The sequence below is a fragment of the Rhinolophus ferrumequinum genome, chromosome 27, assembly GCF_004115265.2.
Source record: "Rhinolophus ferrumequinum isolate MPI-CBG mRhiFer1 chromosome 27, mRhiFer1_v1.p, whole genome shotgun sequence".
NCBI classification, from domain to species: Eukaryota; Metazoa; Chordata; class Mammalia; order Chiroptera; family Rhinolophidae; genus Rhinolophus; species Rhinolophus ferrumequinum.
This window is the reverse complement of record NC_046310.1, coordinates 11,046,567-11,168,023: the sequence shown is the minus strand read 5'-3', so window position 1 is coordinate 11,168,023 and position 121,457 is coordinate 11,046,567. Positions and strand designations below refer to the sequence as shown.

Here is a 121,457-nt window from a genome sequence, read left to right as displayed (position 1 = left end):
CACACTTTCTATACACTCGGGACGAGGGGCCGCTGAGCAGCAGGTTCGTTCTGAGAGACTTTGCTCAGTGCTGTCAACAGTTACACAGGGAGACCTTGCTAACCAGCCTACGTCCTCCTTCCATCACGGGGCTTCCAATGGACATGCCTGGGGCCCACACACTCTTCTCAGATTGTTGTTTCATGTTGGCCATAAAATTGATAAACAGGGACCAATTTTGCCCTAGAGGTGCCACCAAGCTTCCTATAGAAAATTGTGCTATTTTCTTTCTTTTCTTCCTTCCTTCTTTCTCTCCCTTCATCCCCCAACCCTTACCCCAACCACTTATCCAGCACCTACTCTATGCCCACATCAGGCCCGGGACAGTATGTGGTACCACATGTGGTAACAACTCGTTCGAAGATAGAGCAGAATAAAATGGGGCTAGGACGCAGGACACACATAATGCTGCCGTTCCCAGAAGAACTGACTCATTCCAGCAGCTGAGATCAGGGAAGTTTTCAGGGAGGAAGCGGCCTTGAGCCAAGAGAGAGAAGCATAGTTTCAAGCACCAGCCTGGGAGGTGGCTGACAGAAAGGCCGGGACAAAGCCCAGGGGGTGGCTTCCCCTGGCCAATCCCGGCAGTCCTTCTGCCATGGGGAACTTGATCAGGAGAGAGAGCAGGGCAGAGGGTGTGGTGGGACCGGGGAAATAGTTGTGCCAGAAAAACATCTTGGTACCTCTCCTGGCGGGGGGCCAGAGGCTGCTGGGGAAGTGATCCCCATTGTTTCTGTTTCCTCCTGGTGGGGCTGCTGGAGAGCAGGCTGCAGGCCTGTGAAGGTCAGAGTGGCCTGGAGAGCTCCTTCAGAGGTCAAGAGGGAGGCAGAGTACGAATGAACCCCTTGAAATAAAAGAGAAGTAATGATCAAAGAGCAAAGACGTGAGACAATTCCTCAAACTCAGACTACCAGGGCAAAGGTGGACTAAGGCACTACAAACTCACTGTTTTACACAAGATGCCTGGGTCCAGAGACGAGAAGCGACCGGTTAGTGCTCAGCTTACTTCCTGGGGCTGAGAGCAAGACCTGGATCCCTCCTCCGCCCATCCCGTGTTAACAGAGGACGGTTCTCAATTCCCCGTCAGGCAGGACAGCCCCTGCCCACGAAGACCCCATGGCCCAAGGCCTCAGCGGGGCTCCAGGACAGGGGCTCAAAACAGATTTGTTGAATAAATGAATGAGCGCAAACAAATGAGAGACTCCTGGGTGATTAACGAAAGTGCAGATTCACCTTCCCGGTTCTCCCAGTGGTTACTACTGAGTAGTAGGTCCTCTGCATGTGTGCGGTGAGCGATGATGGAGACCCCTGCACCCCTCCCGAGAGCCTCCAGGACCTTCCCAGTGGTCCCCAGGCAGCCTGCTTGTCCTCTGAACACTGGTGCTGGAGAAGCTGTCAGGACTTGTGCATCTCGTGTTCCAGATAAGACAGTTTGCCTTTTGGGAAACCAGCCACCGGCAAAACAAACTGAGTTCAGAGTGAAAGATCAGAGTCCTTCCTTTGGAAGAGACAAAAAGCTACAAACAAACCCTTTCCTGCCCATCGAGTCTCCCCTCTGGGATAAATTGTTCATCTCTGTCCTCTGCAGCCTTTGATCCTCCCGCCCCTGCAGCTCCAGGCAGTTTGTTTTCAAGCACAGGGAAAGGTAGGGCTCCAATCCCCATCATGAACCTGGAAGCCACGCTCAGCGGATGAAGAATAAGTTTAGGGAAAAGAGCGGAAAGCACCAATGGTGGGTGGAGAGGCAGGTTGTGTGTCTTCTCTCCTTTTCCTCCCTCCCGTTCTGTCACCACCGTGCTCTCTAAGGCCTTCTGTCTGTGCTTCCCATAGGTCAGAGGCAAAGGAAGACCTGACTTTCAGGTAGGGGCAGCTGGGGGAGATCACTTGATATCCTGCATACTTGGTTCTTAGTGCAATCCCCGCTGAATCTTCCAAATAACCCTCTAAAGTAGATACTATTTACAAACGACACCCAATCAAACCCTGAAATTCGAAAGAGTTGGGGAACTTGTCCCAGGTCACACGGCTAGAGGCTTTGAAGTTAGGCAGTGCCAGCACTCTTCCTGTTAGGAGGGTGGCTTCCTGCTGGCCTTGGTGCCTCAGCCTATGGCTCCTGCATCCTGGGATGAATGACGGAGACCTGGCTCCACGGGAACACTGTTACCAGTCAATGGGAATAGTAACGCTGGCCGCAGAAATCACGCAAAGGAAGTGTGACAAAATAAATTCAACCGCACTGACTCAGGGGCACAGAGCCCTTCCCAGACCCCTCCCCATGTTCTCCCTTCTGTACCTGACCTTGGCAAGTCAGCAGCTTAGCAACCTCGGCACCTCAAAAATCCCGAGTAGCATGGGCTGGTGAGCACCTTCACTCTCCTTTTAGAGTGTTTCTAAGTCCTTGGACCACAATATTGGAGCCAAGAATGCAAGTTGGACGTGCTTACATTTAAAGCTTCCCTCTTCCTGGTAACAGGAGCCTGAGAGGAAACAGAAACGAGTGGCAGCTGAAACTGGCAGAACGAGAACAGCTGGGCCTTCTCGCCATACCCTGGGAGCACATTCCCTCCCTCCCCCGAGCTTTAGATTTTGCGTAAAACCCAGATAATTATAATATTATCTGTTATTATCATTATATGAAAGGGTGAAGAAATGAAAGGAAGTCACTATGGTCAAGCGGCTGAATTACTAAAATCAGGTAGATTGAGGCACGAGGAGATAATTCTATTCTTGCTGTAACTAGCCTGGTAACTGACACTTTTGAACTCCAGTTATGTGTGTGTATGTATACATATACATACGCATGTATGTGTGTATATACACACGTATGTGTGTGTGTGCATATACATATGTATGTGTATATGTATAGATAACCTTTGGATTACTCTCTGAAGGACTTAGGAAAGAACGTTGCCTGTCTAGGCTGCCTGATATCCATTCTCCAGACCACTGGACATGTGGAAAATGACCATCTCGGAGCAATCCAGAGGCTACTGAGAATGCAGGACTGAGTGTCCTCAAGCGTGTACTTTTTACTACAGGAACTCTTAGTTTTTCTTTCTTCTTTGGAAAAGTCTGGGTATGGCCCAGTCACGTTTCTGGTTTTTAAACCCTGAGACCCTTGAATAAATCTTTGCCATTTCTTTCTAGTGAAGGCCTCCTGATTCATTTACGCTCAGGACACATGTGTCATTGACTCTGTTAATGAGAAGGAAATAAAACTGGGAATCAAGTAAACTGATGTCACTAAGGCAGCAGCACACCCCATCCTCGGGGGTGCTGAATGCATCTTTGTTTCTCTTCTCTGATGCTACGGGCAGCAGAACCGAGAAGCAGGTGAACTGGGGGCTCGTGGGGTCACACGAATGGCTCTCTGATTTACGGCAATGAAAACACAGACAGACAAGTTCACGTCTGCATCTGTATGGAAAAATGCTGGTGATAAAGAAATTTCACTTATATGCCCTTTTGTCCTCAAACACTAGAGATCTCAAAATACACAAAGCATCGTCCACAACAGAAAGTGTCTCTGCTTCCTAGTTTTGTGACTGTAAGCATGATGATGATACCTAACTCAGGTTTCTTTCAATGATTAAAGATAAACATGTAAAGTGTTTTTTCCTACCCCTAAGTCCCCTGCCAAAAAAAAAAGTGTTATCTTACCATCTTACCACTTTCTACTTCTGAGGCAATTCTAAACATCTCTCAGAGGAAGCCAAACAAAACCAAAATAAATTATCTCCCTCCATTTAAGTTATTTCCCTCCATTTTAAATGAAAAAAGCGAGTCTGGAAGTGGTCCACTTTGGAGTGAAAGAGCCAGTGACAGGAAGGGTGATCTCTGAGGTCTACACCTGCTGGCACTTTCGCCCTGATATTTATGTCAGCCTTGAACCAGACGCATGTGTTTAGAGCTTTGTCAACGGGTTATGTGAGAAGGCTCACCTGGGAAACACCTTTAAAGAAAGCAAAGGCAGTCCTGGAGGTGTTCAATTCTGAGCATGATTTGTGTCTCTAGATGCAGCTGCAGGGTGGAGGGCACCGAGCACCCCAGAGGCAGAGACCTTTCCCACCACTGCTGTGAGGACTGAGTGGGCACGGGACCCATGCCCAGCACAGGGCTGGCAGTGGGCAGGCCAGACCTCAGGCTAGAGCCCACCTTGGAGCCCACTGGCAGGTGCACCTGGCAGGTTCAGCAGCCCCTAAAGGGGTTCTCAGCTCAGGGAGAGAAACAGCTGCTTCAGAATCTTCTAACCTACTTGTGGAAAATCTCTAAACCCAAATCGGAGGTTCTGGAAATTTTCATTTTTAACAACTGCGTGAGCTGAAGCTCCTGCACAGGGAAGCCTGCTTTGCTGGACTTGTGGAGAACGGCCCCACCTTTACCAGCCAAGCAGAGTTCCAGGTGAGTCGGGGCCTCTCTCCCCACTCCTGGGCCTCAGAGAATCACTGGGCTTCTCCACTTCTCCCCCGACGGGCCGTCACCTGCTGTAGGAAGTCCACAGCTTTGGCTGGCATCTCTCGGGCAAGGCTAGAAAGTGAGGGAACCAAAAAAAATATCTTCCTACGCAGAAAATTAAACCAATTGGAGTTTTATTTACACAAGAGGGCAAGAAAAGGATACAAAAGAAGCCTCAACGTCAAGCGTGTAAAGAAAAACCTCCAAAATTTAATTCTCAATAGGGTGTGGACCCTGATATTAAAAAAAAAAAAAAAAAAATGAAGAGAAACAAGAGGCAAGAACATTATCTGCAATACAGGTGCCCCGTTGTGGAGTCAGTGACTACTCAGGCTGAGCGACATTCTGTCCCATGAATCTGGCTTCCAGGACAATCCCTGTGAGGTTTCGACTTTTCAAATTCCTGGGTTAATTCTTCACTAGACTTCAGATGTACTTCAAGTACATGCAGGGCCAAATGTCCTTGACCTGAGGGTATCTCCAATTTGGGGGGCAGGGAGGGAAGGTTTTCCTCTCACAGGCCTCAGTCACTCTTGTCCCTTCCTGGGCTCACATTTCCATTTCCCCAGAGACTCAGTGGGCATCTCTGGGGCTGGTCAGCATTCCCTGGCCCCCGGGGGAGGGGTGTCCTCCAAGCCCACCGCGGGCTCCCTCCTTTCGGCTTCCTTTCTATGACCGGTAGGCAGAGCAGACCTGACTTTCCCACGAAACTGTGCTTGGCTTTTTCTCCAACTCACATCTCTTCTCTTTCCGAATCCCAGGGTGGACAGGCGAGCTATAATTATCTTACATGTGTGAAAATGTGCCATTATCCGCATTCATCATTTGAGCGAAAACGAGGACATGTGTTTTCTCTTTTCCTCACAAATATTAATGATGCAGGAATTGGATCCGAGTTCGTCTCCACGTGAGCCTGCAGAATGGGAAGCCGAGTCTCGCTTCGTGGCTGCAGCTTCTTCCTCAGCCCATTCCTTTTTCTGTCTGTTCATCTGTCTTCTCACTTCTGCACATCCCAGGGCCATCTGGTTGGGCTTGATCGGTGAAGCATGACCACAAGGCCTCCTCTCCATGGCCTGAGAAAACTTCTAAGGGCAACAGGTCGGTGTTGCCACTGACGCTGATCAGCGGTAACTGTTTTGGACTTCTGGATATTCTGGAAACAGAGTCAGAATAGTGGCCAATCATGGGGGCATGGCAAGGGAGACCCCTCGTTCTTTCACCTCCCTGTCCAATGATCCAGTGGAAAGTCCATGGGTCATCCTGGGGGAGAGTCAGGACCACGCCCACCCTAACCTTTGGATTCAAGTGAGATGAGGTCAAAACGGGCAGCACAAAAGTGGAGAGGATGCCACAAAGTCAGCCCGTGTGAGGTCATGGGCCTCGGGTTTTCAAGCACCAGCCATGGCACCTCTGGCCACCCAGCTTCCCCAAGTCCCTCCTAGAGCTGGCGGCCTGGCCACCTCAGATTTCCCAATGCTGAGAACCCAGAACTAGATCCTGCGCTTCCACCTGTCTCGTCCAATGTCCTTTTGTCTTGTTTCCAATTCCTTTGCACCTGTTTCCTACGTACTGGTTCCTTCTCTAAATCATACACCATCATTTCCAGATACAGTGTCTCCCTCTCTCCCAAGCCTTCGTCGGCATGGCGTAGAGATGTTGAGCAGGTGTTGCTGGCACCTGAGTCAGGAGGCCCAGGACACCAGTCAGTCACGTATGTGGGTGAGTCTGGCCAGCCGCTAACATGTGGCTGGGTCGGACTGAGCCCACGAACCGTCAGGAGCACTCCCTTACTCGACCTTCCCCACCCACCCAGGCTGCGCCTGAATTTGCCATTCCTTTTCACATTCATGTCACAGAAGGGTGACGGTGACAAGCTTTCATCTACTTTAAACAGTCACGACACACTGTGAACACAGTTTCAAAGTGTCACAGCCTTCAAAGAGACTTTTCTTCCTTCCTTCTTCTCAAGCCTGTAATTAAACTGCTGGTGACAAAGGGGTGGAGGAAAGAAGGAGACGGGGGACATGATTTCAGAAAGCAGGCCACTCCTTTGGTGCCTTTAGAACCTAAGTCGCCAAGGGCTGTGAGTGCCTGAAGGTCATAGGTCGTGGAAAGGTCGTGGCCTATGACCTTTCCAGAAGAATGTAGCAAATTATCTCACTCCAGTATTTTTCCACCTTACCACCGCCGCCCCCTTAATCCCCACTCTACTTGCAACCCAGAGTGCTTACATCTGTCAAGGGTTTGCTTCCACGCCAGTCCCCTGTCACCTAGCAAAGGAACTCAAACCCCAAACCTAATACCAGCTAATTCTCTGTGGGATTGTCCATAGGAGCCAGCGCATCCAAGAGATGGGAGGAGCTCAGCAGGTGGGCAGGGGTGTCCCATTCACGACGCTCATCCAGTTCAACAAAGAAAGGCCTTTTTTTTTTTTTTCTTCCAAGTATTTTGTGGGTTCAAGTCTAAGATGCTTCTGGATTTGCATGGCTCCAGCAGTGGAGGCTTCCATTCTTCTGGAGGGATCCGCCTCAGCAGCTCCCACTAGCGGACAAATGACACCACGCTGGTGGCCACTCCGAAAGGGGCGGAGTAAGCCGCGGCGAAACCCTGCAGGCCCAGGACCATGTAGCGGCATCCTTTGGTGATGACTTTCCCAACGTTCTATTTTTAGGAAGAGAAGAGAAGAGCAGAGGGTCAGGTTAAGCAGCTTTGTAATTCCTCATGCACAAGGGTGACCTACATAAAGAATCACTGTGCCTCATTTTCCCAGGGCAAATGAGCAAGTACCAGGTTTGTCTCAAGCCCACCCCTGGCCCAAGAACACGTGGGGGCTCAGAACAGATGTCACCACCTTGCAAAGGCCTTTCCAGCACTGCATATTTCCAGACAATTCTGAGGTCTTGGAGACAGCAGTGAGGCTGCTAGCAAAGCCTGCCTGGACCTCCCTCTACGTCCAGGGTATATTCCCATCTGACCCACACCTGATTCGGGGGCCACTGCCCTGTGGACTTCTCAAGGCGACATTAGGGTGCATGCCTGTGTGTGTGTGTGTGTGTGTGTGAGTGTGTGTGTCTGTGTGTGTGTGTGTGTGTGTGTGAGTGTGTGTGTCTGTGTGTGTGTGAGTGTGTGTGTGTGTGTGTGTGTGTGTGTCTGTGTGTGTGTGTGTGTAGGGGGGGAGTGATGTTGCTAGGAGCTACATCTCTATGAAAGGGTAATAAGAGTCAGTAGGAGGGGGCTGGCCCAGTGGCTCAGGCGGTTGGAGCTCCATGCTCCTAACTCCAAAGGCTGCCGGTTCGATTCCCACATGGGCCAGTGGGCTCTCAACCACAAGGTTGCGGGTTCAACTCCTGCAAGGGATGGTGGGCTGCGCCCCCTGCAACTAGCAACGGCAACGGCAACGGCAACTGGACCTGGAGCTGAGCTGCGCCCTCCACAACTAAGACTGAAAGGACAACAACTTGAAGCTGAATGGCACCCTCCACAACTAAGATTGAAAGGACAACTTGACTTGGAAATAAGTCCTGAAAGTACAGACTGTTCCCCAATAAAGTCCTGTTCCCCTTCCCGACAAAAAAATCTTTAAAAACAAAAAAAAGAGTCAGTGGGAGAATTTGAGGAACCTGTTTGAAACAACAAACAACAAAAGCATCCCACAACAAAAGTGTCCCTCTGGCAGCACATCTAACACTCAAAAGCATCCCTCATAAACGATGCCACCAGAATCATTGATGGCCTGCGTTAGACTTGACGTTTTGAGTACCTGCACTTCCATTATCCTCAGCCTGGTATTCAAAAAAAGGAATAAAAAGAAAAAAAAAAAAACTGCTGGTATTAAAAAAAAAAAAAACAAAACCTGCTTGTCACTTCATCTTTGCAATTTAGGGAAAAAAAACTACTGAAATAGCTCATTAGTGGGAACACTGTCAAAGCACAGATTTGAGAATACGTGAGGCAAAGAAATGTGAAATATCTATCAACGGCCATTTCAGCATCATTCGAGGGAGGAGATTTGCATCAGCCCATGCTACAGATGAGGAAACTGAAGCAGAGGGAGGTGAGCATAGCCCGAGGATGCACGCAGTAGGTGTCCAGGCAGTCTGGCTCCAACGCCCACGCCTCATGGCAAATCTTTTCTCCCTCTTGAGCTAAAGGTTATTCCACACCCTACGTTTCCCATCCCCAACCCTCTTCTAGCTGCCTGATTAACAAAATTTAATGACTTTCCACACCTCCCCCGGTGGCTCTCAGAGGTGCCTGGGAAAGGCACTTATTATTTTACGTTAAGTTTTGGGGTTAGTTTCCTCACCCCAACTCCTCCCTCTTCCCAACTGCTTCTGCACAGGCAGGGACCAGGTGACACTGTGGCCTCCAGCTCTGCTGCTCTCTAGCTGCGTAGCCTTGAACAAATAGCTTCACTTCTTTAAACTCCCATTTCCTTTGCTGCAAAATGGGGTCCCCAGTTGAGCGGATTCAGAGACAATGCACGTGACCTGTGCACAGAGCACTAGGCACCCTGCGGGAGCATAGCAAACTCATGTCGCTTCCCCTTCCCCGAGCCCAGAACTGCAACAACAATGAAGGTACTATATGAAGACTAGTATCATTCCTTTAAAATCAACTGGGGACACTGGACCAGCTCAGCACCGGGGTCGGGCCCAGGTTGGAGCCAGGGGGCTGCAGGGGAGTGTGATCAATCCTTTCCCATCTCACAAGGGCCACACATTTTTCTTTCCCGAGGAGTAGGATGGGACGTGGGTGAAGAATTTGGGCAGTTCACAGATGAATGGGAACTTTAATCACCTTCTCTTGAAGGAAAAGCCAGCCGTTCCTTCATATAGTCACGTGTCGCTTGATGGACAGGGACACGTCTGAGACACGCATCATGAGGGAATTTCATCACTGTGTGAGCATCACAGGGCTCGTTCACACCTATGTGGTCCAGCACACCTCGGCTGCACGGTCCAGCCTGCTGCTCCTGGGCTACAAGCCTGCACAGCGCGTGACTGTCCTGACTGCTGCAGGCAGCTGTCACCCAGTGGCAGGCATAGTACTTTCATACGTATGACAGGCAGCCCACTCCGGGTCCCTTCAGTGCTACAATGTTACGATGGCTGGGACCTCACTAGGGGACAGGAATTTTTCAGCTCCATTATAATCCCACAGGACCACTGTCGTATATGTGGTCCCCCGTTGACTGGATCATCATTACGGGGCAGAAGACTGTGATGTGGCACTGTTTCCAGGTCACTCGTTATTCACTGAGCCCAAGCAAGGTAAAGTTTCACCTGGTGACAAAAGCAGGGAACAAACCTCCCCACGTTTCTAGCTCAGCTGTGGCTGTTCTCCTGGATTTTCAGCAAAGGAGGGTCAGCTGACTCACCAACACGGTTGTTTCAGAAAAACTGGAAGCTGAAGCTGGCTTTTGTTTTGAAAGGCAGAAAGGGCACGGCCAACCGTCACACGACCGTGTTCTCTCCCCTGGCCTGCTGGGTCTACCGAACTAGTGTGTAACACGCTCGAGCTTTCACGTGTCCTCATCTCTGCTCGTGCTGTTCCCTCCGCCTTGGATGTCACCCCCTGTCTATCTGGTGAATTGTTTTTCTTTTTTCTTTAACTGAAGTACAATTCACCTGACATAAAACCTAATCATTTGAAAGTAAACAATTCCGTGGCACTGAGTACATTCACAGTATTGTGTGACCACCACGTCTATGAACTTCCAAAACATTTTCATCACCCCAAGGGACCCTCCGGACCCATTAGGCAGCTCTGCTCTCCATCCCTTTCCCTCCCCAGGCCTTGGCAACCACCAGTCTGTGCTCTGTCTCTCTGGGTTTACCCATTCTGGATATTTTATATAAATGAAATCATACATGCAGCATGTGACCTTCTTTTACTTAGCATCATGCTTTAGAGGTGTGTGTCAGAACTTCATTCCTTTGTATGGTTGAATAATATTCCACTGTATGTATAAATTTTGTTTACCAGTTGATCACTTGATACACATTTGAGTTGTTTCTACCTTTTGGCTACTATGAATAATGTTGCTATGAAAATGTATATATATACATGTACATATTACATGCACACATATATACATGTGTAAGTATACGTGTGTGTGTGTGTGTGTTTGAGTACCTCTTTTCAAGTCTTTTGGGTATATTGCCAGGAGAGGAATTGCTGAGCTATAGGGTAGTTCTATATTTAATTTTTTTGAGGACCTGCCCAATTGTTTGCAGCATCTGCTCCATTTTATATTTCCACCAAGAATGCACAAGAATTCCAATTTCTCCACATCCTTGCCAACACTTGTTATTTGGGAGTTTCTCTGTTTTCTTTTCTTTTTCTCGATAATAGCCATCCTCGTGGGTATGAAGAGCAGTACCTCAAACTTACCCTGTGAAACCTTAAGTTCTTCTGAGACCAGTTTTCATCTCACCATTGATTTGAAAACTTCCCTGTTTTCATGGTCTGGTCCCTGAGAATTCACTGCCAAGGTCTGAACCGTGCAGCCCCAGGGCGGTGCCCCAGCTATTCCAGGTCTCCCTGGGAGGCTGTGGACTTCTCTAGGGCAGGGCTGCATTGTATATCCACTTTGTATCTCTGGTGCTGAGGGCAATGCCTGGCACGTAGTGAGCACCCAGAAAGCCTCTGCAAGTGCCAGCCTCTGAGCTGAGAGCTCCACGTTATCAGCTCACCAGCTGAGGCAAATGATGGCTTCTTCATGCTCAGCGGGGACCAGGAAGAAGGATGATTAATCCTAGGATGACACAGCCTGAAAGTCCCAACTTTATAGTTTGTATTAATATATTTTATCTCTGCTTGCTTGTATACTGCTCCGAAAGCTGCTGATATACCTTTAATGAGGATGATAAACCTACGCTTCCCGGTATGGAGACCGGCTGGTTTCGGGTCTGATGAGGGCCACTGCAGGACACAGATAACTGGACAGTAAATCAGATGGGGCCCTCGGCCTTTGGCCAGGACACAAGGAGTTTTGGATTTCCCCCTGGGTGGCTGTGTTCAGCCCCAGGGAACAGGAGCAATGGCAGCTTTCAGTGTTTCCAGGTAGGGGCACCTGGGCTTTGCTCTCCAAGGAGGACACTGACGTTTTATCCCACATTCATGCCCCTATTCCCTCTCTATTTCTCCTCCCCTCACCCAGACCGGAGGCAAATGGTAGTGAGTTTACAGGTCCCAGAACACACAGATAGCTGTATATTTGTATAGTTGTTGAGTTTTCAGGCCCTGGAAATAATCTTGGGAATATTTGGGGGACTAACCCAAACAGTTCTCAGCTAGTGGGATATCCGGGAGAGACTGTTGCGGGAAAACAGATAAACTGGGCTGCAACTTTCTTCTTTCCAACTGGGTCACCTTCTACGAGTCACCTGACCACGCTCACGCTCAGTATTCCCATCTCTAAAGCCGGGACATTGACTTCTGTCCTGCCGATGACACAAGGGAGTGTAAGGCACACCTGGGATAAGGAACCACCTTGCTAAGTGACCCTTGGGACTGTTACAGGTGGAGCGGTGCCCGGCGACACCTCTGCTTTAGTTTCCATCGTTACTTGCAACTTACTTTTTCCTCACTTCCCAGGTCACAGAGGGAACAGTTTTGGGGGTTTTAATAATGAATGCTGGCGAGAAGCTGGGGGTGGGGGCCGAGGGGGGACGCAGGGGCAGCCCAGAGAAGCTGAGAACAGTCAGATGGTGGGAACCGGGCAGTGGGCGACCGGGGCCCCTACCTTGCCGTACTTCTTCAGTTTCTGCCGGTACCTCCTCTTGGGCTTTTCGTCCTGCGCCGGCTGCTCCAGCGGCTCGTAGCGCTCGGGCAGGACAGCCAGGTGCACCCGCCGCGCGCTCCGGGGCCCCGGGCGCTCCGCGCTCGCTGCGCTGTCGGTCACCGCGTCCCCCAGCTCCAGGTGCTCCAGGATGGCGGTCGTCTCCTCGTCCCCCTCCGCCCTCCCTCGCCCCCGGAGACCGCGGCGCGGGAGGCTGCTCGCCGCCTTGCTTCGGAGCCTGGCTCCCACCGTCATGATGCCGCGGCCCCTCCGGCGATGGTCGGAGTGAGAGTGTGAAGACACCAACCTTTGCTCCCCGCGCCGCGGCCGGGAGGGGCGGGGGCCTTGAGGTGTCAGCGCCCTCTGGCGGTGGGGCCCGGGATTGCGGCGGCTCCGCCGGGGCCTGGCCTCGGGGAGAGCGCTCAGCCCGCCCGCCCGCATCGCCCCCACCTGTGGGCCAGGGATACCCCGACAGGTCAGTGCATCCTGAACTTACAAACCACGTTCAACCGCACTTGCCACGAAAAAAATGAACCCCAAATAATGAGACTTCCTTTGTCCACGTGCAAACTGGCGGATGATGATGACGACGACGATGGTAATAAAGGTTATACTCCGTGCTGGTGGAGGTATGGCAAGATGATCGTGGTAATACAGGATTCATGGGATGCCAATTTATGACAAGCTTTTGGGAAGGCAATCAGAAAATATGTATGAAACTTCCTGAAAAATGGCCATACCTTTCTAGGTACCTCTCTTAAGGAAATACTCAGGCGAAGCATTGTGTCATTGGTGTTAGTCCTAGTCTGACGCCAGTGAAAAATGAAGCAAACCCAGGGGGATGGACCAGCCAAATTCTGGTGCAATCATAAGACGTCATACGATGTAATCATTAAAGTCACAATTTTCAAGAATATCATTCTGATAGATATGCATTCTGTGTATTGTGAATCTCAACCTGTTCAAGATGCCTTATTTTCTTAGGTGGGCAAATGTCTTTTATTTCTTGGAAACTTAGAGTTAAATATAAAATAATATGGGTTATTATTCCATTACTATTTTAATATTATTAAAATATGTAATACATTTAAGAATGATTTGGATATATTGCTGTAAATCGATATTTATAATTTAGCAGATTAAAATATTTTTTAAAAACTAGTTTTGTAATTCCAACTTAAAATGCATACATAATCAAGTGATTTAGACTTATAGGTTTAAATGGAAAGGAATATAAAACTAAGTTTAATTTACTATATTTACAAGAATTATACAGTCTTGCACATGGTTGAAGAATTTGAAAAGAAAATCAAATACATTACATTTGTAAAAGTCACTTAAAATGGGTAAGATAATTAAATTAAGTGAATGGTAAAAGTCCCTTACAGTGATTGTTAAATTCTGTTAGGTTTGTAAATAAAATAAAATAAAATAGACAAGTTGAATTTAAAAGGTTATGGGAAGGTAGATTTGTGGATTTATAACTTTACTAAAGTAACTATTAAGTTATACACTAAAGCAGATCTAAACAGTTCCTTTTCTTTGTACAAAACTGACTTCAGAGATACTCCCCTCCCAAGACTGCATATCAAACGGAGACAAAGGTAGAGTGTCCGTGGGATCTAAAATGCGTTTTGCCCAAAAGACTTTCCAAATGTCACAACAACATGTAGCTTGCTTGTTAAAGGCAAAACACTATAGCAACTGAAAATTGATCTCCAGATTAAGTCTGTATCACCAGCATGCAAAGACTCAAGATGTAATCAGAAACCATCTTCAGGTTTCTTACCATTGTCTTTAAAAGTTACCCAGTGTGGGAGTGCTTCCTACGCTCCTGGGTGAAAACTTGGGCAGTCCTCTAATTTTTCTGATTGCGCAGTGGTAATCAAAAGTTCCCAAGCTGCAAACACGGTCTCAATTTATGTAATTGTAAATTTTACAATGTCAAACTCCATATAATACTCAAAGCCTTGAAGTTGGTTTAAAGTTTAATCCTTGCTCCTTCTTCGGGCAGCACCTGATGTCGGTTGTGTGTCTGTAAGAGGGGGATTAAGGAAGCAATAAGTTTCTCTTCTGTTCTCCCCACCTGATGTGTCTCAGCTCCCAAGCTTGCAAACTGGTTTCTGGCCCTTCCAAACAGAGAAGAGGGCAGAAAAGTTCTCCCTTCACTGGGACCACCCAAGATGTTGGCTCCACCTCTGGACCTGGCAGGTGTTTGGATGGCACTTTCCTTGTTTCTTTAGAAGCCCCCACCGGAACATTCTATTCCACTGGCCACAGCCCAGCAGATGCCACTTCCCCCTGCCCCATTCCCTACTCCCTCCTCAATCCTTAGCAGTCCTGCTGGTCATTTTGGCTTTCCTATCCTGAGCCTGTGTGCCCTTCTAGATGGCCACATGGGACAGGATTCAGTATGGGGCATTCAGTGCTTCCAAATGACCGAAAGGGCTGCGAGAGCAGGCTGCACACCTGCTGGGCCACCTCCAGTGTAACTCCTAGAACAACCACAGAGCTGTTGCCTGTATTGCAGTCAGGAAGCTGGGGCACCAGGAAGACAGCACCAGGGTTGTTGGCTCCAAGGACACACCACCTTAGCTGCCATCTTCACAGTGAGTTCCACTTCCAGCCATGCCTGCTAGGTCTACGCTGGCAAAACACAGACATCTCCTGCCAGGCTCTTGATACTCACGAGATTGGAGACCAGATCCTGACATCTGGCACAGAAAACATCCAACACCCGCAGGGCCACGTTTCCTAGCAGAAGCAGCAAAAATAGCAAAAGCAGGGCTTTCACCCCACTCTGCCTTCCAAAACTCTAGGGAGTATGCTTGATTATAAGTTAACTTGCTGAATTCCCTCCAGTACCCAAGGGACTGTTTTCACCTCCTAGCCTCTGCACACAGGAAAAAGAGTGGGAAGGATGCTGAGCACTTAGCAAACAGGTTCCTTATTGCTAAGAATTAGGAACTTGTCCTCCAAAGGAGCCAAAGCATTGGAGAGCTAAGACTCATGAAAATATACCATCAGTTACGCAGTAAAACAATGCTTAGAGATCTCAGCCTTAAAAACAGTCGCTTATTTGGAATAACTTGCACAGAAAGTGTTACATATATTTAACTGAAAACAAAGTTTCCATTTGTAGGCATATGAAGATTTTACCTTTTAATCTTATTGTAATTATTACCCTGTAATAAATGTGTGAATTTGGAAAAACAGAAAGAAACGGGGGGGGGGGGGGGACCTGCACGGTCCTGAAGTTTTATGAATTAAAGTTGTTTAAAACTCTTAGTTTATTTTTATAGGAAAGGCTTGGGCTCAAGAAGAAATACCTTTGGAGCTGATAAGAACTGGTTATAAACAACAGGCTTAATTTTTTTTTTCAAGGGCTGCAATTTAAAGTGACGGGGGAGCAGTTTTGAAGCCCATCTGAGTCCTAGCTTTTGAATAGCCCCAAAAGGGAGGATGGTCAACCCCTAGCTCCTCTCAGGTTAAAACATTTATTTTTAAAAGAGTATTTTTAATTTGGGGCCTTCTATATTAACTATCTTTCAATTCAAAAGGGGATAAAAAAATAGATGACTTAATAGAATGGAGAAATTTAACATTTGCATTGAAGTTGCTGAGTATTTTCTTTAAAACTCTATCATGGTAATCCCATTCCTGCAGATCCCATTGAATGCACGCTTGGGCATTTCAGACACAGCACATTTTTATTTCAGTGAAGAGGTTGGCTTTCAGTACCAGAGATGGAGGGAAGACTTGAGGTAACTACAGAGTGAACATGAGATGACAGTTAGAAGATGTTACAACTAACATTTACTACAAGTGTGAAACAAGGGTCTTCCATAAATTGTTTCACCTGAAATCTGAAGAACTTTTTGAAATTCTGTGTTCTCTTTCACAGAGACAGCAAGCTGCTTCCTGTCTTCAGGCTGCTGTGAGGACCTGAGTACTGTGAGGCCACCCGAGGGAGCAGGACAGGGGCGGCTGGGCCACCCCTCTGATTAGATTGGGCTCCCCTCTGGCCAGCCAAGCCTCAAACTTCTGGGAGGCCACGTCAGGGGGCCAAAGTCTTCGATCTTGTCAGTGTTTGGTCTGGGAAGGGATTGGAGCAGTGTCAGCATTTCGGTTCACCTTTGGCACCAACCGCTGGGCGAACGAATGCTCCAGAAAGCTTCCCAGTACCCCTCCTCGGCCCTTTCTCAGCACAATTCTGGGCGTGAGGCAGCAATCGCCGGGCTACGTGATTTGTTAATTTTTAAATTCGGGGCTCTTCCAGATTCCAGGACAGCCGGCCAGCCCACACTAGAAACTAAAAGCTTGGCTGTTGGTCCTAGCCCCTCCCCCAAGTGGCCTTACTGTGCCACGCAAGGCCCCTCCTCTGCCCGCCCACCCAGCTCAGTGACTTGTCCAGAAATGCAAGTTGCTCTGCCTGGCTGCCCATCCCTGACAGAGGCACGTCCCTCTCTGGAATTCCCTCTATCACCAGGGCTTCCCTGCGGTCACCACTCCTGGATAGCACCACGGGATGGTTTTGGTTTGTGCACGCCCCGTCACGTACGACAGGATTTAGTATGTATGGGGACTTCAGAGCGACCCAACGTGCTATGGCCAGATCCAGAATCCTCTGAATCATTCTGTATCAGAAGCAGAGCCAGAGTCTCCTGTGGTGGAAGCGTTAAAGCTCCAGGATACCTAACATTTAAAAGAATTAACAGTATAACGAATTATGTCATATTTGGTTACATTTATTCAAAAGCCACTGAAGACTTGCAAAATGACTGAGCTATTTGCATTTAATACCAAGAACATAAAAAAGAATATGTGTACAGAAATAAGGTGAGAATTATGGCCTTATAAGTTAAAAGAATTTTTCTGACAAAACCTAAAAAATCTGCATTGGTATAAATCCTTCCTTGCCAACAGTATTTCATTTTAATACATATATGTGTATATATGCATATTCTAATACATAGACTATGTATACATATGTAGAATACATATAGAATACATATAGAATATCTATACATATATACGTATATGTGTGTGTGTGTAAATCTCACACATGTAACAATGCTATGAATCATTGTAGGTGAGCCAGACAGTGACCAAATGAAAGGTTCAGTACTTTGAAGATTGAACCGTTGCAGTATCTCTATTTACCTTCATGAAGAGAACTAGCAAAGCTGACTTAACCTTTGGCCAGGGACTGAATACAGCTGCAAAGCAGAAAGTAGAAGTTAAAATCCTAAACACTCAAAATGGTCAAATGCTGACCCCTTTCAAACTGAAAATGAACAGAAACATTTGGACAAAATCTCCAAAACCCACAGAGTGAGAAATTATTTCAGAGTTTTCTAGAGCCAAGTAATTTTCTGCTCTGTCCTAGGTGCACTCTAAGGACAAAAGCATGTACAAATAAAAATTTGAATTTCATTTGCTTCATAATTAGTGTTAGTATACTGGTGTCGCTATTTTGAATCTACTTCTTTTACTGGCAAGTAAAATAAATAAGCTATTATGGTAGCTTTGTTATAAATTAAGAGCTTCAGAGTGACAGTTATATGAATTATTTATTACAAAAAGAGGTATAATTATAGTTTGAATACAGGATTAAGAATTTAAATATTGGGGTTGTGAAGTCATCTTAGGACTACACTGAAAATGGCTATGAAGTTATTATATAAGTGTGTGTGTATATATGTATGTATTGTTCCATCTCTGTCCACTGAAATGGCCAACAAGTCACATTACCCCAGTAGCACCAAGTCAGATAAGCACCCTTAGTGTTCACAGTTTAGTCTCTAATATCAATTTCCCCTGAAAGGAATTGGGGCTTAGAATATAAGCTGGGCCTGGGATGTCGTTACCAGAAAGCAAAGACACTTTTAAACATTTATGTATTTTTGGCAAAAGGCTATATGGGCCCGTTAAAGGATTCCTTTGGCTAAATTGTGACATTTTGATCACCAAAAAATAACTAAGGACCACAAATAATGGAAACAAATTAAGTCAATGAAAAGCCATTGATTCATCACAGTATTCTAAGAGGAAAAAAAACATATGCTATGAAAAGAATATGCCTATGAAAGGCTCTATTATTTTTAATATCATTTTAATATCTATTTCTCGGCCCTGTTAGATTTACACAATATGAAAAGAATGCAGGATTCCACCAAGTTCCAGAAACTTTAGGAAAGTATTACATTTGGCTATGAGGGATCCAATGGAATGGAATTAGGTGCCTTTGTAGCCAGATGGAAAGACATTTATACAACCCAAGAGAATCAAAAAATCGCAAAATCCAACTTAAGTAGTGAAGGACATGAGCCTCAAATTCGCGACTGGGGAGAAGAAATAAGACATGCTACTTGTTACATCTAGGGGATGTGTGGGCCAGAGACCAAGCACTTTGTGTGGGGGAGGGAAGGGCACTTGGGTGTGTGTTGTGTAGACAGGTTTGTAGGTTCCAATCTTTGTGGGTGGTAGCCTGGGAGCATTGCATCCTGCACAGGGTTTTTCTCTGACCTCTAGTGGTTCTGTATGGTAATAACTGGAACTAACAACAATTTCAATGTGTCAAAAGTTTAAAAGAAATGGTGTGGCCTTTCTGTGCTTTTGGCTGGAATTCTAACCATTTAATCTGGTAGCAGGATTGTCTCACATGGACCAGAATCTATCATTGATGAAGGCATTATGATTTAAAGGCAGCTCGACAGACCTAAGTTCTAAAATTGAGGCCACAAAGAGAAAGGTAAAAGGGATTGTTTTTGATGACTACATATCATGGAAAATACTAGCTGCTGGGGTTCCAGAACCTTCCTGGGCCAGACTTTGGATCAAATCACTTACATCTTTGAATCCAGTTTCCTCAGTAAAGAAATGAGGGTGTGAATGAAATATGGTTTCTCAGGCCACATCTGTTCTGATTTTCTGAAAAGACAAAGTGTAGAATAAAGATGTGAACCGATTTCTGTCTGGATTCATTTCTTCCCATACTTAGGTAACAAACAGGGTTACACTTTTAAAAGAAAGAAAACATTACTGTTCATGTTTGAGAACCCGTTTTGTACTTAACCTCTGAAACAAAGGGCTTGCATCATCGCACCCTTTCTAGCCCTTTTACAAACAGCTGAGGGGAAAAAACCAAATGTCTGCTGTATGCCTATTTTGCGGCCATTTAATGTTCAAATAATAATAATAATAATAATAATAATAATAATAATGCATTTTTCATTTGATGGGAAGAAGGGCTGCAAGAAAGCAGTAGCGAAAATGAAAAGGGGAACTGTCTTTTTAAAGCAAGAACTGAGGTGACATTGATGCTGGAGACACCAAAATGCCATCAGGAAAGAAATCTCCAGCTTCACGCTTCCTAGTAGTACTTGTCATGTATTCTTTCCCCAAATGAGTTCACTCTAAATGGAGAGAAACAGGAGACAGTGAGATTCAAAGTCACCCAAAAGCACACAAATTTGGAATCACCCATCTCGAAAGGAGAACAGCGGACTAAATGAAGCCATAGGTACTGAATTTGATATGCTGATTCTAGAAAACAATAGTGATTCTGAAGAATGTATGTCTACCTGGGGGAGGGCATGACTCCTGAGAGCTGGGGTTCCTTCTGCCTTTGCTGTTTTGTTTTTTTTCTTTTAAACTGCGGTAAAGTATAACATAAAATTAACCATCTTAACCATTTATAAGTGTACAGTTCAGTGCTGTTGAGTATATTCACACTATTGTCCAACCCATCTCCAGAATTTATTTCATCTTATAAAACTGAAACTCTGTACCCATGAAACAACTCTCCATTTCCTTTGCCTTCAGCCCCTGGCAGCCACCATTCTACTTTCTGTCTCTATGAAACTGGCTGCTACGTAGCTACTCATACAGCCCTTTTCTTTTCGTGACTGGCTGGCTGCATTTGGCATAATATCCTTCAAGGTTCATCCACATTGTAGTATGTTAGAATTTCTTTCCTCTTGAAGGCTGAATATTGTTCCATTATTTATCCATTCCATTTTATTTATCCATTCATCTGCCAATGGACACTTGGGTTGCTTCCAACTTTGGGCTCTTGTAAATAATGCTGCAGTGAACATGTGTGTGCGAATATCCATTTGAGTCCATTTTCAGTTATTTTGCGTATATACCTAGGAGTGGGATTGCTGGATCATATGGTAATTCTACTTTTTTCTTTTTTTTTTAAAGCTTTTTGAGGTATAATTGACAAAATTGTAACATTTTAAGTGTACATGAATTGATATATGTATAAGGATTCGCTCCATCAAGTTAACACATCCTTACCTCACATACATTTTTTTTGATGAGAATACTTAAGATCTACTCACTTAGCAAATTTCAATTATATAACACAGTATCGTCAATTATAGTCACCATGCTATACATTAGATCCTCAGATGTTATTCATCTTATAAATCAAAGTTTGTACCGTTTTATCAACGGCTCCCCATTTTCCCACCTCCCAGGTCCTGGCCACCACCATTCCACTCTGTTTCTATGAGTTTGGTTTTTTTTGTTTGTTTGTTTGTTTTTTCAGATTTCACATATAAGTGGTAATATGCAGCATTTGTCTTTCTCTGTCTGGCTGATTTCACTTAGCATCATGCTCTCCAGATTCATTTATATTGTCACAAATAGCAGGATGTCTTTTAATGCTGAGTAATATTCCATTGTATATGTAAATACCACATTGTCTTCATTCATTGATTCCTAGTTGTACACTTGTTTCCATATCTTGGCTGTTGTGAATAATGCTGCAGTGAACGTAGGAACGCAGCAGGTCTCTGTTCAAAATAGCGATTTCATTTCCTTTGGAAATAGAACCAGAAGTGGGATTGCTGGGTCATAAGGTAGTTTGATTTTTAATTTGGTCCTGAGGAATCTCCACACTGTTTTCCATAGGGGCTGCACCAATTTACATTCCCAACAATAGGGCGCAAGGCTTTCCTTTCTCCAAATCCTCACCAGCATTTGTTCTCTCTCATCTTCTTGGTGATAGGTCATTGTGACAGATGTGAGGTGGTATCTCATTGGGGTTTTGATGTGCATTTCCCTGATTAGTGATGTTGAGTGCCTGTTCATGTACCTGTTGTCCACCTGTATGTCGTCTTTGGAAAAAATGTCTATTCAAGTCCTTAGCTCATTTTTAAATTGCGTTATTTTATTTGCTATTGATTTGCATGAGTTTCTTGGATATTTTGGATATTAACCTCTTACATATGGCTTGCAATATTTGCTCCCATCTGTAGGTTGCCATTTCATATTGTTGATGGTTTCCTTTGCTGTGCAGAAAGTTTTCACTTTGATGTATTTATTTTGGCTTTTGTTTCCTTTGCTTTTGGTGTCAAATCCAAGGTCATTGCCAAGACCAACGTTCAGGAACTTACCTCTAACGTTTTCTTCAGATGTTTTACAGTTGCAGGTCTTATGTTCAAGTCTTTAACCCATTCTGAGTTGATTTTCTGTATGGTGTAAGATACAGGTCTAGTCCCATGCTTTTGCATGTGGATATAGTTTTCACACCACCGTTTACTGAAGAGAGTATCCTTTCTCCATTGGGTTCTTGTCAAAAATTAATTGACCATATATGCATGGGATTATTACTGGGCTCCATATTCTGTTTCATTGATCTACATATCTGTTTTTATTCCAGTATCATACTGTTTTGATTACTACAGCTTTGTAATATAGCTTGAAGTCAGAAAGCATGTTGCCTCTAGCCCTGTTCTTTTTTCTGAAGATTGCTTCAGTTATTCAGGTCTTTTGTGGTTCCATACTAAGTTCAAGATTGTTCTATTAATGTGCAAATTGCCAATGGAATTTTAAGAGGGATTGCATTCAATCTGTAGTATGGATAGTTTAGTTGGGTAGTATGGATAGTTTAACGATATGAATTCTTCCAATCCACGAGCATAGAATCCCTTTCCATTTATTTGTGCGTCCTAATTGCTCCCCTCTAACCACAGATGAAGTCTGAGCTCGGGCTGCCAATCAGTGCTTTACATAATCTGCTCTTCATTAACCTGTGTGAACCCTGGCATCCCCTAAAACAAGTGGTTCATTTCCAACACGTATCTTACAACCATGACGACTTCAAGCCTTTCTCACGTATTCCCTCCCTCTACAGGGTCTTTTCCATTCTGTCTCTTAAACTTTAGCCACCCTTCAAATCCCTCAGAACGCCTTCCTTTCTCATGCTCATACAGAACTAACCCTTCTCTGAAACCCTATACCACTTACCTGTCGTCTGTGCTTGCTTGAACACATTCATCCCTTCCTATTTGGATGTGTTTTTTGTTATTGTGTTTATGCTTTGTCTTCCCAAATCTTGGAGAAGGAACCACCTTTGACAACCCTGTATATGTCTTAAGCTGCAGTAGGCATCTCAACAGGTATTTTAAAAATGAAGTTCATCTGGATTTAAAAAAGACCATCTAGATTAATTTACATATGCTGATGGAATCACTTATTTACAGTAAGTTGGTGTCTCACTCATCACAAATTTTTTGTTGCCCACATTGTAAAATGGCACTGTTGGTGAAAATCACTTCAGAATAAAGCCTTTTGGACTTTAAATCAAATTCTACCTTAGAGAATATTACAGGGCCAAGGTTCTGGAATATATTTCATATTATTTATCAAATTGTAATTTCTCATTATTAGTACTGTGCCCCAGTCTCGACATGGTAATTAATTTAACATTACGCATGTCTTATCAAATAATATTTAAACAGAAACCAAGGAAATCTGATCTCATATAGCCAATGAACATAAACTGGTATTTATTTATGCAAATATTGTAAAATTCCTTTAAATCTTCAAGTATTATGTTTTTATGAATATATAAAATGGGAAATCTAAAGTGACTATCAAGATTTCATTTGTAGTTCATAAAAACTATTGAAGTAAAATTCCTTGCCACAAACACAGAAGAGTAGATCAGAGTGAGACAATGTAAAAAAAAAATTCAGTTTCTACCTTGGAAAAGACGTGATGTCTGTTTTCTTTAAAAAGTATTTCAATAGTAGGAATTTCTATAAAAAGATTAAGTCTTTCTTGTCATAATGACATCTTGAAAGCCTACATGGCTTCATCCCCTGCCATCTATATTTAGGACACATGAAATAAACTCCCCGTACAGAATACTTTTGTTCTAGAAAACAGGTAATGCACATTCGGATAAAGAGCAAAAGACAAGTGCTTTATTATGAGAACTGTTCAAGTAAAATTTCCGTGTGCACCAGTGAAAGTGAAACGATTTGCATCAATTTTCTTTGAATGAACACTAGGTTAAAAAGGGGCTACACAGCTGTTGTTTTCACCCCCAACACCACCCTTTGCTAAGGCAAACATACACTTCATTTTAGAACAGAATTGGTACAGAAGGAAGCTACATGACAGTACAGCACAGAATGGAAAAGTCCTCCTAGCCTGGAAGCCATTATGGAATGGCATCCCCTACACTTCGAGCGTTCTAATGTAGGTGGGAATTACAGTGTTTATCACAGCTTTATTTTTCTTTAAACTGAGAAAATTTGAATATACTTTCTGTTTCTCAGGAGTGTGCAGATGGGGCCCATATGTAAATAGTACAGTAATTACAACATTAAATAACATTGCACAGTCAACCTCCAAGGCTAATTCAGTATAAAATAACAAGTATTAAAGTGTACCTTTACTAGTGGTTTTACATCGCCTATGTCACTAGTCATGAAAGGAAAGTAGGCAAATGCCCAGTTTTACAAAGCCGCACATTGTAGGCATAACAATGTGGAATAAATACAAGAAATCTGGCAAAATAGTAGAAACAAACAGGTTACATGGGAACAAACCGAACAACCACGTAAGCATAAATCAATAATATACTGATATAAACAGGATGTTTTGCTCAAAAGTCTCCTAAGTACTTACAGATATTACTGGGTTGGGTTTGGGGAAGTGGAGGGGAAGAGAGCAAGGCAGACGTCCCCAGTGCCAGTTAATTCCTGAGGTGGCATTACTTCTTAACTGACGCATTGATCAACACTGGAAAGATGACTTTGTGCTAGGTGACACTCCGGATATTCTTATATTCCCGCAATGACACTGGGATTCGGAAGCCAGCAAACCTAAGTGACAGTTTACATTATAACAGCCGGACAAAGTATTGATTCTTTTTAATTGTGCTGCTACAAGTAGCAGAAAGAAATTTGGTGTAGGTTTTACTTTCCCCCAGGATTTCTTAGGAAGCTCAAGGCAAAGCTATTATTTATTTTCCTGGACTTTATTTTAAAAACTCTAAGTGCCAACACTGTAAACATTGTGTATCTTCTCAACTAAACCTTCTCTGGTAACCAGGGTAAGAGCAAAGATAAGCAGGTAAAATTCTGTGTATAATAAAGCTGATCTATGGATCAGCTTCTGCTTTAAATTTAAATATGACTTTCAAATAACTTGTAAAAGTCCATGCTACGATCATAAAGACTATTTCTGTGCACTTTTAATTCTGGACACAGTTTTCAAAATTGCAGGATGGAGGTAAGAACTTAAAAAACCCACCAGAACGTAAATAACAGGGAAGAATATTTTCAACTCAAAGACTCAAACGTACATTTATGTGCAGAAATCTAGACAACTATACAAGTTTTTGAGCAATCATCTGTTTTATTATACAACTCGGAAATGAACAGAAATACACAATATACTTACCTGTACATGTGAACCTACTTTTTTAGCTACAGATATTTATTATAGTTCACACTGACTTTAATTTTACAGTTCATAACTATGTATAACCTTATTGCATTAAGGGCAAATTCTACATGGGGAGATTCACAGGCCAATCACATTAGGCATTACCAGTACATTCAAAAACTGTACCCCATACTATGGTTATATCTTCCCTGATCCTGTAAATTTGAGTTTCTTTACAGTTTAAGCTCATTTGCTATTTTAGATGCAATGTTCTTAAAGGCAATAGACGTTCCAGATATTCGCTTGAAGCGGACCCCATTGAGTGACAGCCGCGGCAACTTGCAGACTTCCATCTCCCACTGCACCAGGCTGTCCTGTCTGGCATCTCCGTGGACACAGAAAAGCAAAAACCTCTCTTTCTGTTCATAATCACAGTTATTCGCATCTAATACTTTCCGGATTTCTCTCATCATGTCATTGGGGTCCATGGAACTAGTGGTCTTCATACTCCAGGTGAACCGCAGAGAACGGGGTTTGGAGTCTCTACTCTCTTCCTTATCTCTTTCTTTTGGTTCCCCGGATGTACTTCTGAAAGAAGAGGGCAAAGGGAAAGAATGGAAACAAAAATTCCACTCAGCTAGGAAATCAAGACACACATAAAATCTAAGTGCTTCATAAAACTACATAATCTGCAGACTACCTGCAGGTTAGATACAAAGATTTATGCCATTTGCTGTTACAAAAACAGACCCCAGGTGGCCATCTGTTTTGACTATTAATATCTTGAATCTAAAACAGTCTATTTTCTTAAATATATTTGTTTGTGGGAAACAAGTTTGCAGCTGGAAGTGAAGAACTTAGTACTTTTTCAGTTCCTTCCGGATTTTTCTGTTTAAGCTTGCAAAAGCAGATTCTCGACTTTCTGTGCATTTGGACAAAAAAAGAAACCACTAGCATTCTGCTTGTAAATACACATTTTTGAAATACAAAGAAAATGCTACCTTCCTTGGGGTAGGAGACTGGGGACACGGATAGTAGTAATGGCTCCGCAGAGGGTTATTTACCCCTGATAGTCCTGAGTGAGTGTGTGGTACGGCAATGAGGGGAAAGTATCAGGCGACGCCACACACCCCCGTGCAGACACCGGGTCCTCTGACGGTGTCAGCGTCTTGCTGAAACGTCCTTAAATAGTCTACACTCCAACGCCTGCCCCCAACCCCGCAGCACCTATTACTGTCCCCTCACTCACTCCTCGAGACACACTGGCCTCCACACTATTCCTCGGACACACAGGGTATGGTCTGGCCTTAAGGCTTTTGCACAGGCTGTTCCCTCTGCCAGGAATGCTTTTCCCTCTGACGGCGGCATGACCAACTCCCTTATATCTTTCAAATCTTTGCTCACTTTCTCCACGTGATGTACACTGACCACCCTATTGTACCCTTTACTCCTACCCTGGCACGACCAGCCTCCCTCACCCTGCTCCAGTTTTACCTCCATAGCATTTATCCCATTCTAATAAACTATTTAATTCTTTTATTTATTACGTTTATTACTCGCCGGAATCTACCATGGGACTGTACATTCTGGGAGGCCCAGGAGCTTTGTCTGTCATGTTCCCTGACATCCACAGGCCTCTAGAACTGTGCTGGGCACACAGCAGATGATTACCACGTATCTGTTAAGTGCGTCATCAGCCTTACGGAATTTTCCTGACTGCAGGTCTCCCATAAATAATAGAGAACCAGAAAACTTAGTTCACACAATCATAGGAAGGTAAAATTGGTAGATTATTTGTGATTCAGAAGACGCTGTAATTAAAGTTATTGAGCAATTATCCAGATACAGGTTAACTTGTTAACCTATCTCACATACTCTGAAAGTTCATAATCTATTATATATTTTACATCAATATTATTGTATAATGTACATTCCTGTATACATTTACATACATGAATTTTTATGTATACATGTGTATTTGTTTCCCCCTCATTTCCAAGTTTCTGAGCCTCCAAAGCTGTATAAACTATGCAAACTTGAGAAAATAAGGAAAGAAATAAGTAGAGAAAATAAATTTCCAAACACTATTAAATAAGGATGGGGAGTATTTTTTCCAATGTTTTCTCTTTCTTTTTCTTTTTCCCCGTCACTCTAAGCCACAGGCCTCTCTGGGTGTGTAGATGGGACCAGGGTCATTTATCAGGCCCACGTGTGCAACTGAGGTTATGGAATCAGCGTGCCGGGGCCTGGGGCTGCGAGGGACCCAAGAGCCACTTGCTCAAGCACTCATTTTAAAACCAGAACTGATGGCTAGGAAACTTAGATCACTCTTTTAAAGGGCACAGAGCTAATGAGTTGAAAAGTGAAGACTAGAAATCAGGTGTCTTTATTCCAAGTCTACTTTTCCGTGCATCCCAAGGAAACCTGGTGACTTAAGACAACAGGCACATACGAGACGTTTTGCTACAAGCATCTCAGAGGCATCAGCAATGGGAACGTGAGCTGTAGAAAGGCCCCGGGAATGCCAATGCTAATAACAGCAGCTAACATCTGCTAAGCACTTAGTAGGCGCCAGAAGCTTTTCAAAGTGCCTAGCATGTGTCACTTCCTCCTCACTGACCCTTCACAACAATCCCAGGAGAGAGTCAGAGTGAGGAACTGGGGACCCGAAGAGTGAAAGTAACTGTCCCACAGTCACCCAGTTAGGTAAGCGGTAGGACACAGCTGAAACCTGGGGGGTCTGGCTCCAGAGCGCATGCTTTCCACCATCATGTCCCATCATCTCTCTAGAAAGACAGAACCTCATCAGAACTGGTTTGGCCCTACCTACGCTCCTTATTGTTTCTTCTTCTCTAAAATGGATGCTTTTCACCTGGTTGTGAGGATGAAACGGCCAGCAAGTACCTTATGTGTAGTAGGTTGTTCAAAAGCAAAAAAAAAAAAAAAAAAAAGCCCGACAAGGACCAAACAAAAGGGACAGGTAGTCAGTCACCTTAAAAGGATGAAATGCATGCAGATTAACTGTGATGTTAGCAGCCACTAGTGACACTGCACACTGGTAAGTGTCCCAGAGGGAAATTTAGTAGGAAGGATGAGATGCAAGAAGGGGGCTCTAGAACGATGACCCAGTGAGGGAGGGGCTTAAAACAAAAGTCCCTCATGTTCATTTCACAGGAGAAGCACGTTCAAAACATTTGTCCTGCCTGCTTTGGCTTCCTACCGTGGTGACTCAGGAACCGACCTCTATAAGCAAACATTTCAGCTATTATGATTAAACATAAACACAGCACAGTCTGTAAAAAGGACTACACGGGAATGCTTAATGAACTTTTCCCAAAGCTCTTCATGTTTTATATTTCAAATGATTTTAAAAACTAGCAATTAGACTGAGGCTCGTGTTGAGCTGAAGGGAGCGGGGGTATTTGTCCTGAGGAGCTAGCTGCTTGTCAAGGTTCTGAGGTTTATATGGGCTCTAATGCCTGTTTCGTTGACTTCCCATTTATAAGTATGAACACAAGTACTAGCATGTCATTAATGTGATTGCTAGACGTCCCAGCGCCCCCAATCACAGGCCCTGAGGGCGGGGCCCAGCCATCTCTTGCCCCCCCCCCCCCCCCCCCGGCTTATTCTGACTGTGCTCAAGTTTGAGCCTCATCGCTAGAACAAATCCACAACCAGTGCTTTTGTCAAATGTCAAAACCATAAAGTACGGCAGGGCGAGAGTTACTGAATTTCCCTACACATTCGGTTATCTCGGTGTTTTGTATCATCTGACTAAGACTAATTTTAGTTACATCATTTTAGTGAGAAAAGGATCAGTCCATTTAATCTATTAATTCTTCTGCTAAGACATATTGGATAGGACAGAAAGGCGATTTCTCTACAAAGGATACAATTCAAAATAATGTTTAGAAAACACAACCTTACAGTTAAGTAAATGTAATTAAATGCTAGGCAACATTAGGAAAACCCATCCCACTATAAAAATGCAAAACACACATACTATCTACCGATTAGTTCTACTCGTGTCTATTAAGAGCTGTCAGGATTTCAAAAGCATGTTTGCACCACAGGGTCCTGGCAGCGAAGTATTAATAGTGGCTCCTCACCTTGAGGTGTCGGTTCTGCCACTGGCTTCGCCTTCACTTGGATCCCTCAAAACAAAGTGAAGGTTGAGATTTAATGATAAGAGTGAAAAATATATCAAGAAAACCTACATCTGAAATGCTTTTAAAATTAACTCAAGCAAACTTTTAGCATGACAGTTTTCTACTAGTAGGCAGGCTAGTGCTATTTCTCATGTTTTTCAACATAACCACACTTCACTGTCATTTATTTATTGAGCGTCTACTGGGTATTGTCAGAGAGGAGAGGCCAGGTGACAGTTTAGGATTCTTTTGTTTTCACGTGATCTTCCAATTTTCAGACATGTTTTTAAAGTTATTGTTTTGGTTGAGTTTAGTTCAATCTAAAGTTAAAACTGTTTAGTAATTATCAACAGCGAGATTCAACTTTATACTTGTTATTAAACAGAATTCTAGTAGTCGCTCAATTTAGAAAATATACAAATTAATCTTGCAATTAGAAATAAAGCTCAACACATACAAATATTTCTAAAAATAAATATCGATTTTTAAATAAGCAATTAACTTATTTCATAAATTATGCTAATGAGTCATGAACATGATAAAATGTTAACAGCAAACCAACAGCCTATCCAAGCAGGTGAGTCTAAAAACATGAATTCACTCTTAAACAGAAATAGTGATCTTACCTGAATATCCACCTGTGAAATAAAACCAGGAACACTACTAACTGTCCTTTTGTTGAATGTAATTAATATTTTTTAAGTCTACCAAGATTTTAACTCTGCCATTTTCAAAGGTAATTTTAAATATCTATATAGGAGTATCAAGTTATAAACCGGTTTAAATATATGAAGAGATGGCTTGTGATAGCCAAATACTGTTAAATAGTTGGGAAACATTAACAACTTGAACCTTTATGTCAATGTTTTCTTACTGTTTTAGCCACACCAGAAACACTTATATTATTTATGTAAAATGACTGCAACAGAAATAAAACCGGTGCCACTTTCCTCATCCCACAAATTAATAAGACACATCCACCCACTAAGCTCTAAAACATAAGCGAAGGCATTTTAACCTGGTGGTTAAAAATAGGAATGCCTGATGCTTCTCAGGGTCTCTAACGACAGGCCTTTCTTGACTAACACATTGTGTAACAGTCATTTTCCTATCTGAGTTAAAAAGGATAATAAGACGCATTCTCACATTCAATGTGGTTTCTTACATTTCTATGGTTAATCACTGCCATTTTCACTGGGTAGCGTCATGAAAATTCAATTTCATCCACACAAACCTGTTTTTATTATAGCACGCTGAAGTAAATAAAACATGTCTTGAGGAAGCGCAAAGTGAAACGCACAAGTTCAGGTGCACATGGATGAACGGATTCGTGCTGAAGGGCACGTCTGTCAGCTGAGCAGCAGAGGTCGTCCGGCTGTTGGTTACTGCTGCGTGGACACAGCTCCTTTAGGAGGAAGGCGCATGCGTCCTGTTTTTCGGTCCTGTTTATGCTTTGCCTCATAAATTGCTGTGAGCAGGCAGACACCTGCCCCCCACCGCCGAGCTTTCAGCGTTAGGAATGAAACACCCCTTCGATGGTACTTCCCCTGCTACAACTGTGGAAATAGCAACTGACTTGTCGCATCATGTCCCATACCCTGCTCCTGCCTTCCTGGGTACCACTAGGAACAGGACTGGAAGAATTTCCGTACTTGGCAATGATTTTAAATCGTCCAGTAAGCCAGCCGTAGGCACCCACATGGGAGGCAGGTGGGGGTACAGAGAGCGCAGCGGGCAGTAACAGTATATGCTGTGTAGTATGGCTCTCCAACACTTAAATGTTTAAAAACAAGCCAAATATCTTATATATGGCAACATAATCAATTAACTAATTAAGTTATTCCCTATATAAGAGTCAGCTAGGGTTAAAAAAATCGAGTTTGATATAATCCCCAGCGGAGAGACTAGTGATATGGAACTTACCCAGAGCAAATGGGTTTAAAAGCTATTTAATAAAGACTTTTGAAAGAGTACGTCTACAGCCTCCCTCGATAGATGGTTCTAGTGTAAATCGCTTTCCTAATTGGCAAACAACCCTCTCACGTGGTCACTTTAGTGTACAGTCTTCTTACTGGCCAAGAACTACTAACTGGCTTCCTCTCCGTAATAATGGTTTTCCAGTACATGAATGATTAAATTATTCTCTATCCTTTCCTTCTTAAAGCTTAACAACCCAAATTCCTTTACTTTTTTCCCCCTATAAAATCATCTTCTGAAGCCATTTAGTGCCGTATCCACTGGGTTGGTCTCAAAGCTTGTGAGGTGTCTTGGCTCCCAAGTTGTAAAGTCAGCCCTGCCTCTGAGCACACTTAAGTCCGGGGCTGGGCACACGGGGTGGCAGCGTGTGGGTTCCACTTCTCCAGGCTTTAGGTACATGAAGTGAAGAAGGCAAAGGGGACAGAGAGGAAAGGCCGGGCCTGAGCCCCGGATCGACTTAAGAAGAAACAAGTGAGAAGAACGGATAACCTGAGAAATGAGTGGAGAATATTAAATAATAAGGCTCTAGTTTGTCTCCAAGCCTCCAACCATCCCCAAAGTTCAATACACTGTAAATGCAGAAAGAACAACTGTGATTTCCAGTCTGGCACTTACTGAAGAACTTAGCAGGTTCATTCCTGGGACTGAAACCAATGCTTTGCTTGTCTTCCTGCATTAAATCATTTGTGGTGGATTATACAGACCAACTCCAGCTACAAAATGCTACGTAAGGGCAGACCTCATGCACTGCAGTGAACACAGACACAGTTGTAAAGCCAAAGCTGTTCACATGGTGACAAGTGACCTTGGAGGAGAATTGAGACTTTTTTTTCACTTCTCCAACCAAATCCAGAATTAATTAAAATATGTTAAAAATCAAGACATTGAAAAACCGTACCAAACTGCTGATGACAAAGGATCGCACACGACCTCCCTACTCCCTCCTACTCCCCCTGCCCAAAAATCCCTCTACTAAATGACATTGTTCAAAATTTAATCAGAGCATTGGTGAAACTTAGAAAGTTTCCTGCCAGCTCCCCACAGAGGCCAGTTCTGAACACCCCGATCCCCTCAGCTCATTCTCTATTTCAGGCCCTGCTTTCTTAACAGCACTTACCAGAATTAATTATAACCTTATTTCTTTGTTTGCTTTTTACATTGTCTTCCACACTATTCATACATTCATTCAATAATGTTTACTGAATGCCTCTTTGTGTATCATAGTCGGCACTCAATATTCACCAGAAGATTCAGCACAGCACAGAGCAAACAAACAAACAAGTGCCTCTTCTCATGGAGATACCTCCTAGGTGGGAGAGACAGGCAACTGAAGAACATGTAAACGTATACACTATGTCAGGGAGCGTTAGTGCCGTGGAGAAAAATAAAGCAGGGAAGTGGGTGTCGGGAGGAAGAGGCTATGATTCTAAATGGGGGTCCGGGGAAGGCCTCGCTGAGGAGGACACTGGAGCAGAGACCTGAGGGAGGTGTAGAAGGAGCCATGCAGGCGCTGGGTAGAGGACTGCAGGCAGAAGGAATGGCAAGTGCAAAATGCTGACCAGGTGGTGAGGACACACGTCAGGTGCCCTTGGGGCTGGTGTGGAACTAGCAAGGGAAGAGTGGGAGCAGATGAGGTCAGAGCAGAAACAGGTGCCCCGCCAGATGACAGAGGGCCTCAGGGGCTACTGTCAGGGCTCTGAGTGGTATTCTGAGCAAGTCGGAAGCAAGCTGAGGGCTTTAAATCGAGGACTTACATCGTTGGAAACAGAGCAGGAGGATAAGAGCAGAAGCTAGGAGACCTGTGAGGGGTTAGGAAGCGGCAGATTAATAGTGGTTTAGATTATGCAGGCAGTGGCGGGATTGATGGAAGCAGCTAAATTCTGGAAGAACTGTGAAGGCAGAGCCAACACAACGTGCTAATGGAACTGACGTGTGGAATGAGAAAAGGAGGCGTCAAGGAAAGTCAAGGGCCATGGTCTGAGCAACGAGAAGAATGGCGTTGCCATTACCCACAATGGTGGAGAATGAGGGTCGAGTTTGCGGAAGAGGAGACGGAGGAGAATTTTGACACTCTCTGTTGAGAGTCTATTACAGATCCAAGTGGAGAGGCTAAGTAGCCATTGAACATATGGGTCTGTAGTTCAGAGGAAAGATCTGGGCTAAAGACATACATTCGGGATTTGCTAATGGAAGATGGAATTCAATGTCATGGGCCGGAATGGGATCACCCAGAGAGCGAGGACCAGCAGAGAAGACATGTCCAGATGGAGCCCTGGGCCAGTCTGATACGTAGAGGTCAGGGGGAAAGGCAAAGGGATCTAAAAAGAACCAGCAACGGAGCCTGGGAAGGGACAGCTAGTTTGAGCGGCAGGAGGAAAACCAGAAGCCAAGTGAGGAAAGTCCCAACTGTGTAGAATGTTGTAAGAGAGTAAGGTGCTGACAGGAAGAGAGTGGCCCGGTCAGTCTCATTGCTGATCAACAGCACCTAGAAAAGTGCCAAGCACGTAGTAGGTCTTCACATATTTGTGAAATGACTATATGGCACTCCTTTATCCTAACCTACAAGCAGACTATCTTTACAGCACTTTCTCACTCTAATATTCTGTGCTGACTTCTTTCTTGTCTCTTGCTCCTAATTTCCCTCTAGAATCTACATTTTCATTGCAAAGAGAAATATTGTGCACAATGTGTAATGCACAATTAGTAACCACGCATTAAACTCAAAACCTATTTTATCTTCAATTTAAAATTAATCATCACATAACCATGGGCAAGTACTGGCTTTTAAAAATGGCTTTACATTAGGAATCGAGACAGTGGAAATGTAACGGCTGTGTGTGATGCCAGAGGGGTAGTGGATGGGGGAAGGGGGGGTTGTCACTGTGTGAGGGATACAAATGATAAATGTCTAACTATTGCATTGTTTTGTTCACCTGAAATTAATAAAAAAATGTTTAAAAAAATCACATACTAAAAAAAAAACAACCAACATAAAACCCCGTTGGGCTTGGAGACATCACCGTAGATTCAAACTATTTTCCTGCACTAGGACTTTGGGGGTGGGGGTAATGGGCAGGGGATATTGTCAATGTTTCTGTCTTTTGGGGGCTTTATTATAAACCCAGTTACCACACACATACACACACACACACACACACACACACAAATGGCTTTAAATAGTCAGCCCAATTCCAACAGCAGGAATTCCTGGTACTCTCACTAGTGCCCAGCAGATCGTCAGCCAGCAGCACCGTCTCACTGCCATGCTGACTCTGTTGGGAGCTTCTAGGTCTTTCTCTAGCAAGATGTCATGCTGCCTGGTAATTGCCCAAAGGGTACGAAATCGTTGAGTGATCTGGTTAGAAAGTGATGTTGCATTTGAGTATTTCGAGTTTTAAATCCAGCGGTGTGATCCTGGACAAACTGGTCCATGAGCTGAGTCCATAAAGAGTTCCGCGAAAAGAACGAGAGACAGGAGCTGCCTATTCTCTTTTCCACATCCCTTCTTTGAAATGCTAGGGACACTAATAACACTGGAAATCAAGTATTTAATTAATATTTTTTGAAAGCAAGTATAATGATTTCTTACCCATATTTTCTTATCTGCTCAAGTAACTACATGGTCTGGAGTCTTAACTTTCTCCCCAGATGGGAACAGTGTGCCTACTTCTGGACGCCCAGCACGCTGCCCACGCGTCTTGTTCAGCACATACTCGGTTTTACACCTTGGCTGGTTGTTTACAGGCCTGCGTGAATCTGGAGGACAGAGATGCTGCCTCCTCCATCTTTGCATCCAGCCTAGCACCTAGCACAGCGCTTTGTACATGCAGGACTTCAGGAGGCTTTTGGTGGGACCTGGTAACAAGACCAAGTTCATATCCACCTGCATTGTGTTCAGCAACTTGTACAATCATTGTATATCGATATATGCTTATGTTTTAGAAAAGAGTGCAATTTTACTATTTTATTAGATTAGTTTACTATACTTGTATTCTTTTTGTGTTTACTATGTTTTGCTGTTAAGATTTTATGATGTTAAATTATAGAAGTAATCTCTATGACTGCAGTATATAGCCTTTTTACAAGAAAGAAAAAAGGAAAACTATATATTATTACTGAGCAATTTAAAGGTATTCTTAAGAAATATTATTTGAAGGATACATGTAAACTATTTTATTCCTTTTCCTAAATCAAGGCTTTTAAGTCAGGATGAAACTTTTTATTAAAACACATTTCTGATGTCAAGTTTTGCTCTTTCCACTCTATGTTACAGAATTTTTAAATTCTCATGCTGTCCATTTTTTCCCCCCTTTCTCTTAAGGAAAAAGACTTTATGTCTTCCTTGATTTTTTCTTCAAACTTCTATAAAAAGTACAGCTCTCATAAAAGGTCATGAAACCATTTTGTAAAAATCACTGTCAAGATTAAAGAAAAAAACCCGGTTTCCTTTATAATTCCCAGAGGACACCAAACACCACAGTACATGGGAACTGACCTGCGGACGAATCTGGATGTAATTTTGCTTATGATACCAGTTGACGTTCCCCGTCTGGCATGTGCAAATGCACCTGTTTCATGGGACGGTGACGCGGGTGGCCCGTTGTAAGCCGCGCTGCGTCGCTCCCGGAGCTGTTCACCATGGAAAGTGCTTCGGCTTGAACTCCCCCGGGGGAAACGGGTCCGGTCTGGAGTGGTGGCACTAATACTGTGAGCAGATGGGGAAGCAGCAGGCACTCTCTGGGTTGTACTGTGGGGACAAATTAAGATGCATGATTCAGAATAATGATGGAGAGAGCTGTCACTCACTCACGCTAAACACGAGAATCACATCACACCAGTCAGCAACGTGGAACATGAACTGTACTGCTTGTCCAAAAGCATTTCCATGGAACCATTTCCCATGTATAATTTCCGCCTCAGTGATAGCACAATGCTCCACCAATGTGAGTAACAAACCTAACAATCAAAGATGTTCCTGAAGTCGAGAAATCCTAACATAGGCAAACACTAGAAAAATAGTCATATAATTTTATACCTGAAAGGGCTCTTTGGAAGCATCTGCTTCATCGACAGGGAAACGAAAAGGCCAGTTTTATTAAGAACAAGTACCTGGCAGGAGCCAGGACGACTGCACAGAGGGCTCAACTCCCAGTGTCATTTTCTTTTTCCTTTTTAAACCATAAGAAACTCAATTTACCTAAATGACAAATTAGGCAGTAATACTTCACTTTTAAGAATGGGTTTAAAATAAAATCCTTCAAGAAAGTTACTCTAGAAAATGATTTAAGTCATAAACAACACTTTTGACAACAGCTAGGAGATATAGTAAGTTTATGTGACAATCCAACTTCTCCTCTGCATTTTCTCACAAAGCTCTTAATGGCATGTGGTCTAGCGTTGTCTTTTCACACGGTGCCATATTTTTAACAACTCCTAACAACAAACAAAACGCAATGCAACCAGCATGTTACCCGGGTCGGTAAGCTTCAGAGCTGTCTTTAATGGTTGGCAGTGTAACTTTTATAGGGTGGCCAGAAGCAGACAGGGACTTCTGGTGGCGGGGTCGCGCTGAAGGGACAGCAGGAGCCACAGCAGATCCAGCAGAAGATAAGCTACTGGCGGACATCTCCGTAAGGCTTTCGACACAACACGGTTGGGAAGACCATGGAAATGTAAGACAGAAGCAAAGATGCAGTTCACTAAAATTTAAGGACTAGATTTTTAAAAATCTAAATTGACTGACACCTCTCATGATGGAAACACAAGAAATTAACTTCAGTGGCACTGTTAGTGATTAACAAAACAATGTTCTTGTTAAAAACGTACACGGTAAATTTACCACCACCTTCCGTGGAAAGGACGTCACACACACTTGTCCTCTCTGTGTGAGCCTGAGAGGGTTTTTGTGGATCAATGATTATGAGTGGGGGCATTGTTCACTTTCCAAAAAATAACAGTTTGTTGTGATGTGTTGCTGTGGTTCATTGTTCATGGATACAATAATTCACAATTATAGCAACAATACTATGGCTGGAAACATTATTACAACACTTTTAGCTCATATCATTAATCGATAGGTTAACGGTTGCAGATTAAAGGAATTGCAGATTAGGAATTGCAGTATAGGAAAAATAGCGAATTGGAAATCAATTCCCAATTATTTTTCTAGCCTAAAGGATCCTATGTGCAAGGAAGATACTGTTCTAGCCTCATAATAACATTTATTTTACGTGTCTATTAATGGAGAGGAAACAAATATAAGAATGGTCTGTCCAGCCTACTGACAGGACTTGGGATGGACCTAAGAATAGAATTTTATTAGAATTCTATTTTATTAGAATTCTAGGCCCCCTGTTCTTTTGAACTATATTGATGAATAGTCCTCTGTTACAAGTCATGATGAAAAGAAGCTCAAATTTTAAAATCATAAAAATAATATGGTTTAACATTGTTTAAAATGAAACACTTTTGAGAACTTTATCGTTCTCAAGGATCACCTGAGCTGGCCGCATTTCTTTAGAGGAAGAAAAATCAAACCCTTGCTATTTGGATACAGTAATGCGTTGGTGGGAGAGGGAAGAGGAAGCAGGTAAGAAGGAAGTAGCAGGTAGGTAAGAGAATAAGATTCAAATTACGAAGATCCTACAAGGATGGTATGATCTGCTTTGTTATAGGGAAAGAGGAAAGAACTGCAAAAAAAAAGATTTTATTTGGAACTTCTCAGGTTAAGACATTTGCCTCCTGCTTTCCCTAGATATTTTCCCACCCATCCCCTCTGGTACAGAAGGAGATGCCCCAGTAAGAAGGTTGGCTGCATCTTACTCCTTTGTGTTTCCTTTCCTCCTGACCCATCAGCACAGGCGTTTCAGCAAGAGCACTCAGCAGGATGAGAACAGAGGCAGGACTCGCTGGCGGTCCCACATTTACCTGCTGTCCTTTCCATTCTGCAGCGCCGTGTACCGATCTGTGGTCCGTTCACAGACATACGTATTCCTTCTTGCCATGCTACCTCCAGCGTACACATTGTTCTTTAAGAAGGAAAAACAAAAGCCATTTTAAAACTCTAACTGTAGTTATGAAAGTCAAAGAAATGAATTTAAGCTGCAAGTGACTGAAAAAAAACCCTGGTAGCATTCTATTTTATCAACCAGAATCTTATTGCTAACTAGCTCTCTTAGCACTGTTCTCAGAGTGTAGGAGCAACAGGGAGAGCACAACAAGCTCACGACATTTTAGCTCCCTGTCTCCCAGAAGCTCAATGTCCTACATCAGCAGCAAACAGTGGTTTGAAAGCAGCCTGAACGCTGGGTTTTTTATTCTCTCCTTTGTAAGCTGGGGCTGGGGAGAAGAGCAGGTGAGTTGTACGGGTGGCTTTTATGGGACTAGGAGTGAGAGACCACGCCACAGAAATATTATCACAAACAGAAAACCCGTGGCGGTGAGGATGGTGGGCGCTTCAGGAAGACCCTGCTTCGCCTGCTTGGGAAGCGCCACAGCCAAGGGTAATGCTAAGGAGAACAAAGCTTCAGGGTCAAAGGCATGAGGCCACCAACAGAGGTGCGAGCACTGCACTCTGGGAGTGTTTCCTCATTTCGGGTTTTAGCCAGGAGGCAAGCCAAGTCAGAGAAGCTCTGGAGAAAAGAGAAAGAATAAGCCAAAAGGGGTCGATTCTTCTTACCATGGGTCAGGCTCTCCTTACCAAACGTGCGACCCCTGCTGTGCCGCCACAATCTTGACTAGTTGTTAGTAAGTACTAAACTATGCAGGAATGATTTTCAGAAGGGATAAGGTACTCTTCTGCTCAATCCTTACTCCAACAGACAACAATTTCCCCTTTTCGCTAACCCAGCTTTCTCAATGCTTTAAGATACGTAATTAAAGTCTGTTTAATCACAAGGGTTAGAAAGTTAATACTATGTTTCCCCAAAAATAAGACCTAGCCAGACAATCAGCACTAATGCGTCTTTTGGAGCAAAAATTAATATAAGACCCGGTCTTATTTTACAACAATATAAGACTGGGTCTTATCTAACATAATATAAGAACAGATCTTGTATTAATTTTTGCTCCAAAAGATGCATTAGAGCTGAATGTCCGCCCAGGTCTTATCTTCAGGGAAACACGGTAGATAATATGCCTGAATTAAGTTTGGAGAAGGCAAAAAGCCTCATCTATACAAAATGTGTAAGGTAGGTTCCAAATCTTTCATTAGTTCAGGATCCTAGGTGGAAAGAATTTTGTCACCAGCTACATAAAAAAAACATAAATTAAAAACTATAGAAGTATGGTAGCAAAACAGGCTAAGATTATTAAAAACATTTTTTAGGTAAGACTTGGCCCAGGCTGAGTTGAACAACAGGTTAATTTGAGGGTGTGGCAGAAAATAAGGGACTAAATTATTTCTTCCTGTTATATACTGGTAGGTGATGATGTTCTGGAAAACTGTCCTCTAGCTGATGTTTAGATGAGGGAAACTGACTGCTGGCCTAGGAAAATTACTTTTAAAAACAAGTTACTAAGCCCTATTATAGTTAAATCACTTCTAAACACATCAGTTGAAAAGGTAAGCGCTTCTATCCACCAATTCTCGAAGAGGTTATGCCCATGTATTTCATAGTCTGGGAGGTGATAATCGAATTGCATTTTAAAAAGCTGTGATTTCCATTAACTATATAAAACAATGGGTACAGGGGATATAACCTACCTGCAATTAAGGTTACGTGGGGCTTTTTGGTATCTTATTTCATGCTTCTATTTAAAATACTTAAAATTCTTTTTCTCTCTTTTCCTACATTCCACAGGCTACATCAATTTCTTTTGCCTTTGTTAGTTTAAAAGTTATAAATTCTATTTCTGTTCTTATATTGTTTGCCCTGAAGTGTCTGAACTCATGTTTGCTTGCTACTACTGCTTCCTTAAACTCATCCCTATTTCCTGTCTTCTGCAGACAAATGCATGTTTCCATTTTCCTTTAATCTCCACCCCACCCTCACTTCCTTGGTATCGTCCCGAACTTTGGTTCTGGATTTTCATTTGTTTGTTTTCGGATGTTACCACATGTCCGAGCACACTTTAATAAGCCAGTTGATCACTTTCAACTCCCATACATTACGCAGCAAATTTCTAGATACGGCTCTTACAGTTCCTCTAATGGTACAGTGTTTTCAAATGGGGTCACTCACTGGGTAGCAAGAGAGTTGAGACATTTTATGCCTAAGAACTTGCCTATCATACCTTCACATTTAAATGACAATTCAGCTAGATATAAATTTCTGGGTCAATGTGCTTTTCTTTCAATATTTTTTAAAAAAAATATGTATTTTAAAAAAGATCTATTTATCTTCCTGCATCCACATAACTATTGAGAAATCTGATGTCAGTCTCTTATTCCTTTTGAGGTGATCTGCTGCCTCATTTTGGGACCTTGTAAACATTCTGCATTTTGTTTTGGTTCTATACATTCCAGTTTCATGAGTCCAAGAGTAGGTTTTTCCTTCTGGCCTCTCTTTGCTTTTCTGAGTCCTTTTAATGGAGTTTTCTTTCTTCCTTTATGCTTTATTATTTCTTCCAATATTTCTTACGCTCATTTTTCTCCCTTTCCTTTCTAAACTCCTCTTATCTACATGTCACCAATTCTGTTTTCTTTTATATTTTCTATCCCTTTCTTCTTTCCTGCTACCTTACAGGAGAACGTCTCAATCTCTCTTCTAGCTCCCATTATATAATTTTTTTTTTTTGGTTGCTGTTTTAAGTGAATAATGTGAGTTAATTTTATAAAGTAAGTAGTAACAGTCTGCCTTCATCAGACAGCTTATTTGTAAATGTAAAATTAAATGCACCAATATAAGTAATTATTACAAACAGGAAAAATGAGGCAGTCAAGTTTAATGTATGATTCTGTGGTGAGATTAAGTGTGATGTAAAGAATTCTTAGTTTATTTTTTTGTTCTTAAATTGCATTGATGAGAAGCTTGGCCCCTTTTGCATGTTCTTTAAATGTATGAGTCACTTTAAAATTTTGAAACTTTTCTTTAAAAAGATAAAGATTTTTAAAAAAAAATTTCTCACAACAAATACCCACCCCAAATTGCAGTAGACCAGAATATTTACTCACACTTGGGATAGTTGAAGACTTTTTCCTTTCTGGCCCTACAAGAGGGCTGGCAGTCATCTCGCTTTTTGAGCCAACTGTTGTGCTGCCAAGTTTCCGAGCTGTGACATCTTTGTCCCACTCCTCTTTCTGTTCACTTTCCACGCTGTTAGCCTGAGGCCTTTTCGTATACGATACGGCAGGGGGAATGGATGGGCCAGCTATGATAATAATGAAAAAAGCACAATTAACTACAAAAAAAGTGACATAGTTTCTCCTTACAAGCAAAAACTTTACTAAAAAAATCTCTTTACTTGCATATGGTACACGCTGAAGGAAGATTAAACTGTTTAATCACACAAATTAGGTCAGTCCCTGTAAAAGGGATTATAGTTATCATTCAGCAATAGGAATCTGTGGTAACTGGCATGACACAAGCACATAAAGATGTGAATGGATAACGCTTAAAAAAAAACACAAGTGTGGGCAGACTCGGTCCGTCTTTTCACTTATTTGACTTTTCCCCCACCATGATCACTAAAACGCCGCTGCTTCTGATTTGCTGAGATGCTTCGCTGGACCTTCAGGTGAGCAGGGGACTGGAGAGTGCTGTTGTTTAAGTCACTACTGGGCCGTGACCTCTGACTCAAGTTTCCGCTGGATAATGACTCACCGCCTTCAAACTGTAAGAAGAAGAAAGACAACCGGGATTTGAAACTCGAAAATGTTTATGCAAACAATATGCACTCTTGATTTTCTAACCTATTCTAAGCCGTACAAGGAATAATCAGAACTTAAAAAAAGTTTAGATACAGAACTGCAAGCTGGCAAACAGGATGGGAAGGAACAGGACAACGTACATCGGTGAGCACGTGTGACCTTCTGTTACCTTGTCCACATGCTCTGCAGCCTTGGTTTCGTCAAAACACCAAAGAACTGGTACAATTATTGAATGATTTGTCCCCGGCACTGTGCTAAGCTCTTTCTACAAATTACTTATTTAGTCATTATAGAAGCCTATGCTTTATTAACCTGCATTTACTAGATGGAAAAACTAAGGAGTCATGGGACATCTCTGGATTCAAACTCAAGATAAAACCTAAAATTTTAACTTTAGACACACACGTATGTGCACATATTTTTTGTATTGTTTTGTGTCCTCCACCATATTTACAGAAAGATATTTGGTTTATTGGCTCTGATCGAGAAACTGCACCGACTTAGAACTAAGCAGGGTACATTGGGGATGGGTACACCATCATTCCGTCTGTGACATAAAAGATGTTTGCTGCCCGCAAACTTTTGACTGAATCACTGGCATCCCAATGGGAAACCCAAATTCGTATGTAAAGATGTTAATGACAAATCGCAGAATAATACGGATGTTGAAAATTATAATAGACAATAGCTAACACAGAGCACATAGGAACTATTCCAAGGACTTTAGAAGTATTAATTCATTCAACCCTCAGTGACCCTAAGAGGTAGATACTATTATTCTCCTCATTTTATAGACCAGGAGGCACAGAGAAATGAAGGAAATTGCCTAAGTCACATAGTTAGTGGCTGGCTGGGGTTGCGGAGGGCGGGAGAGGGGATCGAAATCTACTGAACGTGGCTCCAAAGTTCAGGCTCTTACTACTTACAGTAGCCTCCTTAGTTTATATTCAGGATGGTTCAAACTTCATTTTAATTCATGCAGGGGCTGGATAATATACTTGTAAAATCAGTGCTTCCTTTATATTTAAATTAATAGGAAAACTAAAGATCTCAGGAGTGAAACCCAGAATCTAAGTAGAAACACTTCAAAGACTTGAGCGAGAACTGTTTGTACAATTTCCCACTTCTTATAATTCTCTTGACTTGGCTTCTCTGATGCCACTTCTCCAGTGGGTCGCCTCTCCTCCGCTATAATAAGAGCACCTGCTAGTAGGGTGGTTGAGGGAACTAAATGAGTTAATACTCGTGAAGTCCTTAGAACAGTTCCTGGCACGTTACTGTGTGCTCCTTTGATGGTAACTCCCAAATCTACCAATGTTATTCAAATCACTCCCTCAAGTCCTAGCCCTTTATATCCAAATGTCTACCAGACCACTCCATCCAATAGCAATCTCAAATTCAATCACCCCAACCTGAACAAACTTCCTATTTTACCCCTGAAATCCACTCTTTTCCTGTCTTAGCAGTGGACCTTACAAAACCAGCCACCTAAGCTAGAAATCTGAGGGTCTCTTACCCTCATTTCCGACAGGGGTCCAAGCACTGTTAATTCTGCCTCTAACAAGCCTTAACCTGTTGTGGATGGCCATCCTTCTCTGAGCTCCCAGACCGCCCTGTCCCCTCCCCCAGTCACACACATACCACACTGCTCCACACTGCTCACTGCTTATCTTCCCACTAGACCCAGGGCTCCTAAGAAAGCAGATGCTTTCTCATCTTTCTATTCATAGCACCAAGCATAGCTTCTGGTCCCGAGTGGGTTCAACAAATGTCAGCTGAATGTACTGCTTCACTAAGAGTTACTATCTAATTATAAATAATTTCAGCGTATTCTATAAAATGCTTCCCACAGATGTCAAATTTTCAACAAGTTGTCAGTGCTCTGGGCTCTGTTCTTGACTCTCAATTTATACCTTTGTATTTGCTGTCCCAAAGGATCATTAGCTTTTATGGTTCAATCACCATTTGCATCTAGTTATTTCCTGAATCGATCTCCTTATTACAGATTTGTCCTGGCCTTGAGAATTCCCCACTGACCGTATCAAAGCCACTAGACACTGTATAAGGTAAAATATCACCAATCTCTTCCTGGCTTCCCACCTCTATAAATCACTTAAGACATACACTTTCTTGTAAATGCTGTCACTTCGTATTGTTTTGGACACTGTCTTTCCTGCCTACCCAGAATAACCGAATTTCCTTGGGCAGCACTGCTACATTAGGATACACAACCCCGGGGGATGCCATCCTCAAAGACTAGACTGGATGGCACCCTCTTAGAGCTAAGGCACTACTGTAGCACAGCTCTTTCATGACAGACCCTCTTCTAGTGCTCGGAAATGAAGTCCGTTCACAACTTAGCATCCAGAGCTTTGAATTCTAGTACGTGAGAATGTTTGGGTCTTTATATTGTTTTTGCTTCCATGTAGAATACGTTTGCTAACATTGCCTCTTGCACTTAGCAGTCACTAGCATAAGAAATGATTTACATTCATCTGAAAAGGTGAACACTTACTTCAGGTGGTTTTCTACCTAGAAGAATATAAGTAGCCATAACTTCATCGTATTTCTGATTTATTAAGGCGTCATTTATCTCATCTCGTGCAAAACCCATGGTGACCATGACGTCTAGAAATAAAAAATAATAAATAAAATGCAAATTTTCTGAAAATGGGTTTATTTTAGTAAACAAACCAACAAAAATGGGCAAGTTTGCCAACGTTAGATATGAAAACTAAGTTCTTAAGTTTTAAAGTGTATCTAATTATATAACTTCTGGATTATCAACATACCATAATATACCTTATATTCAGATACTGTACATTCACAATTTTTCATACAGAAAGTTCATACGTTATATATTCATGGACTCACTCCATTTCTCATTGCCTAGCACACTCCTGAGCTGAGTTCCTATGTGCAGCCAGAGACACAACATCTGTCTCTGTGTGACACACACAAAATCCCTTCTCTTTCCCTCTCTCTCTCTGTCTGTCTGTCTCTCCACACACCCTCAGCCACTCGTAGAGTGGGTTCTCTCATCTCAACCATCTCTGCTTTCTGATCTGAAGGCAGCTTGGTTCTTCCCTGGAAGGCTTGAAGGCCACAGTTGTTCCGATCAGATTCCTAACACCCTAGAATGCTGCTCCCTCTGCCCTTCAGCCTGGTAGGAGCAGAGTTGAGATGGCTCAGTTGTGAGTTTCTGATGGCTTTGGGAATGAAGAGGGACATGTGAAGAGAACAGGTGGGAAGCAGAGCACTGGATGGGCCTGGGAGGATGGGCCCTGCTGAGAAACAGAAAGTGGAAAACAGAAAGAGAGAGCTAATGCGTTCCTCTCTATCAACTCAGGGCCTCTCCATTTCTGGTTAAAATACATGCTATTTCACTGGAGATCATCCGTCTAATCAGTGTGGATACCTAAATCAGTCATTGCCCTGTTACAAATTGCTGAAAGGAAAGAATGAGTTCTATCTACATAATTTAAATTTTTAGGCCACTGTTGTCAACAGTTGAATTAGATAAGAATATATAATACATGAGAACAAACAAAGGAATTTGAAATTTGTAATGTTCAGTGTATATTCGGGGAAAGAAAAGATGAGAATGCAAGTGTTTTTCAATTGTTTCCTATGTATGCTTTGAAACTCTACTTTGGCAGAATAAAGGACTTCTATACCTAGGGGCAGTACCTCTCACAATGTTTAAATACTTACCTATTCTTTTCGTGTCATTGAAATCTGGCTCAGGCTCAGTATATGGCTTTAGTTCTTCTTCTTCATGACCAACATTCATCCACCGATCTTTCATTATTTGCTAGGAAATAAATTCTACATTACGTTCGGCCTACCAGAACATTCAACCACTTAAGTGAGCTCTATTTTAGTAAATGTGACATTTATTGGTTCACTCATCAAGAATCACGTGACGTTTTCAAACTAAAGTTACTGTTTCCAGTTTGATTAGCAAGCCAATAAGAGGTGCAGGACTTTGGGACACACTTACATATCCTATGACAATAATGACTATTGTCTCACACACTCACCAAACCTATTGATTCAAAATAGCCAGGTGTCCATGTTCCTCTAAAGGGACTATTTTCACACTTGAAAGTTTTAATGTGAGAACCTACTGATTTTAACCTCCGCTTCGTGTTTTTACATTTAAGGTTAATGAAGAAATTATCATTTTTTCCCGGGTCTTCCACCAAAAATACACCTGCATTTTAAAACCATGACTTACTAAAACGTTAGAAGAGATCATGGAGAATGAAAATCAGGATTAGTCAGGAAAGGTAGTTCAGAGAATATGGGATGAGAGAGTGACCAACATTTAAGTCTGGAGTCAGGAATTGGTAAGAATCGGAGTGAAACGGGTCGGTATGAATTACCAGAGTCCAATGTCAGCTGAGGCTGTGAAACAGCTGCCAGTGCTGGGCTGTTAAAAGGCAACCGAGTGGGGGCACCTATGGCACGAGGGAAAGAGTTGCCAACCGTACATCAGATAGAAGATTAATATCCAGAATGCATAAAGCACTCCTACAACCCAATAACAACAAAAGCTGCCTGATTTAAAAATGGGCAAGGGACTTGAATAGCTATTTCTTCAAAGAATATACACAAATAGCCAACAAGCCCATGGAAAGATGCTCAATGTCACTGATCACCAAGGAAATCAAAACCACAGTGAGATACCACTTCACATCTGTTACGATGGCCACATTGAAAAACATGAAAATAACAAGTGTTGGCGAGGATGTAGAGAAACTGGAACCCTTGTGCACTATTGGTGGGAATGTAAAATGGTGTCGCTGCTGTGGAGAACAGTATGCAGGTTACTCCAAAAATTAAAAATACAACTACCATGTGACCCAGCAATCTCTCTTCTGGGTATTTATCCCAAAGAATTGAAAACAGGATTTTGAAGAGATATCTGTGCCCCATGGTCACTGCAGAATTATTGACAAGCTCCAAGACATGGAAGCACCCGGATGTCCATCGGCAGATGAATGGATGAGAAAGACGTGCTGTATGTATACGTACAATGGAATATTATACAGCCGTAACTTATGTCTTATAATCGCTTTGAGCAATGGTAATTTAAGTACATTAGCCAACTAATTTAAGTAAAAGTAGACCCACTACAAATTTAAACAATAAGAACGCTGCTGCTAAGTCTTGAGTGATTATTCATCAATAAAGAGAAAGTGCTGAGGAAGGTCCACAGCAGAAGAAAAAAAACAAAGGACAAAGCAGAGCTGCAAATTCCCACCACATGAGTTTCCAGAATTGGAAGGTTCTTCCTGCCCTTCATCTCCCTCTTCTCACACAGGACGCCTGGCAGAAGCCTAGACAACAGTCAGGCGCCAACATCTGCAGAAGCAAAATTTTGTTGTTGGCAGAATTTCCTGGTTGGAAGGTAAATAAAAATCTTCAAAGCATAGAAATGTACTCCATAAGGACAGCTACACAGCACCTATAATCCCTGCTGTACTTGTCAAGCTTTAATCTAGCCCATCTGCTCCTTGAACCTTAATTTACCTCCTTCCACACCTGGACTGCACAAATGCTGCAACCAAGGGAGGCGTATGGAGAGGGCAGCTCAGGTGCTTAAAAACGAAAGCCTTTACATATGTTTAAAATAAATGTGTAACAAATCCCAGCTCTCCACACACATACATCAGTGCCAACAAAGGAATCTGGTTTTTTACCAACACGTTACTTTTTCATGGGAGCTCGTTGGATGTTTGTTGTTATTATGATGAATGAGATGGCGCAAACAAGAAAACTAACAAACATAAGCTAGACATAAATACGTCTGGTTTTTCAAATTAAGTCCTTAGTGATGTTCTCAAATTTAAGATTACAAATCTAAGAGCTTGAAGATAATAACTAAGAGAATGAGATTTCCAAATAGTAGAATCCTAAGTGAAAGTTGATTCTGGAAGAGTCATTAAGAGTTCATCACGCAACAAAGATTTGGGAGGGAGGCAAAAACATCGCTGAGGACCCAGGTAGAGGCAACGGCAGGTGTGGAGGCCACGGGCAAACCACAGCAGCCCACGTGTGGGGGGTTCAGTCTGACTAGACAGCAGAGTATGACACACGCTGTGGAGCAAGACTCGGGTGGAAAAGCAATAGGGACCAAATCCTGAAGGTTTCTTTCAATCATGCAAGGGCTATCTTGGAAGAGTGTGATTTTGAAAAGCCTCCCTGGCCAGTGGGTGGAGAGTGGATTGAGGGGCTCGAGGCACAGAACCAGCTAAGAGGCATTATTAGCTGGAAGCCAGAAGAGAGATGATGCCAGTCTGAATTAAAGGTAGGCAGTGGCAACAGAAACAAAAGAAATTGTCACTATATGGCTGGTAAACACCAACAAAACTTCATGATTGGATACGGGGGGGGGGGGGGGGGGGGGGGGGAGGTGAAAGAGCTCAGAGAAATGGATGATCCAGGTTTCTGGATTCGACAACTGAGTAGAGGCTGCTAGCATTTCCTGAGAAACGAAATTCAGGAAGAGAAGTAGCCTGGATGGGGGAAGATGGAGCTCAGTTTCAGACAAGGGGCGTTTGAGGCGCTATGGGAGGGTCAGACAGCCATTTCTGTAAACACTTCTGAAGCTCAAGAGAAATCTGGGCTAGGGATGGAGACTTAGGAATCAGCCGGCAAATGATGACAGAAGCTGAGGGAGTTGTGGGATTCTCCAAGAGGAATGAATAAAGAATGAAGAGAAAAGGGCTCAGGGGAGAGCCTCAAGGAACACCAGCATTGAAGGATTAGAAATAAAAGTAACCCAAAAAGTAAAGGGAGGCGAAAAATCTGCACAGAGTGACACTGACGGTGGCAAGGCAAGAGTTTTTCAAAGAGGAGACAGTGGTGACCTGTCCGTCAAATAAGGTGATAACTAAAAAAGTAACCTATTGTGTTTAGCAGCCAAGGACAGGTGACTCCACTGAGGGCAGTTTCAGTGGAGTTGGGAGCCAGAAGGCAATGCTTGGAGGCAAGTGGATAGGCAAAGAACTGGTGACTACGTGGAGATGCCTTTTAAAATGTCTGGCCAGAAAGGGAGGCACGAGAAGGCAATACTGGACGAGGACAGTGAGGTTGAAGACGCCTGGTTTTCAACGGGAGATATTTCAGCATGTGTGAAGGTGGAGGGAAAGAAGTCAGTAGAGGGGAGGTTGGGATGGCACAGGAGAGAAAGCTTTACTGAAGGAGTGAGGTACCCAGCACAGGAAGGAATGGGTGGGTCCTGGACGAGAGAAAAGTCCCCTCTCCACTGTGACAAGGGACCCAAGGAGATGAGGGGAGGGGATGTCCAGACAACCATGTTCAGAGTATGGTAGCAGGAGATGAAGAGTTCATGACTCCTGGTTTGGATTTCTTAGTGGCGAAAAGGACAAGGGTCTCTGTCTGGAATGTTTCCCCATATTTTTTCCATCTAAGTTCCTTTTTACCTTACAAGGGCCACACCAACTCTGGCCCCTTCTGCTACTATTCTCTCTCATGGCACTCTGATCTTTATCTACAATGAATGCAACACGTCATGAGGTAAATATTTTGGGTTTACCTGTTAATTATCTATCTTCGCTATTAGACCATAAACCCAAACAAAGAATGACCTAGGTCTGATTTGTTCCATCGTGCATATCCACTACTTAAGTGCTCGATATATATTTATAGACTCAGTGAATAAAACCTCGTGTCTGCATTACTCATCTGTCCTTCCTCTGTGTCCCCTGGAACTGTTTGTGTCCTACTGTCACTATTATTACATTCTCCCTTTTATTCCAGTTAGTCGTGCACGGCTCTATCTCCCTCACTGTATTTAAGGACCTTGAGGATAAAAAGTGTGCTTTGTACCATCTTCCTCAGCACAATTGCTTGTTGTTGCTTTTGAACCAGGTAGTATTTTAAAATAAGGCTTGAGTAAAATAAAATACAGAGAAGAGACTGACAAGAAGACAGCTTAGGAGGCTGGTAAAATGTCCAGGAGACAGACAACAAAGGACTGAACTGGACATGGGGAAACAGAAGGAAGAAAACCTGCAGAGGTGACAAAATTCATTCTGGGGAGGGAGGAAAGGATGAAATCTGGGAGGGTTCTGAGGATTTCACCTCAGGGACCTGGCAGACTAGAGTAACCATGAATTAAGTAAGAAATACAGGAGCAATAATTGCCGATTAGCTGGAAGTTAAGCAATTAAAAGCACACTTAAGATAATCCAAAACTCCTAATGTTTCTAAGTAAGACTGTTTATTTGGTGCTCATCTCAAAATCACTATGTATTTGTCCACTTCACGGGAAAAATATATATGTGGACCAAACCCTCACGTGGTTTGTCTTTTATATGGGATATAAGATTCACTCATGAAACCTGAAAATATTTGAATACACGGTAGAATTAACTACTGAAAATGGAGCTATTAGCAGTGAGTTTTACTAAAGACCAAAAAGAACAACTTGCGGTGTGGAATGGAGCCTTCAGGAAGGAACCCCACGGAGGTAGGACTTGAACAGACTCGTGAACTGTAAGCAGTTTGTGGGTTGGTGCAAAAGTCAAGGCAGAGGGATGTGACGGGGAACAGGGAGGATGTGCTCCACGCTGACTTGGAACCAACGCAATGGAAGAGTGGGAGATACCGTTGTCGTCAGATAATGGGCGCACGCGTGATCTGACAGGCCGTGGAGAAGTGCTGTATTTCATCAACAAGGACAAGCAGCGACATTTTAGAAACAGCCCTGGGAAAGGAACAATCTGAGGACACACAGAAGGAGCCCTGACTCTGCTAGTCCTCACACAAAATGAGGTCTGAGGCAAGGCTGATTCAGGGAAAGTGGAAAATCACAGTGATACTGAAAGGCTACCGGGTACAAGTAGAGAAAAACACAGCTTTGCTTTCCTTTCTTACTATTTTCGTCATTGGGGATCTCCAAGAGTCCACTTAGCAAAGTTGGTCTCTCAAAAACAGCTGTATGTCAAAGTAAAATAAAGTTAATCTGAGAAAAATTTTCCTTCGATGAAAAGAATGGAAGGTAAAGGTGGGAAGAAAGAGCTGCTTAAGGGAACACGTAGGGGAGTTAATTCTATTAACTCTGAATTCAAAGGTCTTTTCCTTTGAATTTAGAATAAGGCACAGAAAGCAACACAAATATGGATAAATGAAAGAGAAGAGGCAGGTGAAAGTACCCGTCCCTTAGCTGTGTGAACCTCATGCTGATACCCAATTCTTTGATGAGAACCCCAGAGTTCATTAAACGCCCAGGAGAAATGTCCGCAGCAAACAGAGGTGCTGTGTGACCGCACAGTGTTCAGGGAACCCTAGCTGGGTGCTTTCAAGCAGGGTATAAATCACCGGGCCAAAAACTGCACTAGGCCAGTAAAATGAATCCATTTCTGATTTCTTTTAGGTATCTCAAAACAAGAAGCAAGAGGTCAAACAAGATTCCAAACTTAACAAAAGAAAGTTTACTCTAGCATCACTCCAGCCAATGAACACAAATGACTACTTGCTGAGAAATTCTAACAAAATAATTGATTCAAATGGACTATAAGGAATTAAACAAATTAACAATGGAAATACACACCCTACATTTAGGTGCACTTAAAAACATTATGGACTATAGGATGGCCAGATGGAAATAGTTTTTCTTAAACGGTTTCAACCTTTGTAAAGTACACCATACGCTTCTGAGTTTGTACTTAGAAATCTTTCATTTTTAAATAAAAGGTTATTATTAAGTATTTTTTTTTGCTTTACTGTCACTCGTAGTGGCTGGACTTCAACAAGATATTTAACAGTATCTTAGCAGCAGCTGAAAAGTAAAAATAAATACTTTTTGAAGAGGACCAAAGATGACAGAGAAAGGTCAATAAGAAGGAGCTTTGCTTTAGCTCAAATTTTGCATTATTTTAAAAGGTAACACTGTCCATCCTGGTTAAGGACTGGAAAAATGAAAGAAGATATACGTAGAGGGGATAGGAGAAAAGTTTTTGAGTTTCCTTCTAATAAAAAAAAATCTACACATACCAATAGTCCAATAAATAAATAGGAAAAAAATATTAGTTTCATTATTAGTGCAATTAGGAAGAGCATTTACAGTATATAGGTATTTATATAGGTATACAGACTGAAAAAATTATAAAACTGCTTAGATACAGAAATAACTCTACATCAAGCAAGCTGAATGTGAAATTAATCTCATTAGTTTTTATGGGAAGATAAATAAGGTAGTTTATTGATAAGGCTTTAAGAAATACTTTAATAAAGTATGCAGTCATATCTGAGAAACAACAGGAAGATGTTAAATAAGTGAAATAAGTTTAGTAAAACAATAAATAGCCATACAAGTTTCTCTAAATCGATTTCAATATTAACAAATTACATAGTGAAGAAAGACTAGTATTTTATTCTATTCAATAACTCATGATACTCAAGTAACACCTGAAAAAAATAAAGTTCCATTTTTTTAAATATGAGAATTACCAGCAAATACTTCATATGAACATGCACAGAGGTGATACAAATGTACAAGGCTGATTAACCAGCCCCCTTTGGACAAGCAGTTAAGGGGCACAGAGAGCGTGTACGTTAAGAAGTACGGTTAACCTATTCATTAAAAATATCGAGCATTATCTCTAGTGCAATAAATACAAATTAGAGAAATTACGGCAAACTATATACTTTTATATTTGACTACTATTTTTATCATATTTGACTATCATAAAGGTATCCAATACTAGAAATTATTAGATCCAATACTGAATCAAGCTGTGGAGAATGCTTTACTTTCAAAGGCCTTGGGTCACACACGACCTTCTGGCAATGATGCACAAGGACCTATCAGACTGTTTGTACCCTCTGACCCAGTCATGACGTTCTGGAGAATTTGTCTAACCACATATCCCAAAGGGAAAAAAGTATATCACATTATTTATTGCAAAAACAATGAAAACAACTTAAATGTACAATAAGTAGACATGACCCAAGGACGACAATCTTGCTATTGGTAAGGAAGGCACTCACTCATACAACAAAGCAAAAAGTACACACTAAAACTTTTATGTTAAAAAAATAAACGACTTACTGGAGGAAAAAATGACACGGAAACACTACTGTATGAAATTTTATGTTTATACATTAACGATCGGTGTTTAGAAAACAGCTATTTTTTTAATAGTTCATGAATTTTTTTTGTTGTAAAACTGATAATAAAGTTGGTATGAAAAATAAAAGTGAAGACTAATGTAAATTTCAACATATTTCAAGGGCAATGTCTTAAGTGCTAGAGTAAGAAATCTTTCTTCTTTTTTTTTTTAATGGTATCAGGTTCCTCTGGAAAGTCATTTCTGGGAACTATGAAGCAGACCAGCCTTTGTATGGTAATATCTGCAATATTATGATAATATTTCCAATGCAGACTCATGGTTCCACGGCTGAAAAACTTAGTTTTGATAAGCTGGAACAGGGGGTTCCAAACTATATTCAAATATATCAAGTTGAGCTTCTGATGACCAAATGTTTTCATAATAACCATTTGGCTTTTAAATTCAGCTCGGAATTCTAATACTTTAATCATTCAAATTTTAATGCTCAGGATGAAAGACTTAAATATTTGGCTACTGTCAATGAATCATCCTTAAGACACTAAGTACATCTTATCCCCTGTCCGTAGAGATTTGTAACATCCTATACAATAATTTTTGTATGGTCTTTTTGCTCTGCTTATTAGCTGAGTTGATGCCTCAACTCTGGACATTTTATTAAGTGACATTCAGGTAAACCAGGCTCCTATGATAAAAGTGAGTCATAAAGCAGGATTAAACTTTAAAACTGATATGAGAGTCAACAATTTTAACTTCACAGAAGTTTCTATGAATAATGGTTGAAAGTAAGTTTAGAAAAGCAATAATGTGAAAGTCGACTTCTCTATTGCACAGGTTTCTCTTTTAAAACATTATTAACATATCCTTTGCCACCCCAGAGGAAAAAGAAAAATACAAAAATCATAGGAAGGAACTAATCACATTTAAACAAATAATTCAGTAAAAAATATCTGATAATTGATTCAGTGATATAAAGCATTTAAAATAATTTCCCAATGGAAGTCACCATCCCTTAACTTCCATCAAAACATACTTTTCGTGAAAAATACTTGTGGAAATAAAATGACAAAGCCCAAACTAACCTGAGAGCTCTGTACACAGGGATGGTTCACTATAGGGCGGCCTCCTAACCAGCATGGAGTCCGTGCCAGAAAGCCTCATTGCTACACTAAAAAAGTACAGTTTAAATGAGGTTAATGCTCTGAAGTTTTCTATCCTATCTATTCAGGCAAATAAATGAAGACAAAAAAGTACCAGTGAACAATACACGCTGAATCTCTGAAATTACCTTAGTACAGGCTAAAATATCACTTGTCAAAAAGAGACAGGCAAAAATAAGTGGTACTCATTGCAGTATCAGGATGTTATTCTGCTGTAATATACTTTGCACATTTATAATAGTGTCTATTATTAAAAATAACCTCACATATGGAACGTAAGGAAGCAACACAACAGTGTGTTAAATGAAATACCTGCTTCCAATATGTTCAACATTTTTAAATATTCTAAGTTTTCTGTACTGATGTTGAGAGATTTCTATTGATTTTCTGTTTTTACATCAGATACGAACTTCAGATACAGACATGAAGTACTTATTGGATTAGAATTTTCATTGTCTTCTTTATCTTTGAAATATTTGTACTTCCTAAATTCAAGGTTTCTGTATTGGATCAAGCAATTCTGCCAGAGGCTAGTTTTCCTCCTTCACTAACTAAAAGTCAACTTTATCCCTATTTTTATGTTGTTTGAATTTCATACTTCACTCACTTCAGGACAAAGAAGAAACAGCAGTATTTAGAGGAACTTTTCTGTGAGAACTTTTTGAGTAGTGAAAGAATCATGTTACTTTTCTTTAGCTGTAAACACAGACAAATTGGATGATTTGGCAATTTCCCTAAAAACACACAAGGGGGAAAAAATAGTAAAAATGCTCTTCTGTTCCTGGAATATTTTAATTGTGAAACTTTAAACCTGGAGAACAGGACACTACTTACTTCCAAGCTGCCTCTCTTAATCGGATTCAGCACTAATAATTTCTTCAGCAGATTTTCACAGTCGGTGGACATATAGAAGGGAATACGATACTTCCCTCGTAGGACTCGCTCCCGCAGTTCCTTAGAAAAGCAAAAGAAAGCACGAATAACTGGCTTTCAAAATGATTGTGCTTGAGGATAAATCATGAGTATCAAATGTAGCTGATACCTTTAAATTCTGGCCATCGAACGGCAGGGAGCCACTGACTAACGTGTACAGAATGACGCCCAGACTCCACACGTCCACTTCGGGCCCATCGTACTTCTTTCCTTGGAAAAGCTCAGGAGCAGCGTAGGGGGGGCTTCCACAAAATGTGTCCAATTTGTTCCCGACTGTAAATTCATTACTAAAACCAAAGTCAGCAATTTTAATATTCATATCAGCATCAAGGAGAAGGTTTTCAGCCTAAGAGGAAAATCATAAAAAGGACAATGTAAAGAACCTACATACCGGAAAATATTCATTATAATTGTTTCAGATCCCAAACATGTATTTCTTGCCCCTCATTTTTAAAGGTAATACCAAGTTTAGAGGGCCAGCACGGTACTTCAGCGCACACCCATTCGGAATTACATCTACAGAAGATTAAATGTTAACACTGTCAAAACTCTCATTTAGATGCATAGCTGCAACTGTTTAAGAAAAGTTATTTAAAACTGATTTTGTTCCATAGGTTATTTTAAACTCACGTTTTTCTTCAAGGTAAGAAACATCCTGGAGCTGTATGGGTTTTTTTTAATTTTTATTGGGGAATTTTGGGGAACAGTGTGTTTCTCCAGGGCCCATCAGCTCCAAGTCGTCTTTCACTTTAGTTGTGGAGGGCGCAGCTCACTGGCCCATGTGGGAATCGAACCAGCAACCCTGCTGTTCAGAGCTGGAGCACTAACCAACTGAGTCATCTGACCACTCCCTGAAACTGTATCTTAATATGACCTATTCTGAAGAACAGAAGTCAACATAACACTAATCTGTCTTGGGCTTAAAACTACCAAGTTTACCCAAAGGTGCTCTGTTTATTTTAATAGAGTATCATTGGTGAATGCAAGGCTAATACCTAAAGTAACTGCCAGTCAGGGCTTCTGTGACCCCTGAATTCAATCCTTTGTCCTCTCTTACAGAATGCTTCGTCATGCTCTGTTCTTTCAATAAAACAATACACCGTAATACACACTCCCTTAGATCTTGTCTGCTTTAAGCTTCCTTTTGCTGTTCTAAAACTAGATATTCTTCTGGTGGTATAGTATGGTAGAAAGCAGTGATTCCCACCACCCCCATGTTTTGAAATGCTGGCTTTCCAAAATCCTAAATCAGAATCATTCAAAGAAAAAATTGTTCATGTGCCTTTTGTAAATGCAAGCAATTCAATAAAGCATTTGCTTTTGTACATGTTTTGTTTCAAACTGTTAACAACTGATAGATTAACAAAGTTACAGGTTACTTCGTAGATGTGTTTTATCAGGTTCCAAGAAAGAGTCCAATTGGACTAAGATGAACATCAGAGTTCTCTGTCACTGGACGGTCCAATGGTCATGAGTCAGGCACTCTGCACATCACAGTGTCCCCCCACCCCTTCTTCTTTTCTTTCCTTAAGGTATGCTAGTTTGGGATATTTGTTTTGGAAAATGGAGATATGTCGAGCACCCAAAAATATATAAAAATGTGGTGTGATTTATGACATACTTATGACACCAGCAAATAAATTTGGGAGATTTATATTAAATCATAACATATCCGGACTGCATGACAAAACCAGGTTATTCTGATGTCTCGATGTAAAGGCTTGGTCATTGTAAACTTCCGAGGCCATCTGGGAGCAAGCTGGACTTTTCTTCGTCTCTTTAAAGATGTCTGGATGGACATCAAAGTACCCAGGCTGCCTCAGAAGGGCAGAGTGGGGAGGGGAGGGCTTCTGAGAGCTGGGGGGTTTCTGCTCCTTCCAGGAGCACATGGAAACTCCCTGCACTGAACTGGAGTAAGGACACAGGGTGTTGAACATGATTTTTTGCATATTGTTTTTTTTTCAAATAAGAAAAATGAGGTGATAAACTGGAAGTCAAACACACAGGCAGGAGAATAGTCCTTTCTCTTCCTCTGTGGAAGTGATTTCCTCTTAAAATAGCTGAAGGAGGACAGAACTAGAAAAATCTGGAGAACTAGAAAATCTAAGTTCAGAAAAATGGAGCCAAAATACAGGAGCAGACTTACTGTCTAAAACAGAATTTTCAATAAAACACAAACTAGTGCTAGTAATTAATAGAAACCATCAGAAAAGAAGTAAAAAGAAGAACAGACTCCTAGGCAAGGAACAATTTGGGAGAAAGGAAAAAAAGACAAATGTTTTAGCCCAGAGACTTTCTACCTTTATACTTACGTGTGTGTGTGTGTGTGTGTGTGTGTGTGTGTGTGTGTGTATGAGGAGAGCTTCTGAAATTTCCAGTGTTCAACACAATATTATAAACTTTTTGGATATGATATCAAAAGCTCAGGCAATCAAAGTGAAAATAAACAAGCGGACTTCATCCAACTAAAAAGCTTCTGTACAGCAAAGGAAACCATCAACAAAATAAAAAGGGAACTTATGGATTGGGAGAAGATATTTGCAAACTATGGGTCTGATAAAGGGCTACTATCCAAACTATACAAGGAACTCATACAACTCAATAGCAACAATAAAACAACCCAAGAAGCTGAACAATAACTTCTTATTGTCAACTACAATATATATATAGTTACAAGAAAGTGGAGTACAGCATTAGGAATAGAGACCGTGGAAATGTAATGGCTGTGTGCAATGTCAAAGGGATAGTGGATGAGGAAGGGGGGTTGTCACTGTGTGAGGGATACAAATGATAAATGTCTATTACATTGTTTTGTGCACCTGAAACTAATTTAAAAAAATGTTTAAAAAAAAAAATGGCCAAAGCCATTTTTCCAAAGAGGACATACAAACGGTCAACAGGTACATGAAAAGGTGCTCAAAATCACTAATTATCAGGGAAGGGCAAATCAAAATCATAGTATCACCTACTACCTGTTAGGATGACTATAATCCAAAATATAAAAGTGTTGGTGAGGTTGTAGAGAAAAGGGAGTCCTTGTACACTATTGATGGGAATGTAAATTGGTACAGACACTATGGAAAAGGGTATGGAGGTTCCTCAAAAAACTAAAAATAGAACTACCACATGATCCAGCAATCCCTCTTCTGGATTTATACCCAAGGAAATGAAATCGGTACCTCAATGTGATATGTGTGCTTCCATGTTCATTACCACAAACATTTCTTGGCTATCATACATTTCTTATTCCCAAGTATGCTAGTTTATACTAGTCACACACATTTGATGTTCATAAAAACATTTGAATAATTTCCTTATTACTTTGGGCTTTAATATAAACAATAAGCACTGACGCTTACATCAAACAAACCGGGATATGTGCCCTGACCTTGCTTCTGATTGAAAGAAACCTCAGGCCTTTTTAGTTTGAGACAAAGTCCCACATTTATCAATTAAAATAAGCTTATTCATGGCAAATCAAATCCTCTAGTTTTAATGCTAGATAAATTCCCATTTATCGTTTCTTCATTTTCTCAGTGAGACTATTGCTTTTTACCAAGTTGCTGTCGGGATTAAATAAAAAGTAATTTCCTTGTCTAGTGTTTGACACAATTAGGCAGGCGATCAAAGATAGCTCTAATATTCTAAAATATCTGTTAATAATTAAGAATTTTATGTTATGAAATCAGTGGCTTACCTTAAGATCACGGTGAACAATGCACTTTTGATGGCAATACTGTACAGCAGATACAATCTGAAATAGTGGATAAAAGAGTAAAAATTATTTTATGGTAAAAAAAAATCACAACTTTCTCCAATTATCACCTCCAATTTAGATAAATTACTAAGTTAGATTTTCGAAGTAATATTTAATAATTTCACTGCTCCTTTAGTTCAGGAATCTACATATATTAAATGTGGAAAAGTAGTATTCTCTTGCTAAAATACACTATTTTTTTGTCAGAGTCCATGAAGATTTTTATGCGTTGTTATATTTCTCTGTTTACATGATCAAATGTGTATGATTTATAGTTTTGGTCAAATGGTCTATTTATTCCAGTGTTGGAAGAAGAGCTTTAGCAAATATGAATCAGTATTCCAAGATGGTTCAAGTTCAAAATGCAAAACTCTGTTTTAGGAATTACATCGAATGTGTTCAAGGCATGTTTCTTTAGTGAGGTCAATTTATAATACTAAGCACTTGTCAGTGGGGTATTTAGCAATATCCTATATTTGTCTGTTCATATACAAAGAAATGGGAAAATTCTTGTGCCTTAAAAAGAAACTCACTTATCAAAGAAAAGAAGGGAAAATGAACTTTAATCTTAAACCTGTTACTAATTCAGCTGGGCCAAGTAAGTTACACCTGTAACTAGGTTTTGTATGTCGTCAACCATTACAGAGGGCTCTTTGGCGACAAGGGTTAAACAGGGAGGAAGCGAACAGATTAAGAGCCAAAGGGTACAAATGAGAAATAGGTTATAAACTTAGAGAGTTCTTTACTACATTAAATACAGAAACGGAAAGATTCTGACAGCATTCAAGTAAGAGCTATTTTTTTTACATATAATTCTATCTGATGGAAAGGAAGACGACCATTTCAATGCACAGCAGAACATCCAATTCTGTGGTTTCGGTTAAATGTACACACTGTGCATGTTGAATACTGGTCAGGCATTTACCAATGGAAAGAGAAAAGAGATATTTAAAAGTCTGAAGGTGACATGAAGTATGACCATGGTAATAGGAATATGAGTTAAAAAAAAAACACCTTCCAAGTAGAAGTGAAACTAATAGTTTAGTAGCATAAAATTATTCTAATGTATATAAATGGTTCAAAGACAGAGAAGACATGAATTCAAAACAAAATCAATACACGATGAATAAGATGTCCGTCAATTAAATTTATTTTGATTCAACAGTCAGTTTATTGAGTACCTGCTATGTGCAAGAAAATGTGCTGGTTGTAGGGGAATGCAAAACCTAACACTACATGGACCCTGCCCTTAAGGAGCTCAAAGTTGATCAGGAGGAGAACACAAGTACATAAGTAACTGTAATACGAGGCAGAATCATAGAAGCAGAAGTGCAAAGAAGGAAGGGCATCATAAAAAACAGAGAATCAATTCAGTCAGAAATGCTTCCTGGAGTTGGTGCAATTTGATCTAAGCCATCCCTGAAGGATGGTAATGTTTTGAAACGCAGAGATCTGGAGATAGGGAGGTAGGAGGTGAGGTGGATTGGAAATGTGCTAATGTGGAGGCAACACAAGGTATTTGACAAGTGGGTGGGAAACGGTCATGGTAAACCTTGACAGACTGGCAAGTCTGAATTCTCAGCTAAGAAGGTACGACAGAACCACTCCATGTTTCTGAGCAGAGTGATTGTGAAGAATTATGATCAATATATAGCAGAATCCTACAATGAATATTTGTAGTATTCGTCTTCTTAAATGATATGCTTCAAAATTCTCATATCCAATTTTCATTAAACTATGTTTAATGGCCAATAAACAAATTTATTTATATGTAAATATTAATATCTTATTGAACATAATATATGGGCTATAGATGTTCATATTATAAGGCTATTTTTGTATCATGGATGACAGAAATTTGCTGATAATGACATTCTCTTTGTCTTGATACAGTGAAGAAGGCACGTTATAGATAGTGATTTGGTTACCAAACATGCATTTCGCATTAGACAGAACGACTTCTGTGAAAGCAGTGCTACAAGCACTTCTGAATGAAACCCCCTGGAGCCTTAAGAATGCAAAGATAATTAAAGAGAATGCTCCGTATTAAAAGCATTTATGTTCCCCAAACTCTACGACCTCTGACCTCTAGCAGTCAAACGTGGTGGTTTATAATATAACCAGACTTATGCAGCAGTACCAACCATTCCTGCTCTGGAAGAGAAGTTCTGGTTTCTGACTCACTTCAAGAATCCTCATCCACAAGCCCAGGTTTTACTGTGTTATTCTATGGCCAGCCTCTCCCATCTCAAAACATTCTGTACCTCCATAAACAGGATGTAGGAACTTCCCTATGGTCCTTCTGTTATGCATCTTGAAACCATGATTTACAATCAGCCCTGCACTGCCCCTAAGACCAGACATGTCAGTGTTTTGGTGTGAGGTGCAATTGTTGGGGTTGCTTTGTAGTTACTTATAGGTGAGTCAGGAATTCCCAAGCTTGAAGTTGTAGCCTTGATATTGGAAAAGTTGAGTTAGTTTTGTAGTTTTCTTGCACACCCTCAAATCCTAAGAAATGCAGAGGCATTGCATGTTCAATGGCTGCTGACGTGGTCTTACACTGTCCTAGTATCTAAGAGGAGGTATATATGTAAGACGTATATACGTATATCCTTGCTAATATAGTACATTTCTGCACTGTTAAAAATTTTTAAAATAATTTCAGGGGTGGCCGGTTAGCTCAGCTGGTTAGAGTATGGTGCTGATAACACCAAGGTGGCCGGTTCGATCCCAGCATGGGCCACTGTGAGGTGCGCCCTCCTTAAAATAAATAAATAAATAGTTTAAAAAAGTAATTTCATAAAGTACAGAGCAAATAAAAATAAAAGAAAAGGTACATTTATTAATTCTTTAAGAGTTTTAATTTAACTTATAAAGAAAAATAAGCTCCTCAAAAAAAATTTACAAACAAATATAACCTTTTGTTAAATAACTACAAAATGGTGTGTGTATGATCTGTGTCCCTGGTTTTAAAATAAATGTTAGTTGGTTACCTTTTTTTATTTGGGGGGAACATCGATAGATAGTAAATACATTTAATATTTATAATAAATAATAATTAGACAGAAAATATTTCCCATTGTTTCACATTTTAAATAGCACAACATTTGACACTCAACCTGTACAACATAAAGAACATGAAGCTGATTTTAAAATAATTCCGACTTTATTTTTTTAAAAAGGCAATTCATGATTACTTGAATCTTTTTGAAAATATCTGTGCCCCAGTCTCTTATTCTGCTCCAACCCATCAGTAAAGACGTGCAGGCACCTTCACCTTCTCTAATTCAAAATAGTATAGTTTCTATACATTTTTCAATCAATAAATAAAACCAGCTAACCACAAAGAACAGAGTGAGTAGGAACAGTCTTTAAAATATCCATTAAGATCCCAATGGGGATATTTAATGCCAACTGGAACTTTCTTACTGGCTAGCTACTAACTAAAACTACCTTGACTGTCAGTGAGACAACAATGATATTTAAGGTGATGTCGGCAGTGCTTTACTTAAGGTAAGCCTGGACATGGACGTCCAGCCCAGGACGGGAAAGAATTTAACAGTATGTGGCTCAACACCATTCAGTTTCTCAGCGTTGCCTCCTTATTACTGGTTGTGTTCAGTTTCAGCTATTTTAACATGAATGCTTCTAGGGATTTATCTGGAATAAAAGGGCGACGCATGTCTTTGGTATAAAGCACTTTTCCAATTGTGTTCCAAAAGTCACGAGTCTGTGAGATATTAACAGAGGTTTCACAACACAAAGTCACTCCATGATCAATTTGGAGAAGGCGATAAAAAAAAAAGTTAAACAGGTTTTTTTTCTTCCCCTTCTTCAGGGCTTCTCCAGCTGTTTATATGTTAACACGCATGTAAAATCTTAGAGGAAAATCTGGTATCAGTGTTTCCCAAACTTACTGATTACAGGACCCTTTTAATTGTAGAATCAGTGTTGATGCTTATAGAATAGGTATTGGGCTATTTTTAAATGAAATATTTTAAATTCCCAATAATTAAAATCCCAAAGTTTTGGGTATAGTTAAGTTGTTTGCTGAAACTTGACCTCAATCAATTTCATAAACAATTTACAAGTCATTAACTTGTCATTTCTACAGTAATCTATATAGTATGCTAATTTTAATCCCTTTATTCCTAAAAATTAAAAATAAAATCCTAGCTAAACTTAAATTACTTTTTCTTGTTTTATCATGTCTGTAACAAGTCATATTCAAGTTGACCTGGAAATATAAACATCTTACCACATTCTTCTGCTACATTTGCAAGGTTCCTTGTCTACCTGACTAAATAAAATTGACCATAGTCTTTACATCTACAAAATATGAGTTCTAACACAAAGACATCTTTAATTATGAAAGAAAATAATACAATAACCTCTTTAAACAGTACACACATATACTGTGTACACATAAAGCTAACACTACTTGATTCCCATTATGGGATAAAGGATTACACATATGTGTACACATATACTGTGTACACATAAAGCTAACAATACTTGATTCCCATTATTGGATAAAGGATTAAGTATTTCTTTTCTATTGTAGTCCAGCCTATATTTCCAAGACTATCAAAGAGTTAATGAGCCTCACCTATCCACATTTCACTATTTATGGTCATCTGAAAATAACCATTTGCAACTCTTTTAAATTTAAATTCAGGAAGAACAGATTTCCTTTTCGATTTTCCATTCTTAAAAAGTATAAGAAAGCAGGAATTTTTCTTTTGAAAATACCATGTACCCTGAAGCCCAGATTGTGACACTGTCCATTGTACATCACTAAAAAAAAAAAATCAGCAAAACAAAGTTGAAAACTACTTTCCATACCTGCCTAAATTTTGCACGGGCCTCTTTTTCTTTCATTCTTCCATGGGCAACTAAGTAATCAAATACTTCACCTGAATCAGAAAGGTAAAGCAGGCAGTAAAATATACATAGATTTTTCAATTAACAATATACGCAATGTCGAGTTTTTGCCTTGTTTTTAAAGAAGCTTTGGCCCACAATTTTCTGATAGCTCTGTATAAATCATAAACTATTACATGAATAGGGAAAAAAAAGAATTATACACAGAATTGAGTATCTACAGCACCTTCATGATTTAGCAAATCTCTTTAAAAATAAGTCATAAAACATAACCGAGAAAACTTGCTTTCTGCTTTCAATTATTACGTTAAAAAAAATACAGTCAACTCTTTATTATCCGTTCTAATAAAGGGAAGCCACAGCATAGGCAATCAAAAATTGCATTTGGTTTTGTATTTGGGGGTCTACATTTCAAATAATATAACAAAAGTCATATTGTGTTGGCTCTCTCTCCTTTAAATTCTCCTGGTCATGTGCTCTTCGTCAAATTCCATCTCACTACTTCCATACACATTGATTTCTTTCTTTTCCTTCCGATTCTCACCAGACTCACTTCATCTATTCTGTGCTTAATTATTTATTACACAGAATTAAACCGTCATTACGCGCATCTCCTGTTACCCTCCACGAACTGCAAACTACTTAACTCCATTACCACATCCATACTTGCTTTGTTGCCCCGTCCTCATGACAGAACACAAAGTGGATAGACAATACATATTTGTTGAAATAATTTAAAGACAACTAGAAACGGTAGAAACTTTCCTCCACTAGACCCATTACTTCATGTGCCTGTAAGTTTCTTCATTTTTCTCTGGTCTAAAAATAGTAAGAAAACCTAATTAATGTTTAGTTACAACATCGAAAATGAAATATCTCAGTGTGAGGGAGAAATTTGTTTCTTGTGTTCTTATCATCACAATTTGCACCACCATATAGATATACATGCATATTTAAAAAAACTCACAAAATGGCTGAGAGGGTTCTTGTAAAGTACGGCACAGTGATTAAAAACTCAGGCTGTAGAATCAGACCGATTTGGGTATGAATCCTGGTTTAGCCATAAGTAACTACTGGGAGACATTAGGAAGATTTCTTAATTTTATTAAGACCCCGTTTCTATCTATTGTCTATCTCACATGGCTTTTGTGAGGATTAAATGAAATAATGCACGTGCTTATTAGCACAGTGACTGGCATATAGTAAGCACTCAATAAATGGTACATTTGAATCTAGATGTACAGATATATTACATATACATATCTGCAGTATCAATCTTAGAATATAAATATTAAAATCGAATATCTAATGGTGTATGTCAGATGAAACTAATACATCTACAATGTCAGATGGCATGTTACATGAAGCATATTCAAATGATTTAATGGGATGATGAAAACAGAGAAACGAATGCATGCTCTAGATGACCCAAGAGAGTAGTTAATTCTAGATATGTGTGGTTAGGCTGGGAAAGATATACACGAAAGTTAAAAATTTTGGACTACTCTTAAGTTCTGCCTAGAACGCTCAGACCCCAAATGTTGACATGACTCAGTCCTTCACTTACTATATGTCATTTGTTTATGGTTTGCGTCCCCAACTAAAATGTAACCTTCTTGAGGGCAGGGACTTTCTTTGTTCACCCATGTGTTCCTAGAACCCAGAATATTACCTAGTACACAGGAAACATTTAGTAAATACTGTTTGCATGAACGAAAGAAGGAATAAACACACCAATCCAGAGCAGCCTTCACACCTTCTTTTAATAGACTCTTTCAGACAAAACATGGTTCAAAATGAAAAAGGAGTTCCTTGTCTTCCCATCACTGGGAATCTTTTGTCCCATTAAAGAACCAGAATCAACTGATCCACGCCTGGCAAAGAGGCCATTTTGTGTGACCCCTCTTTGTTCATGCTAGATTTCTGTGTGCATGTCAGGTTCAAACCTAAACTGTCTAGAAACTTCAAAGGAAAAACATTCAGTGTTTTATTTTCCAGAGGCATCTTGCCATTTATAGATTAAAAGGGCAAGAAAATGATTCTAGATTTACTGCCAGAACCATGATGGTTTTGTTGTTACAGGACTGTTGACTGACAAGACGAAAGAAAACGTTATTAGTAGGAATCGGGATTGAAGGAGAGACCATTCGGTTCAGGTTTGGGCTGAATTCCAAGACACGTATCTCTCCAGTCCACCGCCCCTCCCAACTACGCTACTGAAGGAGAGCAGTGAGGACACCGGTGGTCTTTATTCCTGCAGCCATTGCTCCCCTTCATTAGCACCAATAGAGAGTTGACTGTACTTACCGTTCATTTTTAAAACCATAGATGTATTCACACATACGTATTATGTGTGGTAGACCTTCATAAAAACAGAACGGTGTCCACAGATTTTCAGCAGTCTATAATTTCTCATATCAAAGCATGTCTAGCCCCTTTCTCTAGACTTCAGATGACTAAAATGAAAAAAAGTCTAACTAAACTAAAAATAACACTCAGGGTTCCCACGCTGACAAACTGTTATATAAATCTAACTAAAGGATAGAAAAATAGAGTAATAGTTCATTATGTGGTATTTGTAGGTTCATTCGTTTTATTATAGACCTACATTTTATGTACATTTGCATGGATGAGTAATTTTTTTAATCCAATAATAATAAACATTAATAACATAGGTTTTCAGGTTAAACCAAAAAACCTACATTGAAATATTTTCAGGATGGAATAAAGCTTTGCAAAAATCTACTAAATCTACTAAAGCTTTTAATCAGCATAAAAATTGAAAAAGCAATGAAAAAATATTAAATATTTGTAGTAAAAACTTTTTGAAATCTAAGAGTATAAAAATATGTAATTTTAGATGCTATGGACTAGAATAAATCCTCTTTATTCTAGTTACACCAAATCTGAATCACCAGAAAAATCTATAAACTTTATCAGCCTAAACGATACAACACTAAGTTTTTCTATTGATTAGCAAAAAAGTTAATTAGCCAGTGGTTTAAATAATTATAGCTGCCCTCCCTCTTCTTCAATTGCTTAAATTATCTGACCTTTTAAAATTTTCAAGTATTTTTTTTTACTTATTGAACGATTTGAATCCATGAATTTTAAACCTGTTTCTGAGAAAATTAAGCCCTATCTATGTCTGACAGAACTGTGATTTTTGAGCTGATGTATCTGTCATTTGAGGGAAAGTGTAGATGAAAATAACCATTTTCTCTCTATATATCAATGTTTAAAAATCATTCCTATTTTTGATACTATGTAGCCAAAACATACACTACATTCTAGTACAAATGCATCTTACTATTTACCTGTCAACTCAGTCTTCTAACTTAGAAAATATATAAATCAATACTTGTTTAAATTGAAACATTTTATGGATGATCTTGAAAATGCATGGATATTGAGAATCTGTCATATATGAACAATCAGTGAAATAAATATCTGACTTAGAATATGCTATTACCATATACTTTATTACATTCTGAATTTGAGATTTCCCGCCTATAGCCAAGAGCTTTTAGTCATCCTCATAATATGGTATGTTGCAATATTTAGATAACAGAATCGAAACATTCGTAGGTACCAGTACAAATTTAGTTTTGAAAAATGTCCCTAAGTAATTTTTAAATAAGCCCCAAATCCAACTTTTAAATATAGGATCATTAGGTCTTGAAAGCAAACACTGATTTTTCCTTAAGATATCGTTTAAAGGCATTTTAATAAAACTATAGATTCATTGACAACAATAAAGACATAAGTGTTAGGATGAACCTTTAGATGTTGACAATTCTGTATGTCTCATCACAGATAGCTTTTCAATTCCCCTTATCCTTACCCCCACTTGCGTATTCCATGACTAAATAGAGGGTCTTCTCTGTTTCAATAACTTCAAACAATTTTACTGAAAAAGAAATTAGAGATACAACTCTGTAACTGTTAGCACATATTGCAAATGTTTTAATAAAATTTAAGGTAACACTAAACCAGTGGAAAATCTGAGTATTTATTATAGATTATTAGTGATAATTTGAAATTTAAAAATTTTCTCAGGGATTATTACTACTGTGGAAGAAAACTACTTACCATGAAGTAAACCAACTGCTGGGTCAAAAGAGAGTTAGGTTTCTGGGATTAAAAAAACCATTACTTTTTCTAATTAGAATAAGATAGGTAATAAAAGGAAAATCTTAAAATCAGAATAAAATGATTTTAGAATAACATTTTAACTACAGCTTTAAAAGACACTATATTATCATCAGCCTATCATAAAATGTTAAAAAATCTTAGTACAGACACACAAAAAATTCTATAATTATGTGACATTATAAAAGTTTCTGATTAAAAAGCTATTAAATCATCAGGCTGATACAGTTGAAATTATACACCACAAATGATCACATTAGTAATATTTCTAATAAACAAAAGATTTTTAAATGTGCAAGAAACAAGTGTTTCAAAAATAAACAGATTAAAAGAAGAATTGCTCTCCACTTCTTATAATCAAATGACTTCATGTAACAGATGTAATCAATAAATGTATTGGTAAATATGGGGGAAACCAGAATTTATGGAAATAAATTCACTAAAATTGAAATCAGCTCTTTATTTTCTTAAATTTAAATTAGTTATTTTGCCATAAACTATGATCAAACCACAATGCATAGTATCAAATTATCTAGACTTCATTTTTTAATAAATACCTAAATGGCATGAACTCTCTTTTTAGAGAGAATGAGTAAGGAGATACAAAAAACATTTATATGTATAAACGCCAAGTCACATCCATCATTTTAGTGGAGAGAAGATTTAGTGGAGTTTCTACAAACTAGTAGAAAACAGCAATTTGTAGCCTTCAGTTAACTTCTTTATAGTCTATTTTTACCCAAAGTATCAGTTTCTCATGTTACCACTTTTCTATTTATATGAAAATCTTTAAAATTGTAACTTCAAATTCTCTCAGATGCAGGGAAATCATTAATTTACATCATTAATTTAAATCATTGATTTACATATAAATTTCATACCTATGTTAGGATGATTCAGTATCTTCATTATTCGTACTTCTCGAAACAACTGTTAAAGAAAACAGGTAGACATACTTCTGTTAAAAAAGAACATTAAGCAGAGAACAAACAAAAACATCCATTTGAAGAAATTAATCTGCTTGTGAGACACTACAGGATGAACTTGACACTGGTAGATGAATTCGAATGGGTGTGTGTGTGTGTGTTTGTGTGTGTGTGTGTGTGAAAAATATATACAATAAAACAATATATACAATAAAACAATAAAATATATACAACAAAACTTCTTTCTGACTGCTCTTCATTAACTAGGAATAAAAGGAAAATACTGTGGAAATGATACTAAATGATTCTTCACATGATTTTTATCTAAAAACAACCTTCCTTAGGGGGTCTGACTCTCGTCATATCTATTGGTTGAGCAAATATTTTATGAAAGATCAAATGATATAAACCTCTGTTTAAATAAAACTTGAAAAGGAAACGAACTATTTTCAGTAGCATTTTTAGGAAGATTTGTGCAATAATATCAAAGAATAAAAATATATTTACCACTCTATATAAAACCAAAATGAAATGAAAATAAGTCACTTGAAATATGAATGTTAAAATTGCCCTTCCTTTTCTTTTACTTTTAAGCAATATAAGGCTCATTTTTAAAAGCATGATTTGGCATTTCTGTCCTATACATTGCCTTTGAGTACGTGTTAAGATTCGAAATCAAGCAACTAATTCTAGAAAATAGAACCACTAACTGGTATTCCGAAAGAGGAAGCGTAGATGTTACTGGAGGCGATTAGGGTGTTTTAAGTGATGTACTGACTCAGGATAATGAAATGCCAGAATCCTGACCCATCCTCTCAAAGAAGCACTGAATTGTTAGCTAGATTTGTTTGGGTCATTAACGCTCCAAATCTAGAGAACTGGGGCCAACTGAACAGTAGCATGTGGACTCAGTAAAGGCCGAAGATGTCTCTTCCTCTCCATGTCTCTCCCCTTAACCCTTGCCCAGACTCTAATATTCGAGTTGGCTATACAGAGGTGAGACTGGACTAATACCAGAGTTTTCTGCACCAGCTGCTTGCGTCAAAGGGAGCAGGGAGAGGGCACAACAGTGACACACACACACACACACACACACACACACACACACACACACGTGATCTTTTAAGCCAGTGCAGACCTTTAGCAGCGAGGGGGCCAATCTTGTCCGTGTCTGCTCTTCCTCAGGGAAGGGGGAGCAGGTTGAGGGGAGGAGAGCTGAACATTTAGACCCTGATAAGAAGTCTACCCTGAAATGGAGTTATGATTTAAAAAGTCAATTACTGTATGGATCATATGTCCAGGCGCAAGTAAGAAAAATAGAGGTTTGCAAATATGTTGATTTTCTAATTTTCTCCTTTTCGTTTCTCATTTTCAAATGGTGACATCGTGATGTTTCCAGCATACACAAATTTAAGAAGAGCTCTGAATTCATTTGTGCCCTTCGAACTTACGGTTTCAACTTTGTTGAGGGCTGGACAAAGAGTCCGAGTTTGTTAAACTTGCATATTGAATTAGAGAAGTAAGTGTTGAGTGAAGACTTGAGATGGGTCGCCTGTGACTGAAAGGCACTGCACTGACAGCTTTTCTGGTTGTTCAGAGGCCTTTGTTTTCTTCTTGGTCCTTGGCCTGGTTCCAGATAACGGAAGTCAGTAAACAATCCTCAATTCTGTGCAGAGGTATTTTCTTTTCAATTCCTGCTTCGGGCTTAGGGTCAGGATTAGCCAAACTGCATCAGTGTTAATCAACATTTGCCTCGACTATGAGCATTTTCCTTTCCTCCTCTCAATGACTGCTCCTGCCGTGCCTTGGGCCTAAGGAGGCAAGTGGACACGATTTAGACCATCACCCATTGCATGAATAGCCAGGGGCCGGTCGAACAAACATCGTCTCTCCCCCAGGCCTGCTCGCTGTATTGCCCTTGGGCTCGTCAGTGTCACAGGACTTCTTCCGCTGCTGGCTTGATCGTGGCCATTCCGAACCTGACAAAGGCAGTGCGCAAGCTGATTCTTACAGAGAGCGCTAGTCCAGGCTATCAGCAGAGTCCCAGTAAACGGCTCAGAAGAAGGATGACATCCAGAACTTCCTGTGCCTTTCAACACAATCTCATTGGCCTTTCAAGTATTTGCTCTGATTTGGGTTTGCCTTCATTGTAAGCTTTGTAAAACTTCTGTCTGTATCTTCGACAGCATCTTACTGGCCTGTTAATGTAAAGTGTGGGTGCTGCTTTACCCTGCACGTGACATTCAGTTCCAAGACTGCTAGGACCTTGTTTAAATTCTCTCGGAGGTGCCATTCAATCAGGGATTTTAATATGTGATTTGCCTATAGTAACAGATCTCTTGAGATTAAAGTCTCTGCTTTTTAGTTTTTGGGATCATATTGCTCCTTTTACAGCCTTCAGACATCTTATGCGGACATAAAATATTTTATAAAGTTAATGCTCATAGCAGTATAACAACTGAGGCTAACTTTTCCCATGAAATAGTAGTTCAGAAAAAGAGACCTGAATATATTAAATGAATCTGTATGAGATGATTTCTAACTAAAACAAAATGATTGTTCAGTAGTACTTCCCACACTTGACAACCTGTAGTCAATTATACATTGCAAAGTAATAGAAGAAAATACTCTTTAAATGATAGGCTGTTCTACTTTCCCAAAGTTTTATCTTCATAGACAATAAGATTCTAATTTTTTATGAACTAGAACCTGCTTTATATTGCTTGTCATTTCCAATGCCTTACACAACTATGGGCTCAAACTGGTGCTAAGTAAATGTAATTGTTTGAGATATCAAATCAAATAACTTCAGAGAGGTGATATTAAACATAAAATAGGATTACATTTTAAAATATGGCCAACCTCACTAGAAATCATAGAAATGAAAAAAAGATACCATTTTGCATCCATAAGGTTGGCAAAAATTAGTAATAGTGGAGCAAGAAAGTGGAGTAACAGTAATTCTCAGACAGTGTTAACAGAAGTATAAATTGGTTCAACCACTTTGTAGAGCAGTATGACAATATCTAGTTAAGTTGAGAATATGTCCTTCAACCTGGCAACTCCACTTGAAGAGATATATTCTTGTATACATCTTCACAGAAACATGTACATAATAACGATCATTGCAGCATTGTAATAGCAAAAACAAAATCTAACTAACTAGAATAAAAGCCAAAATGAAACACAAAAAACACCAGGAACAATCTAAATAACCACTAACAGAAAAAGGGACAAACTGTAGTACATCTATTAAAAGGAGAATAGGTAAATTGTGGCATATTCACACAATAATAGTAGTAAAAATAAATGAGCTAAACTATATAGACTAACATGAATAAAACTGTAAGACAATGTTATATGAAAAAAGCAAGTTGCAGAAGGATAGGAAGTTTAAAAATAAACAAAATGTAGTATTTTATGTACGGATCCACATGTAAAAAATTTTTTAAAGCTTAATGGGAATAAGAAAGATCAAATTCAGACTAGTAGTTTTTCCTAGGGAGGAAAAGATAGAAATAGAACCAAGAAATGACACATATGTTTCAACTGAATGTGTAATGTTTTACTTCTCAAAAAAAAAAAAAATTTAGAAATGAAACATTTTAGTCCAAAAAAAAAATCATGAGAAAGCAACTTTTTTAAAAATGGGAAAGACATTTTGAAGTCCCCATCGAAAAATTAAAAATAGACTAGTTTACTATGTCAACAAACTGCCCAACTTAGAAAAAATGTAACTATGACTCTTCAAATAACCATATGAGAACGTGACTTTTAGAACAGCCAGATGGTTAGTCTAAAATTCTTAGGTGATTTAAAGATTCCTCGCTTCCTCCATTTCCATGAAAAAGATTCCTCCGTATCTATTTCAGTAAATCTTATATAGTTTCTGGAGACTATAGAAATAGATGCATGCTTTATAGCCAATAAAAGGTCAAGCAATTAGAGCAGAGATTTTAAACATCAGAGGTAGAATACAAGTATCAAAAACAAAACAACACTACTACCAAACCCCAAACAAACCAAAGTGCTTCTTTATGTATAATTTTTGGCCATGAGTGCTTAATTTTAAAGAGGACAGGGGAATTTAACGTTGTAGAGGCAGGAAGGGCTTCCCTGAAGAAATGACTCCAATAACTAAAGAGGGCCAACAAGGTTTTAAAAAGTCAGATTTTTGGTCAGTAAACTGTTTAAAACACAGTTTGGTCTTTTCAGAAAATCTGGTTATCTTATCTTACATTTAAACTGCTGATATTTTAGCTACACACCAACATTATTGGTGTCACCTTTTAAAAGAAACTGGTTTTAACACCTTTTCCCTCAAAATCTGTCATATTTCAGTATGAAAGATACACTTCCTACCAATTCTTCACACTGTATGCTAAAGAGACACATCTTTCAACAGCTATGATTTTACGATAATCTCTGTTTTCAGCATTTCCTTCAAAATCAAGGTCAGAGGCATGTTGCTGATCTTCATGCAGCACTCCACTAACTGATCTCCACTAACTGATCTCCACTAACTGATCTCCGCTAACTGATCTCCACTAACTGATCTCCGCTAACTGATCTCCACGAACTTCATGCAGAATGAAGCAATGAGTGACAGCATTCGGTATCATCTTATTTAGTCACATGGCAGTATGACTCCTTGCAGAGGATAAAACAGGCCCTCCCGGTATTTCGTCATTACTGATTCAAAGACAGCTCTTACAGTCTACAGCCCAGCGCACAAAATGCTAACTCTTCTTTTATCACATAGCTTTTCATTTGACCCATAAAAGAATTGGTCAAGACTTTTCTTTCAAATGAGTCACACACATGAAAAGAGCTATATGGAAGGAGCGCTCGGCACATAAGTGGTTTTGTTCCGCTGTAAAGTGAAACATGCTATAAAGCATGCACATGTGAGAGTAACTGATATTTTAACATATGTCCAAAAGAGATAATGGTTAAGGAATACTGCCAGAGAGCCTTTTCTGCTTTCTCCTTAATCAAAATATTTGTCAATTTTGTGATTGGTTTTACACGTTTGGTGTCTTGATAATATGCTAAATTATTAATTTGAATATTGCTTTCACAGTTCTCTCCTCTTCCTCTAACTTTAATGACCAAATTTATCAACATGACAAAGATGATTTTGCAGATGTTCTAGACAACTTAACCAGCTTACTAGAGAGGCCTATTGGTTTTATCTGAAAATTCATCCAAGTTTAAGTGGCGTTGGTCACCACTTAAAACATTTTATACAACAGAAAACACCAGATACTAGCAGTAAATGTCAATTATTGACATTTTTTATACTTTCCTGCTTATGCAAAATCACTGTCCTAGTGCAGAGACTGATATTCTCTATAACTTCAAAGCAATAGTACTCTTTTATTTAACAACATAATTCTGAGTTGTCTCAATCTTGTTTCTATTTTCATTATGGTTTTACCACTCAGCAAATCATTTCTGAACCACTGAGCCATTTTTGTGAATTGGGAATATAACGTGACATTGTAAAACAATAGAAAGTGCAAATTAATGAACAGTATACAGACAATAGATACACTGCACCCGGTGAGACAGGCTGAGCTGTCTGAGCTGAGACCGGCTGACACAAACTCTGTCATCTGTGTATACATGAAACATGTCCAAGTTTCAAAACCTGGTGAAGTTTCTGAGAAAATTATAATGAATCTTACATTTCAAGTGTCTGAGTTATGAATAAAAGCGCTTCATTGTTTTGCTTTTCCTCCAACATCACTAGGCGGCTTAAAAGATCCTCAGGAACCACTAGTAAAGTTGATAGCCTGCACTAAAAACTACTAATATGTGAGGTGGGACCAGGGCTCCAAAGAGGAAGAAGCACAAACAGCATATCTATGCAAATACTTTGAAAACTATGAAAACTTTTCAAGTTGGATTCCATGAATTCAAAATATGGAATACGAATGACAGCATATTTGGTGAACAGTGTTGAAGATAAAGATGCCTAACAATTCCAAAGACCAAACTGTTTTTAAGAATTTGACATTTTAGAAGTTCTGAACAGTTGAGGTATCAACTTTAGAGTACGCTCATCTATCACTGATGTTGGCAAAGAAAGTAATATTTCCTATAAATATGTTATACACAGAAGCCGATAAAAGAAAAACAGCTTAAATTCAGATCAAGTCCAGGACAAGATTTAACCAAACACTTCTGGGTATAAGATGAAAATGAATCCTTAGTTCAAATATATGTGCTAGCATGACCTCCCTTTTAACCAGCATACCTAAGACCTGGAGAGCCCATTTTGCTATATTTTACGTATAGGACTTGAATGCCAATGATAAGGAAAACAAGTGAGTTACTTTTCATTCCATTATTTATTTTTAGATCTTTTATTTATTTTTAGATTTTTAGATCTGACTGACTGGGAAATGCTAGTGGCATTTAACGGGTAAGGCCAAATGTTGAATGTTCCACAGTGCATGAGAACTAATCAAGCCTTTAGCTGTTTTTGTTTTTTTTTCCAAAACTTTTAAAAGAAACCAAATCGATGGACATAAATGAAAATTATTTAAAAGACAACAACATACACACAGTGGACTGGTTACATTTAGTGAATTTCCACGTTAGCTTTTATTTTCACAGATTAAAGAAAACAAAAGTTTCATTCTTTGTATGCCTGTTTAGAAAAGCAACACTATATCAGCAAGATTAGCACAATTTGTAACAAGTACATTTTTTAGTCATTCAGATAAATAAAGCACTATTCAGCTTCATGTTTGCATGTTTCAACAAGCACTTGGGTTCTATGATCTCCCCTGGGCCCTCTTGGGAAAGACAGAATGGGAGTTACATTACTGTGTATCCAACTAGCACAACAGGCCTGGAATCGTTCTAAACTTAAAATCCCTCAATTTAGCACAGTAAACCACAGCTTAATCCAGGAAGAGAGGAAAAGCTAGCTAAATGCACCATGGACAGGGCCACTGGGCAGAGTTCTGCAGTTCATGCCTTTAAAAGGATTCCTAGCAGAGGGGCCAGCAAAAATTAGCCCCACTGTGGCTCCAGCCTAGGAAAAAACAGTATCTTTGGAGAATTCATCCACCAAGGGAGCATGCCTGTTTATAACTGTTTCTATCGCATTGTGGTGAGCTAAAAGACTGGTGCTAGAAGGTTCTCCCTCAAAACATCCCTGAGGTATATTATCTCACACTCACAGAGAAACAAGAATCCAGCAAACCTTTTGCGTTCTCACTGACCAGAAATATCAATGCTATGAAGAGTTACATTGGTGTCAAACTTAAAAGGAATCTCAGTAAGTGCAAAGCCAGATATCTAAGGAGAAATATAAAACAAACAGCTATCTGGCACTAAGCCAAGCAGAAAGCCTTGATATCACCGATACAAATTTTTAATTTAAATGTTAGAATCACAGCAGGTGTAGTTAAACACACGATACTTAAAATGTCTTATAAGGTTCGCTCTGTTTTAGGAATCCAAAGTTATTTGTGTAACACTGACATACTCGTATGTGACTATCATCCTTTTATATTCTAAAAACATCACAATGTATATTATCTCACTATACACACTAAAAACTACTAAAACTAAACTTAACATATATGTTAACAAAACTTAACATATATGGCAGAAATGTTAACATATCTGCTTCATTTATAAACAACTAAAATGTCTATCTGAGAAAGTTTTCCCACATAAGCAATTAATAAAGCAACATGAAACACTTTACCAGGTTTACCAGGGCAACCCCCATTCTAACTGCTTTATATTCTCTCCCCCTGTTGTTTTATATTTTTATACTTTGAAGAAATGTTCATATCTTTTACTGTAAGTTAGCTGAAAGACTAGATCTTATGGGAGAAGGAAAAAAGCCAGTGAAGTAATTAAAAGGAAACCCATCTATGGACAATATTAACTTATAAATAGATTTTTAACAAAGCAGAATCCTGAATGCTTCAAAATATGACACAAAGTTTTATTCTACTGAATTGAAATACATAAATTCCTTTCATATCGTCCATGCATTTTAGTAGTAGATATTTTTCAGCCACTTGATAAATGTTAAATAGCAACTATAAATATTATGTTTTATCTCATTTTTTTTTTTCATATGTTGATGAAGTATAGTAATGTACCTAATCAGAAATTTAGGATAAATGACTTTATAGAACTCATATATTAATTAATAAACTCACATTCTAATTACTTACTATTAAAAAAATTAAATACCTTTTGTAGACTGGTGGGATTTAGCTGAGTTTTATCTATTATTTTCACAGCAACCTGAAAAAGAGAATCATTAAACTGTATTACTAAATATATATAGTTTAATGAACAAAAACTTACACAGAAAACATCTTTTGTTTCATTCCTAACTGGATATAATGAAGCTACATTTGGTTCACAGGATTGGATGGTAAAGTCTTAATAATTTGGCAGCCTCAGAATATACTCCACTGATGCAAGTTTTTTACCTACTTTCTGAGTCAAGGAAAAGATGCTTCTGTTATCTCTTCTAAGTTTCCCCTTGTAAAGTAAAAATCATTTCTATCTTCATCTTTTACTCATGATCCTGATAAGTTACAATTATTAAATGGTAGGGGCTTATACATTTTCAGCAACTTAAGTATTAAGTGAATAAAATGATTACATGAGTAGAAAAATTGGACACCCAAGCTTACTTACAGCAGACTAACAAAATGGATTTGAATGTCCTCTAAGTCTTTGTCTAATATAGCCTGTATTTGAACAGCTCCTGAGGTTAGAATGGAAGAGAGGATTCAATGTAACTGGAAGTGACAGTAATATTATGTAAAAAGCAAAATGAAAACCTCCTAAAAACATTTATGACTGAAATTTTTCATAATGTCCTAACTGGATCCAGTAAACATTATGTAACATATAGCATTAGATTTTAACTATTTGTAATCTTTAACATATAATTTATTAAATATATTAATATTAATAATTATTCAATATATAAAATTTTGCTACATTACACAATTTAAAACACATGGGATTTTAGAAACCCAATTCTCTTATTACTTGAGAAAAACAACACTTGCTCAATGTGGTCTATAACTGGATAAAAATTAGTGGGTTACTTTCTACACATTTATACCTAATTTATCTTCAGCAGTGATTACTAAGAACTTACCCTAGCCCTGATCTTGGGGCTGGGTAACAAAAGTAACCAGAAATGTTTACAGAAACCATATAATGAAAGACAAGTCTGAGAAAAGCTCACTTGCATCCGACTTGATCTTTCAGACGCTGCTATGTACGGATGTTTCTTTACTGCACGTTAAAAAGTCAATTTTTTATGCTATAATATAGCTGTGTGTGTGTTCCACTCACACATATTCCATTATTTACCATATTGAAACTGTCATCTATTTCCAGCATCAGCTATCGGAAAGGTTGTTAACAAGACTCTGGAAAGGTAGATATTCAATATTCAAGTAAATATTAAAAGGCATCATGAAAACTTACCTCTCTACCAGTTAGAACATGTCTTGCCAATTTCACTTTGGCAAAATTTCCTTTCCCTATTGTTTTTTGTAAACGATAATTTCCAATGTGCGGCTGTTCATCCGTCGCTGATGTAATGGAGTTTCTACACCGAGGGATGTTCTGTCTGCTACTCGATTTGGTAGACGGGATATGTGGTTCAGTATATCCATCCACAGATGTATGCTAAGAAAAAGGTTACAAGATTTCATTGTTAGTTCAATTACAAAAGAACAGTGAAAAAGACTACAAATCATTTTCATTACTAATTCATCTTCAATGAAAATACACTGCACTACACAATTTTTAAGTTTGAGCATTCTATTTATAATTTCTACTGGACTTTAGCTCCATTTGCCGGGGGAATATAACTATTTAAAATGAAATGTTCTGCATAGCTTTAGGTATATGCTTTGGATTACAGATGGTCAGACAGATAGGAGCCCTGTAGGCCATCACTCCTCTAAGGGGATTACCCCTTCAGGTTGAGATGACACCACAGTCCAGGATTTCTTCATTAAAACGTCTTTGATGCCAAGACAAAAACCTCCTGAGTACAGTTCTGTTTCTCGAAACTAGACCAAATCCTGGTCATGTCCACTCTTTCATTTGCTGGCCATATAGCTTGGCCATTGATCAACCAGCTGCCCACGTCAGCTGTGTGTCTAATCAGTTCCTGCTGACCCCCTCTCTCAGCCTCCTGTGCCCAAACAAGAGCCACTGACAGCCTTGGCTCCATGACCAGATGGACATCCACTGCACAGCTCCTCAGTGCGGTTCTGGCGGCCGGTGTCGCTGTGTCTGTCGCACACTAGCCCACAAGTGCAACGGCCAGCACGGCCTGTCCACCTGCAGGTCCAGCACCTGACGTCCCAGTGAAGCATTTCACCAGCTCCTACTCACGTCAGTTTTATCTACATTCCTACATGCATAGAAATTCTAGCTGCTGTTGTGAAAACACAGAATCACACATGAGAACAGGAACAGCTTCCTCTAACTGGAGTCTTTTTTTTTTTTTAAGTTTCAGGTGTACAAAACAATGTAACAGTTAGACATTTATACCCCTCACAAAGTGATAACCCTCCCCCTCCCAATCTACGACCCCCCTGACGTCGTACACAGCTGTTACAGTTCCATTGACTCGATTCCCTGTGCTCTACTGCACATCTCAGTCATAAAGAAGAACGAAATGTCTCACCATTTGCAACAACATGGATGGACCTAGAGAAAACAGTATGCTAAGTGAAGTAAGCCAGATGGAGAAAGACAAATACCATATGATCTCACTTATATGTGGGATCAGAATAAGAACAAACGAACAAACAACACAGAAACAGACTCAGAGATATGGGGGCGGGGAAAAACCTGATGTTTGCTAGATGGGAGGGCGGCGGGGATGAGGAAGACGGTAAAGCGATTAGAAAGGACAAATCAGTAGTCACAATATAGCCACGGGGATACGAAAGACAGTTTGAGAAATATAATCAATAATGTTGTAAAGATTATGCCGGGTGTCAGACGAGCACTTGTCTTATTAGGGAGACCACCTCATAGACTGTGTAGATGCCTGACCACTGCGCTGTAAATCTAAATGGCTTCTTAAAAATAGCTGAAGGTGAGTACAACAAATTAGCAAATGAGGGGAATATCTTTGATTTGCAAAGTAACTTATTCTGACTTATATTGTCCTATCTACGCGACCAACGCTTGCCTAAAAATTTGTGATCAGGAATTTCTTAAAGCCACCATAAAGATGACGACTCCATTACCACTCTCATGCAAAGCATGGCTCAAGTTCAGCCATTTTCCTATATGTCACTACTTTCTAATTTTTTAAACACTTAGCTCAGGATAAAATTAAGTACATGACCAGAAGGCAAAGTTAACTCTATACAAGAAAAATATTAGTTTATCACCTCAATTTGAAAATCATAGAGTAGCACTCAGTGATAAGCCATAAAAACAGAAACAAGTTGAGAATAACCTATTAAACACTCTCATTCAATGTTATTGTAGTGCTAGATAGACCAGCAGTGCTTTATAAGAAGAAAATAGACAGGGCAAAGATTTATTTGTATCATCTTTCCACCACTGGCATGAATATAAACCTAGAAAATGCAAGTAAGTCAATACAATCTTTTGGAAGCACTACTTGAGTTCTACAAAGTTATAAAAGGAAGGAAACAGCATTATTAATCAATTACATTCAGAAAGAATCATTTGGTGAACTCTGAACTCACCCTTTCATATTCAGCTGAGACATCACCACCCAGGAAAAGCCACACATATTATCAGTGCGTCTATTCCCTCTCACCTAAGTTGGGTTCGGTGCCCATTTTTGGTTTTGCTATAGTTATTTCTAGCAATTCATTACCCCCAATTTTTAAATTAATTTTTATTAAAATGATATATGCACATGGTCGATAATATCAAGTAACTCTAATAGACTACTAAGAAAAAATATCAGCCCCCTGGACCACCCTTCAGACTTCAAGCCTGCTCCCAGAGCCTTTTCCCTTCCTTTTTTTCTTCTAGCATTTGCTTAGATGTTTCTAAATAAAATGCTTTCATTGCTAATTCTTGGTTCACCGGTCTTAGACATTCTCTCAATTTCCTACTAGGGTCGACTAAGATCTTTTAGCCCCCCTTCCCTCTTCTCATCTTCCTAATGTAATTAAAACTTCAGTTAAAAAGTATTGTGTTTACATGATGACTTGTAAATACTAACTCACTGGAAGCCAAGTAATAATAGTATGACGCTTCTATTAAACTTTGTCAGCTTCATTGTGGTATAAATAACACAAAATGAAATTCACCACATTTCAGGATACAAACACATAAAGTCATGAAACACCATAATGACGTAAATGTGTAACATGTTTCATGTCGCCAAAACGTACCTTGTGCCCCTTTGTTGTCGATGCCCTCCTTTCACAGATCTGCTTTCTGAAACTACTGCTTTTCTAGAATGTTCCATAACTCAATCACACCATATAGAGTTTAACCTGTTACGTTCATTGTAATCCCTGACATGTGCGGTCTTATTTCTGCAATTTGTTTTGTGTTTTACTTTCAGTGTTTTCTGCTTTATTTTTCCTATAGTTATCGGATTTTCTTTGTTCCTTTTTTCCTCCCAAAGCGATTTGGGAGCTCTACCTCAAGGGTCTATCCTATTGGTGGTTATTTAAACAATTTTAAGGGTAGAAGTCAAGTGCAGTGGGCGGGGGAAAGTGGAAAATGAGGAAATGGAGCAGCGAAGGCAGATGATGCCCCTGGAAAGTCAGACGTTGAAGAAGAGGCAACAGGGTGACAGGGGTACAGTGGGGAGGTCATTGTTCATGTGCTTGTTTTAAGATGGGTGAGACTTGAGCACGTTTAACTCCCAAGAGAAGGATGCAGTGGAGAGAGAGACGCTATGGCGACCAGAGCGGGAAAAGATGAGTACGTTTCCTGGGAAGGTAGAACGTGCGAAGATGCAGAGGACAGATGGAGAGATTGTCCTAATGCAAGAAAAAAGACAGCTCTTCTATGACAAATAGAAAGGAACAGAATCAGGTCTAGATGTGGAAAGGTGCGTACATTTGATAGGAAGTCGGCGTAGCTCTTACCTGATGGCTCGTACTTTCCTGTGTGGTTGGAAGTAAGGGCACCTGCTAAGAGTGAAGAGAGGCCACTAGGTTTGCAGAGAGGAGAAGAGATCTGAAATGATTTCTGCAGAGGAAAAATGAGTTAACCGAAAAAACCCAGCAGGGCTACTGGGCAGTACTGGCAGTCTAGTTGAGATCGGTGACCACGAATTTATTGTGGATCTAATCTGTCCAGTCGCATCATTTTCCTCAAGCGCCCAGGGACAGATCTGAGGAAGCAGGTATATGAGTTTTTCCTGGTCTGAAGTTTGCCAAACAGGTGTACGCAACAACGAGAAAGTGGCAAAACATGTTAGGTTACTGGTGACTTACTGAAATGATGGATCATAAACTCTAATCTGGATAGTGAAAGAAATGAAGACAAAAAAAGCGTGGACGGATAGGGAACAGTAAAGGCCCATATACTGGAGGGCCGGATGAGATGCGAGAATACTCATAGCAAGACTAGCTGAGAAAGCTGCTAGATGGCGAAGTACTGGCAGCCAGAGAGATGGGTGACTGGATTAGGGACACTACAAGACAAGCACCAGATGCTACCAGTATCGGATGCTTGGTTAAAACCGCCAGACATTGTTCTGCATTTCATCAGATTTTTTAAACACGTGCCTATTCTACTCTTAAAACTTTTTAAAGAATTGCATTAAACCTCATAGCCACATTATTCATGGTAGTTTCTTATATCCCTGCAGTTCGCTTTCTTAGATGCACTTCTTCCAGTCTGCGAAAATGTTTCAGATAGGTATATGGTATAGGTAATATACTGTCTGAATCACTGCAGCTAATTTTTCTTTATTTTAACTTCACATATAAACACTAGTTCAGTTGGCTATAGGAGAGGTACAAAGGAACATTTTCCCACTTATTTTTGGATTTGTTCCAGAATGTTGAATTTTTTAGAATCATGACTTACTGAAAACCAGAAAATCATTACAATTAAACTGTGACTCATGAATGACAAAACAATAAAAGAAGAGGAAATTCTATGGAATTTCCAGGTGACGACATTTTTATAAAATTTTATATAAAGGAATAGATGCAAATACAAGGGAGAATTAGTGATATGCCAATATCAATGTTGTTAGTATCTCATATCAATGGGGAAATAATAGATTATTCAAGAAATGGTATTATAACAACTAGAAAAAATATTAAATTAGATCTCTAAAAGTGATGTATCACTCTTTACACCAATATTAATTCCCAATGGATTAAGGACATAAATATTAAAAAAAAAAAAAAGACTAAGAAGCCATAAAAGTAAGGACTAGAAAAAATAAACGACAGGCTAGCAACTGTTTTTATAGTCTCAGCATGGGAAATGCTTTCCTAACTGTGACACACAACAGAAGCCATAAAAAATTTTGACATCATAAAAAAAACAAACACTGGATGTTTTTATAAAACTGTCCTTAAATCAAAAAAGATAAATAATAAACTGAGAAAAATATCTGTAACAGGTAGCCGACAAACGGTTGATTCTTCAATACTCAAACCTTTGACAAATCAATAAAAAACTCTCAATGAGAAAGTAAGAACAAGCAAAGGTTAGGTACAGATAGTTCACAGAAAAGGACGTATCCATGACTTTGAAACATATGAAACGATAGTCAATCATAATAAATTAAATACAAATTAAAGCTACACTGAAATGAATTTATCAGATTAGCAAAGACTAGAGTTTGATAGCGTTAGTCGGTAAAGCTATCACAGAAACAGGCACACTCGTATATCATAGACGGATCTTACAATATCTATCAAAGAAACTCCTACAGTCATTGGACTAGAAATTTTACTTCTAGTCATTTATTCTACAGACATAGTCACAAATGAGCTAAAACTATAATTGCATGCAAAGATATTTATTGCAGCCTTTTCTATAATAGCAAAAAATAAAACAAGCATTAATGTCCATCAACAGGAAATGGGTTACATGCAGGGTACTTGTGTGTGTGTGCGTGCACATATGTGTATCCACGTGCTTTGATAAGCACAGACTATCTCCAGAAGATTACACCAGAGATAAAAGTTCTCTCTAGGAACGGGAGCTAGGGGGCTGGAAAATGGGAGCAGAGGGAACACTTTCTTCTTCTAATGTATTTTTATTAATATTGGGCCTGGTGCTCTAGATGCACATGTATTAACTCTTCAATATAATGAAAAATTATATTGAAGAGTTAATACATGTTACGATCATCTTAACTTTCTCCAGCTCAACTTCCTAACTAATAAGAACTGTCAATCTGCTCATTCTGGAAAGACAGGACAAAATCCAAGGTGCATTCCGCTATGGGCTAGATGGGCAAAACCCTTAATATTCAGTGAAACTGTTCTAAGAAAATACACCTTACGTGAGGTTACCTGCACACCTTTACCTGAGGTCACCCGATCCCTTCTGCCCTAATCTCCCCTCACCACTCACCATTTACCTCAAGCTGCTGAGGAACCGAAAAGAGACTACAAACCTATGAACACTTATACCCACCGTCAGCTCAACTTCTATTTCCACTGAATGAGGAGGTGAATCAAGGAGAATCCACCTACGTTATCCTTGAGCAGAGCAAGTCTAGATGGAACTCCCCATTCAGAGGCTGAGCTATACGTAAGGGATTCCAACACTGCACATATGCTTCGACACTGGATGGTGGAGGGAGGGAAAACCAGATGAAGAAATCATGAATAAGAACTATTCCAGGAAACAGGAAAGAAAAAAAACACTTCAGAAGAATGTACTATACAACATATATACACGTTAGCTTATATTTGCAACCCCCCACACCGCCCCACACAGTCTGGGATAAACTGAAAACTAGTGAAAATGGCTACGTGGATGGGAGGGAAGGAACAGGAATGAGAGACAGGCAGGGAAGTAAGACGTCTCTGAATATACCTTGTTACATTCAATTTAAATGTAGCTTCAATTTAAAATCATGTACATAGTCTGAACATTCAAAAACTAAAACCAAACTGAAAGAAAAAAGTAACCTTGAAATATTTAAAACAAAATGAAACAAACGAATTTAATTATATGCTAAATTAGTAATATAACCAGAAAATTATTTTAAGTGACATTAGAATTGTATTTTGCCTGTGTATCCTTAATGGAATATACTTATAGACAAAAACAAAGAACTCTTCAATATCATTCAGTAGTCTGATCAATAGTGATATTATTTGGAGACTATTTTATATACATATATAAGATAACGCAATTATATATTAATGTTACTTAAAATTCTCAACATAAAATCAAAGCAAAAATCATACAATATAAAATTTGAAGGAAAAACATTAGTATGAACTGGTGTTTTTTTACTTTAACAAAATACCCATTTCCTGGTTCTGTCCACAAAAATGGCCTAGAAATACTAATAACCCAGTTACAATGGCACCCTCTTGAGAAAAATGGCTGATTCCAGTGCTGAGGGGGCAGAAGATTTATGAGACAAACCTGGGACATCCGGTGTGAGAAGCAAGAGAGCTGGCAATTATTAATGAAGTTGTGTCAGAAGGACACAGGAGCCGGCCTGACAGAGCTCCCAGTGCTACTCAGCTATCTCCTCAACAGCAGAGCTGGGGTTGAACCCCCGGGAGTGTGAGTCCAGGAGCCACGTTCTTAACAACGTCTGTTAACAACGTCTGTTCCAGACGACAACTCAAACAAGAGAATAAAAATGGGAGGAGGGGAGGAGATGAAAACCAGAGACCAGAACAGAGGAAAAATAGCTTACTTGACATACAAGCATCTTTTGAAATAGTTGATCCATTGTTCCTTCTTTAAACACTTTCTTTACTCGGCTCTCACATTCTCCTCCTGCTGACTGTACCTTCTCAGACCTTGTTGTTGGTTTCGCTTCTCCCTGACTTCCTACCAGTGAAGGGCCCCAGGAAGTCAGACCTTGGTATTCCACCTTCTCTGGGTACACTATACTAACTCCCTGGTCATCCCATCGAGCCTCACAGCTTTAAGTAATATGCATATGCAGACGACTGCACATTTTCTATCCCTGCCATCTTTCCCAAACTCCAGACTGCCACCTCAACATGTCCACTTAGATGCCTGCTGATCTCTCGGCCTCCACATGTCCCTACTTGATCTCCATCCCCAACTCCTGCAAAACCTGCTCCACCAGTCTTCTGCATCTCAGTTGACAGCAAATCCGTCCTTCCAGGAGCTCAGACCAAAACCTCTGGGGTCATCCTTAACTCAGGCCCTTCCCTCCCTCTCTCTCATCTCACATTCCATCTGTCAGGAAATCCTCTTGGTTCTACCTTAAAACTACATCCAGAATCCAGCTACTCTCACGCTCCCTACTCTACCCCCCAAGTCTGAACTACCTGGACTATTGCATCAGCCTCCTCACAGCCTCGTTTCCTGTCACCCCGATCTGACCTTGCCCTGTTGTACTCAGGGTAAAAAGCAAAGTCCTCAGGAAGGCCTGTTAGGTAGGCCCAACAAAATCTAGCCCCCTATTGTCCCAGTGAGGTGTAGTCTGACCTATTTGATACACATTCCTCTTTGCTCTATACACGTACATACATATGTACATCAAGAGGAAATAGCCTCTATTTATGTCTTAAACGGTGGTTCTCTCATCTCGCCCTCCTCCCTCATTTTCTCTTGCTATGACCAGAAGACATGGACAACTAGCTGTACTCCTTGAAAACAGGAATAATGTTACCCACCAGTCCAATAATAATAATAATAGCAGCCACCATTTACTCAACACTGACAGTGTCCTCCATGGTAAGTGCTTTTTCAGACATGACTTGATTTAATCCTCAGTGTCAACTTGAGAAGCTATAACACTGTTCATTTTATAGATGAGAAATCAGAGCTTGGCAAGTAAAGCAAATTGCCAGTGGCCACACAGCCAGTCAAGGTCAGTTCCAGGAGTCGAAGTCAGGTCTGTCTTATGCTAAAGCCTATGCTCTTCAGTAAATGCTACATTACCTCCCTAACCATTCCTCCTCTCCAACATTCACCGTGTCTGGAAACATCAGAATCCATCTCCCTTTGGGAGCCGACTGTCCACAGGGAACATGTGCCCTCATCGGCTCTCATTCATGTGACGGGCGGGCTTTGTTGTAACCAGAGGCCTGTAGTTGTCCATCCAGGTCTGCATGTAACTAAGAACAAGATGGCAGAGGAGAGATCCAAGATCTGATGAGAGAGTTCTAAGGTCACGGACAAGAAGACACTGGCAGTCTCCGGCTGAGTCCCTGGCCAGAGCTTCTGGGCCGGGCAGGCCTCTGCCTCCGCCCACTCCCACTCATGCTCTGTGGCTCCATAGATCCAGGATAAGGAGCTCACCACGTAGCCCACCTCCCAGAACAGTGCAAGCACAGCACACTCGCATCTCTTAGTGTTTCCTGCTCTTCCTCTAAAACACGGAAGACAACTTCAACAAGTCGGGGTTATCGACCCGTTTAGCCGAGCAAGTGTTAAAACAGAATTCTCTGGATATTACCACCGGGACACTGGTGACTCCCAGAAGGACGTCACAGTATGGCATTATCAGAATCAGTGGTTAGCTCGTGACAGACGTTCACCGGCCTCAAGCAATGGTCACTGCTGAGAGAAATGATCATCCAGCACGACTCTGAGCTACAGAGTAAATGCTCAGTGAGAACGGAATGGAAAAATATCTGATGGATGTGATTACGTGTACTAATTCCCCCCCTAAATTCAACTCATGCAAGAGCTAGTGCAAGCACTGCCTTACTGAAATAGAAAAGCAGAACCCTTGGTACATACTTGGTAAACACAGACTTTTGCATAAAATACGTAGCTTTGTGCTGCTCTAAATTATGAGCAGAATTTTCCTCCCTCAAAAGAAAAACAAAAAGGAAAAAATGTGATTTTCTAAAGAAGAGGATGAAAATAAAGAGGAAATTATTTTGGACAATTTCCTCTTTGGTAACTGAATAAACTCTCTTGGGCGAAAAAAAAAAGTATTATTTCAGGAATAATAATACTATTATTAGTAGTATTAGTGGAAGATGAAACCACTTCAAGATCACATTGTTTAGTTTAACTTAACAAATATTCATGGAGAATCGACAATTGCTGAGGAATAAACAGAATGATAAGAAATGACCCTAAATATTAAAGGTTAGTGAGAAAAACGAATACAGTTTTGATATGAAATGGTAATTAACAAGGTAGGTACACAGAGTGCTGCTTTTCTGTCCGCTAGAGCTGTTTGCAAACATTAAACAGTTATTCTCAGGTCACCAGACCTGTGATTCAGTAGATCTCCTTTTACCCACTTGTACCATGTGGGACCTATCTGGATAAAGCATATAGCAAACAACCTGCATATACATCTGGTCTTTCACCTTTCTAGCAATTATCAATATAACTTAATAATAAGTAATTGTCCATCTCCAGAGGGCAGATAAAAAGTGCTGACTTGTTTATTTCACGCTAAGCAGAACACCTGGTACAAGTTACCTGGCCTACGACCGGCTCTCATGTGTGGAATGAATGAGTGATCATTCCACAGATCTGTGAATGGGTATCCTTGATACCATCAGTCTCTAATACTCATCAGAGAAGAAACAGCTTTTAGTTAAATACAGTTTCACTATATTTAACTATATTTAGTTAAATACAGTTTCACCATAACTTCCAGAAAAAGAAGTTATAGACCAATCATAAAACAAGAAACTCTGAAGTATTTGTATTAAATGAAAATCACAGAGAACAGAGAGAAATTAAATCCACGGGCTATTTACGAGCCATTTAATGCAATGCTTTCTACTTTGTCCTTCACCAAACTAAGGTTTTTAATAAATAAGTATGCAATCCATTTTAACTTGGCAACCTTGCTCTTTTCTACTTCTGTCCTCTAAAGTGCTGATTTACAAGGAAATGGCCCAAAGGAGACAACACACTGAAGAAGTACATTCAGTCTGTATAAGCATGATTATCTGTTTTTTTATTTTTAAAGAAAAAAAAAAGGCTGGGTTCAACTAAAACATTTCCATTGAAAACATGATTTAATTATTCATTTCCATGCGCTTTACCATAGTGATTAAGAGAAATGGGTCTGGAGTCAGGCTGCCTGGCTTGAATCCTGGCACTGCAACTTATTAGCTGTGTGACCTCGGACAGGATATTTATCTTGGGTATTCCCAGGTTACCACAGTAGAAAATGGTGTGATAATAGTACCTACTTAAAAAGCTACTGTGTTTCCCCAAAAATAAGACCTAGTGGGACCATCAGCTCTAATGCGTCTTTTGGAGTAAAAATTAATATAAGACCCAGTATTTTATATTATATCATATATAATATAAATATATAATATATATTATTTTATATTATATCATATGTGATATAATATCATATGTAATATGATATTATATCATATTATATCATCATATCATATCATATTATACCCAGTCTTATACTAAAATAAGACCGGGTCTTATATTAATTTTTGCTCCAAAAGACGCATTCGACCTGATGGTCCGGCTAGGTCTTATTTTCGGGGAAACACAGTAGGTTCAAGTGTCACTTGACTGCACAGAGGCACCTTCTCCAAACACCATTTCTAAAAGAGCCTTCCGCCAGTTCCTCTCCATCCTTTAACTCTCCTTCATTTTCTTCATATCACTTAACTACGATCTGATATCGGTAGTTTTAAAAACTGCCTGTTTTCCTATGGCCTCCCCTGCAAGAGTAAATTTCTTGACTGTCTTATTTACCTCTATATCCCGGGTGCCTAGAAGCAGTGCCCGATACACACAAGTAGGAACGCAATACATATTTGTTGAGTAAAAAGATGAATAATACACAATAGAGTGGGAGGTACTTTGTAGCCATTCAATAAATGTTAGTCATTATTATTCAGGTGATTATCAGGTAAATAATTCAAGCTTTTGTGTTATCTCTTCAAATAATTTTCTTCATTGTCTTTGCAGGTTTTACTTACTATTCACCAAAATCAAGAATTACATTAATTTACTGCTTACAAGAATTTTTCCTTCTACTGTTAGGAATCGCCAGACCCAGTTAGCCACGTAATTTGTGTCGTATTTTCCTGTCTGCCTCTAGCCAAGTTACCTGCTTACACGTGTATGAGGAGCGGTACGGATATGCGCAAAATGCAATTGGGTTAGGAGAGGTGGGAGTTTGGAAAAGGTCTTGACCATTTAACGAAAATCCTCACATGGTTCTATGTGGACCTTCAAATTCCTTTATGGCTAACATTCTACCTTGGCTACTGGGTTTGTTGATAATTGTATCACCAAAAGGCAAACTAGGTTACTGCCCAGGTTTTCCATAATCAAGTTAGGTTGAAATCATCCCAAATAGACAGAAGTTTCCAGAGGTCCTCAGGAAACTAAGGAAACTATATTTGGGTGTGTATGTAAATGCATAGGCATATGTTGGGATAACACTGCCAAATGCTCTCTGGTGATGGGCCATCCTTTATTCGGAGGTCATGTCCTGCTACTTGCTGGGTGTTAAGCTGGCCTTTCTTTGAAATACCTATGTTGATAGCTCATGGTGAGTTTTCCCCACTCACTGGACAAGAAGTTGGCAACCTCCTTCCATTTCCAAAAGGTTTTAACTTTTGTTTATTTGTTTATTTACTTTTTATTTTATCAGTGAAATTCTGAAATCTAGAACAGTAGAAGTGAACAGAGCACAATTAACAGCTGCCTAGCAAACTCCAAATGCAGAATACTTGACCTGTTCTTCACTGACACATTGGGTTCACTCAAACCCAATTTATCATTCCAGCAGCTCTTAATTATAACTGAGACAATAGTAACAAAATTGACCATGTGTTTGAGAATAGTAAGAACCTTTCCAGAAAATGCTTACCTCTTGTCATGCACTGATAGAAATAATCTATCATCAAACTGTGCTCTTGACTTTGACATTTTTACTTTTCCTGTATCCTCTCTAAGTCTTGTCATAGAGAAGCTGAGAGCGTTTGTTTGATGCAGTTAACTCTTGCGCCCAATACCTCACACTGGAATGTTCACGCGTTCGTCAACCTCAAAATCTCTAATCCACTGACCCTTCCCCGTTCTCACTACTGGTCACCCCTGTCCCATCTCACTTATCTCCTGACTCGGGAGCCACGCCATGATCCTTTGCTATAACTACTCCTTTGCAAATGCTTTCCATTCCCTCTTTCAGATTTATCTGGTAAACCCTCACCATTGTGCAACTAAATCATGCTCCTCCACACCTGCCCCTACACAGCCACAGCTCAACACCCCCAGAGACACATATACCTCATTTCACTTCCATTTCTGGCCATCAATTCCAAATGAAGACTCAATACCACCTGACAATCCTCTCCACTGTGAGTATACTCATGTACCCTTCTCTAAAACTTCCATGTCATGCCTTCTCTTCCCTTTTCCTATACCCTCACTTGCCAACTGATGGTTTCCTTTATCGTTTATTAATAATAAGAAATAGTCAGAGAGCCAATCAGTGTTCCACTCACATCAGGACAACAGGCTATCCACAACCTTCATGAAATGCCCCTGCTGTTATCAAAAGTCAAAACCACCTCCCACGCTCCCATTCAGTTTCACCTTTTCAAGGGCTTTGCTCCTGGACTTACTCTTGCTCACCTGCATCATCAATTAGTCCTCTCAAATGGACTCCATCCAGTAGCACGAGATACATACCCTTGTATCTCATCTGAAGAGAAAAAAATTCTCCCACAACCAATATGCCCTCCCAACTACAGGTCTATTTCTATGCATCCCTACACATAAAAAGTTCTTAAAAGAAGTTTTTGTGGTTGTTTGTAAGGGGCTATTGTCACTTCTCAATCTTGCTTCAACCCACCCCAACCATGTTTGTCTCCACCAACCCAAGACAAGTCTTGTCAAGCTCAGCAGTTACGTCTATGTTGAAAAATCCAACAGTTGCATTTGACACAGTTGACCTCCCTTTCTTTACTCTCTTGGCTTCTGCAAAACAACACTCCAGATTTTCCTCCTAACCTCACCGTTACTCAGGGCTCTTTGCTCCTCGTCTCTGGTGCCACACGCTGGGACACCAGGGCCCTGTCCTTACCACCTCTTGCTATTTTATTCATCCTTCCAAAGAACCAGCTGGAGAAAGTTGGAAATGGGAGTGGCTCCTCTCACTATTACCCTTACTGATCCACCAGTGATTTTTTTTTTGATTTTTTTTTTCTTCCTAGTCTTTGCAACTTTGGGTTCTACTAGCACAGAAGTCTCAGTACCTGACGGAGGAATGCTTCCACCAGGTGTGACCGCGATGTTCTATTAATCGGCAAGTTGAGACTGCTTCACGGCAGTGAAGCAATGGGCAAAGAAGGGGGTCATTACACTGGCCAGGGTGACCGATCCCGACTGTCAAGAGGAAATTGGGCTGCTCTTACATAACGGCATAAGGAGGAGCATGTGTGAATGCAGGGTCCTCTGCGGCACCTCTTATTACTCCCATGTCCTGAGGGAAGTCCACGGAAAATTACAGTAACCCAACACAGGCAAGACTTCTGATGGCCTAGACTCCAGGAATGAAGGTGTGGGCTACCTCAACAGGCAAGACATGATAATCAGCTCAAGTGTTTGCTGAGGGCAAAGAGGACACGGAATTAGCAGCAGAAGAAGGTAATTATAAGTGTCGTCTACGGCCATGTGACCAGTTGCAGAAACAAGGACGGTAATAGTTGTATTTCTGCCTTATGAGTATGTTTTAACCAATGATTTCTTTCTTTTTATTCCTCTTCCCCATTTCCCTATCACCCAATATTAAAGTGTTGGCATTAGCTAATCTTTTATGTAGATATTGAAGTTATAAGGTATAAAAAGGAGGGTCTGGCTCAGAAGAGAAATGAATCGCATCCAAAGATGAATAAAGGGGATTCATGTCTTCTTTTGAGGAGAGGGTTAACATGTTTTTGGTATACCTAATATGTTTTGGTAGTTGAATCATATTAGGCAAAAGCATAATTTTTCTATTTTTATCTTTATTTGGAAGTTATGTATGGTTAACAGAAGTGTGGACACATCCCATACTTAAACGGGATGGCCAAGGTGATATGAGATGACGGCCAAAGGCTGCGGCGGCTTCTAGTATGTTAACTCAGCTAAGCTGGAACTGTATTTCCCAGAATTCCCTTCCCTCTATGGCCCTGGGTGAGTATTGGCCAAAGAGAAATTGGCACCAGATTTGGAAGGCAGAACTGAATCAGTGGCTTTTTATGTGCTCTGAAGGTCAGACACACTTGCAGCTCACACCTGACATAGAAGATAGGTTGGCACGTCTTGTGGGCACGGAGTAGCAGCCAGGCTCTGCAGATCCTTCAGCTGTCACTGGGTCACCTGCTCCAGCTGCTCTGAATCCTGGTCCAGGTGCTTGTGCAGCTCTGTGATGAAGGACGTCGGCCTACCCTGCAGGTCAGCCATCTTAGAGGTGGGAAAGCAGTGAGAGATAGACACGAGGTCCACTTTGTCCTCATAGGTCCCAATGTCGTTCTCCCCCTCTTCCCATTCATCTTTCCTTCCGGCCTGATGACCCGGCGGATTTCAGCCTCTTCATACCAGACTCCAAAGCAGCAACCACATACAGAGTACATGACCAGTTCCCACAACTGTATAACTTTCACCCCATAGGGAAAGCCTTCATGTATATGGCTCATGGGATCCTGCTTCCAGGATTGAACTCCGATGGAACAATACAGCAAAATTGCGATATTCTTACTCTTAAAAGGTAGTGGAACATGGGACTGTATTTCTAATTTAAGTCACTATTATATAAACTTGACTGTGGTGAAGTTAATTCCTCTGAATATAAAAAGACAAACCTATCAAGCATTATTTTTAGTAAAATGGTATTTTCCTTAACAGAGAAGAACAAAGGCAGAATTAGAAGAGCTTTTCATAACTCCACCAAAACCTTGCTCATCAAGCCATTATCTGTCATTTCTAAGCAGCAAAAATATAAGCATTATGATTCCGAACAGTCAACAGAAAAGCATTATATTCCGCTATACACAATGACATTATCAAAACCACCCTCAACTTGTAAATGCCTGACTTAAGACTAGGTTTATATTTGGGGTAAGATCAATGCAGTCTCGAGAGAGATTCTATTAGCATGTTTAATGCAGTAATCAAGCCCAAGTATATCTGTACTCAGTCTGAAGAATGAAGGTACTGACATGAAGAAAATGGTAAGCCTGGGGAAAAGGGAAGCCCAAAGAACGTGAGTTTAGTTGAGTGCTTTCATCACTGAGGATAGGACCGAAACCATATCCTGCTGAGCAACTGTGAATTTCCTCATCACCTTCGTTTTGACTCTTTGTTTCTTTGGTACCATTACTGGACACCTACTATTGCCAAGTATGTAATACACACCTAATAACTTGAAACTGACAACCCCTCCAACCAGGTTATCTTATAGGTCAAGAACGATGCCTAACGGCATACACCTTGCAAATGACCAAAGCTGGGAATAAACCAACCCCGGCGATGTCACAAACTATGATGTTTGTGCTCTTTAGTACACAACGCTACAGGAATGTCCCCTGCCACTGAGAACACCGATGCCACCTGTAGATAACTCAGCTTCTCACTTGGCTTTCTTACACTCAGTGGGAACATTCCAGCAAACCAGAAAGTTTACTCCACATTGTAAATTTAATACAATTTTTGGTATTAAAATTTAATACAATTAAGATTTTTTTTTTTTTGGTATAAAAAGGAACATAAACCCATGACTTAGAATACGGACGTCTTTAAAAATTAAAGTCATGTATAATCCAGAAACCCTGAGGTAAGCACTTAAAAGTTCGGCATATTTACTTCCTCTATCTAAATGGAGCAACGACAATAATAACAGCAGCTTCTAACACTCATACAGCTCTTGCCAGGCACCAGGTACTGGTCCAAGGGCACTGTCTGTGTTCCATCACTTAAACCTCACGACAACCCTACCCTGTCAGGTGGGCACGACTGTTATTCCATTTTGCAGACATAGAACCTGAGGCATAAAGAAATGACATGGCTTTCCAAGGTCACAGAGCTAACAACTGGCAGAGCTGGGATTTGAATGCACACAGTAGCCCTTCAGAGCACTTGCCTTAACCATGAAGTTACACTGCCTCTGTGACTGAACTGGCGTGTACAAAGGGCAGTCACCCCTCTTCAGGAGACAGACAGAGTGGGGGAGCTTGTATTTTATTTTTAGAGGCACTCTTCCCTAAAATACTCTCCTGTACACCCCCCCACCTCCTGCCAAAATCCTGTGGGAGGTCTTTCACTACTGCTTGCCAGAAGTCATCAACTGAGTCCCCAGGGGATAAAAGAAAACTTTGGTCTAAATTATATCTAAAACTATGGTATTCAATTCTTTTAGAAACCTCCTAGTTCTTTCACTCCCACAAGTACAAAAGCACACCAGAAATTACGATGTTTGTTCCTTAAATCATTAAATTTGATTTAATTTAACACTCTTGTAGTCAAAGTTCTATTCTAAGCCCTTCAGTTCGGGTATGTTGACATATCCATAAACATAACAAAATCTAGTAATTATTCCCTAATAAAAGCTAATAATCATCTTGACATAATGTCAAAGCGCTTGCTAAATACCTTTTTTGGAGGGCAGTAAAATTTTAAGTGCTGACTTTAACTTACGAACATGAATATGAGGGATTTGAGGAAAATCTCTCTTGAAAACAGGTCAGAAGTTCATTAAGAAAAAATGACCAGAATTTAAAAAGCAAATTTTGTGTCTACATAGCACCCCCGCGGATTTTTAAAGTACTTCAAAATTTTCCAGAGAATGAGTGAATCTTAATTGTATATATTTACTAAACATTCATCAAGCAGCTACTGTGCACACAGCACTTTCTAAAGTACTTGGGGGGGGGGGCAGATTTATTTTGTGACATATTCTTGCTGCTTTTAATACAAAACAGCAGGCAATGCTGAAAATTTCTGAAAGCTAGTCATGCCAGGTACCACTGCTTGACTGATACAGGAAGGAGTAATGGCGTTCTTGCCCTCAAGGAGTTTGCAGCATTCAATGTGGGACACGTTTAAGAAACCTGCAGTACAGTTTGAAAGTGATGTCACAAAATGCATACTGGTAGAATCATCAGTGTGACAAATACTCAATTCCAGCAGAAACGAGAGCAGAATCACCTCTTTGACTTACCCTTCCCTCCCCTTGGTTTTTCTCCCCTCCTGGAGAGGAAGGTAGAAGAAAAGGGTGGAAGCAATCAACCAAGCTCCTACCAGTCTTCTCTATTCAAAGGCTCATTAGCATGTCTTTTAGGCACTAGCAGGTAAGGATTTACTGGAAAGTCTATTCCCTGGGTTTAAACAAGTGGCCACTGGTGCATAATTTATTTCCCTCTAGTTTTTGATATTTAAACAGTAAAGAGATAGAATCTAGACTGGCCAGCAGGATCAGTGACATGGTTTAGCAGTGCTATTCAGTCAATAAATAATTTCTACAGAGCAAAGTATGCAAGACAGATTATAGACAGGTACCAAAATGAGACATATCAATAAGTGCCAAAAAGAAGAAGGGTTTAATGACTTACCCAAGTAATTTAATAATAAACAGCTAGTGACAACAAACTAGCTAGTGACTCCACAGCTCAATAACCTTTCCCCTAGGTCAACTGTAATCACCACTGATACAAATCACAAAGACAGGACGTCATAAAAGGATAATGAATTGCCAGTCCTAGCATTTGCTAAATCCTTGTCATTAAAGTCTGGAGAGGCTCTAATGTTTTTATGGTTACTATGGTCTCCTCTAACTTTCTCCCAATACATACTATACCATGTGTATGCGATCTCATCAAAAAATGTGGCTCTTTTCTTAACTGATATTAAAGAAATAATTATTCTAACAGTTATTAAAACGGTAAGGAAGACTATTCAAGACTACTGCCAAAGGGTTATTACGATAGGGCAGAGAGATCAACTTCTGAATACGGCAATGACAGCTGGAGATTTATAGCCAAAGTGCAGAGTAAGGGGGTCAGTGGATGGAAGACATGGAGGGGGGGTGGGGGGGGTTCTTGCTAAACTAGGGCAACAGGATTCTTGCTGAGGGCAGGTCAAGAACTAAGAGATCAAAGGAACGGGCTGAGGAACTTGATTAGGTATCCAGGGTGGTCAGGTATCAAGGGTGAGTCATCCTAGCTAAACTGACTAGCAGAATTCCTTGCTAAGACTGGGCTGTGCAGGCCCCTGCAAGGGTAAGACAGACAGGAAGTCCAAGGTGAAAGCCTGGTTGAGAAGAAGGCTCAGAGGAGCCTAAATGAAGTTTGGTGAAGGTGTCTTGGTCACTAGCATTGCCACCTCCCCTCTACCAAACCCTTCTCCCAAGATGTCAAATAAAGTTTTATAAATACCGTATTAAAGGCTCTTTCATGGACCATGAGAAAGCAGGCCACTCAATTTTAAAACTGGAGTGTTTCTAAAACACACAGGCACCCAGAGAACGCAAATCTAACCATGATTGACCCTCCACTTAAATGGTGACCACGGCTTCCAGGACCAATTCTTGCTAAGGCATGCTAGGCCCTGCCTGGTCTCCAGCCCTGGTCCTCTCACTAAATGTGGCCCTCCCCTTCCACTCCCACCCCCACCCCCGCGCCCCTCCTCTGAACTTGACACTCAGGGCCTGTGCTTCCTGCTCCTTCGGCCCAGTATTCTCCTCTTCCCGCCAACTCAATTTTCCACACAACCACTTGGCAAGGAGAGCTGATCTTTCAGGCCTTACTCAGTTCAAAGGCTTCCTTCTTTATTCTGTGTTCTGATCACTCAGATGACAAGGCACTGTAACTTTCTACTGCACTCGTTTGTCTCTCTGTCTATCTCCGTCTTCAGGCGTTGAGTCCCTCCAGAGCAGGGAACAGGTTTCATGTGCCTTTGTATCCCTATCATCTCCCATTGAGAACAAACAAATAGAAAAGGAAATAAAAGCAAACCCTCTTTTGAAATTGTGTAAAGCAGCACTGTTTGTTGATCCCAAAAAGAAAGGCAGTCATGCTTTAAAATAAACCTGTTACTATATCCTTTGCAGGGAGTTCATTAAAACTTGGGATGCTTCTCAGCTTTTGATTTGTTTACAACCTGAACTACCCTGCTACAGTGATCAAAACGGTCTGAAATAATACTTTGCTGCCACCCACCACTCCCAACATGGCTAACCCGATAAAGCTGGGAGAAGGCGGGAAAGAACATGAAATTCCTTATCACCGCTTCCTCAGTGACAGACCCACAAACACCACACACACCTACCTGATTCTCCCCAAGCCAGACAATTCACTGTTACTTTGCACTGCTCTCATCACCTACTGAAAGGATTGACTCGTCTTTCCCATCTCACTTTCTATAACAAACATCAACCACAATTCTTTTTTCATTTTAATCAAAAGATGAGATTCAGTACAACGTAATCATCATCATCACGTAACTCACTGTTTTTCCATCCTAGCCAGTGCGTACCGGCATCAGAATTACCTAGGGTTTATGAAAATAGAGACTCCTGGACCCCACCCTAGAGAAATTGAGGAAAACACAGAGTGGGAGAGAGCAGGGGTTAGGGAACATGAATTTGAAATGATCTCCCCAGCTGGTTATAAACTCACTATACTTGAGAATAAATCACCTTCATTTATGAAATTGTTGAGTGCCCCCAAATACATAGGATATATGGAAGTAATGTTGGAAGTAACCCCTGACCCCAAAGTACTTTCAGTTGAGTTAGGAAGATAAAGTTTATACACACTGGAATTACAGCACAGTGCTAAACTCTATGGTGTAGAATGGTCTTCAAACTTCATATCAAGTACCCCCACCCTTTAACAATTTTCAAGTATGAACCACTTTAGAAATGCTGACGTAGAAATTACATATATATTGATTTACTAACAGATTATGTACATCAAAAAATACAAAAGAGACAGAAAGATTTGGAAATATTAAATTTTAATGATACAAACTTTTCAGCGACTTATAAAACATTACTAATATTATGCAATATAAGTGTGTTTCTTGATTTTTTTCAAATCATGTCACCAGGTTTAACAGAGATTTGAAGGACTGATGGTAAGTCCAGTTTATATTGGTACTTGATTTCAATGACTATCATAACTAAAGATAGTACCTCACACAAATAAAAGTAGTGTATTATTGGTTTCATTTCTTTAATTATGATGCTCATATTTCAATCTATCCACCAATTATGTGGAATTTTTTTATAAAAGCAATGCTAATACATACCCTCCCTGATGACAATTAGCTGTTCTTGAAAACTAATCATTTTAATACTTACAACAAATGACTTCTAAAATGTACGAAGATTTTTTTTTTACCTGGAAGTTTTATAAACAGGTTAGAAAATTATCCACCTAAAACTCCCTCATTGAGCCAGGATCCCTAAAGGAGAATCAAGTGTCCCAGGTCAGTAGGGACTCCCAGTAGGGACAAACAAACCTTCTCTAGAAGAAGTCATCCTCGATTTTGACTCCCAAGTTTCACACAGATAAAAATCAGGCAAATAAGAATTTATCAGCAAAGACCAGCAAACACAAACAGAAACAATAAACAAGAATCACTAGATACAACAATAAAGCTAAATCCCCAGGAACTTCAGATAATGGATTTTCCGAGCACAGAATGTAAATAACTATGTATTAAATGTTTAAGAAAATGAAGATGAAATCACAAAAATAAGCGAGGAACAAGAGACTATAAAAAAGGCCAGACTGATTTGAGAGAAAACCTTAGAACTTTTAGAAATGAAAAACAAGAAAATTAAAAATTCAAAAGATGGATAAAGACAAGAGTGGTGCATACATCCAACACCCTGGTTTTCTGGGAACTGCCCAAGGACTGGTTTCTATACAACTCTACTCAGGGTGCTGGTGGGAATCAGCAAATGCTAGATGCCTGGGGGCTGCTGAGAACAAAAAGCTGCTCAGTGTACTGCTGCTTTGGAGGAACTACAGTACAGCAGACACCAGAGGGAGCAAGAGATTCAGAGCTCCCAAGAAAAAGAAACCACAGATCCCTCTAGTCAGGAATCTATGCACGCAAGTTGAGAAGACACATCTACAGAAAAGATTTGAGAGTCCTGAGTATCTCCAGCTGGACTGAATGGTGAAGATCTTTCCATGTATCAAGCCCGTCTAAAAAGACTGGGATAGGTAGCCAATTTTTTAAATGCATGGATACTAATACAAACTTACAAGAAGCACAAAGAAATAGCAAAACGGCCCAATCACAGAAAAAAATAAATCTCCATAAACCAACACTAACAAAACAAAGGTATGTGTTAGGGTTTCCGGGCGGGAATTCCCGCCTGTTCTCAGGAATTTTTTTCACTTTCCCTGAGATATAAACTGTTTTCTGTTCTCCACGATGAATCGTTTCCACAAAGTGACAGCCGATACTACCAACCACTTGGGTTCAAGGAGCCAAATTTTCCTATTTCCCAACCAACTTTTCTGAGGATTTGGGAAAGAAAAAGCAAAAAAAATTACCAAGAACAGGAGGGAATTCCCGCCTGGAAACCCTACTGATAAATAGGAAAAATGTCTAAGAGATACATTGTGAGTAGTAAGTTTATTTCCCATTGTGGGTATTACTGGGTTCAAGGAGCCGATTTTCCCGATTTCCCGACCAACTTTTCTCGGGATTTGGGAATGGGAAAGAGAAAAAAAATTCGCAGGAATTCCCATCCGGAAGCCCTAGTATGTGTATTACCTGACAAAGAATTCAAAATAACTGACATAAAGTTGCTCAATAAGTTCATGCAAATGATGCAAGAATATGAGAATGTCAACAAAGAGATAGAAAATATATAGAAAAAAAACACAGAAATTTTGGAGCTAAAAAAAATGCAATAACTGAACTGAAAAATACATTAAGGGGTTCAACCATAGACTTGATCAAGAAAAAGAATCAGTGAATTTGAAGACAGGTGGTTTGAAACGATCTAGTCAGAAGAGCAAAAAGAAAAAAATAATGAAAAAGAGTGAAGAAAGCCTAAGGGACTTATGGGATACCATAAAATGAACCAATATACACATTAAGGGAATCCTAGAAGAAGAAAGGACAGAAAGCTTATTTAAAGAAAAAATGGCGGAAATTTCTCAAATATCGGCAAGGAAATGAACATCCAGATTCAAGAAATCCAAGAGAGGGCTGGCCCAGTGGCTCAGGCGGTTAGAGCTCCATGCTCCTAACTCCGAAGGCTGCAGGTTCGATTCCCACATGGGCCAGTGGGCTCTCAACCACAAGGTTGCCGGTTCAATTCCTCGAGTCCTGCAAGGGATGGTGGGCAGCGCCCCCTGCAACTAAGATTGAACACGGCACCTTGAGCTGAGCTGCCGCTGAGCTCCCGGATGGCTCAGTTAGTTGGAGCACATCCTCTCAACCACAAGGTTGCTGGTTCGACTCCTGCAAGGGATGGTGGGCTGCGCCCCCTGCAACTAGCAACAGCAACTGGACCTGGAGCTGAGCTGTGCCCTCCACAACTAAGACTGAAAGGACAACAACTTGAAGCTGAACGGCACCCTCCACAACTAAGATTGAAAGGACAACTTGACTTGGAAAAAAGTCCTGGAAGTACACACTGTTCCCCAATAAAGTCCCATACCCCTTCCCCAATTTAAAAAAAAAAAAAAATCTTTAAAAAGAAAAAAAAAAAAGAAATCCAAGAGAACTTAATTAGGATGACTGCAAAGATGTCTACGAGTACTTGTCAAAAATCAAAGACAGGATTTTGAAAGCAGCAAAAAAGCACACCTTGTTAAGACATACAAAGGAAACCCCATAAGCCTAACAGCAGATTTCTCAGCAGAAAACTTGGAGATCAGGAAAAAATGCGATAATACATTCAAACTGCCAAAAGAAAGAAAAAACTGCCAACCAAGATGCTATATCCAGCAAAACAGTCCTTCAGAAATGAAGGAGAGATACAAAAACTTTCACAGATAAACAAAAACTGAGGGAGTTCATCACCACCAGAACTGCCTTATAAGAAATGCTACAGGAAGTCATTCAAGTTGAAACAAAAAGATGCTAAACAGCAACAGGAAACCACATGGAAATATAAAGTTTGCTGGTAAAGGGGAATATATAAACAAATACAGAATACTGTAATACTGTAATGATAGTGCATTTTAATTCTAATTTAGATGTTAAAAGACATAAGCATTTAAAAAATAACAAAAATATGTTCATTGTTACACATACAAAAAGATTCAATTTGTGGCATCAATAAATATAAAATGTAAGGGAGGGAGTAGTAAAAGTGTAGAATTTTTGTATGAGATTGAAGTAGTTATTAATTTAAAATAGACTGTTATAATTATAAGGTGTTTTAGGTAAGCTGCATGGTAATGACAAAGAAAATACCTACAGAAGATACACAAAAGAAAATGAGAAAGGAATCATAGTATGCAACTACAAAAAATCAACAAAATACATAGAAAGAGAGCAAGAGATGTTAAGAGGGACAAAAAAACTACAAAACAGACAGAAAACAATTAAAATAGCAAAGGTTAAATCCTTCCTTATCATAACTACTTTAAATATAAATAGATTAAATTCCTCAATCAAAAGACATAGAGTGGCTGAAGAGATTTAAAAAAAAAATTCCAACTATACGCTGCCTAAGGACACATATATGCTGAAAGTGAAAGGATGTAAAAAGATACCCATTCAAATGGTAATCAAAACAGCACAGGTGGTCATACTTACAGCAGACAAAATAGACTTTAAGTAAAAAACTGTCAAAAGAGACAAGAAAGGACATTATATAATGATTAAAGAGTCAATTCACAGAAAGATATAGCAATTATAAATATTTATAGACCCAACATCAGAGCACATAAATATATGAAGCAAACATTTTCAGAGCTGAAGGAAGAAATAGACAGTAACTCAATAACAGATTTCACCACCCGACTTTCAATAATGGATAGAATACCCAGACAGAAAAATCAAGAAGGAAACAGGACTTGAACAATACTATAGACTAAATGGACTTAAGAGAAATATACAGAATATTTAACTTAACAGCAGCAGAAAACACACTCTGCTCAAACACAAACGGCACATTCTCCATTATAGATCACATTACGTCACAAAACAAATTAACAGATTTAATTATACTGAAATCATACAGTTTCTTATCCAAACTGATAATATGAAACTAGAAATGAATAACAGGAAGAAAATTTGAAAACTCACAAACATGTGGAAATTAAATAATGCATTCTTAAACAACCAATGGGTCAAGGAAGAAATCAAAGGGGAGATTAGAAATTTCTTAAGTCAAATGAAAACACAATATGTAAAAATGTATGGGATATAGCAAAAGCAGTAATAGGAGGGAAGTTTATAGCAATAAATTCCTATAAATTAAAAAAAAAGGAGATATCGATATCGCAAATAACCTAATTCTGCACCTCAAGGAACTAGATAAAGAAGAAAAACCAAAGTCCAAAGCTAGCAGTAGGAAGAAAGTTATAATAAAGATTATAGTAAAAATAAATGAGATAGAGAACAGAAAAATAATAGAAAAGTCAACAGAGTTGGTTTTTTGAAAAGATCAACAAAAGACAAATACTTAGACAAACTGAAAAAGAAAAGAGAAGACTTAAAAAAAATCAAAAATGAGAGAGGATATATCACACCCAATGCCACAGAAATAAAACGACTCATAAGAGACTACTATGAGCAATTATATGCCAACAAATTGGATAATCTACAAGAAATGGAGAAATTCCTACAAACATACAATCTGCTAAGACTGAACCATGAAGAAATAGAAAACATGAACAGATCTATAACTAGTAAGGAGATTAAATCAGCAATTTTAAAACTTTCAACAAAGAAATGCCCAGTACCAGATGGCTTTACTGGTGAATTCCACCAAACATTTCAAGACAATCCTTCTCAAACTATTCCAAAAATTGAAGAGTACACTTCCTAACTCATTGTATGATGCCAGCATTACTCTAATACCAAAGCCAGAAAAAAAAGACATTACAAGAAAACTACAGGCCAATAATCCTAATGGATATAGATGTAAAATCCTAAACAAAATATTAGCAAACCAAATTTAAAAGCATATTAAAGGATCATACACCATGACCAAGTGGTATTCATCCCTGGGATACAAAGATGGTTCAACATACAATAATCACTGTGACATACCACATTAACAGAGCAAGGATAAAAATCACATGATTGTCTCTACTAACGCAGAAAAGGCATTAGACAAAAAAATCAAACACGCTTTCATGATAAAAATTCTCAATTTTCTAGGAATAGACGAATTATGTGACCACCATAAAGGCCATATATGAAAAGCCCACAGCTAACATCATATTCAATAGTGAGAAACTGAATGTCCACTCTTGCCACTTACATTCAACCTAGTACTCTACGTCCTAGCCAGAGCACTTAAGCAAGAAGAATACATAAAAGACATCCAAATTGGAGAGGAAGAAATAAAAGTATCTCTTTTCTCAGATGACATGATCTTATATATAGAAAACACTACAGATTACATACATACACACACACACACACACACAGAGACATACACACAAACTGTTAGAACTATAAATGAATTCAGGTAAGTTGCAGGATACAAAATCAACAAACAAAAATAATTTGTGTTTCTACACTATAACAATACATAACGCAAATAGGAAATTAAGAAAACAATCTCATTTACAATAGCCTCAAAATCAATAAAATACTTAGGAATAAGCTTAAGCAAGGAGGGGAAAGGCTTGTACACTGAAAACTACAAAATGTTGCTAAGAGAAACTAAAAAAGATACAAATAATGGAAAGACATCCTGTGTTCACAGATTGGAAGACTTATTGATAAAATGGCCATACTACCAAAAGAGACATACAGGTTCAAAATAATCCCTATAAAAACCCCAACAGCATTTTTTTACAGAAACAGAAAAACTAATCCCAAGATTCATATAGAACCTCAAGGACCCTAAATTGTTTAAACAATCTTGAGAAAGAACCAAAAAGCTGGAGGCCTCACAATTTCTGACTTCAAAACACATTACAAAGCTAAAGTAATCAAAACAGTATGATACTGACATAAAGACCAGACACAGACCAACGGAATAGAATCCAGAGCCCTGAAATAAACCTATGCATGCACATATGGTCAAACAATCTTTGACAAGAGTGCCAAGAATATACAAGGGGGAATGACAGTCTTTTCAACAAATGGTGCTGGAAAATCTAGATATCCAGAAACTGGACCTCTCTCTTACACACAAAAATCAACTCAAAATGGATTAAAAACTTAAATGTAATACCAGAAACTATACAACTCCTAGAAGAAAACATAGGGAAAAAATTTTATTATGTTGTCCTTGGAAATGATTTTATGGACACCAAAACCAAAGGCAGCCAAGGCAAAAATAGGTGGGACTACATCAAACTAAAAAACTTCTGCACATGCTAATACAGAATAATATCGAATGTCCACTGTAATTGAAAATTAATTAATTTTTTAAAAAGCTCCTGTACAGCAAAGGAAATAATTAATAGGGTGAAAAGGCAACTTGTGTGTGAAGAAAATATTTGCAAACCATATACCTGAAAAGTTAATATGTAAAATATGTAATTTCTACAATTCAATAGCACTCAACAAAACCTGATTTTTATAAAAGGACAAAGGACTTGAATAGATGCTTCTCTAAAGAAGATGTATAAATGGCCAATAGACATATGAACAGGTGCTCAACATCACTAATATCAGGGAAATGCAAAACCACAATGAGATATCATTTCACACCTCTTAGGATGGCCATTATCAAAAAATAAAACAAAATAGACAACAACAAATGTTGGTGAGGATGTGGAGAAATTGGATTACTGGTGCAGTGTTAGTGGGAAGGTAAGCTGGTACGGCCATACGGAAAACAGTATGGATGGAGTTCCTCAAAAATTTAAAAATAGACCCCAGTCATCCCACTTCTAGGCATTTATTCAAAAAAAACAGAAATCAAGATTTCAAAGAGGTATTTGCACTCCATGTTCACTGCAGCATTATTCACAATAGCCAAAAAAGGAATACGACTCCAGTGTCCAGCAGGTGAATGGGTAAAGAAAATCTGCTATACACACATTCAATGGCATATTTCTTCTACCATAAAAAATAAGGAATTCTGGTATATGCTACACGAATGCATCTTGAGGACATTATGCTAAGTGAAATTAGCCAGCCATAGCATGACTAATACTGCGTGATTCCTCTAAAACAAAGTACTAAAGTCATCAAACTTATAGAAGCAGGAAGTTAGAACTGTGGTTGCCAGGGGCTGGGAAGAGACAAAAATGGAACTGGTAGTTCAATGCGCACAAAGCTTCAGTTACGCAAGATGACAAAATTCTAGAGATCTGATGCAAACATTGTGCCGACCATTACCAGTACTATACTGTACACTTAGAAATCTGTTAAGAGCACAGCTCTCATGTTATATGCTTCTTTACCACAATAAAAAACAAATTCAACAGAGGGGTTAACAGTGATTTAAATGCAGCCAAAGAGATTTAGCTAACTGAAACAGATCTAAACATATTACATGCCATAACAGTACTGTGGATTTTACTATAGATTGTAATGCACAATCTGTAATGCAGAGAAACAATGAAACAGGGAAAGAAATGAATAAGAGTTTAATTAATACATAGGGAGGATAGAATAAGAAATTTTAGCATATCTAATCATTGCACCAGAAACACTAGAGACAAGAGAGGTAAGGCAATATTCAAAGACATAATAGTTGCCACATTTCCAAAGTTAATGAAAGATAGAAATCCACAGAGTTTAGGGCTAAACAAATCATACAGCTCATAGAACAGGAGGCAACGAACTCATGGAAAAAATGTATGAGAAGTTAAGACATACGGAGGAGTTAAGGTCTAACATGATCTAATCAGAATCCCAAAACAAAACTCTAAAGAGACCAACAGCCAGGCACCAATGTGTTTTGATGACAAATGAAAAATTCAAACAGGGAAAGTTACAGCACGGATCTCTTGTATATTATTCCTAGTCACTGTGCTGAGCACTGGGAAATACAGAACAAAGAAGCCAAATAAATCAGCAATTAGAACGCAGCGTGACAGGTACTGTGACGTGAGGATGCACGGGGCACTGAACAAGCCCAAGGGTAGTGGTTAACCATGATTCCCAGAGGACAAACTACTGATGGCCACCTCAGTGACATCCATTACTTGTTAGTCATCACAGTGTCAAGTCTACGAAAAGAATCACCAGCAAGAGTTTTGTTAGTATTAGAAGTTTCAAAATAACTTTAACCAAGGTCCATTTTAAAACATCCCCGAAAGGAATCAAATCGATTTTTTTCATACTCATCAAAATTTCATCACAGAAAGCCAGTCTGGACATTTTGGATCCATAAAAATTAGCATCATCGGAGTTTTTCCAAAACATGAAAAAAAAAATCCAAAAACCTTTTTTCTTGCTTCATTTAAAAGCGCATGAGAATAAGGGCAATATATCTGATCTATATCCACACTGGAATTATCCAACTATAATCTAACAGAAGGAAGCACTATTTCAAATATCCATTCGTTTTCTGGACTTACTCTTCACAACCTAAAATCAAAACCTTTTTGCATAAATTGAATTATATTATTTGCAACATGGCTTTTCTACTTCACTATGAAGTGTTTATTGCTATTTAAGTGAATCATTGGTTGTTCTGTTGTATTTAGCTATTTGAGGCCTGTTCATAATGCACACACAATAATGCATATCGAAGAAAATACTTCTGAAAAAATATACACACGGTATGTTCTCAAAGAAATCAATTCTTTCTCACTCTACTATGTACAGTAGTGGTATATCAGAGACCAGCGCTGTAACACCCCTCTTTTGAATTTTTAAATTTATCCTCCACATTTATTGGTGACATGGAGAAGGGCACATATTATGATACAAAATCCAAATACGTCCCTGTATGACTAAACAAATTTGCATATAAACTATAAATGATGTCAATAAAATACCAAGATGGTTTTTTAAATTACCACATTTATTTGAATTCACAGTCATACGAACGTAACTTTTCACAACCATTTTTTAACTGGAAACGACCACAAACAAATGTACATTTTGACTGCAATACTGGCATTAATCTATTAGCTAACAAGCAGGTATGGTACTTTATTTCATTAATGAGAGGTAAGTAAGAATAGATAATGACATTTACTACCAACCAGAGAATAAAGAGAGACAGACCAATTTGGTGATTTAAATAGCCATCATTGACGGTCCCTTCGCTCAATACCTATAGCACTTATAAACCAACTTAGCCCTATTTACAAAATATTTTCTACTGTACACTGTTTGTTTGGGATAATACGTATTTACCTTTTCTGTAAGCTCCTTGAAGGGAGAGGTTTTGTCTTAAATACTACTTCTGTATCCCATCCAGCTCAAAACCCAAGCTAAGTGTATACTTTTATTGATAAATTAACAGCTGTAGTATAATAAATATTTTCCACAACAATTAGGAAAAAATCAGGATGTGAGTAAAGTTAATTATAGGTATAGTTACATACAACATAAGGACAACAAAGGACAAGACCATAAAAGTCTTGTTCAGAAATAACATGTTCAAAAACTGAGCAAATGCCTTTTATACAGCATAATCACTTTCAGAAGGTACAACAAAATTTATCACACGATTATTGCTCAGCTTAAATATGCTTTTTGTCTTACATATGATGCTGCATTTTACACTATTCCTTGCTGCATATTTCTATAATGCTATCTCAGGTCTGAATAAAGTACCTAATTCATATAAGCATGGAAAGAGCTATACATACTATTCAAAATGCAAAAGAAAATAAAAGCAATGTATTTTTCCACCCTTCCAAGGTTAATTAACACACAGTGTTTTGCTGATAAAAACAAAGGTCTTACTTTTCATTCACACTGAAACGACACACTGAATGACAGGAGTCTTTTTAGAGTTCCTGTAGGAAAAATTCTGCACCAACTTGGCTTTAAAATCAACTTTAATCAGAATGTTCATCTTTTTCCCTGACCTTCTTCAATCTCTCAATCAAAGTTATGTATCAATTAGGTTTTTTAAGACAACAGTTACGATGCAAATGTATGATGTCAGCAGACTTATACTGTCTTTACCATTTCAGTAATGGTACCACACTAGAGAGGACAAAAGCACACCCGGACGTATCTTCCTAGGTCTTCTAACAATAGCCTCTTCCTAGAATTTCTTCTCCCTTTATATAATTATATTAAGTCACTGCGCTCCACTACTCCCTAAAATCAAATAATCTGTTCACACTTCCCTCCAAGGTGAGTTTGCGAGTCTTCTCCCTCCTACCTTTTGTCTAACAACGCCAAAGGACTTCATTATTTTATTTTATCAACCCTATGAAGGCACTGGTACAGCAAGAACTGGAGAGTCCAGGAGATAACTAGACAACTAGAGAGACAGCCACCAAAACTTGTCACCCCCGCAAGCTCCTTAAAAGAAGTCTGAAAATCAGCCAAGACCCTATTTACAGGTCATGAGAGTTTTTGTTGTTGTTGGTTTTAAAAAACCTTTTCCATAAAAGAAAACACACACACACACACACACACTTGTACTTTTCAGAAGGTGGAAATACAACTGACCTTGTTCCCTTGGTTTTCAAGAGTTTAAACACCAGGGACGTCTGCATCTAGATAAAAACTCTTGAGGGGAAGTTGATCAAAAACACAGAAAATCGTTCCTTCAAAGACATGCACCTGTGACACTCCAAGGAGGAGGAGGAGAAAGTAAAACCTGCCCTGATTTATTATCACTGACTTGAGGAAGAGAAGACAAGCCCTTGGCTTCCTTTGGCTTTTAAACATTTTGCTGTAACCCCAGGGCCCCAGAAGAAGCTGTTGGTGAAATTCTTCTACTCATCACTACTGAAGAGTAGCACAGACTGCGAACTCCTATGCACAAACACACACATCCATCTCCACTACCATTCTCGTCCCTTCCCGCCTGACCTTCCCTCTCGGAGCCCACGACCCCAAATGTGGACACAGTGCTACAAAAAGCAAAGTCATGGGGCAATGCGGAGGGGAGAGGGTGTGCAAAGGATGGAAAGAGACAGAAAAGCAAAGAAATAGTCAGCGGGCTCGTCTGTGATCCGAGAGCCGGCATTCGGGTGGGGATGCGGAATGCCGAGGAGCAATCAAGCAAGCCGGGATGCCCACTCTGCCATCGCCTGCCTCTCTGCCCTCCATCACCCCATCCTCTCCCGGAGGACCCCTCCGAGCAGAGCGCGCCACGTACCGCCCGCCACCCTCACCCTGGAGGGGACAGAAGCGGAATGGGATGGGATGAAGAACGGGCTGAGCAGTGGGCGAAGGTCCGGCGGGCTCCAGGCGGAGACCCTGCCGCGCGCGGGTGTCCCATCGGGGACCCGGGCGGCGGGGGTCGGAGGAGGGTCTCGCCCCGGCCGCTCCGGGGGGCGGCTCCGGTTACTCACATTCTCCGTGTCCCGCTCGTTCACCGTCGGCAATGGCGTCCGGGCCGACATTTTGTGCGGGCGGCGGGGTCGGGCCGGGGTCTCGCCGGCCGGGCTGCGGGGCGGGCTCCGGGGATCGGAGGAACGGGGTGGCCGAGGCCGGGCCGAGCGCTCCCACAGGCCGCGAGGAGGTGCAACAAGCGGCCCCGGCGCGGACAGGGGAAGAGGCCGCGGAGGAAGGGGAGGGGGCCCGCTGGCGGCGGCGGCGGCGCCGGGGACGCGGGCGGCAGCGAGGGAGGGCTCCGGGCGAGGGCGGTTGCCGGCGCGGGCCGGGCGGCGCCGCGGGGTGGACGAGCCGGGGGCGGCGGCCGGGCCCCGCTAGGCTCCCGGGGCCGTGGCTGAAGGTGAACTCGCGCCTCCAATCACGGCCCGGCGAGCGCGGCCCTGACAGCGCCCCCCGCCCCGCCTCAGGTGAGCGGCGCTCGCGGGCCCAGCCGCAGCCACGCGCGCGGGGCCCAGCGGCGGCGGCGCCCGGTCCCCGGCGCCCCGTCCCGGCTCGGTCCGCGCGCTCGCCCCCGCCGCGCAGCCGGGAGGAGCGGCGGGCGCGGCACGCAGCGCCCAGAGGCACTTGGCGGCGGCCGGCGGGTGGGCGGGCGCCAACCGCGGGGCCTCTCCATTCATTCCCTCATTAGGGATGCGGGGCCGCCTCCTCCTCCCGCCCGCTCGCGCCCGCGCTCCTGGCCCTGTTTATTTTTGTCCGGCGCCCCACCCGCGGAGTACGGTCGTCTGAGAGCCTCGGGTGCTTTTTCTCTTTCTCGGTGTTTGGGTTTTGCCGGCTGGAGGTGGGAGGGCGCTGAGGCAACGAAGCGGCCCTTTTATTGTCGGTTTCGCTAGGGAAGCATTGGGTGCGATCCGACACTGGGTCCTGCACCGCCGATTTGCTACCCTGGGACTTCTCGCATTCTTCAATTCCTCTCCTCCGCCCCGGTCGCCAAGCTTGCTCAATTCCTGCCCTTCCTGGAGCCCGCTCTCAGTCCCCTTCTGCAGGGAAACCTTGGGGTCAGGGTCACCCTAATAGTTGGGCAAACGGTACAAAAGCCCCGAGAAGCGCCAGCAGGGGGCTCAGGACAGGCAGCTAGCCCAGGTGCTCCGGACGGCGAGGCCTCTTGGCAATGGGGCCCATGAAAGAGGTCACCCAGTGCCCACTGCAGCACCCCCGGAGTGCATGAGACCCGGGAGTGACAACGTCTACACTGGCTGATCGTCACTTCCTGGGACACAAGGAAGCGTCACTTAGGCGAGCTCGTTTAGGGAGGGAGGAGAGCAGTCTCTGATTTTGGCCCTGTTCTACCTCCTCCAGGTGGCTTTTTCACCCTTCTACCCACCTGCCACTTCTCACATCCTGCGGACATCCCTAAATAAGGGGCCCATTAGCCTCTTAGAAAGCAATGCTGCTGCTTACTATCTTATTCGAGAGCTTGCATTTTGTGCACTCAGCCTCTAGGACAAAAACCTTACCATCTCTCTGTTCTTCTTCTTACCAAGATTTCTTTTTCACCTCCTTTCATGGGTGGGCAGGAAGATAAAAGGAGCAATGATGGAAGATTATAGATCCGATTTTTGAGTCACTTCCATAAGCCTCCAACCGGAATCTCAAGGTGCTGGGCAATCCCTCCTCTCACCTGAAGTTCATACATCGGAAAAAAGAACCCCTGCACCAGATGGTTTTTATCCTGATTCATTAGAGGTAGTTTCCGGAAAGTTAGCACTTGACCCTTACAACATGTTCCCAAAGACCTAAAAATAGCAAATACAGAGATCCTCAGAAAAAAATTCTCACCCAGTGTGTCTTCATTTCTAGAACACCATCTATGTATTTGTTTCTTCAGCATTTTGTCTTGCAAACACTTGCCAGTTTCACAAAGCAAATGAAAATCACAAGATCCCTTTGGTGTTGACAAACCGAATTCAGGCTTTGGAACTGCAAGGCTGTATCCTGAATTACGGTGTGCAGCCAGGAATGCCAAACTTGTACGGTCTCTCTGTGGACATCCTGAATCACCAAGGTGCACTGAAGTTGCCAGGGCAGAAGCTTGCACTTTTCTGTTCAGCCAGAGCCAGGGCTGCCTACAGGGGCTGCTAACGCAGGGTCAGCGGCACCACCAACCATTGCAGTCACTCCAGAGTGTCTTGTGTTACAATAGAACTCGTGTTAACCTGGGAATAAGCAAGTATCTGTGAAAGGGTGTTCAACCCCTTTGGACTATCAATCATTTGCTTTTCAGTGCCCACTCACATATTACCCTATAGGTCTTTAACCCTTGTGTTGACAAAGACAATCATATTTCCATTTTACAAAATCCACTCAACTGACTTATCACACCAAGTTAATATTGTACAGAAGAAGATAACTGGGCTATGTGGTATTGTTAATCTTGCACCAGTCACAAAACCTACAGGTTCACCCCATAAGGTTTATCATACCTGGAAGGTATAACGGCTAATTAGAGACCGAGCTCAAAGGAGAGCCCAAGATTTGGGCACAGTGGCTTGCTTCCAACACTATAGAGTGTACATTAAAAATCATGGGCAAATCCCTTAGCTATATTTGCTCCACTGTGTTCACATACTGACACTAACCTGAAAATTGCATTAACAATAGTAAGGGATACTTACTTTTTAAATTCTATTAAATGTTTTGGGGTGACATTGGTTAATAAAATTATATAGGTTTCAAGTGTGCAGTTCTATCATACATCATCCATATTGCATTATGTGTTCACCACCCAAAGTCAAATCTCCTTCTGTCATCATATATTTGACTCCCTTTACCCTTTTCTATCTCCCCCCACTCCTCTTGAGATACCTATTTTTTTTAATCAACCCATAAATCCAGTTTTGTAACAGTGGAGCTTAATTCAAAGGGAGTCTTGATTGGGTGGGTAACACGCAAGTCCACAATTCTGTTAACAAAATAGACTAGAAACAACCCTGTTCAAAAAATGGCATTCAAATAATTCGTGCCTACCATTTTATTCTTGTTATGTAATGAAAATTCACATAGCATAGGTTATAAAAAGTCATTATGTTGGTTAAAAGGAGTGTGTACCCCTACATAAGCTCTTACTCCCTTTAAATGGCATGAGGCAGTATTGTGATTAAATCAAACTATTTAGCTATAGCCTTAATAAAGAATGTTCATGAGCAAAATTTTCTGGTGTCACTATATATAGCTTGTGCCTGTGACTACAAAGAAATGACAGAAAGAATATTTTAAGGCTTTGAGTAATTTTCTTTAGGATTATTAACCAAATGTGGTATGTTTAATTTAGAGGTTTCTAACCTAAGGTATTAGGGTAAGAAAGGTTTCTGAAAGAAATTGAAGCACTGAGAAAACAAAAGAAAAATAAGACCTACAGGTGCCAAACCCACGCTGAAATGTGCTAAAAAAGCATTGCCCACCAGCAGCCTTATGGAGAAGAATTCTCTAGAACTACACTGTCCTATATAGAATTCTCTAGAACTACACTGTACTACATATGAACTCCGTGTGGCTGTTGAGCTCTTGACATGTTGCTAGTGTGACTGAGGGACTGAATTTTTTATTTGATTTCATTTTAAATAATTTATAAACTGATATTTTATTCAGTTATTCAAAAATTTTCAATTATGTTGGAAAATAACTTTGGTACATGAACCTACCTTCTCCACTATAAATAGTCTGAATTATAAAAGCAGATCAAGTATTTCTGATGAAACATTTGTCATCTGAATTGAGACATGCTGTTATAAAATGCACACCCGAATTTTAAAGACTTAATAGGAAAGAAGAGTGTAAAATATCTCTTTAATAAATATTACATTGATTATATATTGAAATGCTAATATTTTGACATGTTGGGTTCAATGAAATATATTATTCAAGTAATTTCAACTGTTTCTTTTTACTTTTCCAAATGTGGCTATACTGACAGATGTAACATTACATACGTGACTTAAATCATATCTCTATTGCACAGTACTTCTCTATAAGGTAACAATTGAGAATAAAGAGGTTTAGTTGCTGAGGAATCAAAGAGCTTGATTAGAAGCTATTAATACTTCATCCTCTGACAACATTTATTGAGTACCACATGCCAAGCACTGTAGTTTTCAAAGGAAATATTCTTTACCTGATAGTTACCAGCAGTTAGCATTATAATTTTCTTTTTTACAGAGCTAAATGCAAAACATGGTGAACTCATACAAATGAGTGTTAACAGATAGCACTCATTTGTAAACAGAATTTCTCAAATGTGACAGGTTCAGCAGAGTTCATCATAAACTCGTAAAACTGTGCACTTCTTGTATCTCAAGCTGGTGCTTTAAGTGTACCAAATGTCTGATAGACTTGGCCAGTCAGTAACTATTTCTTTTCTTTCTTTTTTTTTTAATTAAAGTTTATTGGGGTGACAACTGTTAGTAAAGTTAGTAAAGATTTCAGGTGTACAATTCTGCAAAACATCGTCTATATATCACATTGTGTGTTCACCACCCAGAGTCAGTTCTCTTTCTATCACCATATAATTGACCCCAGCAACTGTTTCTTGAGGGCATACTTTGTTTCAGTAGGATACAAGGCTATCTGCAACCTTTCATTTAACCCACACAAGAAAACTACAAGATGGGCCATTCTGTAAGGTAACAAAGAGTTGTCCCCTCTGAAGAGAAGCGTGGTTAATGGCCATCAGGAAAAGAACAATCTGTTCTTTTTGTAACATAAACTGGGTTCCAGTTGCTCTCTGATGGTTAAGAAGGTAAAATTTTTTGCATATCAACAGTCACTACCTAAAATGTAGAATTACTGAAATGGCAAAGGGCCTCAAGAGAAAAGATATATTTTATCTTAAAGACCGGAGTAAGGCTGCTGCCTCTTACATCGTAGATGTGATGCTAGGACTAAAAAGCCTCGTGCTGATACACACTGCACTTGTCTTCATAGCTTTGTAAGCTGTCAGTGTCAGCCCAGAAGTCAGCTCAGGGGGGTTGTTCAGGTGGGGCTACCCCGCACCTCACAAACACAATCTATGTCTAAGTGACATGTAATCTCCTCCCACTGCCCCCAAGCTCCCTAGACTCAGCGATGTCACCCTGTTTGGAATCCCCCAATTACACCATCCGGCTGACTCCTCTGCGCCATTGTGTCATCTGTTCTCTCTTCCTGGAGTATCCTCCCCTCTTCTCTGCCTGATGGACTCAGAGCTGGTCTTTCGAAACCTTCTCTTGGAAAGCCTCCCGACACCCCTACAGAGTTAATTCGTCACTGTGGGCACCACCTCCGCACCCTGGACATTCTTCTGCTGTGGCTCCCCTGGGTCTGTGTAACTGGCTGGTCACCTGACCAACTGAGAGCTGGCTCAAGGAAGGGAACATGTCTTATTAATATTTAACTCTTTTTGCCGAGGACCTAACGCAGTGCCTAGCAATTAGTAGATACCCACAATTTCCTAAATGACCTCCATTGACTTGTCCCATGTAAATCTTCCTGCATCTCCACATTCTTTTGAATTTCTAAGAAGCATCATATGGGAATTAAATATATATTATAGAAAAATCATTAAAGTTTGCAATAGGGACCATAGGAGTAGATAAGAGTTCATTTGGGATACCAAACTCCCTCCCAATAAATGTCATTGATGGAGTAGCAAAGTGACCATGTTCTGTTTCCTATAGAGTAATTGCATAAGAGTGCTGCTAAATTTTACTGCTCTGTGATTTTATGGTGATCAGTTATTTTTGTCCCCACATAGGAGTTGCTCATCACTGATATTTCATAAAACTGTCTTTTAAACGGGCATCTCCATAAACCAAGGTATACTGCCAGCAAGTACTTCCTTGGTCAGGTGGAAGTGCTTCAAAGGTCGGATGAAAAATTAAAAGTGCAATGACGTGATGATGGAGTGCTGAAATCAACAGCTGGCAGATCTGCCACGGGGGAGTCATCAGGAATTGGGTGGCTCGCCCCAAGCAAAAGATTTTCAGCAGACTGAGTGTCACAGCATCACTTGTCAGTGCAAATCGGGACAGCAAAACAAAGGGCATAACACATGGAAGTGACTATTGGTAGTGTTACATACTGGTCTTTGGCAACATGGAAAACATGCAGGTGAAAATCAACATCAATAGTCTCATCTTCAAACAAAGGGACATTGGTTACGTCAGACTCATATAGTATGAATACACCCATATTATTGTACTTTCCAAACTGCGTTCTGGGAATGTCACATAGAAAGCAAAACAATCCTTTGAAAGTCTTATGGTAGCCATTCCTCAGTAAGAGTTTAGTTTCTTTCACTTGGCATTTGCACTACAAATTGAACATAATGTAATTCAATACCCTTTTAAACAACCTTGCAATTTGATTACCTGATTTCATGGACGGCATTCTGGGTGAACTGTTCCTTTATATTTTTATATTAATTTTGTTAGTATAAAAATATCAGTTTTGTAGTTTCTGTCCATAAACTCCATTTAATTTATTCAGTCCCTTCCAATTGTTTTTTTTTCTATGTTAAATGTTACATTACTTGCATTTTGATGATTTTCTTTCTTTACTACATATTGACACCATTTGTTACTTTGTTATTCATTCATTCATTCATTCATTTGAAAACATTGAGCCCTGCTGATGCCAGACACTAATCTAAGATCTTCAGAAACAGCAGTAGACAAGATAGATAAAAATCCCACCCACATGAAGTTTACAGTTTGATAGGCACTTTCAATGTCTAGACAGTTCCAAACCAGAGGCTCCCATAATACAAATAGCCTTTTATGTTATTCATTGGTTATTTTTTCTTTGAACAAACAGAAACAAACAGGTTTCTTTCTTTTTTTTTTTTAAGTAATGAATTGCAGTAGCTAGATCTTTTCTCCCATCCAAAGGTAATTGCTTTCTCTCTTAATATTTTGGCCTTTTTCCAATAAGATTTTGTATAAACGGCTTCAACTGGTTCCACGAGTAGCTTGGGTACTTTAAAACCATAATAAAGATGGCTTCCTGACCAAGTGACTTGTATTTGATCTACATTTTGTAATATTATGTCAGCTTTTATTATCTTAACACCAGTAGACTTCCGTATTTCATCATTATGAACTACTTTATCTTCAATCACTGGTCATTTTCTTCCTGTTTCCATTAGCCCCAGATAAACTGTCAATAGTTTAGTAGTTCTGCAAGAGTCATGTAATAAATACGACTCTACGTTTATAGCCGTTATAGCAGCACTTTTTTTCAGATGAAGAAACAGCTTTAGAAAGTCCTCTCTCCTATAAAACTTAAGCCCCCATGACTCACTTTGGTGGTATATTCCACTTTTCTTTCATAGTTCTCACAGGAATGACTAACAGGGAGACACTGTGAGCATTCTTTCTAGTGCTATGTTTCCGGGGCCTAGTACAGCGCCTGGAATATGGGAGTTACTCGGTAAACCTTTGAATCATAGACCGAATAATTTCTCTGAGTTTGAACATATGTTTTTCGATCCCAGATTTCTTCAGACAGCATTAGTATCCTGCCATGCATAAGTGAAAGATTCAGTTTAAATGACCCCTTAATCTTTCCAAACTGGGTCTCCATAGTCACCCCCTGGGCATGTGCCACCATTGCTTAATAGCTCAATTGACAAGACTCCAGATTAACTTTTTCCACTATTTGCCTTATCTTCTTTTTCTAGTTGTAAAACAAGTATCCAAATTCCTAAACTTATAAATGCCCCTTTTTAAAAGCATTAAAATTTTGGAATATGCATCTCAGAATATTACTATGGCTAGAATCCAGGTTTACTTATACATGAAAAAATGTATTTCCTTTGTAATATTTTTAACCATTCTTTTGCTGTCTACTGGTCTCAGATCAAACCTTACTTTCACCTTAGCCACAAACCAACTGCATACTATTGAGTACCTACTATGTGTTTTGTACTATTCCAAGAGGAGTTGTGCACAAGATTGGACTCTAGCATGTTGCAACTAATTCTTACACAAATATGGCAAGACTTATGTAACAAAAGTAGAGTTGAACCTTCACTGCAAAAAGGAACTCCCCTTTTGTAACTGCCTCTGCAGCATGTGGCATGAGCTTTCGTGTACTCTTAGTGGTGGTAAGTCTTTGTCATGCAAGGTTTATTTTCAGTGCAGAGTCATGCAGAACCAACTTGGAGGAGTAGCATGTATTCATTAAATTGGATAATCTCACATTTGATCGAATATTAGAAGTGTAATAGTTTCAACAATATTTTCCTGTATTCATCAAGTTGGATCATGCTTTAAAGAAGCACTTATAGCACACTGAAAGATTAAAAAAAAATAAAAACACAGAAAGATGACAACTATTTTGGAATCAGCATAAAACCTTGAAAACTGACTATTTTAAGAGATGTTCTCATTGTTTTATAATCACGTGGTCACGTGGCTTCTGCAGTTAAGGAACACGCAATCTTGATAGAAAGATATGAGAAGTTAAAGAACAAAACAGAGTGTTAATTGCTAATTACCGATGGGTCGATGGGTACTAGAGGCAAACAAAAGTGAAGAGACTTAATGTAAGAGCATCAGTCCTTTCATAATCGATACTTATCATCATCGTCTTCATTACAGATGAGCAACAGGTACATGAAAAGATGCTCAATATCACTAATCATCATGCAAATGCAAATCAAATCCACAATGAGCTATCACCTCACACCTGTCAGAATGGCTATCATCAACAAGACAAGAAATAACAAGTGTTGGCGAGGATTTGGAGAAAAGGCAACCCTTGTGCATTGTTGGTGGGAATGTAAATTGGTGCAGCCACTATGGAAAATAGTATGGAGGATCCTCAAAAAATTGAAAACAGAACTACCATAGTATCCAGCAATTCCACTTCTGGGAATAGAGCCAAAGAAAATGAAAATACTAATTTGAAAAGGTATCTGCACCTCCATGTTCATTGAAGCATTGTTTACAATAGCCAACCCATGGAAACAATCTAAATGTCCACCAAAAGATGAATGGATAAAGAAAGAAAAATACACACACACACGCACGCACACACACACACACACACACACACACAATTCATCATTCATCCATTAAAAAGAATGAAATCTTGCCATTTGTGACAACATGGATGGACCTCAAGGGCATTTTGCTAAGTGAAATAAGTCAGACAGAGAAACACGATTACTATATGATCTCATTTACATGTGGAGTCTAAAAAAACCAACAAGCTGCTCACAGATACAGAGAACAGATTGGTGGTTGCCAGAGGCAGAGGATTAGAAGCAAATAAGTGAAGTGGGTGACAGGGTCTAAAAGGTACAAATTTCCAGGTGTAAAATAAATAAATCGCGGGGATGTAATGCATTGCATGGTGACTATAGTTAATAATAGTACGAGATCAACTATTTAAAAGTTGCTAAGAGAGTAGATCTTAAAAGTTCTCATCATAAGAAAAAAGATTTGCAACTATGCGTGGTGACCAATGTTAACTAAACTTGTGGTGATCATTTGACAACATTTACAAATATCAAGTCATTAAATTTCACACCTGAAACTAATGTAACGTTACATGTCAATTATACCTCAATAAAAATAAAACAAAAGGAGCTAATGTTTATGTTTATTTTCTAAAGCCTTTGTGTATATTACCTCTGGTAATCCACACTAAAATTCTGGTAAGCAGACAAATACTCTTAGTTCATTCCCCAAAGAAAAAACAAAGCATCAAAAGGGGAAATGATTGCCGAGTAGCATACATTTCATGACAAACTGATCTGGAAACACCGACCCTCCAGGCCAGAACCCAGGCCTCTTTTCATTCATTTCTGGGTCTCTGGCCTAGATGCCTGGAAATCTACGGAAGGATCACTGACTCCCATATCCTTCTCTCTCTTTTCAATTTACTCTTCCTAAAAACCATTGTCAGCCTCCTACATGTGACAACATAACTGAAACATGGCGTTGAGGATTAAGGGCAGAAAACTATGTAAATAACTGCTATGAACTTATCTAGTACAAATGTGAAATAAAATCAGGTCTGGCCCCAGAGGCAGGATCCAGGCCAAACTGCATTATGTAGCTTGTTTGATGTTTTTATCCGGATGAAATCAGATTAGAGTTATAATCAAGAGCAAACTAGAATTCAGAAAGAAATCATGAAAAGATGGAACACACAGCCTGGAGAGTATGTGTTTGTGTGTGAGGGGGCGGGTAGGGAGGGGAGCACACTTACATGCAGGAATGGAGAGAAATGTTGCCTGAATGATGGTTGGGAAAGAGCTTGTGGCCTAATTATGCTGCTAAAGGATTTAGGTCTTTTCTTTTAATGGGTGCAGGTCAAATCGCTCAATTAACTATCATGCTAGAAATGACTATAAGGGTCTTCCATCAGTGCACACTTAAGAATAGACAGGCCACCACTGAGCAAAGGTATTGATTAGAAAATGCCACCTCGATTTGCACAGCGGTGTGTGGAAGTTTGAGAAAATGCCTGAGCTGGTGCACTGAGGAAATGCAGGACAGGGTGGGCTGACCCTCGGAAGATTTAAGAATGCTCTAGGACTCTGTCAACTGGACAAAAAGAAATAAACTGCCCCAAGTGGGAATAACAGTACCTTTCCTCGAATAGAAGCATGAGCTTCTGAAACCAAGATGGCTTTAAAATAATGCTGGGAACCACTGCTTGCTCTTTTCAACTTCTTCATAGTTTGCTCCCACTGGGGCCATTCAACTCTTCTTGGATTTGGGCGACTCTGAATTCTCGCAGCACTCACTCCCTTGGGTCTACAGACTCCCGAAATAGAAGACTCACGAAAGTTTCGAATTCCCTAAGTGCAGAACGCGATTTTAATTTAGAGTTGAAATGTATTGTTGTGCGTTTGCTGACTTTCTTTCCCAAAATAAGACCACAACTATT

The 121,457-nt window shown here is 40.0% G+C and overlaps 2 protein-coding genes across 5 annotated transcripts; both read right to left on the bottom strand.

Annotated features, from left to right (window-relative positions):
* Positions 1-4,622: 4,622 nt before the first annotated feature.
* C27H1orf115 (chromosome 27 C1orf115 homolog) lies at positions 4,623-12,601 on the bottom strand. The gene is made up of 2 exons (XM_033099801.1): positions 12,242-12,601; positions 4,623-7,152 (listed from the first exon to the last, which is right to left on the bottom strand). Exons 1-2 carry the CDS (start codon positions 12,530-12,532, stop codon positions 7,033-7,035), a joined length of 411 nt encoding a protein of 136 aa, XP_032955692.1. The 5' UTR covers positions 12,533-12,601; the 3' UTR covers positions 4,623-7,032.
* Positions 12,602-24,481: 11,880 nt separating this feature from the next.
* Positions 24,482-110,833, bottom strand: MARK1 (microtubule affinity regulating kinase 1). Of its 4 annotated transcripts, none has more exons than XM_033099740.1 (18): positions 110,540-110,811; positions 78,318-78,521; positions 77,055-77,108; positions 68,781-68,829; positions 67,592-67,657; positions 63,709-63,779; positions 58,804-58,860; positions 55,216-55,452; positions 55,008-55,127; positions 45,623-45,722; positions 44,424-44,536; positions 41,862-41,871; positions 41,213-41,409; positions 38,026-38,126; positions 36,570-36,734; positions 35,594-35,845; positions 29,083-29,127; positions 24,488-25,561 (listed from the first exon to the last, which is right to left on the bottom strand). In XM_033099740.1, the coding sequence occupies exons 1-18, from the start codon at positions 110,588-110,590 to the stop codon at positions 25,207-25,209; spliced, it is 2,247 nt and encodes a 748-aa protein (XP_032955631.1). In that variant the 5' UTR covers positions 110,591-110,811; the 3' UTR covers positions 24,488-25,206. The 4 variants fall into 4 exon arrangements, with proteins under 4 accessions (XP_032955630.1, XP_032955631.1, XP_032955629.1 ...); XM_033099738.1 differs by having other exon boundaries at positions 24,920-25,561; positions 41,718-41,871; positions 110,540-110,833; XM_033099739.1 differs by lacking the exon at positions 29,083-29,127 and having other exon boundaries at positions 24,482-25,561; positions 41,718-41,871.
* Between the last annotated feature and the right edge of the window lie 10,624 nt (positions 110,834-121,457).

Excerpts from the sequence above, each read along its gene's own strand:
- C27H1orf115 (XM_033099801.1), bottom strand. The coding sequence starts at position 12,532 with ATGACGGTGGGAGCCAGGCTCCGAAGCAAGGCGGCGAGCAGCCTCCCG. Across the intron at positions 7,153-12,241 it reads AACTGAAGAAGTACGGCAAG|AACGTTGGGAAAGTCATCAC; the intron begins GTAGGGGCCCCG and ends TCCTAAAAATAG.
- MARK1 (XM_033099738.1), bottom strand. The coding sequence starts at position 110,590 with ATGTCGGCCCGGACGCCATTGCCGACGGTGAACGAGCGGGACACGGAG. Across the intron at positions 68,830-77,054 it reads ATCCCACCAGTCTACAAAAG|TTGTTTCGAGAAGTACGAAT; the intron begins GTATTTAATTTT and ends TTTCTTTAACAG. Across the intron at positions 55,453-58,803 it reads TTGTTCACCGTGATCTTAAG|GCTGAAAACCTTCTCCTTGA; the intron begins GTAAGCCACTGA and ends TTTTCCTCTTAG.